The sequence below is a fragment of the Oncorhynchus nerka genome, linkage group LG11 (assembly GCF_034236695.1).
Source record: "Oncorhynchus nerka isolate Pitt River linkage group LG11, Oner_Uvic_2.0, whole genome shotgun sequence".
Lineage (NCBI taxonomy): Eukaryota > Metazoa > Chordata > Actinopteri > Salmoniformes > Salmonidae > Oncorhynchus > Oncorhynchus nerka.
Genome location: NC_088406.1, coordinates 29691478 through 29835656, shown reverse-complemented (window position 1 = coordinate 29835656; position 144179 = coordinate 29691478). Strand labels below are relative to the sequence as shown.

The window sequence follows — 144179 nt, the reverse complement described above, 5'->3', positions numbered from 1 at the left end:
CAGGAGAGGGCTGAGAACGCACACTTGTGTTGAGGATCAGCGTAGTGGAGATGTTGTTTCCTACCTTCACCACCTGGGGGCGGCCCGTCAGGAAGTCCAGGACCCATTTGCACAGCGCGGGGTCGGACCCGGGGTCTCAAGCTTAATGATGAGTTTGGAGGGTACTATGGTGTTTAATGCTGAGCTGTAGTCCATAAACAGCATTCTTACATGGGTATTCCTCTTGTCCAGATGGGATAGGGCAGTGTGTAGTGTGATGTAGATTGCATCGTCTGTGGACCTATTGGGGCAGTAAGTAAATTGGAGTGGGTGTAGAGTAACCGGTAGGGTGGAGGTGATATGATCCTTGATTAGTCTCTCAAAGCACTTCATGATGACAGAAGTGAGTGCCACGGGGCGATAGTCATTTAGTTCAGTTACCTTAGCTTTCTTGGGAACAGAAACAATGGTGGCCTTCTTGAAGCGTGTGGGGACAGCAATTTGGGATAGGGATTGATTGAATATGTCTGTAAACCCACCAGCCAGCTGGTCTGCATGCATGCATGCGAGCATGTGTGCCTGCGTGTGTGTGCTTGTGGACACACTCACTGTAGAAAAAAGGCAAAACAGTCTAGGACTGATGAATGTGCCTATACAGTACAGTTAGTATACATTACCTGGACTAAAGGGATACTGTTCTTACCAGGGCCATCCATGGCAATTTTTACATTCTTTACATTTAAGTCATTTAGCAGACGCTCTTATCCAGAGCGACTTACAAATTGGTGCTTTCACCTTATGACATCCAGTGGAACAGCCACTTTACAATAGTGCATCTAGGTCTTTTAAGGGGGGTGAGAAGGATTACTTTATCCTATCCTAGGTATTCCTTAAAGAGGTGGGGTTTCAGGTGTCTCCGGAAGGTGGTGATTGACTCCGCTGTCCTGGCGTCGTGAGGGAGTTTGTTCCACCATTGGGGGGCCAGAGCAGCGAACAGTTTTGACTGGGCTGAGCGGGAACTGTACTTCCTCAGTGGTAGGGAGGCGAGCAGGCCAGAGGTGGATGAACGCAGTGCCCTTGTTTGGGTGTAGGGCCTGATCAGAGCCTGGAGGTACTGAGGTGCCGTTCCCCTCACAGCTCCGTAGGCAAGCACCATGGTCTTGTAGCGGATGCGAGCTTCAACTGGAAGCCAGTGGAGAGAGCGGAGGAGCGGGGTGACGTGAGAGAACTTGGGAAGGTTGAACACCAGACGGGCTGCGGCGTTCTGGATGAGTTGTAGGGGTTTAATGGCACAGGCAGGGAGCCCAGCCAACAGCGAGTTGCAGTAGTCCAGACGGGAGATGACAAGTGCCTGGATTAGGACCTGCGCCGCTTCCTGTGTGAGGCAGGGTCGTACTCTGCGGATGTTGTAGAGCATGAACCTACAGGAACGGGCCACCGCCTTGATGTTATTTGAGAACGACAGGGTGTTGTCCAGGATCACGCCAAGGTTCTTAGCGCTCTGGGACGAGGACACAATGGAGTTGTCAACCGTGATGGCGAGATCATGGAACGGGCAGTCCTTCCCCGGGAGGAAGAGCAGCTCCGTCTTGCCGAGGTTCAGCTTGAGGTGATGATCCGTCATCCACACTGATATGTCTGCCAGACATGCAGAGATGCGATTCGCCACCTGGTCGTCAGAAGGGGGAAAGGAGAAGATTAATTGTGTGTCGTCTGCATAGCAATGATAGGAGAGACCATGTGAGGTTATGACAGAGCCAAGTGACTTGGTGTATAGCGAGAATAGGAGAGGGCCTAGAACAGAGCCCTGGGGACACCAGTGGTGAGAGCACGTGGTGAGGAGACGGATTCTCGCCACGCCACCTGGTAGGAGCGACCTGTCAGGTAGGACGCAATCAAGCGTGGGCCGCGCCGGAGATGCCCAACTCGGAGAGGGTGGAGAGGAGGATCTGATGGTTCACAGTATCGAAGGCAGCCGATAGGTCTAGAAGGATGAGAGCAGAGGAGAGAGAGTTAGCTTTAGCAGTGCGGAGCGCCTCCGTGATACAGAGAAGAGCAGTCTCAGTTGAATGACTAGTCTTGAAACCTGACTGATTTGGATCAAGAAGGTCATTCTGAGAGAGATAGCGGGAGAGCTGGCCAAGGACGGCACGTTCAAGAGTTTTGGAGAGAAAAGAAAGAAGGGATACTGGTCTGTAGTTGTTGACATCTGAGGGATCGAGTGTAGGTTTTTTCAGAAGGGGTGCAACTCTCGCTTTCTTGAAGACGGGAGGGACGTAGCCAGCGGTCAGGGATGAGTTGATGAGCGAGGTGAGGTAAGGGAGAAGGTCACCGGAGATGGTCTGGAGAAGAGAGGAGGGGATAGGGTCAAGCGGGCAGGTTGTTGGGCGGCCGGCCGTCACAAGACGCGAGATGTCATCTGGAGAGAGAGGGAGAAAGAGGTCAGAGCACAGGGTAGGGCAGTGTGAGCAGAACCAGCGGTGTCGTTTGACTTAGCAAACGAGGATCGGATGTCGTCGACCTTCTTTTCAAAATGGTTGACGAAGTCATCTGCAGAGAGGGAGGAGGGGGGGAGGATTCAAGAGGGAGGAGAAGGTGGCAAAGAGCTTCCTAGGGTTAGAGGCAGATGCTTGGAATTTAGAGTGGTAGAAAGTGGCTTTAGCAGCAGAGACAGAGGAGGAAAATGTAGAGAGGAGGGAGTGAAAGGATGCCAGGTCCGCAGGGAGGCGAGTTTTCCTCCATTTCCGCTCGGCTGCCCGGAGCCCTGTTCTGTGAGCTCGCAATGAGTCGTCGAGCCACGGAGCGGGAGGGGAGGACCGAGCTGGCCTGGAGGATAGGGGACATAGAGAGTCAAAGGATGCAGAAAGGGAGGAGAGGAGGGTTGAGGAGGCAGAATCAGGAGATAGGTTGGAGAAGGTTTGAGCAGAGGGAAGAGATGATAGGATGGAAGAGGAGAGAGTAGCGGGGGAGAGAGAGCGAAGGTTGGGACGGCGCGATACCATCCGAGTAGGGGCAGTGTGGGAAGTGTTGGATGAGAGCGAGAGGGAAAAGGATACAAGGTAGTGGTCGGAGACTTGGAGGGGAGTTGCAATGAGGTTAGTGGAGGAACAGCATCTAGTAAAGATGAGGTCGAGCGTATTGCCTGCCTTGTGAGTAGGGGGGAAGGTGAGAGGGTGAGGTCAAAAGAGGAGAGGAGTGGAAAGAAGGAGGCAGAGAGGAATGAGTCAAAGGTAGACGTGGGGAGGTTAAAGTCGCCCAGAACTGTGAGAGGTGAGCCGTCCTCAGGAAAGGAGCTTATCAAGGCATCAAGCTCATTGATGAACTCTCCGAGGGAACCTGGAGGGCGATAAATGATAAGGATGTTAAGCTTGAAAGGGCTGGTAACTGTGACAGCATGGAATTCAAAGGAGGCAATAGACAGATGGGTAAGGGGAGAAAGAGAGAATGACCACTTGGGAGAGATGAGGATCCCGGTGCCACCACCCCGCTGACCAGAAGCTCTCGGGGTGTGCGAGAGCACGTGGGCGGACGAAGAGAGAGCAGTAGGAGTAGCGGTGTTGTCTGTGGTGATCCATGTTTCCGTCAGAGCCAAGAAGTCGAGGGACTGGAGGGAGGCATAGGCTGAGATGAACTCTGCCTTGTTGGCCGCAGATCGGCAGTTCCAGAGGCTACCGGAGACCTGGAACTCCACGTGGGTCGTGCGCGCTGGGACCACCAGATTAGGGTGGCCGCGGCCATGCGGTGTGGAGCGTTTGTATGGTCTGTGCAGAGAGGAGAGAACAGGGATAGACAGACACATAGTTGACAGGCTAGAGAAGAGGCTACGCTAATGCAGAGGAGATTGGAATGACAAGTGGACTACACGTCTCGAATGTTCAGAAAGTTAAGCTTACGTAGCAAGAATCTAATTGACTAAAATGATTAAAATGATACAGTACTGCTGGGGTAGGCTAGCTGCGTTGTTGACACTACCCTAATCAAGTCGTACCGTTGAGTGTGAAGTTTCTACAATGCTGCTTTTCGGGAGCTAGCTGGCTAGCTAGCAGTGTTGGTTACGTTACGTTGCGTTAGGAGAACGACAATAGCTGGCTAGCTAACCTAGAAAATTGCTCTAGACTACACAATTATCTTTGAAACAAAGACGGCTATGTAGCTAGCTATGTAGCTAGCTACGATCAAACAAATCACACCGTTGGGACTGTAATGAAATGAAATGAAAATGTGATACTACCTGTGGAGCGAAGCGGAATGCGACCGGAATGCGAAAGTTCTATTCAGTAGACGTTGGCTGGCTATTGGCTAGCTAGGAGTGTCTCCTACGTTAAGGACGACAAAATAGCTGGCTAGCTAACCTCGGTGAATTAAGATAATCACTCTAAGACTACACACTCTAAACTACACAATTATCTTGGATACGAAGACAGCAAAGACAACTATGTAGCTAGCTAATACTACACTAATCAAGTCGTTCAGTTGAGTGTGATAGTTACTACAGTGCTACGGTAGCCGGTGAACGTATGCTAGCTGGCTAGCTGCTAGGCAGATAGGAGGACGACGAAATACGATAATAACGCAATTATCACTCTAAGACTCCACACTCTAAACTACACAATTATCTTGGATACGAAGACAGCAAAGACAACTATGTAGCTAGCTAACACTACACTAATCAAGTCGTTCAGTTGAGTGTGATAGTTACTACAGTGCTTACGGTAGACGGTGAACGTGTTGGGCAGATAGGAGACGACGAAATACGATAATTACCTTTCAATGACGCATGCTCATTAAGAAAATAAGTGCAATGTCCATTACAGTTTTTCTCAGTCGCTTTGGTGCATTTTTCACATCATCCGTAACATGTGCAAAATAATAAGTGCATTTCTCAGAACTATTTGTACAAACTGCAATATACAATAGATATGTTTCTAAAGCTAGTCAGTCACTAAAAATCCATAGTACATCTCTCAAAAGTAAATATTCATGCCAATGATCATGTCAGTGTCATCAGAATGATAAGTCATTGAGTCATTGTTCACGAACATGGTCGTGAAAATGTTTAGGCATGTTGTCAATGTAACTGTGTACTTTGACAGTATTACCTGATGTAAACTTAGGCTACAGTTTGGATGACAGTTACTGTATTGAAAATGCACAAGGCTGCACTTCTATGGCATATATCAATTTCAACAGTACTATTTACATATTACTGTATGTGGGTTATTGATTGAAAGAGACTGGACAACCCAAGGGGCACAAAGGAAAAAAAACTAAATTAGAAAGAAACACAGGAAACCACCCCTAAGGCACAACTTTGCCCGCAGCACTGTTGTGCTGTCTCTACACATCCAGACGTTCCTGTCTGTCGGCCCACATATTCTCATCCACATCACACCGGATATTCTCCCTTCCAATGCAACGTGGAAAGAATCTTTTGGAATGCCTTATCCCATCCTCTGCAGGCGTCTACTGTGATGTCCTCACATGCTGCATCCATTGCAGCCAGCAGGGTCATCTGTGTGTGTGGCTGACGATCGTACACCTTCCACCTCCATGCTGAAAGTAACTCCTCAATTTGCTTAAGGAATGGTGAATAAGGTGGGAGGAATTTTATGAGCATCCTCGGGTGGGTCACAAACCATTGCCTTATGTTTGATCGATGGAAACTCACATTATCACAAATGACCACACACTTTGGCAAATCCTCTCTAAACAGACCCCTCTCATCATCAGGGATCAGGGATGAGAGCCCTGTAGAGAGTCTCTAAAAAGTTGAGTAGATGCTGGGTGTTGTATGGCCCTATAAGGGGTATATGGGTTAGGACACCATGCTCCGAAATAGCAGCACACATGGTGATATTTCCTCCCCGTTGGCCTGGCAAATCCACAGTAGCTCTGTGACCGATGATATTCCGACCCCGCCTCCTGCATGTGGGAGGGTTAACTTGATTCCAACTCCATTATACGCTATATCCCAGAACACACAGTTGAATTTGTTTTGGTAAGGAAGAGTGACATAACATGTACATATATTGCATGTTCCTTCCACAGCAATGGAAATGTGTGCAGTTTATGCTTACTGTACTATGTATCTCTATAAAATGTTGCTGTAAAGTAGTTACATAGATATATGTTTTACCTGTACATACTGGTACCGTAGCTCCTTAACTCTGTCCTCATTCCTTTGGAATGGTACACGGTACAGCTGTTTCATACTCATCTGGTTTCTATGCAGCACCCTGTCGATGGTTGAGATGCTAACCGTATGGATGTTTTCAAAGACATCGTTGTCTTCTATAATGGTCCTTTGTATTTCCCTGGGTCTCATGGCATTGTTTGCTCGGACCATGGTGCAAATAGCCTCCTCCTGTTGAGGTGTGAAAAGGCGTCCTCTGCCACCGGTTTGAGGTAATCTTGCAGTCCTATGTGGGGAAAAATACAGTGATGCATCGCACACTTTCACAAAAACTATGCGAACACACATTTTACTGTAAAACATACAGGTGGGTCCATGTAAGGTGCAGTATGTATCTGTATAGAGTATATTTCTGTATGCTGTGAAATACAAGTGGACTACTGTAATATGAAGCATTGTAGGAAGTATACAGTATACTGCTTATATACAGTAACAGTACACTGTACATTGGTGGACATACCTGTTCTCTCTTCAAAACCTTTGAACTATTGAGGACACGGTTGATCTCCCAATATTCGACTGCACCCTTCGACCCGCCTCAGCCATTGTAAGGCCATGATTGACAACATGGTCTACAATAGTGGCCCTTATGTCATCAGATATGCGCCTAAATCAAATCAAATCAAATGTATTTATATAGCCCTTCATACATCAGCTGATATCTAAAAGTGCTGTACAGAAACCCAGCCTAAAACCCCAAACAGCAAGCAATGCAGGTGTAGAAGCACGGTGGCTAGGAAAAACTCCCTAGAAAGGCCAAAACCTAGGAAGAAACCTAGAGAGGTACCAGGCTATGAGGGGTGGCCAGTCCTCTTCTGGCTGTGCCGGGTGGAGATTATAAACCTAGAGAGGAACCAGGCTATGTGGGGTGGCCAGTCCTCTTCTGACTGTGCCGGGTGGAGCCTATGTCCTCTTCTGCCTCTTCCTCTGTTTTGCCTTCCACCATGCATCCTTGCTCCTCTTCTTCCTCCTCCTCTTGGCTGTTGACCCTGTTCATTTCCTGGTCCATCCATTATTGGAAAATTGCAACTCTGTGTTTTTGGTCTGTCTATATATGCTTGCCAATTGATTCTTCATGAGATGCACCTTTGAGAAATGTAGACAACTGGTTGATTGTTGGTTGAACTAACACTTTACATTCCTTCATGAGTGAGGGTCAATTTCACCTGCACGATTAATCAATTCACGTTTTTGTACAAAAGGTCTAATAGAAATGTGTAAAACTATGCTTGACAGTTTATGACAAATAGTTCAACAATTTTGCATGTAATGGCTTATGCAAGGAACTAATGCCTAGATGTTTTGAGGGGTAAGACTATTCAACAGAGAACCATCTACTACATTTTGATCAACATGACATGAGCAATTGATAATGTGGAAAAAAGCTGACACTTGTACATTATCAATTGCAATTTGCTCAAAATTAATAAGAAATGGCTTTAATGATGTGCACAAGTGACTAGATGATTTGGAATTTGTACAAGTAGTTTCAAGAATTGCACTTTTGATCTAAGAAATGCACCAAAGCGACTGAGAAAAACTGTAAGGAATGGTGAATAAGGTGGGAGGAATTCTATGAGCATCCTCGGGTGGGTCACATACCATTGCCTTATGTTTGATCGATGGAAACTCACATTATCACAAATTACCACATACAAATCCTCTCTAAGCAGACCCCTCTCATCATCAGGGATAAGAGCCCTGTAGAGAGTCTCTAAAAAGTTGAGTAGATGCTGGGTGTTGTATCGCCCTATAAGGTGGATATGGGTTAGGACACCATGCTCCGAAATAGCAGCACACATGGTGATATTTCCTCCCCGTTGGCCTGGCAAATCCACAGTAGCTCTGTTGTAACCGATGATATTCCGACCCCGCCTTCTGCATTTGGTCAGGTTGAAGCCAGCCTCATCCACGTATACAAAGTTGTGAGAGGGTTCACTTGATTCCAACTCCATTATACGCTATATCCCAGAACACACAGTTGAATTTGTTTTGGTAAGGAAGAGTGACATAAAATGTACATATATTGTATGTTCCTTCCACAGCAATGGAAATGTGTGCAGTTTATGCTTACTGTACTATGTATCACTATAAAATGTTGCTGTAAAGTAGTTACATAGATATATGTTTTACCTGTACATACTGGTACCGTAGCTCCTTAACTCTGTCCTCATTCCTTTGGAATGGTACACGGTACAGCTGTTTCATACTCATCTGGTTTCTATGCAGCACCCTGTCGATGGTTGAGATGCTAACCGTATGGATGTTTTCAAAGACATCGTTGTCCTCTATAATGGTCCTTTGTATTTCCCTGAGTCTCATGGCATTGTTTACTCGGACCATGGTGCAAATAGCCTCCTCCAGTTTAGGTGTGAAAAGTCGTACTCTGCCACCGGTTTGAGGTAATCTTGCAGTCCTATGTGGGGAAATGCAGTGATGCATCGCACACTTTCACATAGACAAAAACTATGCGAACACACATTTTACTGTAAAACATACAGGTGGGTGCATGTAAGGTGCAGTATGTATCTGTATAGAGTATATTTCTGTATGCTGTGAAATACAAGTGGACTACTGTAATATGAAGCATTGTAGGAAGTATACAGTATACTGCTTATATACAGTAACAGTGCACTGTACATTGGTGGACATACCTGTTCTCTCTTCGAAACGTTTGAACTATTGAGGACACGGTTGATCTCCCAATATTCGGCTGCACCCTTCGACCCGTCTCAGCCATTGTAAGGCCATGATTGACAACATGGTCTACAATAGTGGCCCTTATGTCATCAGATATGCGCCTATGTCCTCGTCTGCCTCTTCCTCTGTTTTGCCTTCCACCACGCATCCTTGCTCCTCTTCTTCCTCCTCTTGGCTGTTGACACTGTTAGTTTCCTGGTCCATCCATTATTGGAAAATTGCAACTCTGTGTTGTGGTCTGTCTATATATGCTTGCCAATTGATTCTTCATGAGATGCAACTTTGAGCAATTTAGACAACTGGTTGATTGTTGGTTGAACTAACACTTTACATTCCTTCATGAGTGAGGGTCAATTTCACCTTCACGATTCATCAATTCATGTTTTTGTACAAAAGGTCTAATAGAAATGTGTAAAACTATGCTTGACAGTTTATGACAAATAGTTCAACAATTTTGCATGTAATGGCTTATGCAAGGAACTAATGCCTAGATGTTTTGAGGGGTAAGACTATTCAACAGAGAACCATCTACTATATTTTGATCAACATGACATGAGCAATTGATAATGTGGAAAAAAGATGACACTTGTACATTATCAATTGCAATTTGTTCAAAAGGAATAAGAAATTGCTTTAATGATGTGCACAAGTGACTAGATGATTTGGAATTTGTACAAAAATATATATGGTGTATTGGAAATTATGCCGACAATTACATTGATGTAAGCTACAATCTATCTGCAGTATTATAGTTTTTTTTACAATCACTTACACAATAAAAGTGGTACTTGAGGCACACTCAGTGAAACCATTAACTCATGTACCTAATCTTCAGACCAAGTCTGCAAAACTGCAAGCACATTATCTGCTTTACACTCAGTTTGCAATTGTAAAACACACTTTTTGCAAAACACTAAACACAGGTCTCTACATTAGATACATTTTTCAAAACTAGCAGGTCTTGTGTTTCGTTTGGAAAACACTGCCATTCAAAATGCCACTCTCATTTACCGATTACCTACACCCAGTGATTACCTACACCCAGTGATGACCTACACCCAGTGATTACCTACACCCAGTGATTACCTACACCCAGTGATTACCTACACCCAGTGATTACCTACACCCAGTGCTCACGTGTCAAAACACTTATAGCTCATTTCTTCACTTAGAAATCAGAGCTTGAGCACTGTAAATAGGCTTCAGGTTGGCTTTCTTGGTTTGGACAACAATGGAGGCCAATTTTGGAGAGAGAGTTAGAGGAAGAGGAGTGAGCGTAAGAGGGGGACGAGGACAAGGAGGAGGTCTGTGGTGACATAGACGAGGGGGCGTGCCAGGGCTGGATACGCCACTCCAGACACTACTTCCCCCACTGTTCAGCCAGAGAGAACATCGCTTGTGATGTTGATGAGGTGCTGTGGCCAGACCCAAATCAAATAGCAGACAGAATGCACACTAATTGTTTTTTTCTGTATAGTAACAAGCCTGTTTGTTTATATTCTACTGTATTTGTTTAGTCTGTTACTGTTCATCCTGATATCTGGATGAAAATACAATGTTTTGAGAAAGAAATACATTTTACCCCCCCCTTGCATTTCTGTTTATAGTGTAAATATATACTGAACATGCATACATACTGTATATATTTGTGCACACATATGTACGTGTGAGTGCTATGGCAACTGCCATGGACTCCACTACACACTGCACATGCAAAAGACACAAGATAGTAGTGTTTTAGATTTGTCACATCTGTGTGTAGTTGGCGTTTGTTTGTGTGTAGAGTTTTGATGTAAAAACACAATTTTGAGAAGAGTTCAAATAGGTTTGAATGAAGTGTTTGGTTTTGCAAGAGATGTGCGACGTTTTGCATGTTGTGCGCGTGTTTTGGGGGTTTGTGTGTAGAGTCTAGAGAAAAGGAGCCATAGTTTCAGAAATCATGTGTAAGCCCCGCCCCAAAAAATAAGAAAATAAATAAAAGTAACCAGAACAGAACATCCTGTTTAAGCAAGATATTTTAACTTAGGGAAAAGCAAGTGGGAGGAATTCACTTGGCATTTGTTCCAAAACAATGGAGTGGGCCCACTCTATCTCTGACCCTACTGAACAACACCCACGCACTACTGATCACACACACACTCCACTTTTAGAGATAGCGTGTACCTGTAAATGTATTCATTTTGAATTAGTAGACATACTGTCTTGTGTTATTTTCTCTCTGAACTATACTGAGCAAAAATATAAACGCGACATGCTACAATTTCAATGATTTTACTGAGTTACAGTTCATATAAAGAAATCAGTCAATTTAAATAATGTCATAAGGGCCTAATCAATGGATTTCACATGAGTGGGCAGGTGCACAGCCATGGGTGGGCCTGGGCGGGCATAGGCCCACCCACTGCGGAGCCAGGCCAAGCCAATCAGAATAAGTTTTTCCCCACAAAAGGGCTGTTTTTACAGACAGAAATACTCCTTAGGTTAGTAATTTCTCCGGGTGTGGAGGTCCTAGGCTGGCACAAGTGGTCTGCGGTTGTGAGGCCGGTTGGACGTACTGCCAAATTCTCTAAAACGACGTTGGAGGTGGCTTATGGTAGATAAATTAACATTAAATTCTCTGGCAACAGCTCTGATGAACATTCCTGCAGTCAGCATGCCATTTGCCTCAAAACTTGAGACATCTGTGGCATTGTGTTGTGTGACAAAATTGGGTATTTTAGAGTGGCCTTTTATTGCCCCCAGCACAAGGTGCACCTGTGTAATGATCGTGCTGTTTAATCAGCTACTTGGTATGCCACACCTGTCAGGTGCATTGATTATCTTGGCAAAGGAGAAATGCTTACTAGCAGGTATGTAAACAAATTTGTGCAAAAGATTTGGGAGAAATATAGCCTGTGCGTAGGGAACATTTCTGGAATCTTTTATTTCAGCTCATGAAACATGGGACCAACACTTTACATGTTGCGATTATATTTTTGTTCAGTATAAATATCTACAGTCATCCACATAACCTCCTACAATGAGGCTTGTTTTATTTAGACCAAAACCAGAGACAAGAGCATCACAAAGCTTGAATCGCTTTAGGTCACTGCATCCACCCATAGCAATCAGATCATTCCCTTCCTCCAACTGCACAGACCTGGCTGACCTGGCTGATGTAAAGGCTGTGTAGATGTCACGTGAATGTGTTTGATTTGACGCTTTGAGCCCCTGGTTTCTTTGTTCTCCTCCAAGTGTTGAGGTGCATCTGATGGAGAGATGATCACATACACCGGTGTTATGTGATCATCTCTCCATCAGACAGGCCTTTGACTTCACCTCGGGGCCAGAGAGGCGAGAGACTCTTTTATGCGTCAGGGCTATGGGATTTGATGGGATGACACAGCCCCCTTCTCCTAGCAGCGGGAACCATCTCCTACAGAGTTTTTGAGAGGTGAGGGTCACCTGCTGTGCTACATGACTGCACATCCCCAGGAACAAGATTATATTTGGAACAACAAGCTCTACAGTCAACCCACAGGTAGGGATATCGGCCACTGAGGTCAAAGGCAATGTGAGATGATGTTTTTCATGCGAGAAGGGCTTCTTGTTCTGTTTCGGTGGCAATATAATCCTAATGACAGGGTTGACATCTTTTTGGGGCGGGTGGTGTTTCATTTTCTGACTCAGACTTGAGAATTAGATACATTTTGGGGCGATGGAGGATATTTATCATAAACAGCAAACTTTTCATGGGCTCTGGGGCTTTTATAGTGCTTTACTGAGCATGAGCTCAAACTCTGAAAGACAGATTATGAGCTTATTTAGATGAATCTTGAGTCTGGAACATTATTGATGTGGTTGGGACTTACATTAGCTAGGCATTACTAACTACACTAGAAGATATATGAGGTGCTTATGGGTAGTGAAATGCGTCCCATTCTGCCTTGAACACAAATAGTTACATTTTGAATCATAATGTATGTAGTTGATGTCTGCAGAGTTTGAGTGATCCTTTCGCTGACAATTTGTGTTCGTTAGACAGGAAACAATAAAGAGCCGTCTGATGGTACCTTCTGTCTTGGAGCTTTTCAGTCTCATAACATGCAGTTAAGGAAAAGGGCATCCAGATGGTTATGGGAGAAATTATTACATCTCCCTAAATTGATTTGGACATCTTTAGTGAAGGAACATTCAAATGAGGATAAAACAAAAAAAATGAAAAGTTGACTTTTTAAACATCCTAATGTGCTTGAAGTCAATGGACTAGTTCAGCTACACTTTTGCATTAAAACTATGGAAAATGAAACAGGAGCTGCTGCTTTCTTTCCCGTATTGATTTGCATTAAAACTATGGAAAATGAAACAGGAGCTGCTGCTTTCTTTCCCCATTAAAACTATAGAAAATGAGCTGCTGCTTTCTTTTTGCATTAAAACTATGGAAAATGAAACAGGAGCTGCTGCTTTCTTTCCTGTTTTGATTTGCATTAAAACTATAGAAAATAAAACAGGAGCTGCTGCTTTCTTTCCCGTTTTGATTTGCATTAAAACTATGGAAAATGAAACAGGAGCTGCTGCTTTCTTTCCCGTTTTGATTTGCATTAAAACTATGGAAAATAAAACTGGAGCTGCTGCTTTCTTTCCCGTTTTGATTTGCATTAAAACTATGGAAAATGAAACAGGAGCTGCTGCTTTCTTTCCCATTTTGATTTGTGTACATTTGTAGTTGTGTAGAATTATATTGAATATAATAATAAACTACATTCATCAATCTGACTATATTATTATGTGAATAAATGCAACAGGCCCTGTGCGTCTCTGGAGGATCGAGTCAAGGTAGCGAGCCATACATCACCTCTCAGTATTACTATAATGAACATGTGTCTAACTTGCACCATTATGCAATTATTAAGAGGGTAGATACAAATACTGTACCTAATCCTGGTGACCAATGTTCTAGCATTCATTTAGGCCTCTGGTGATTCAAGAGGGAGAGAGGGTTCTGTTCAAAGAGAGAAAACCTACATCAATGGTAAATCAATAGGCCCAAACAATGGCTACAAGTAGAGGCCTCAGTTAGTTGTGTCTTGAAGTTCTATCGTCAAAAGATACTTTGTTGTAACAAAGTTCTGAGCTTCTTCAGGCCTTGATTCTGCGCAGAGACAGTTTTCTATACCAATATTAAAACTAGGATGCAGCCTCCTTGTTTACCCGAATCTGATATACAGACTTCAAAAGGCCGACAAATGGTTCTGGGCTATTTAAGATGTGATTCATAAACATCAGAACCCCCCCCCCCCACTCCACCTACCATATACAGTACGACTGAGTCAGTAGAACTACCTGTAGTATGGCCTCTACAGTAGAATAATGTCCACTGTGTCCAAAATTGTTGTGAATAACTATCTGTAAAGAACACTTGAATAACTGGCTGACAAAATACCAACTAGGCACAGATGTCAATTCAACATCTCCCATGTTGGTTCAACGTAATTTCATTGAAAAGACGTGGAAACAACATTGATTCAACCAGTGTTTGCCCAGCTGGTATGCCCTGAGGTACCATTTTCTTGGCCAGTTTTAATGATAAAATAATATGGACTGCCTACTTTGCAATTTGCTACTTATTGGTATTGAATAACTGTAGGGACCAAATTACATTTGAGCCACATTTTCTTTCTTCTATTATTTGTTTACTAGAGTTCTTCACCTTGACTATGTGTTCCCCACATCCACCTACACACTAAAACACAGTGGAAAACACAAGCGGTATTCTGTCCTCACTCTCACTACAGCATAACTGGATGACTAAACAGTTTTTCCTCCTACTGACTCACACTCCTCACTACTGCAGGAGTTTAACATTACACATTTTTCTGCTCACCTGTACAAAACAACACCTATCGTCCCTCATAAATAGAATATATTTAATTTAAACTGCAACATTAAGTTTGATAGATTCCGCGCAAGGCAAAAAACACCCCATTAGTTATTTTATTATGCGGAATATCTTGTCTACTTACAACGCTGTATTGGGGCACATATCCATACTCCTGCGTTATTTTTAGGGTTACAGATATTCTGAACAAGTTCGCGGACTCTGACAATTATAGGACTAAAATTGTCCCTTTATGTTCAATGGAGTTTTCATACCATACATACTGTAGTTGAAGGGTATATTGACTTCTGGAACATTTGGTGGGTTAAGTCAGGCCAGGGTAAAGGGTATTTGTGTGGCCAAGGGGGAAAAACTCTAGTGAACATTCAGTGATCCAATTGAAATCCTCGGTGAGTAAACCCTGGCTGACCCCTCTGGCTGTGAACCTTTGGCTGTAAATTGCATTTGGATTATGAGGGAAGCGCCGGATGACAAGGAACAAATTCATAACAACCAGAACCATCCTTTTCCTTAGCCTCTGCAATTTATAGATTTACTGTACGTATGTACTGTACTGACTGCGTATGTGTACTGCCTATGCCTTTGCATAAACACTCTTGTATAGAAGCATGCTGCAAGATCCCGCTGGATGAGTCACCCTTCAATCGTCAGCAATAGTATAGTGAATTGTACTTACACATACAAAGCTAAGATGAAAGACAAATTACTCACACAATTGTCACTGCTCTATACAACTAAACAAAAGAGTTTGCAAGCCTCAGTCTCAACCACACTTTATTGTTCTATAACGTGAGTTTCTTCTTCATTGCTGTTTCTCTCAAACAGAGAAAGTACATGCTTGTGACCTTTCCGCAGATTCCCCTGACATCCTCCAGCCTGCAGCCATAGTTCTCAGTCAGCTCTCTCCTCAGCCTCACTGCAGCATACTGAACGCTTCTCACAGAGTCATATGTTAAGTGACAGAAATGCCTTGGATACCCCCCCCCCTCAATAAACAAAAAATATATACATATAAAAATAAAATGTCTTGGATTTAATGTCGATAGTTTTATTAGTAATAATGAAACGTTGTACGTGTAAGTGCATCTTTAACTGCGCTGTGCACTGTGATTGGTTTGTCTACCCTTCGGCATTGGATTAAGACTATATTTAGCCCTTTCGGTCATGGTAATGAGCACCTTGCTACTGAAATGCATTTATGTTAGTGATAGCTTCCACTGGTCCTTGCCGAGTCCACAGTCTTATCCCCACTGTTATGTTAGTTATTTAGCTCCTGTGAGTTTGTTTTGTGGGTATTTTGACTCATCGTACTGTTATCCTGAAGGGCCAGCATACTTTAGCAAAATGTTGTTGTTATGCGAGCTCAGGGATGTGAGCATGTAAGAGTGAGAGCTAATAAACTTATGTCATTGATAAAGAACAAAGTCTTGTTCTTCAACACAACCTTGGCGACAAGGATGGCTGATACCGCACCCATCATCTCCACCATTTCTCTGCCTCCTCCGGACCCATTTCTGATCCTGTCATTCCCTGGGAGCAATGGAAAGGCTTGCTTGAAACGTACCATCTAGCCATAGGACTGGATACTTTTGCCGGCGCCAGGAAACGTGCTATCCTCCTACACTGCCACAGAGAAGAGGGGTGCCGCATTTTCAGCACTATTGTTTCTTAGTAGTCTCATACTAAGAAACAATAGCAGCTCTTAACCAGTTGAAGCTATGGGGGCGCTATTTCATTATTGGATAAAAAAACGTTCCCGTTTTAAGCGCAATATTTTGTCACGAAAAGATGCTCGACTATGCATATAATTGGCAGCTTTGGAAAGAAAACACTCTGACGTTTTCAAAACTGCAAAGATATTATCTGTGAGTGCCACAGAACTCATGCTACAGGCGAAACCAAGATGAAACCTCAAACAGGAAATGAGCAGAATTTTTGAGGCTCTGTTTTTCTATCGTCTCCTTATATGGCTGTGAATGTGCCATGAACGAGCTTATGCTCTCTGCCGTTCGTCCAAGATGTCTGCAGCATTGTGACGTATTTGTAGGCATATCATTGGAAGATTGGCCATAAGAGACTACATTTGCCAGGGGTCCGCCCGGTGTCCTTTGTCTAAATTGGTGCGTAATTCTCAGCTGCATGCATTTTCACATGGGATACAGAGGTGAAAGCACACTTCCACGAACGATATATCTTTGAAGAGATATGTAGAAAAACACCTTGAGGATTGATTCTAAACGTTTGCCATGTTTCAGTCGATATTATGGAGTTATTTTGGAAAAAGTTTGGCGTTTTTATAACTGAATTTTCGTTTTTTTTTGGTAGCCAAACATGACGCAGAAAACGGACCGATTTCTCCTGCACAAATAATCTTTCAGGAAAAACTGAACATTTGCTATCTAACTGAGAGTCTCCTCATTGAAAACATCCGAAGTTCTTCAAAGGTAAATGATTTATTTGAATGTTTTTCTGGTTTTTGTGAAAATGTTGCCTGCTGATGCTGACGCTAAATGCTAAATGCTAACGCTAAATGCTAAATGCTAGTTTTGCTAAGGTTGAGAAGCATAATTTTGAAAATCTGAGATGACAGTGTTGTTAACAAAAGGCTAAGCTTGAGAGCTAGCATATTGATTTAATTTCATTTGCGATTTTCATTAATAGTTAACATTGTGTTATGCTAATGAGCTTGCGGATAGATTTACACATTCCTGGATACAGGTTTTTTTAGTAGCTAAACGTGACGCACAAAATGGAGCGATTTCTCCTAAACAAATAATCTTTCAGGAAAAACTGAACATTTGCTATCTAACTGAGAGTCTCCTCATTGAAAACATCCGAAGTTCTTCAAAGGTAAATGATTTTATTTGAATGGTTTTCTGTTTTTTGTGAAAATGTTGCCTGCTGAATGCTAACGCTAAATGCTAATGCTAGCTATCAATAGCTATCAATACTGTTACACAAATGCTAGTTTTGCTATGGTTGAGAAGCATATTTTGGAAAATCTGAGATGACAGTGTTGTTAACAAAAGGCTAAGCTTGAGAGCTAGCATATGGATTTCATTTCATTTGCGATTTTCATGAATAGTTAACGTTGCGTTATGGTAATGAGCTTGAGGCTGTATTCACGATCCCGGCTACAGGCCAGACATGCAGATATTGTCAAACGTTGAACTATTTTGGTTATGTGGCCGCTCCACTCCTGCCAAAGCATCAGCGCAACAACATGCCTACGACAGCCACAACACACAGGCAGTGATCCATACAGTGGGGCCCCACTCAGAGAACTTTACAATGTGCCCTGGAAGAGAGCTGTGTTCCCGCTCTCCTTGACTCCGGTGCCAAGGTGTCTTTGCTAAATGCAACAACATACAACCAGTTCTTCCAGCATGTACCGCTGCTGCCTCTGTCCACCACACTCTGTGGCTACGGTCAGAGCAAGATAGATGTCGTTGGCCTCCTCCACCTCCCAGTATGTTATGGTTCCAAGGCCTTAGACTCCTTCCAGTTTCACATCACATGCCAGGGTGCAAACAACATAGGCCTGGACCTTTTTGTCAGTCTCGGATTCTCTCTACAGGACAACAGTGGGGCAAGATACTTCATGTGTCTTCTCCGTGGCATCAATGGTATCCAGAGCTGTTTAGTGGTTTGGGATGTCTGACTGCATTCACACAGAAACCACTCTTGGCCCACAGGGTTCCTCCTGTAATTCAACCGCTGCTGTGTCGGATTCCCCTGGCCCTCCACAAAGATAACAAGGAGGATCTCCAATCATGGCTGAGGATCTAAACGAACCCATCGACGCCTCTCCCTGGGTTTTGAACCTGGTGGTTGTTCAGAAGAAAACAGGGGGCATCAGAACCTGTGTTGACATGCGAGCAGCCAACAAAGCAATAGTGCCTGACAGATATCCACTACCCACAACGGAGAAGCTCACAAAACACTTCCATGGCTCCCACGTCTCCTCCAAGCTCAACCTTCGACAGAGCTAAATGCAGGTTTCTCTTCATCTGGAGAGCAGGAACTTAACAGGCTTCATCACTCATACCAGACTGTATCGCTACAAGCGCATGGCTTGTGGCCTGAGCTCAGCACCAAGTTGCTTTCAGAAGATCATGACCACTGTCCTCGCCAGCTGCCCTGGTGTTGTGGTCTACCTAGATGACATTGTGGTGCATGGGTCACACATTGCCACTCATGATGAGCACCTATGGCAGGTGTTCACCAGCCTGAACCGCCATCACCTCACACCTCACACTGACAAGTGTGAGTTCTCAGCATCAGCCATAGACATTGTGGGGTTCCGGGTGTCATCCAAGGGTATCTCTCCGCTGCAGTCGAATGTGTATTCAATCTTCGAAGTGCCCGCCCTCACATCAGCTTCACAGTTGGTGTCATTCCTAGGTATAACCACCAACTACTATTGTGGTTTCTACCAGAATACTCCATCACGTCAGCTTCTTGTGACAGCTTCTTAAGCAGGATGCTCCTTGGAACTGGACTCCGGCCTGTCAGGCAGCAATCAAGGAGCTAAAACACCTTCTCACCACATCTCCGACCCTGGCTCATTTGCACTTGATCTGCCCCACGCTGGTGACCTGTGACGCCTCAGCAGCACTCTCAGTCCGACAGGGCAAAGGTACTCAGTAGAGGTTCTCGCTTGCATCTGGGCTTGTGAACGGTGGCATTGCCACCTTTATGGTTGCTCCTTCACCTGCCGAACAGACCATCATTCCTCACAGCCCTGATGTCCACCACTGGCTGGGGACACAGGCCCCTCTGTCTCCATAGGTGGTCAGATCGCCTACAATAGTACGATTTCCAAGTACAGTTCACTCCAGGAAAATAATATTGTAGCAGACTCCCTGTCCCGCCCCATCAGCACACAGAGCTCATCTACTCAGATGGTGACAGATGGTAAAGAGGAGTTGGTGCATCTTGCCTACTCTCCTCTACAGAACATGGTGTCCCTGCAGGAACTTGAGGACGCGTCGACTGCAGAAGCATCATTTGGCACACTAATTGAGAACATCGGGAAATGGATGGTCTTTCCATGACCCATCAGAACTGAAGGTATTCTCACATATGAAAATGAACTGTCATGCTGAGATGATGCCTGCATTGCACGCGGTTACTGTGCAGTGATCCTTTCTGTCCTCAGGGGTCTCGAAATAACAATGGCACACGAAGCTCATCTCGGCATTGTCAAACTGAAACATCGGTGTCGTGACATGGTGTGGTGGCCTGGAATAGATTGTGACCTTGAAGAGCTCGTCAGGTTCTACACGTCATGCCTCATCAGGGGGAAGACTGGCCACCCTGCTCCTTCCCCTCTACAGGCCCCGGACTACCCATCTGGGCACCTACAGCTCAACGTCTGTGGGGAGCTACACAATGTCCCACACCATCAAAGGTTCGGTGCTGTATGACCTTCACTCTAAATGGCCCAAAGTCACCCCAATGGGCACAGTCACAGTGGAGACCATAGTCAACTTTCTGGATCAGCTCTTCGCTCAGTGGGGCCTGCCACGGGCAATTACCACAGACAAGGGACCCATGTTCTTGTTGAAACCACTTCACCTCTTACCTAGCAAACAAAGTGTCACACACATCCACACTTCTTTCTATCACCCACAGGCAAACAGAGGGGGTGGATAGATTTAATCAGTGCCTAACAAATGGACTGCACATGCACATGGCCAGAGGTTGCTCTCTGGGGACTGCACTCTCCCAGACCCTTCTCCACTACCGCGCAGATTGTCATTCCACTACGGGAGTCTCCCCCGCCTCACTCATGTTGGGGCGTGAGCTTGTGCTACCCCTCACCAGACCTCGCCCACCAGTTGGGTCTTCAGTGCGGAAGGATCAGCATGACATGAAGCACAGGTTCGACAAGAAGCCCAGTGATCAGCCGCCAATCATCGAGGTATCTGAGTCCGAGCATGTCAACCACATCGTGCCAACAAACTGAGCACATTCTGGTCCTCTCCAAGTCAGGTCAGTCGTCAACTGGTCCCAGTGACATTTCAACTGGCAGATGGATCTCGTTGGCATGCCAGCTGTCTACTCAGGGTTCCTGCTCCCATGAACACAGTAAACGTGGCCACTGCTCCAGTGGTCAGGCAGGACATTCCCGTTGCCATGCAACCTGCTCAGCCTCCTGAACAGCCAGCTCTGTCTTCTCCTGAGCCCAGACATGTCAGGATTCATGCACCCCTTGGGCATTTTCAGGATTTTGATACTACAGTTGAAGTCAGAAGTTAACATACACTTAGGTTGGAGTCATTAAAACTTGTTTTTCAACCACTCCACAAATGTCTCGTTAACAAACTATAGATTTGGCAAGTTGGTTAGGACATCTATCTATTTTTCTAACAATTGTTTACAGACAGATTATGGTTCTTACAATTCACTATATCACAATTCCAGTGGGTCAGAAGTTTACTGTGCTTTTAAACAACTTGGAAAATACCAGAAAATGATGTCATGGCTTTAGAAGCTTCTGATAGGCTAATTGACATCATTTGAATCAATTGGAGGTCTGCCTATGGATGTATTTCAAGGCCTACCTTCAAACTCAGTGCCTCTTTGCTTGACATCATAGGAAAATCAAAAGAAATCAGCCAAGACCTCAGAAAAAAAGTAGACCTCCACAAGTCTGGTTCATCCTTGGGAGATATTTCCAAATGTTATGTATGTTATTTAGCTCCTGTGAGTTTGTTGTGTGGGTCTTTGACTCATCATATTGTTATCCTGAAGGGCCACCATACTTTGGCAAAACGTTGATATGTGAGCTCAGGGAAGTGGGCATGTAAGCGTGATAGCTAATGAACTTTTGTCGTTGTTAAAGTCTTATTCTTCCAACACAACACCCACATCCACTTCACCTTTAGCTTCCCCTTGTGTCGTGATCCTATTGTTTAGCCTACATGCTCTAGGATCAGACAACACTGGATGCCTGATTAACATGGACTTGGGTTTGAAAGGTAAGCTCTGTTAACACGTAGTGCACACATAGTGCTGTAGCCTCATCTAATTGAAACCCAGGCCTCTCAAGACATATAGCAAGGCACTTGTATAATTGTGCTCCATGAGGAAGACAGAGGCAGACCCTCTTGGGATGTTTTGTTACTGTGCTGTCCTGACCTAACCTAGTATGTATGGAGAGTGTGTATTCAGTTATGCAACCATATGCAGAGGGGCTTAGCATTGCATTGTTACGGTCCATTCATGTTTGACAGGATCGTTTTCAATGGCTTTCTTTTAAATCTCCCACATTGACTACAGTACATGCCATAGATAATTGGAACTGTAGCTATTTGGATTAATTTACGCAGATGACTGTAATGACTGCTTGAATCTGCTCAACGCAGTATTTTCTTTGCCATTTATATCTGTTAACTGAAATGCAGTATATGTGTTTTATAAAATGAATGGTCCCATAGAGCCTTTACTTGAACAAATGTAATTTCAGAAACAAAAGAATAAGACACCGGGGTAGACATAAAATGTCTTATGTGTGCATGTTATGCTGTTGTTTTCCTGATATAGTCCAACTCTTGTTGATGACTAATATTAGCTCTCTTTCCCAAGCATGCAGGGCACCTTACCCCAGGCCAAGGCACAGCGAGCCATCTGCAGCATGACAAAATCATAATGTCAGGGTATGAGATCATGTGGAAGCCTGGTGACTAGGACACATTGTGCCACATACATCAACTGGATTTGACAGGCACCACCTATGTTTTTGGATGAGTAGTGCTTAAATACACATTTATTTACGCTGCAAATTACCAATCGTATTTTTATTTAATTTGGTTTCTTCATAAACTGGTGAAGGAGGAGTGGAGGAGATAACACGCCAAGATATGTGTATGACACCACTGCTGACACAGCCATTGTAGAAGATGTACCCTGGCATCTGGCCAGGAGCCTTGACACCAGCAACTCTCACAGTGGCAAAGCATTTGTCCCATTCCAAGAGCCCTCAATACAGTCCACCTCAGTCTGCTGTGTCTGCTCCCAGACATTCCATTCCCTCTCACATCCTTCACATTATGTGACTGCTGACTTGTTTCACAGACAATTGGTCCCTTGGCTCAGATTCATCGTAGTACCCCCTTGCAAACAGAAGTGCTGTCAACTCATCCCTGATCCCCACTCTGTCCCGTCCATTCTCATCATGGCCCAGGAGTCAGGACCACTTCAGTGTCCGATCAGATCCACTCCTCCTGACACCTCTCTTCCACAGGCCAATCAAGGGAGCTAAATCCCTATGACAATATCAATAGCTGAACCTGAGCCTATTGGCTCTCCTTGTTTTACACTTGAAAATGTGGCGATGTCTCAACACTATAGCTTCAATTTGCTCCAACAAAGGGAAGGGAAACCATAAGTGTTTGAACGAACCTACCATCTCTGGACAATAAACAACATATGTAGATTGATAAATAAACTTTATTAGATTGAACTCTGATCGCTTGGCGCAACCATCTCATTTGCTCCTGTGGTTGTTATCATTGATTGGGTGTGATCAGGGTCTAATAAACCACCTAATATGTTCCTGTGGTGGAGTTTTGATTGGTTAATGTAATATTCCTTATGTTTAATATGAATAATAAAGCAATGTCCAGACACCGATCCAGTTGGTAATTTATTTAGAAGTGTTGATTGGCTCACACTCACGTTCGGGGTTGACTGACTACCATAAACTGTAGTACTATGGATCCACCAAGAGGTGTCGTATTAGGTTAGTGTTGTCGGAAACAATTAGCAGTGTTACTGCATAAACAATTACAGTTAATGTTCTAATTGAGCCTAATCTTGGGCTATATTCATCCATGCTGCAGCAGCGAGGCTCCTCTGTGGCCTCCTCCCTTCACAGGGAGTCAGTCTAACAGCTCTGTCTCCACTTTCCTTCCGTCCCTAATCTTCAATGTTTCATCTTTTAATGGCTGCTCATTTCCTCATTTCCACCCTTTTCTGCCTCCCTCTCTGCATCACTTTCCCATCATCCCTTATAGTGGTGCAGAGCTCCAGAGAACAGCTGTCGGTCACCTGTGGAGACAGTATAATAAGCTCAGACAACAAGACTGGGACTCAAAATTGTGCAGCCCTTAAATGTTCCTCCCAGTCGCAGTAAGCCTCCTTTGAAATCTGCATACTAGGAGAAGCTGGAATACTAAAGTGGGACGTAGGGGCGGGTGAATGAGATGCAACGGGCACAGTTGGAATCAGTGTGGAATGAAGATGAACATTCATTCCCAGTTTTTGCTTTCCCATCTTTCACTGCCAAGAAGAGCTTGGTCAGGTCCAAGGAGCAGAGAATTGGCTGGCGAATTTTCTGCTGATCTATGGCTTCGTACAGCTTTTTTCACAGGACAGAGACTGTTGCATTGCTGCCAGAGATGTAAAAAAAAACCTGGTAGGACACCACTTGTATACAGATTGTCAGTCTGAGTGGGAAGTGCCAAGTGAAAGTGATGGGGTCATGATAGGGGCTGCCCCAAATGATTGATGTATTATAATAATTGATTATGCTTATGTTGTATTAATAGAAGGGGAAGGGCTATAAGGCCCTCCCCCACTACATTTATAGGGTCCTGGACCACATATTAGCAATATATGCATTATAAGGTTTAATATTGTTCCACAGTTCTTTTCTAGTCTCTGCCTCTTATAAGAAATAGTCTGAGATGTGTGAGTTATTGCAGTCAAAACAGGGTGTCTGTGAGAAAGCGCCTCAAGGCGAAAAGAGATACATAGACACAGAACCCTGCAGGGGAGTAAAGAGATGAGACAAGTCAGACATACCACTGTACACCACACGGGAATTGAGAATTACTGCTGAGCCCTTAGAAAACACTGGACTACTATTTTCTCCTGCAAGTTTGCATAACTGTATATGCATGGGCTTGGTCTCATGAGTAGAAGGTGTTGACGTAGGCAGTTAGATCACTAGGGGTTGACTGCAAGCATATTAAAGCAACTTTGACCTTTTTTATTTTGCAGGGCTTACTCGGAAACATGGGTGCTATATGTTCCCGTTGTCAACTTCTGTCTGCAATTGCATTAATAAAGGTTTGATTGATTTACTTAAAGATATTGTCTGATTGCTGATTTCACCAATAAGCCAATGATTGACAAGGAACATGGAACCTACCTGGAGCTGAGTCACCACAGAAAGGATGGTTGTTTGATGGTTCGTGCCAACATGTCCACTACCACAGGGATGTGTCCTGGTCTTAACTCCTGTCCTGATGCCTTGCTATATAATGTAATGGTTTCTAAAGACCAGCATGCTAATGGGGAAGATGATACAGGAATCAAATGTCACTACAGAATATAAATTCATTGGTGGAACATTTTAAAGGCAGAGAAAATAAAAATGTGTTTGTGAGCTAGATATTTACTAGAGTTGTCTAAATGTCAAACTAGGCTTGCATGCTTTTCTTTCCAGTAACTGTCATTCTGGCCTCACAGGCCTTACTGCGATCCAGAGGCTATTCAATCTTGTGTGTGTGTGTGTTCCCGCACGCGTGCTGTGTGAGACCACGCTAACTGGGACAAGAGCCAAGGGAGAATTGCTCTCCAGCTGCTCCTCCCAGCCTGCCTCTGTACCCCAGGGTTATCCCTCTCCTCTGGGACGTCACCACACAGAACACATCCAGCTCTCTCAGTTTCACAACATGGCTGAAGGGGAGAGTGGTTGGGGTTAGAAGAGGCTAAATGAGCACCTGACAGACCAGCCTGGTGCCTGTCACAGTCTTATTGAGAATCTATCGCTCTGGCTCCTTTTTCTCAGAATACAGTTATAACACAATGCTTGAATCACTAGTGTCAATATGCTTAAACCTACAAGTGGAACTTCAGTTAGTTGTTTGTAGACACATGCAACTCTGCAAGTCCAGCTAACCAGATGCTAGAATACAAGGGAATTTCTTTTGTCTGACGCCCATTTGTGTAAAGTGCAATGTTTGCCAGGATTGTCCTAAAATGCTCAGTCAAGCACAACCTTTCAGAAATGATCAGAGTCCAAGGAAAAGCTTTTATTCATGTCATAATTAGATCAAGGAATGGCCCCTGGAGTTCTGGGAACGTTGCTTGACAGTTCCTTTGGAACAAACATTCTTAGAACACTGAAAAGAAAATGGACAAGATGAGGTTACTTATACTTACAGCTATTTGCTCCATTTGAAGCATAAGCCTGAAACAAGCTCACATCATGACTGCAAGATGAGGTGAGCTGAGTATTGCCTCTAACCATGTAGTGGGAACCAAAATGTGTTTACTGGATGACACCAGGAAACAGGATATATTGTTTGCCGGCCTTTGACACCGGTTTGAACTCTGGTGGCCTGGAGTGTTTCTTTTTGTGGCCACTGAGATGTAAAGATATGCTGGCTCAAGGTATTCTTCAATTTGGTGCTCGGAGATAAAGCTCAGATATATAGATCCTGCTTGTCCGACTCTGCAGCACACAGTCCACTATAAAAGCGTCAAGCAGACAGTCCGCACTGGGAGCCCTTTGCAGCTACAGAGCAGCTTTGTCATGAGGCCAGATAATCATGGTCCACCTCGTTTGCTGATTGAAGCACTTTTTCCCCATTGAACATAGAGAAATCTATTTTGGTCTGTCAGATATGGTCTAATTTTGAAAGAATAAGCCACACAGAAGAACATGTATTACTTCTTAAAGCCCAGAGTGCATTTAGGCTGACCACTGTTCCTCAATCATGCTTGGCGAAATATGTTTTTCTCAAAGCCTCTTAATGTAATCATATTTACTGCCAAGCGCCTCATTAGGAAGGAGTTAAGTGGGGGGGAGAGAGCCAGTCAGTGGGGCCATACATAGTTGAACTCCACTGATTCAAATGTCATCATATATCACTTAAGGGCTCATTGAAAAGAAGGCTTGGATCACATACAATTCAGTTCCACACTGCAGAGTTGAAGGCATTCTGTACATGTTTTCAATCAGCTCCTTGTTTTCAGTGGCATCGATAGACATACATCAATTTTAATGTTGTAAAATAAATCTCAAACACATGAAATTAAGTGCATGAAGTGCATGCAACAGTTGTGACAAATAATCATAGTACTATTTGGAGCAATACAGTAAACAAGTACTGACAAACTTACTGTAGAAGTCTTCAACATTATTTCAGAACGCCATGGGATCTATTTTACTCTCCAAGAGCTGGAATGAATATTCTCAGGGCAGGGAAAACACTGCTTTGATGGTTATGAAACAGTCTACTTATTTCTACATTGTTTTCTAGGATTCTTATTCAACTCTTTCTGTATCGGGTAGACGGAGAGACACGAAGTTGACCTCTTCATAGCGTGGGTGGGTGTTACCACATCAAGAGCTGGTCGACAAGAGCATGGAGTTTTACTTTGCTCAAATCATCTGAATTGCATGATGATTTGGAGGGATATTGGATAAAAAAGTGACATTGCAATATTATGCAAGCATATTCCTAACCCCGTATTTCCATTGGTAGCCAAATTATTTTAAACAAATAGATGTTTGAGAGCAACTAGCTTTGCAATGCAACATTTTCATTGTGGTTCTGTTCTGGTCTTTAAGCAAATGTCAAAGGCTGTATCAAGAGATTCACTCCTGGGTCTGGAACTGCTCATGTTCTCTGATGTTCTCGGAGTTCACAGAAAACACCGCGTATTGAGTTAAATGCTACCATTTAACACACTTATTTCCAGGAATATATTTACACTCCGTGCGATGCCATAAATGGACAGCGTACATAAGGGAGTGTGTGTGTTTTCTGCTGGTCTCACCAGCTGATATTTTCATTGATAAGGTGCACGTTTCATGATGCTGCACAAAATGTCATTTGGAGATCAGAATTGACAGATCTTTAAATGCTAACAAATGAAATGTAGGTTCTTATTTCACATTACACAAAAACCTATGCTAAATCTAAACAGTGATGCAAAAGATATTCACCTGACCTGAATAAGTCAATAAATAAAAAGTAAAGGGTGTACACAGAAAATGTGTCTGGGATGTTGTGGGTCAGGCAAGGCGTGCAGAGCAGGCCTGCAGGTAGCCAGAGGGAGGGGGCTTGGTGAAGCCCCCATGGGACATGTCACTTAACCCATTTGTTTCCCAGACATGCCACTATGCAAATCTTATACCATTAGTAACCCAAACATGTAATCCATATTGCTTAATATATATGTTAATGTTTTGACGTCTGCTCTGGGTATATAGATATTTGGGCTGGGGTGTGTGGGTAATTGGGTTTAGGTGTGTGCTGAGGTATATAGATATTTGGGCTGGGGTGTGTGGGTAATTGGGTTTAGGTGTGTGCTGAGGTATATAGATATTTGGGCTGGGGTGTGTGGGTAATTGGGTTTAGGTGTGTGCTGGGGTATAATATAATAAAATGAACAAACACGTACACCTACTCCCCAGCCCTAATATTTTATTTTACCTTAATTTAAAGTCAGTTAAGAACAAATTCTTATTTTCAATGACGACCTAGGAACAGTGTGTTAACTGCCTTGTTCAGGGGCGTAACGACAGATTTTTACCTTGTCGGCTCGGGGATTCGATCTTGCAACCTTTCCATTACTAGTCCAACGTGCTAACCACTTGCTGCCCCACTAGGCTATTTATATACCTCAGCCCACTTACCCACACACACCTAAACCCAATTACCCACACACCCCAGCCCAAATATCTATATACCTCAGCCCACTTACCCACACACCCCAGCACACACCTAAACCCAATTACCCACACACCCCAGCCCAAATATCTATATACCTCAGCCCACTTACCCACACACTCCAGCACACACCTAAACCCAATTACCCACACACCCCAGCCCAAATATCTATATACCTCAGCCCACACCTAAACCCAATTACCCACACACCCCAGCCCAAATATCTATATACCTCAGCCCACACCTAAACCCAATTACCCACACACCCCAGCCCAAATATCTATATACCTCAGCCCACACCTAAAAACTCAATTACCCACACACCCCAGCTCTGTTAACCCCATGCCCTAACACACACACACACACACACACACACCCTAATATTGGTACAATCAAGTACCGATACACCCATATCCTAGATCTAAATAACCTATTTGTTACTTATAGGACCCCAGTTCCTTTGCCAATACACCTCATCCCTGTACTTGCATATCTCAGCCCACATACACTTTCCTTAGCCCTGTATTCCCCAACAGTAACCTATATTTAGCTATTCGCTGCAAATTCCAACACTGTTATTTGCATATCTTAGTCATGTGACCTCTAACCTGTTTACACTAATCATTTCATAAGTTAATCCGTAGTACAGTGGTATAACAAATGTGCCCAGGACCAATTAACTTTTTTCATACCACAAACTTGTCAGAAAGGTTTTGAATGGGCAATAGACGTCCATCCAGACCTATTACCTGTACTAACCTTGTGTATCCCTACACCACTAATGTAAACCAGGCAAATCCATGAGTATACTCATATAACTGCAGGTCTACCCCAGTGCCCAAGCCTCAACATTCATACAAACCAGGTCTATACTTGTACTTCAGTCCCAATTGTCATAGAAACCAGGTCTACACCTGTAATTCACCTCCAATGTACATACCTACAAAGTCTGCACCTGTGCTTGAACCCAATTAGTCAACTCTAAATGTCTAAATGCCATGTCTAAATGTTGCCTAAGCCTGAAAACTCAAACTAATACCCCAGCACCTCAGCCCAAATACCCATACAAACCATGGTTACACCTGTGGCTATAGTATGTCCCAATACCCTGATAAACCAGGTCTATCCTTGTGACTATCCAGCAAAACACCACATAAACCAGGACTACCATTGTGAACGAGACACTAAACAAACCTAATACAGTTGTATATTTGTTAAGTTATTACACTAATTCAGATTATGGGTTCACACATGAACAACTCCACCTGAAATAACAAGATAGGATGTTTTTAAAAGTCAGTCACTTATTTAAACATAGGTAAAGGCTAATGCATAATGGTAGATTAATCTGTAAGATCATCTTGATCAACTACAGTGCATTCGGAAAGTATTCAGACCCCTTGACTTTTTCCCACTTTGTTAGGTTACAGCCTTATTCTAAAATTGATTAAATATATATTTCCCCCCTCAATCTACACACAATACCTCATAATGACAAAGCAAAAAGAGGTTGACATTTTTGAAAATGTATTAATTTAAAACTGAAATATCACATTACGTAAGTATTCAGACCCTTTACTCAGTACTTTGTTAAAGCACCTTTGGCAGCAATTACAGCCTCGAGTCTTCTTGGGTATGATGCTACAAGCTTGGCACACCTGTATTTGTGGAGTTTCTTCCATTCTTCTCTGCAGATCCTGTCAAGCTCTGTCAGGTTGGATGGGAAGCGTTGCTGCACAGCTATTTCCAGGTCTCTCCAGAGATGTTCGATCGGGTCCAAGTCTGGGCTCTGGCTGGGCCACTAAAGGACAGTCATAAACTTGTCCCGAATCCACTCCTGCATTGACTTGGCTGTGTGCTTAGGGTCGCTGTCCTGTTGGAAGGTGAACCTTCGCTCCAGTCTGAGGTCCTGAGCACTCTGGAGCAGGTTTTCATCAAGGATCTCTATATGCTCCGTTCATCTTTCCCGCGATCCTGACTAGTCTCCCAGTCCCTGCCACTGAAAAACATCCCCACAGCTTGATGCTGCCACCATGATTCATGGCCTGATGCCAGGTTTCCTCCTGACGTGGTGCTTGGCATTCAGGCCAAAGAGTTCAGTCTTGGTTTCATCAGACCAAAGAATCTTGTTTCTCTTGGTCGGAGTCCTTTAGGTGCCCTTTGGCAAACTCCAAGCGGGCTGTCATGTGCCTTTTACTGAAGATTGGCTTCCATCTGGTCTGGAGGTCGACCGGTTATGATTTTAACGCCAATACCGATTATTGGAGGACCAAAAAAAAGCTGATATTGATTCAAATCTGACAATTTTTATATATATTTGTAATAGTGACAATTACAACAATACTGAATGAACAATGAACACTTATTTTAACTTAATATAATACATACAGTGGGGAGAACAAGTATTTGATAACCTGCAAAAATCAGCAGTGTTTCCTACTTACAAAGCATGTAGAGGTCTGTCATTTTTTATCATAGGTACACTTCAACGGAATCTAAAACAATCCAGAAAATCACATTGTATGATTTTTAAGTAACTAATTAGCATTTTATTGCATGACGTAAGTATTTGATCACCTACCAACCAGTAAGAATTCCAGCTCTCACAGACCTGTTAGTTTTTCTTTAAGAAGCCCTCCTGTTCTCCTCTCATTACCTGTATTAACTGCACCCGTTTGAACTCATTAACTGTATAAAAGACCTGTCCACTCAATCAAACAGACTCCAACCTCTCCACAATGGCCAATACCAGAGAGCTGTGTAAGGACATCAGGGATAAAATTGTAGACCTGCACAAGGCTGGGATGGGCTACAGGACAATAGGCAAGCAGCTTGGTGAGAAGGCAATAACTGTTGGTGCAATTATTAGAAAATTGAAGAAGTTCAAGATGACGGTCAATCACCTTCGGTCTGGGGCTCCATGCGAGATCTCACCTTGTGGGGCATCAATGATCATGAGGAAGGTGAGGAATCAGCCCAGAACTACACGGCAGGACCTGGTCAATGACCTGAAGAGAGCTGGGACCACAGTCTCAAAGAAAACCATTAGTAACACACTGCGCCGTCATGGATTAAAATCCTGCAGCGCACGCAAGGTCCCCCTGCTCAAGCCAGCGCATGTCCAGGCCCGTCTGAAGTTTGCCAATGACCATCTGGATGATCCAGAGGAGGAATGGGAGAAGTTAATGTGGTCTGATGAGACAAAAATAGAGCTTTTTGGTCTAAACTCCACTCGCTGTGTTTGGAGGAAGAAGAAGGATGAGTACAACCCCAAGAACACCATCCCAACCGTGAAGCATGGAGGTGGAAACATCATTCTTTGGGGATGTTTTTCTGCAAAGGGGACAGGACGACTGCACCGTATTGAGGGGAGGATGGATGGGGCCATGTATCACGAGATCTTGGCCAACAACTTCCTTCCCTCAGTAAGAGCATTGAAGATGGGTCGTGGCTGGGTCTTCCAGCATGACAATGACCCGAAACACACAGCCAGGGCAACTAAGGAGTGGCTCCGTAAGGAGCATCTCAAGGTCCTGGAGTGGCCTAAGCCAGTCTCCAGACCTGAACCCGATAGAAAATCTTTGGAGGGAGCTGAATGTCCGTATTGCCCAGCGACAGCCCTGAAACCTGAAGGATCTGGAGAAGGTCTGTATGGAGGAGTGGGCCAAAATCCCTGCTGCAGTGTGTGCAAACGTGGTCAAGAACTACAGGAAACGTATGATATCTGTAATTGCAAACAAAGGTTTCGGTACCAAATATTAAGTTCTGCTTTTCTGATGTATCAAATACTTCTGTCATGCAATAAAATGCAAATGAATATATGATTAAGTCAATGTGATTTTCTGGATTTTTGTTTTAGATTCCGTCTCTCACGGTTGAAGTGTACCTATGATAAAAATTACAGACCTCTACATGCTTTGTAAGTAGGAAAACCTGCCAAATCGGCAGTGTATCAAATACTTGTTCTCCCCACTGTATATAAAATCTATTTAGTCTCAAATAGATTAATAAAACATGATAAATTGTTTAAATAGTGCAAAAACAGTGCTGGAGAAGAAAGTAATAGTGCAATATGTGCCATGTAAAAAAGCTAACATTTAAGTTCCTTGCTCAGAACATATGAAAGCTGGTGGTTCAATATTCCCAGTTAAGAAGTTTTAGGTTGTAGTTATTATAGGAATTATGACAGACTATTTCTCTCTATACCATTTGTATTTCATATACACCTTTGACTATTGGATGTTCGAATAGGCACTTTAGTATTGCCAGCCTAATCTCAGGAGTTGATAGGCTTGAAGTCATAAACGGCGCTGTGTTTCAAGCATTGCTAAGAGCTGTTGGCAAACACAGTAAAGTTTGAATGAATGCTGCCGCCCACCGCTCAGTCAGACTGCTCTATCAAATAGACTTAATTATATTACACAGAAATATGAGCCTTTGGTCTTTAATATAGTCAAATCTGGAAACTATAATTTAAAAAACAAAATGTTTATTATTTCAGGGAAATACAGAACCGTTCTGTATTTTATCGAACGGGTGGCAACCTTAAGTCTAAATATTGCTGTTAAATTGCACAACCTTCAATATTATGTCATGATTATGAAAAGTTCGGCCAAATTAGTTCGCAACGAGCCAGGTGGCCCAAACTCTTGCATATACCCTGACTCTGCGCGCAATGAACACAAGAGAAGTGACACAATTTCCCTAGTTAATATTTCCTGCTAACATGAATTTATTTTAACTAAATATGCAGGTTTAAAAATATACACTTGTGTATTGATTTTAAGAAAGGCATTAATGTTTATGGTTGGGTACATTCGTGCAACGATTGTGCTTTTTTCACAAATGTGCTTTTGTTCAATCATCCCCCGTTTGGCGAAGTTGGGTGTGATTCGAACTATATTAACAGGCACTGCATTGATTATATGCAACGCAGGACACGCTAGTTAACATAGTAATATCATCAACCATGTGTAGTTAACTAGTGATTATGTGTAGATTATTTTTTATAGGATAAGTTTAATGCTAGCTAGCAACTTACCTTGGCTCCTTGCTGCACTCGTGGAATGCAATGTAAATCGGCCATAATCCGCATTCAAAAATGCCGATTACCAATTGTTATGAAAACTTGAAAATCGGACCTAATTAAATCGGTCATGCCTATTAATCAGTCGAGCTCTAGTCTGGTAACCATAAAGGTCTGATTGGTGGAGTGCTGCAGAGAAGTTTGTCCTTCTGGAAGTTTATCCAATCTCCACCACAGAGGAACTCTAGAGCTCTGTCAGAGTGACTGTCGCGTTCTTGGTCACCTCCCTGACCAAGGCCTTTCTCCCCCGATCGCTCAGTTTTGCCGGGCGGACAGCTCTAGGAAGAGTCTTGGTGGTTCCAAACGTCTTCCATTTAAGAATGACGGATGCCACTATGATCTTGGGGACCTTCAATGCTGCAGACATTTTTTGGTACCTTTCCCCAGATCTGTGCCTCGACACAATCCTGTCTCGGAGTTAAACGGACAATTTCTTTGACCTCATGGCTTGGTTTTTGCACTGACATGCACTGTCAACTGTGGGACCTTATATAGACAGGTGTGTGCCTTTCCAAGTCAAGTCCAATCAATTGAATTTACAACAGGTGTACTCCAATCAAGTTGTAGTAACATCTCAAGGATAAATCAATGGAAACAGAATGCACCTAAGCTCAATTTTGAGTCTCATAGCAAAGGGTCTAAATACTTACAGTACCAGTCAAAAGTTGACACACCTACTCATTCAAGGGGTTTATTATTTTTTTACTATTTTCTACATTGTAGAATAATAGTAAAGACATCAAAACTATGAAAGAACACATATGGAATCATGTAGTAACCAAAAGTGTTAAATCAAAATGTAATATTTTACATTCTTCAATGTAAATTTTGATACATAAGACTACATATTTACAAATAAAACATTAAAAAAAACTATGTATTTGTTCTTTAAGTGTCGAAAACAGACTTCTGGTGGCAAATTTGAACTATACCTTTGAATTGTATGCTTGTGACCATTTTGAGAAATCATGACACTTCTCAGAAAAATACTAGACACCTTAATGACTTATTTGTTGATAAGTACAACTTTAAATTCTCTAGAGCCTGTAAAGTACAAATAATACTTTTTTACTACTGTGATTGATGGGATTAAGTGGGTTTAGCCTTGTTCACACTGGCTGTTTGAAGTGACTCAAATAAAATACATTTTAAAAATAAGTTATTTTTCCTACAGTCTGAACAGCCAAGAAGCACATCAAACTGGATATTTAATGGTTTGAAATCGTTTACAGATCTGATTCCTGGAAATGTGACTTGTCTGAAAAGTCATATCTGATTTATTTTCCCTCTAGTGGGTTTGAGACTTATTTTTCAGATTGTGTTGCTTGCTAGCTACTCTGTTGACAGTTTGTAAACGATTAACAAGCTACCACGTTTTTGTCAAACAGATTAGTGAACATGCTAGAAAGCGAAACAGCTACCTAGCTAGCTAGTTGACTGCTGTGGCTAGCCAAAAATGACTTGTTTTGAAAGTTGGATTATCTTATCTTGAGGCTTGAAGTGTTCTTAAACTGATTTTGAACACTCAAAGCTACTGGGAAACTTCCATGGCAAGCACTGTTGTCACCTTGAAAAGCAAGAACACCACCACCGCTGCACACACCCGCCATTACCATGACAACTAGCTTAGCCATGTCAGCAAATGACTAGTCTACACACACACAAATCTGGTCACTTGTAACTTGCTGTTGGACAGTCAGTATTCCAATACGGATTTGAAAAACAAAACTAATTTGAGCATTAAGGCCTCCTGTGTGAACAAAACTTGAATGTCACTCTTGTTTACCTGTCCCTAGTCAGTCAGATGGAACATAAACTGGCGTTGTTAATAGAAGCATGGTGACACAGACAGTCTTGTGACACTCTGTCCTAGCTTTAGATGCTGGAGGACAGGAGCAGATGACGGACAGATAAGACTGACAGTAACACTGACAGCGGGCGTGCTGCCAGACAGACAGTGGTGCCTGGCAGAAATCCCACCCACATGCCACGCAAAATGGCCAGAGAGTCTCAGTGAATGAAGCGAGACAAGCGTCCCTGAGAGTACTGCAGGGGTAAACAACCCTGAGATCTGCAATCAGACCATGGATAAAACCACACACACACGCAGCCTTCGCAGTTATGGTTTATTATGCACACAGCCTACCAATTCCCCCCTGACCCTGTCCACCTATAGCAGCCAGCAACTGTAGAGCTGCTCAATAACACAAACAACAATGTTTGGCCACAACCGCAGTTTAGGAGAAAATGGCAGTCTACCAGACTTTAAATCATCCAGGACAACTGATCTTTGTTGGTTGTCAGGGAGATGAATTACTCCTCTTGCCATAAAACCATAACTTAGGTTAGGGGTTCTTAAACTTTTCCAGCCTGGGACCCAAATAAGAAATCCTGTGTTTTCTTCACACCAAAGCTTATGAAAACATGCAACTATATGTACATATCAGTACATTTTATTGCCCTTATGCCTAAAACAAATGAATTATTAGACAAATGACACCCATATAAATACCTATTCATGTTTATTTTTCCCCATTACAAACACTCTTACATATCTGTCTAGGTTGGAACTGTTGCTGTTAAAATACATAAAATAATTTTCATCCTGCAATTGGGAATAAACTAATTGATTACAACACACAGATGTATAACAGAACACACACAGGCTCAGTTTGATAGTAAAACCATAAGTAACTGTAGATGAAAACTTGACTGTATTGTACAAAGTATTGTTGAAAAAAAGGTCTAGGCTGAAACTGTTGCTGTTAAAATACAATTTAAAATAATAATAATTATGAACTGGAAAAAAAACTGACTGATTACATCACACAGATGTAGACAAGTATATATATATATATATATATATATATATATATATATATATATACACACACACACACATACATATACAGTATATACACACACACTCCTAGCGTGTAGCTGGTTGAAGTTTTCAACAAGCATGTCTGTTCTGGGCTTAGTTTTTGACAGTGCAACCCTGAGGTCATGCTTAGCAGAGTCTGTTACTGTACTTTAAAGTTTTTTTTTTAAGTATGCCATTGTTGAAAACCCTGACTCATATAGGTACAGGTATGTGGTGCCAAACTGGATAAGAACATCTACTGCATTCGCAGTCAGACAGGAGACCGCAACAATGAACTGCATCTTGCGTCAATCGGTTTATTCCAGAATAAAAACTTGTATTTAAAAAGTAACAGTTCCAATCTAGACTGTTTTCAACAATAATTTATACAGTAAAATGTACAGACGGCCTGAAATGTTCAACTTCATCTGTAGTTACTTAGGGTTATACTATCAGTAGTTAGCTAGCTAGCTATTCGTTGTATGCAACGGGACTTTTTGAAAAATAAACGCACACCTCTGAGACATAGTACTGTACTCCCTTATTTCTGCGTATCACCACCTGTTATAAAATGACAACAATGCCTTGCTAGCTGACTTACTTTTCCACTGTCGAAGCATTGTTTCCTGAAGCATTCTGCCCTGTTCTGAAATAACTCCATGGGTTTACCGTCATGCTGTGGATGTTTGGTCAGGACGTGTCGTTTTAATTGGTTCGTTTTGTGAGACTCATTACTAAGCACTTCCCTGCACAAAACATTTTGTGGGCGCTCCTCATATTAAACCAAGATAGAGAAACTAATCGCTGTATTTGCGTTTCATGACAATTGAGCTCAGTCAGAACTTGTGGCTACCTTGAGTCCATTTGGTGATGGCGAGTGGGAACGATCAAAGTGGCTGACAGCGCATCATCTACTTCTGAACGAAAGCAATGCAGCGTGTGGGTCTTGGAGTGATCTTCAATGAAACGGCAGGAAAAATATCTGGTAAAGCACACGGGCATCTCCTCCCACTCGCGCAGCTGCCAAACTGAGCAGAGGCACCGCTGCTAAGCAGAGTGCGCACTGCACAGAGAGCGCAGTTGCTCTTGGCCAAATTAATTCCAGTAATTAAACACTTAGTCTGACACGCCGCGACCCATACTATTTCGTTTAACATCTCTTGAAGCAATGGTCTTAAAACGTTGGACTATAAACTTTAAATAGGATTTTAGCGAATGTAGTTTAAGGCTGTATCACATCCGGCCGTGATTGGGAGTCCCATAGGAACTGTACCCAGTTCCCTGGGTACAGTTCGTCGTCCGGGTTAGCCCGGAGTAGGCCGTCATTGTAAATAAGAATTTGTTATTAACAGACTTGCCCATCTAAATAAAACAAATAATTAGGTATGCCAGGTTTTCCTTGAATCAGTGAAAATAACCATTCCACTTGTCCCGCACAGCTTCCCTTTTTATCCATAATGAAATTGGTAATTACAACTGTGAGCAGTCATCCTTACTGCAGAACTTCGGGTAGAAAGAGAGGAAATCAAATTTGGACACCCATCTCTAAAGAGTGCCCACGCACACGAAAAATAAGCTTATTCTTTTCATTATTCTCCCCCATGTACCCAGTTCCCTACTTCATTTAGCTTTGGTGTTTAAGGGGGAAACACCTGAATCACTGCAGTGCCCCTCACTGTGGGCGAGTGAGTGGTGTGTAAAGCTAGATCCTTCTCCAGGTAGAATACACCCCTTCTTCCTTGCATCCCACACAACCCAGAGAGAAACGTTCCTCTGGGCTCAAACACTTCAGCATTGAGTCTCCATCTCTCACCCGCGTCGGGAGGAGCGAGGTATACAAAACAAAATACCCAAATTGGCCACAGGGGGGCGACTTGTGGAGTGGCAAGTAGCCTAGAGGTTAAGAGCATAGGGCCAGTAACCGAACTGGTTTGCAAAATATCATAATGGGTGGACTGCATGCATGTACCATATGGTGAAATTAGATATGAGGTAGGTCTCTGGCTGAACTGGCTCTTATTATTTTCAAGGAAAACTTCTTAAAAAAAAGGTCCAATGCAGCCGTTCTCAATATCAAATTATTTCTGGTTAACAATTTAGTACCTCATTGTGATAGTTTTCAATTAAAATACAAACAAAAAAAGCTTTTTGGGAAAGAGACATTTCTAAAGCAATAATTATGTTAGGACCATCTGGGAGTGGTCTGAGTGGGGAGGGGAAAACTGAATATAAGCTGTTATTGGCAGAAAGGTTTGGAACCCTTTCTTATTGGTCTATTAACTCATGTACCACCTGGTGATGTAACCAGGCAGGCATTTCTCCATCCCACCAAAACAGTCAGAGATGTCAGATTTTTTCAAACAGCTCTTACACTAAAATGGCATTCTAATTATTTTCACAGTATTATTCCAACCTCAGTGTGTAAATATATATATATATATATATATATATATATATATATATATATATATATAAATAAAACAAGAAAATCACATTTGTCTGCACAGGGCAATTAAAGTCACAGTTGAATCAAATTCAGAATAATAGGCACTTAAATGATAGTGTTGCTGTGTAAATATCTGAGAAGGCAAGAGAATACATCTCAATTGGATCTATTTGTTTGCACCCATAAATCAGTTGGCCAGAGATAAACAGTGTACTGCTCAAAACAATAATGTCTAGAGCCAGCCAGGTTGAACTGCGTGCACACATCCTCCTCCAACAGACTGACCTGGTTTCCAGCTCTCTTGTAAACAGCCCACAGTTTCTCAGTCAGTTGCATAAGAGAACAGAGTGTGAGAGAGCAGCCCATTAAGAATGACACAGTGAGCTCCTCTCATCAACACCATGGCAGTTACGTGCATCAACAATCATCGGAGTTCTTCATTCGTGGCCAGTTGTGTCTCGGACAGAATACAGAGAGAACGGAGATAACTACACTATAAGCTTTTAAATCAGTCAATCCCCTCAACATATAATGGTAGTGCTCTGGGCCTAGTTTTCCAAAGTTATCAGATAGGACTAAATGCAAATAAATAGAATGAATAGAACAGACAAATCATTGAGTTGAATATAAATGCAACATGTAAAGTGCTGGTCCCATGTTTCATGAACTGAAATAAAAGATCCCAGAAATGTTACATATGCACAAAAAAACATCTCTCAAATGTTGTGCACATATTTGTTTATATCCCTGTTAGTGAGCATTTGATCCTTTGTCAAGATAATCCATCCACCTGACAGGTGTGGCATATCAAGAAGCTGATTAAACAGCATGAACATTACACAGGTGCACCTTGTGCCTGGGACAAGGCCACTTTAAAATGTGCAGTTTTGCCACAACACTATGCCACAGATGTCTCAAATTGAGGGAGCAATTGGCATGCTGACTGCAGGAATGTCCACCAGGGCTTTTGCCAGATCATTTCATATTAATTTCTCTACCATAAGCCACCTCCAACATTAATTTAGAGAATTTGGCAGAATGTCCAACCTGGCCTCACAACCGCAGACTGTGTGTAACCACGCCAGCCCAGGACCTCCACATCCGTCTTCTTCACCTGTGGGATCGTCAGAAGGGGGAGGTGTATTTCTGTCTGTAATAAATCCCTTTTGTGGGGAAAAAAATACTAATTCTGATTGGCTGGGCCTGGATCCCCAGAGGGTCGGCCTGGCCTCCAAATGGACGGGCCTATGCCCTCCTAGGCCCACCCATGTCTGCACCCCTGCCCAGTCATGTGAAATCCATAGATTAGGGACTAATTAATGCATTTCAATTTAATGATTTCCTTGTAAGAACTGTAACTCAACAAAATCTTTGAAATTGTTGCATGTTGCGTTTATATTTTTGTTCGGTAGATTTCTTTGCATTTAATCCTATATCTGAAATCCAGATAACTTGGAAAAACTGGGCCCTGGAGACTGAAACTGAATGGTTAAATGAATAAAGTAAATTATTTGTTTCAATACGCAGTATCAAATTGGTTTTAAGTTGCATGAAATGGCCACGCTACATTATCAAACTCAGTTGTTTTGGTGAGATTAGACTGGTCTCCTCAGTGAATAGCAGGTCTCTTCCCTGGATGCACCGTACCATAATAGACAGTGTAAACAGATCGGCCAAGGCACAGATACGCAGAGGACATGCCTTAAATCGAGAGGTAATGCATTTCAGGTGCCATTTCAACGTAAAATAAAACAAGTATTTTTTTAATTTAGCAGTTCATTCAATTATGACGTGCCAGATATGAGCCACAGGAAAACCTTTAAAAGTCTTGACCTTGTGGTAATTGAGAGCCGAGCTGAACCTCCCTATGAGCACAAGGTATCAGAAAGACATTTTTAGTTGAAAAAACATCTTTCAAACAATTTTGCTCACTGGGATTGTCTAATGTACAGTACTGTAGTTGTAAGCACAGTAAATCATTTTACCCTTCTAAACAACAACAACCCATAACATTAAATTGTGTAGCACAGAGAGATTTAATTGTATCGAGTGGAAAGCTGATATTGTATACAGACGAGAGAAGGAATATACAGTTTAAGTCAAAAGTTTACATACACCTTAGCAAATACATTTAAACTCAGTTTCTCACAATTCCTGAAATTTAATCAGAGTACAAATTCCCTGTCTTAGGTCAGTTAGGGTCACCACTTTACTTTAAGAATGTGAAATGTCAGAATAATAGTAGAGAATGATTTATTTCAGCTTTTATTTCTTTCATCACATTCCCAGTGGGTCAGAAGTTTACATGCTACCAAATACGAATTGAGTGTATTGCCTTTAAAATTGTTTAACTTGGGTCAAACATTTCAGGTAGCCTTCTACAAGCTTCCCACAATAATTTGGGTGAATTTTGTCCCATTCCTCCTGACAGAACTGGAGTAACTGAGTCAGGTCTGTAGGCCTCCTTGCTCGCACACACTTTTTCAGTTCTGCCCACAAATGCTCTATAGGTTTGAGGTCAGGGCTTTGTGATGGTCACTCCAAAAGCTTGACTTTGTTGTCCATAAGCCATTTTGCCACAACTTTGGAAGTATGCTTGGGGTCATTGTCCATTTGGAAGACCCATTTGCGACCAAGCTTTAAAACTTCCTGACTGATGTCTTGAGATGTTGCTTCAATATATCCACATAATTTTCCTACCTCATGAATCCATCTATTTTGTGAAGCGCACCAGCCCCTCCTGCAGCAAAGCACCCCAACAACATGATGCTGCCACCCCCATGCTTCACGGTTGGGATGGTGTTCTTCGGCTTGCAAGCCACCCCCTTTTTCTTCCAAACAAATGATGGTCATTATGGCCAAACAGTTCTATTTTTGTTTCATTAGACCAGAGGACATTTCTCCAAAAAGTACGATCTTTGTCCCCATGTGCACTTGCAAACCGTAGTCTGGCTTTCTATGGCAGTTTTGGAGCAGTGGCTTCTTCCTTGCTGAGCGGCCTTTAAGGTTATGTCGATATAGGACTCATTTTACTGTGGATATAGATACTTTTGTACCCGTTTCCTCCAGCATCTTCACAAGGTGCTTTTCTGTTGTTCTGGGATGGATTTGCACTTTTCTCACCAAAGTACGTTCATCTCTAGGAGACCGAACGAGTCTCCTCCCTGAGCGGTATGATGGCTGCATGGTCCTATGGTGTTTATACTTGCGTACTATCGTTTGTACAGATGAACGTGGTACCTTCAGGCATTTGGAAATTTCTCCCAAGGATGAACCAGACTTGTGGAGGTCTAGAATTTCTTTTCTGAAGTCTTGGATGATTTCTTTTGATTTTCCCATGATGTCAAGCAAAGAGGCACTGGGTTTGAAGATAGGCTAATTGACATAATTTGAGTCAATTGGAGGTGTACCTGTGGATGTATTTCAAGGCCTATCAGAAGCTTCTTAAGCTACGACATAATTTTCTGGACTCTTCCAAGCTGTTTAAAAGGCACAGTCAACTTTGTATATGTAAACTTCTGACCAACTGGAATTGTGATAGTGATTTATAAGTGAAATAATATGTCTGTAAAAAAATTGTTGGAAAAATGACTTGTGTCATGTACAAAAGTAAAGGTCCTAACCGACTTGCAAAAACTAGTTTAAGAAATTTGTGGAGTGGTTGAAAAACGAGTTAATGACTCCAACCTAAGTGTATGTAAACTTCCAACTTCCACTGTATCTGCAGTGACAGTCTGTGTCCCTGAGCAGCCTTTGCACATCATCAGTTCACTCATTAGTTGAAAGAGTAGCACTTACATGTCTTTGTTATTGTCTGCCTCATTGCCTGCATCCGTAATGGGTCTGCGACCAAACGACCACTCCTCATCACTGTCAAACGCTCCCTGAAACACTTCTGCGAGCAGGCCTTTCTAATCGACCTAGCCAGGGTATCCTGGAATGACACTGACCTCATCCCGTCAGTAGAAGATGCCTGGCTATTCTTTAAAAGTGCCTTCATCACCATCTTAAATAAGCATGCCCCTCTCAATAAAAAAAAACTAGGAATAGATAAAGTCCTTGGTTCACTTCAGACCTGTCTGCCCTTGACCAGCACATAAACATCCTGTGATGTTCTGCATTAGCGTCGAATAGCCCCCGTGATATGCAACTTTTCAGGGAAGTTAGGAACAAATATACACAGGCAGTTAGCTTTTCTAAGGCAAGCTTTTTCAAACAGAAATTTGCATCCTGTAGAACTAACTCAAAAAAGTTCTGGGACACTGTAAAGTCCATGGAGAATAAGAACACCTCCTCCCAGCTGCCCACTGCTCCGAGGCTAGGAAACACTGTCACCACCGATAAATCCACTATAATTGAGAATTTCAATAAGCATTTCTCTACGACTGGCCATGCTTTCTCTACGACTGGCCATGCTTTCCATATGGCTACCCCTACCCCGGTCAACTACCCGGCATCCTCCACAGCAACCTGCCAAAGCCCCCACCATTTCATTGACTTAAATGTAAATGTAAATTTCTCCTTTACCCAAATCCAGATAGCTGATGTTCTAAAAGAGCTGCAAAATCTGGACCCCTACAAATCAGCCGGGCTAGACAATCTGGATGCTCTCTTTCTAAAGTTATCTGCCGAAATTGTTGCAACCCCCATTACTAGCCTGTTCAACCTCTTTCGTATTGTCTGAGATTCCCAAAGATTGGAAAGCTGCCGCGGTCATCCCCCTCTTCAAAGGGGGTGACAGTAGATTACTGACCATTTCGAATCCCACCATACCTTCTCCGCTATACAATCTGGTTTCAGAGCTGGTCATGGGTGCACCTCAGCCACGCTCAAGGTTCTAAACGACATCATAACCGCCATCGATAAGAGACATTACTGTGCAGCCGTATTCATCGACCTGGCCAAAGCTTTCGACTCTGTCAATCACAACATTCTTATTGGCAGACTCGACAGCCTTGGTTTCTCAAAGGATTGCCTCGCCTGGTTTACCAACTACTTCTCTGATAGAGTTCAGTGTGTCAAATCGGAGGGCCTGTTGTCCGGACCTCTGACAGTCTATGGGTGTGCCACAGGGTTCAATTCTTGGACCGACTCTCTTCTCTGTATACATCAATGATGTTGCTCTTGCTGCTGGTGACTCTCTGATCCACCTCTACGCAGACGACACCCTTCTGTATACTTCTGGCCCCTCCTTGGACACTGGGTTAACTAACCTTCAGACGAGCTTCAATGCCATACAACTCTCCTTCCATGGCCTCCAACTGCTCTTAAACGCAAGTAAAACTAAATGCATGCTATTCAATCGATCACTGCCCGCACCTGCTCGCCCGTCCAGCATCACTACTCTGGACGGCTCGGACTTAGAATACGTGGACAACTACAAATACCTGGGTGTCTGGTTAAACTGTAAACTCTCCTTCCAGACTCACATTAAGCATCTCCAATCCAAAATTAAATCTAGAATTGGCTTCCTATATCGCAACAAAGCATCCTTCACTCATGCTGCCAAACATACCCTCGTAAAACTGACCATCCTACTGATCCTCGACTTCAGTGATGTCATCTATAAAATAGCCTCTAACACTCTACTCAACAAACTGGATGCAGTCTATCACAGTGCCATCTGTTTTGTCACCAAAGCCCCATACACTACCCACCATTGCGACCTGTACGCTCTCATTGGTTGGCCCCTCGCTTCATACTCGTCGCCAAACCCACTGGCTACAGGTTATCTACAAGTCTCTGCTAGGTAAAGCCCCACCTTATCTCAGCTCACTGGTCACCATAGCAGCACACTCCAGCAGGTATATCTCACTGGTCACCCCCAAAGCCAATTCCTCCTTTGGTCGTCTTTCCTTCCAGTTCTCTGCTGCCCATGACTGGAACGAATTGCAAAAATCTCTGAAGCTGGAGACTCACATCTCCCTCACTAGCTTTAAGCACCAGCTGTCAGAGCATCTTACAGATCACTGCACCTGTACATAGCCCATCTGTAAACAGCCCATGTATCTACCCATCTCATCCCCATACTGGTATTTATTTAGCACCTTTGCACCCCAGTAGCTCTACCTGCACATTCATCTTCTGCCGATCTACCATTCCAGTGTTTAATTGCTATATTGTAATTACTTCGCCACCATATTTATTGCCTTAAATCCCTTATCTTACCTCATTTGCACTCACTGTATTATACTTTTTGTTTTCTTTTGTTCTACTGTATTATTGACTGTATGTTTTGTTTATTCCATGTGTAACTGTGTTGTTGAATGGTGTCAAATTGCTACGCTTTATCTTGGCCAGGTCGCAGTTGCAAATGAGAACTTGTTCTCAACTAGCCTACCTAGTTAAATAAAGGTGAAATAAAAAAAAATGTAATCTACTTTGGCATGTGTAAGCACGGGCAGACTTACCATTAGGCAGAACTGGAAATTATCTCAGGCCTTCCATCATCAAGGGACCTCATGAGCTGGGCTCTGTCTCAATCCACCACATCTTGCCACTATCGGCCTTCTGCACCTGCAGTGGAAGATGTCTGAGCACAGCGGTTTTTCTCAGACCAGGAGGCATCCCGGAAATCGTTATTCTCACGAAAATGTTTGTAGTGTCAGAGTATACTAATATGACCCCTCTATGGAAATGAGACTCACGAACACAATGTTCTCAGTTTTGCTCCTTCCCGACAAGCGTCACAATACTCTTCTGAAGGTAACCCGGTACCGGCTGAATAGGGCATTTCCATGTAAAAGATATACGCAAAAACAAAACAGCCACGCTAAAAACAGACACTTCAAAACGTACTTCATTTTGATTACATATTTTACTATCCGTTTTTCCATGTATGAATCATATGTTATTCAATGCATTTCTATGGGCTAATAGCAGTAAGGCCAAATTCAATGTTTCATCAAATACATTTTGTGTGTATATACAAAATATATATAACACAAGTGAAGAAATCCAAGGGGGGTGTAGACTATCTATAGGCACTGTATCTGATTCGGTCTGGCAAAAAAGTATTATGGCATGTCCTACTCTTTTTGTCCAGACAGCGTCAGCTACATATAGTAAGACAGAGGGGCACGGTTTCACTCGTTCGGCTGCTTTCCCAGGTGAGATAGTTGAAGCCACTTGTGAATTGAAGGAAAGTTGGCGGGTACACTGTTCCGATGCTGGAATTATTTTTGGGATGAATGTGCGAAGGTACTCCGACATTGCTCATCCAAATATTTCTATACTTCTTAATTCCATTTTTAGATTTGTGCATCTTTAGATATTACTGCAGTGTTGGAGCTAGGAACACAAGCATTTAGCTAAGCCCGCAATAACGTCTGCTAAACATGTGTATGCGACTAATAACATTTGATTTGAGGTAACCTACTTCTTGAAGTGATTTGTTTGACAATCAGATGAAGACCATGAACCAGTCATGAGGTTATGTTCATGGCACATTAAAAGAAAATGTTTAGTGAAATCACATACTTACTAGAAATCCCATTCACTTCTTAGCAGGGGGTGGTGGGGGCTCAAACTGGCCTCCAAAAACTGCCTGACGCCTCCAAATCACTATGTCCGCTCCTGTGTAGAAGACTTACTGACTGATTTGGGTTAGACTATGAGTGAGGCGGTGCTTGGCCACTCGCTGGCAATGAGGATGTAGTGACAGACAGAACTTAATGTCAGCTCTAATAAGGATGGCACTGCATTTAGAGTGGTTAAAAAACATCATTAGCATCTGTCACTAGTAGCATTATTTAGTCACTGAATAAAGAGTCTTGCACGGTCTCCTGGTGCTCCAGATGTTCAGGATTGGCTTTAGCACAAGTACTGCATGGTACTGCTGGCTGCTGTTGTTGGAACTGCACCAAACTTAAAATCTCTGAAGTGTCTGTTTTCTGGGGACTGTGAAAGGAGAGGCTACCTACTGTATCCATCGCCAACTTCATGGAGTGCCTTTTCGCCATCTAGTGGCCAAAAGCTGACAGAACTTCCACTGTAAATACACTTCCATGTAGCTAACAAAGGTCAGCTATCGCTTTCCCATAAACCAAATTACAATGAACTCCGCTACATACACTGAGTGTACAAAACAACGCCTTCCTAATAGTGAGTTGCACCCCCTTTTGCCCTCAGAACAACATCAATTCATTGGGGCATGGACTCCACAAGGTGTCGAAAGTGTTGCACAGGAATGCTGGCCCATGTTGACTCCAATGCTTCCCACAGTTGTCTGGATGTCCTTTGAGTGGTGGACCATTCTTGATACACACAGGAAACTGAAAAACCAAGCAGCGTTGCACAAACCGGTGTGCCTGGCATCTACTACCATACCCCGTTCAAAGGCACTTCAAATCTTTGTCTTGCCAATTCACCCTCAATGGCACACATACACAATCAATGTCTCAAGGGTTAAAAATCCTTCTTTAACCTGTCTCCTCCCCTTCATCTACATTGAAGTGGATTTAACAAGTGACATCAATAAGGGATCATAGTTTTCACATGGTCAGTCTGACTCATGGAAAGAGCAGGTGTTCATAATGTACATCTCATAAGACAAAAATATTCAAAACTAAAAAAGCATCAATAAATTATGAAAAAATGTCTGACCATGGCACAAAAGAAATCAGTCTTTGCTAAGAAATTTTAAACTGAACAGTGATATTTCCATTTAGATTTAATTTTAATAAAAATGAATTACATACAATAAAATATCCAGTGGTAACATTTAAGAGACAATTTTTAAAAAGTTAATAAAAAAATTAATTTAAAAAAATCAGAACTCAGAAGAATTATTATTATTTTTAAATATATATATTTTTCTGAAAATACGTATTTATTTTCAATAAGAGTGAGGTGAATTAAGACTGGCACAATGTGTGATTATGATGTTTGGACTGTATGGACCATATTGCCAGCAGAGGGGATTCAAGTTCACAACTGGCATCTGCGTGTAACCCAGTCCAAAAACACCCGCTAGCCTCTACCACCTAGGCTTGTGTGTAGATCTAAAGGAAAATGTATAGGTATTAGCAGTGCAGTAAAAACTCCTTTCAGATTTTGATTAAGTTCCTAGGAGGTTAGGGATAGGGGCTGTTTCTGGACCGTGCCCATGTGTGTACAGTATGTGTGTCAGGAGTGAGGGTGTAAGTACATGATAGCCCCCGAATCCTCTAGTTGTTTTAAGGCTTCTGCTTCATGGGTAAGGTCGTGGTAGGAATCCTGAAACAGAACGAAAGCAAATCACTTATTTTGCCAGATTTTTTTTTGAAAACATACACACAAGTGCACTAAAAAATATACTACCATGGCGTAGAACATTTAGTGTTCATCCCTGACATGGGAGTTGAGTAAAATCCCATGTACACTCACCTTCATGGATTTCATAGTGTTCATCCCTGACATGGGAGTTGAGTAAAATCCCATGTACACTCACCTTCATGGATTTCATAGTGTCATATCCATAGTAGTGTATAGGATACTTCTGGTTTTTGGATGCTGGATATCCAAACCCAGCTATGTGCACCACGTCACAGTAGTTGAGTGCCACAAACACGGCTAGGATCCCTGTGGTGGGGTGTACTGGTTTCTGTAGGAGTGAGAACCAAAACCAATGACAACTATGGTATGGTAACAGACATGTAGTATCGTGTTTGACACTAGGGGGTAGCAGGGACCTGTAAAAACTCATGAGTCCTCTAGTTCTGCACTTCTAGTACATTAGTTGGCATCACTGGTATATTACAGAGCAGTTTGCCCTTTCCTTAATGTGTACTGGGACAAAGGGAGATGGTATTATTACTTTTGTCTCCAGAACAATTTGAGGGGTGTCCCTGGTTTGATTCAGCTCTTGCGGACTTAAATGATTACTAATCTATTGTGTTATTAACTGTAAGTTTGTAACTCTGTGTTTGTGTCGCACTGCATTGCTTTATCTTTGCCAGGTCGCAGTTGTAAATGAGAACTTGTTCTCAACTGGCCTACCTGGTTAAATAAAAAAGGTGACATTTTTTAAATTGTATTAAATGATTACTAATGTTCACAGGGGAATTGTTTCCACATGACAGCTGTGAGGGAGTATAAATTTCCCATTTCCAAATGGTGCACTGTGTTCACTTTCCAATAGCCTTTCCTAATCTGTCCTTGGGGAGAGTGGGATAAATTGAGCCATTGTTTACACTCAGCATCACTCCCAACAAGGGAAACTCTTTCTAACAAAGATATTTTCATAGATTTCATATGTTGTGTATCCCTGGAACTAATCAGAATTCATGTAAACATTAGTTTTGAAAAAAGTGGGACAGGGTAAGTCACCTACACATTTCTGTACTGAATGTAATATTACCACTACCTTTTTAAACCATGTCTATCTTTATTTCCCAAACGCAATTCAACACAATCACTTTTTGTCTTTTAACACAGGCTTAACACCGAATGAAAACCTTGTACTTAAAAAAATAAAAATAAACTTTCAACATAGGCCAGACCCTTTTGTTACCTCATATCCCAGCAATAATGCCTTGCATTACACCTGGGAAGGAAACACTTTGCTCAACTTGCCATTAGAGCAACCATTTGCTAAACTTAAGGCAAATATTTTGACTATATTAACCCACAAAGCTACAATAACACACTTTCATGCTAGGTTAAGGAGCTCATATTGAAGCGTAAAGACCAACTCATGTATAAAACAGTCTTAAAAGTATCTAAGTGGTAAGTAGTTGGACCTAACTTTTACCATGTGGTTTCTTCTTCCTAAGTATTTGGTCAAATTATAAATTGTTTCCTAGAAACAAGGGTGGCTCAACCCCACTCTCCCATGTAATCATTACCCTTGGTTTACTCAACTACCCACCATTTCCAAGAAAGCTTCTTGTTCAGGTACTTTACTCCACCCTACTGCTTTCCCAATTCCTTCCAATAGACCCCTACTGAGGGTCTGCAGTATAAATCAGCCAAATAAAATGAAAATAAAACAAGACACAAACCTTCAAAATGGCAGACCGAGCCAATACTGGGTGCAGGACCCTTTCTAAAGTAAATGTCTGTGTAAGAGGCACTTTTTAAACATCAATATTGTGACACAGGAATAAAACTTCCATTCTGCTCCTCCTATCAGTAACATGCATTCGATCGCTTTCCCCTGTTCGAGGCGAGACGCATCCTTTTTCCACGCAGTAAACTGACGTATCTGTCAGAGCGTGGCCCGCAAGGCTTTATGAGCATGCGGTCTGGGGTGGACATCCAACCCCAAGGAGAGAGAAATTGGACAGGACCAGTCAAGTTCTCAAACCCCTACTTCTCTTCATCACACTGTTGGGTACATTCCTCCAAACCAGGTTCCCAATGAGCCTGGCTGGGCTGGGTGCATTAGCCTAATGTGGTCGGTCAACGAGCACTCCAACTTCTGTAGTGCGTCGCATAGTTTGGACGTGGGCCCATGGAGCCTTGGTGAGAGGGGGTGAATATTGTCACTGCTGTTCCCCAGCCAGACCAGAGTGGTGGGAGTGGGATCTTTGTTTTGGAAAGGGTTGGGAGAGGCATTGGGGACTGTGACTGGCAGGGGCATTAGTTAGCCCTCTAGCCCTCAGCTCAGTCAGCCTCTATTGTAACCAGGGGGACTGCCTGCTGCTGCCTTCTCACAGGGCATGTGGATGACTGCCAACATGGCACCCATGGGGCGGGGTGAGAGAGGCATAGGGGCTGTGGGTCTGCGGTCAGCTCCTCTTAGCCTCCTGCTGGCTGACGGGGCACACACAGGCTCCTCTGATCAGGAAAGAGACAGGGCAGAGGAGAGAGTGGGGAAAGGGGTCAGGGCCAAGTGCTCGGAGTAGCCAATAGGGCCACGCAGATGGAGGGCTACTGTCGGACTGATCGCCTGCAGTACCCCTTCTTTACCACTGTTACCTTGGCTCAATGTTGTTTCAGCAGTCCAAAGGGTGCACAGCTTAGGGGCTCGCTGGGAGAACAAACTAAACCTGGCTTTGTTCCATCTCAAAGACATCTCCACCATGCACTGAACAGGCTCTCTTGGCAGATGGACCTCTTGGCCAATGAAAACATAATTCCACATTAGTTATAGTTCAAATCAATGTATCATGTATTTCAAAACCCAGAATTCCTCAGCCAAGCGGAGAATTGTGGTCCAATTTGTGAACAGAAAACAGCTCAATGGCTTACTATTAAAATGTAATCTGTCACAATATTCTATTTCACAATCATTTTTATTGATTCCATTAGTTCTGTTGTTCCATTCTGCATATGTTCCACTGATATTTTCTGTTTTTCTTGCTCTTCCATTTCTGGGTAATCAGTAGAGCGTTTAAAACTGACCTTCTCCTTTCCAAACTGTAGCTGGTAGAAATGCTTACAGACAGCACAGAACACTGGCCCCTGTTCAACAACCAATTATTTTTAAGGATGTACTGCGAGGCCTAAAAAAACATCAAGGCCTTATCTTTTAATGACGTTGATGAAATGTCAAGAGGAGCAAAATGTTCATTTGTGCACTTATGTGGTACAAACACCACTCTTGACCTCAAGTCAAAAAGCCTGTTAGCTAAATAATATTCCTTTTTAAGTGCTGTAGCTAATCAAATATTGCACTTTTGAGTACTGCAGTCTTTCAAGATTTTTGATAGAGCTTAAGTCCACTTCACAGATTTATTTCTGCCCATATCCTGGTTCCCAAAGTAGATAGGAATAAACGGAGCTGGTCCCTTACCTGTTTTCTCTTTGGGTGAAGGGGGATTTGTAGCAGACTGCTGGCCGTCCCATGCAGGAAGTGAGGGTCCAGTACCCGGATGCGACTGGTACTGCCTAGCCAGATCTGTGGAGGGGGCTTCCAGAAACCCTTCCTCACCTGGCACACACACACACGTTGATTAGCGAGTGCACACACACAGAGCCTATGTCTACACAATTGAGGCCCTGTTTTAGTCTCATTCTACTCAGTTTCTCAGGGCAACCTAGTCGATTTGTAAATGAGGGGATAATGACCCTATTCCTAATCATGCTAAGAGCGACCATAGCAGCCTGAGCTAAACCAGAGAGTGGGGGTGTTGGGGCTGCTGAGACCACAGTTAAAATGTTCAAGTAGGTTTGGCAAGGCTGCCATCGATTCTGCATATTTTGTCACTGCATGGCTGGATGGCAAGTACCAGGGAAGCAGATAAAACGGAGGTGTGTGCACCCACACATCCAGTACCCTCTTCTCGTCGTACAGGATCTCCTTGAGCCAGCGGAGGTCCTGCTGTTTGAAAGGCACTAGGACCATGAGGGTGTCGGGGTCATTGTGCATGCTGGGGTTGTAGGAGGCCGACTCAGGGTAGAAGAGACGCATAGTGGTCTTGTTCCCCACGTCGTCCTCATAACCTCTGACGGGGGCGTCATTTAGCCTGCACAGGAATACAGAAAGAGAAACCTTAGCCATTCCCTTCTATAAAAATAGTCATTAAACAGAGTAGTAGTTTAAAAGCATTGCGTGTACTACATTTGACTAAAAAAAGCCATACAAAAAACACAAGATTGCCATGTAACAGTGCAACTCTGGACAAAAATAAATTAACTTAATAACTTTAAGTTTAGAGATGTTCTACCCTCCCTCTAATGTAACAGAATTAACTCCACATTTCACCACCATGTATCAAAACAAGAATGGAGGTAGGAGAACGCTTTGTAGGAGAGCAGAAGAACAAATGTCAATGAACTCGATTTCCTCGGCCTGTGAGATTAGCGTCTGAGAATGGGAGATGTGAGAACTGAGCTGAACAGAACAGAGCAGAGTGCATTGTGCCTGGATATCAAATCAATCAAATCAAATTTTATTTGTCACATACACATGGTTAGCAGATGTTAATGCGAGTGTAGCGAAATGCTTGTGCTTCTAGTTCCGACAATGCAGTAATAACCAACAAGTAATCTAGCTAACAATTCCAAAACTACTACCTTATAGACACAAGTGTAAGGGGATAAGAATATGTACATAAAGATATATGAGTGAGTGATGGTACAGAGCGGCATAGCCAAGATACAGTAGATGGTATTGAGTGCAGTATATACATATGAGATGAGTATGTAAACAAAGTGGCATAGTTAAAGTGGCTAGTGATACATGTATTACATAAAGATGCAGTAGATGATATAGAGTACAGTATATACATATACATATGAGATGAATAATGTAGGGTATGTAAACATTATATTAGGTAGCATTGTTTAAAGTGGCTAGTGATATATTTTACATCATTTCCCATCAATTCCCATTATTAAAGTGGCTGGAGTTGAGTCAGTGTGTTGGCAGCAGCCACTCAATGTTAGTGGTGGCTGTTTAACAGTCTGATGGCCTTGAGATAGAAGCTGTTTTTCAGTCTCTCGGTCCCATCTTTGATGCACCTGTACTGACCTCGCCTTCTGGATGATAGCGGGGTGAACAGGCAGTGGCTCGGGTGGTTGTTGTCCTTGATGATCTTTATGGCCTTCCTGTGACATCGGGTGGTGTAGGTGTCCTGGAGGGCAGGTAGTTTGCCCCCGGTGATGCGTTGTGCAGACCTCACTACCCTCTGGAGAGCCTTACGGTTGTGGGCAGAGCAGTTGCCGTACCAGGCGGTGATACAGCCCGACAGAATGCTCTCGATTGTGCATCTGTAGAAGTTTGTGAGTGCTTTTGGTGACAAGCCGAATTTCTTCAGCCTCCTGAGGTTGAAGAGGCGGTGCTGCGCCTTCTTCACGATGCTGTCTGTGTGGGTGGACCAATTCAGATTGTCTGTGATGTGTACGCCGAGGAACTTAAAACTTACTACCCTCTCCACTACTGTTCCATCAATGTGGATAGGGGGGGTGTTCCCTCTGCTGTTTCCTGAAGTCCACAATCATCTCCTTAGTTTTGTTGACGTTGAGTGTGAGGTTATTTTCCTGACACCACACTCCAAGGGCCCTCACCTCCTCCCTGTAGGCCGTCTCGTCGTTGTTGGTAATCAAGCCTACCACTGTTGTGTCGTCCGCAAACTTGATGATTGAGTTGGAGGCGTGCGTGGCCACGCAGTCGTGGGTGAACAGGGAGTACAGGAGAGGGCTCAGAACGCACCCTTGTGGGGCCCCAGTGTTGAGGATCAGCGGGGTGGAAATGTTGTTGCCTACCCTCACCAACTGGGGGCAGCCCGTCAGGAAGTCCAGTACCCAGTTGCACAGGGCGGGGGTCGAGACCCAGGGTCTCGAGCTTGATGACGAGTTTGGAGGGCACTATGGTGTTAAATGCCGAGCTGTAGTCGATGAACAGCATTCTCACATAGGTATTCCTCTTGTCCAGATGGGTTAGGGCAGTGTGCAGTGTGGTTGAGATTGCATCGTCTGTGGACCTATTTGGGCGGTAAGCAAATTGGAGTGGGTCTAGGGTGTCAGGTAGGGTGGAGGTGATATAGTCCTTGACTAGTCTCTCAAAGCACTTCATGATGACGGAAGTGAGTGCTACGGGGCGGTAGTCGTTTAGCTCAGTTACCTTAGCTTTCTTGGGAACAGGAACAATGGTGGCCCTCTTGAAGCATGTGGGAACAACAGACTGGGATAGGGATTGATTGAATATGTCCGTAAACACACCAGCCAGCTGGTCTGCGCATGCTCTGAGGGCGCGGCCGGGGATGCCGTCTGGGCCTGCAGCCTTGCGAGGGTTGACACGTTTAAATGTTTTCCTCACGTCGGCTGCAGTGAAGGAGAGTCCGCATGACCTAACGCTGGATATTACTTAACCCTAACCCTCAATATGACTCGGCAAAATTGTCTGGGCTGTTGGCAAGAGGCTTATACAAAACTCAAAATGCCTGTATTCAGTCAAAGGCTATAAATGAGATTTGGAGAGGGCACTTGGGTATTTTTCTTGCTGGGTAGACCAAATCCACCTTTTAAAGAGACAGAGTTAACCCAACAGTATAGTGGTTACACAGAGAAAGGCATTAAAGCAAGGTCACCAGTCTGAGCTGGCCATTATGGTACAGCCACATTGACTGCATTGCGCTTTCGCGGGCAATACGAATTAGATTATCCCTTGAGGACTACGCACCATAGAAAATCTGTTTGTTTTTTACTGGAATTGCTGGAAAAGGCCATTGAGGATATGGCTAAACACTATTGCAGCTACAGACTGTACTCTGAGCCATATTACAATATGAAATTATATGGCTCGACTGTACGGCATTATATTGCACTCTATATAATGATATTGATTAGGAATAACACTAATTGGCAGGAACATCATTGGGTCAATAAGGAAATAGTCCATCAAACGTAGTGCATCAGATAGATATGATAAATTAAACAGAAGTGGTGAGTTGTAGCAACAGTTCAATAGAAGAGAGAGGGAGGATGGACTTAATGACAATCGTGTGGTAGAAAAAAGGATGGAACCATTAGGCTTTATACTTACCGGATCACCACGTCGTACTCGTTGATGATGCCGCCCAAGGAGCTGTTTTTAATGGCAAACCCATTTCCTATGACTGCACACGTTCTGCAGTCTAGACTGCGGACATAAAACAAAATCAAATTATTACAATCCATTTACTTTAGTGTTGCCGTTTCCATCATTTTAAAGTTCAAGGACACTTTGAGGGGTGACTAACTGCACACTACAGTAGAACTACTGGACCATTTCCAGAACTGCCATTGTAATAGTGACTGGTCACTGCTTGGGTTGACATTTGGCATTCTTGCTTGAAATTAAGTCAATGAACTAAGGCAGCTTCCCTGTGGCACATTTGTCCACCCATTATAAACACACAGACACACACACCACAGGGATGATTTGAGTCATTATGTTAGCACAACATTTACACTACATTTAGGAGACACACACCAACATATATTGCTCTCAGACACATATCAGCTATCGGTGGTTCTTTGTGACCGTAACAATTATTGTAAGAAATAAAGTGGTTGATACGGCACACAAGAGGTTAACAACCTTGCTAATATGGCTAAGACTCACTCATCACATTACCTATCAATGCTGGCCGGCATTTTGTAATTGGCAATAATGGCTAAAACCTTCAGCAGCAGCAACTCTGGAAAAGAGAGAGGGATTAAACAAGGTGTGATCACTTGGACTGATTGTAGATGCTGATAAATGTGTCGTAAACTCAACGCACGTCACACACACGTTATCTGGAAAGGGAGCATAAACCTAGTGGACATTGACTCCATAATGATTCTCACAATCAAATTACTCTTAGTAAGCTAATAGTGTGTAGAGCATTAATATTTTTAGCTTTTTATTTAGTTTTGCCATTTTCTTTTTACATGTAGAAAACAATAAAAATAAATGCATACAAAGAGGACCCCCCTAGTCCCCATCCAACCTCCCGCATCCCTCCCACCCAGCAACTGAGGTTGCTTATCAGTCCCCCTCCCTCCTATCCATCCTCTGATTCCCCCTGTACCAACCCTTCCCCATGGGCCTGAAAGCATAGAAAGTAACAAAAGTCTAAATAAATACAGTATATAAATTGGTGTGAATGTGTGGAGATTTAGCAGAGCTTGTTCTTTACAGAGTCAAAGACTCAATTGTTCCTTGACTAGCACCATTCAGCCTATCTGTCAATAATTCTAAAAGTAATAACTTCTAATAGTATAGAGAGTTTGGTGGTTGCCATCTTAGAGCCAACATTTTTTTTTTCACAGCAGTGCTGCCTGCCAGCAGTCATCTTCTCTGACTGATCGAGAGATTCATGGAGCTATCACTGTCCGTAACATAGATGCAAAGCATTGAATATTTAAATTCATGCACTTCAAAATAAATTGTGTAACTTCATCCCAGAAGCATTTAACTGCTGGGCACTCCCACATCATATGAAGGAATGGTTGTAGTTGGGAGTTGGGGGCAATTTCATCGTAAAACATTTCCTTGGTGTTAAATACATTCTGTGAACAAACTTAAAAATGTATAAATTGATGGATTGGATTACGGGATGCCAAAGTCATATTTTTCTATATTCGGTTCCAGTGGTTCAAATTCAATTAGATCTGTGGACCATAGATTAATGGCTAGCTCAGAATTTGATTTTCAAAAGATGTTTATATATTATACTGATCTGGGCTTCTGAAAGAACTGATAATGTATTTATAAATCCCATCATTGGATGTTTCGGTAGTTGGGTTTCCCAAGGGACTACATTGAGCATTGGCCTAAATTGTAAATTTAGAAAAAATGAGTTACCTGGTAATGTGATCTTTCAAATCTTGGAATGTTCTCAAATCATTAGTGTCCACGATAACAGCAAGGGTACGGATTCCACATGTGGACCATTGGGGCGGATGAAAAAGGCCACCTCCAGATTGCAGGGCATTATTGTGAAATATTGGAGTATGGGCATGACATTTTTGAATCCCAGTTACATTGTTTAAACATTTTGCAACAAATAGAAATTGTATGAGCAATAATATGACCAAAGCGTAGTTTACATTGTTTAAGTGATATAAATCAGTGAAGATTTATATCAGGGCCATAGGAGACACCATATTTTTCTCTACTTAGCCAGTAAAATAATAATGTCTAAACAAATTCAAGGTGGAGCAAAATGCTAGAGCTTGGAAATACAATTTAAAGTTTGGTACAAATAGTCCTCCTACCTATTTCCCTCTTTGTAAATGTATTTATTTATCTGGGATTGTTTACATTTTGAAACAAGACTATGGATTTTTATCTAAATAGCTAAAAGGTGGAGCCACGGGAAGCATTGAACTACAGAAATTCAGCCTTGGCAATATATTCATTTTGACAATAGATATGCTGCTGGTTAAAGCAACTGGGATATAATTCCACCTACTGAGGTCAGATTGAATACATCAGTAGATTTGACAGAAATGTGTTATTTCCTCTGATTGACAAATTGCCTGGGAAAGAGGTTCCATGTATAATAAGAATAACAGAGGTGAAATTGGATCACCTTGTCTGCTACTTCTAGTGATTCTGAACAGAACAGATATTGTCTGTTATAACTATGGCTGAGGGATTGGCATATAGTATTTCAATAATATGAATGAAAATGGAGCCAATTCCTATATGTTCCAAAACAGACCAGAGATATGACCATTTTGGTCAATCAAAAGCTTTTTCTGCATCAAGAGATAATACAGCCTATAGTCGGAGGCTATCCGAGGATAAACGCTTTGGTCTGTGTGGCTCAATTTGGGTAAGTCATGAGACGACAACATTGTTGGAAAAAAGTTTAATATCTGTGTTTATCAAAGATTGGGGGCGATAGAGAATACGATGGCATCCTTATTTTTACTTTTTGAAATAAAAGCAAATTTAGAATGAAATGTAATTTCCTAAACATGTTCCATTAAAGGCTTTGTGGGAAAAATTAAAACAAAGCAATTACACAATGAAATGAGAGCACATACCACTGCCTTTAATACCGTAGGGTAATGCAAGAGTGGACTGATTATGTCGCCAGAAGAAATCATCCAGTTTGAAGAAGAGCTGTGTTTGTCTGCTAATGCTGTATTAGAAACAGGGGAGAATAGATTTCACATTAAACACAGAAATACAAAGATATACTGTACAATTCCTACTAAATATTCCACACTGCCAATGGCATGGAGATATACACTGTTGACCTGGCAGTTTAGTTTGTCATTAAACTGAAATGACCTTAATGGCCGTAATTCCTTCTCATTGTTCAATGTAATCAATCCGCATGTCTATTACATGCTGACCACACCGCTTGCATCACATGCAATGCAAAAAAAAAGTACACATACAGTTGATGTCGGAAGATGACATCCACCTTAGCCAAATACATTTAACTCAGTTTCACAATTTCTGACAGTTGATCCTAGTAAAAAAGTCCCTGTCTTAGGTCAGTTAGGATCACCACTTTATTTAAGAATGTGAAATTTCAGAATAATAATAGAGAGAATGATTTATTTAATATTTCATTTTTCATCACATTCCCAGTGGGTCAGAAGTTTACATACACTCAATTAGTATTTGGTAGCATTGCCTTTAAATTTGGTCAAACGTTTCAGGTAGTCTTCCACAAGCTTCCCACAATAAGTCGGTGAATTTTGGCCCATTCCTCCTGACAGAGCTGGAGTAACTGAGTCAGGTCTGTAGGCCTCCTTGCTCGCACACACTGTTTCAGTTCTGCACACAAATATTCTATGGGATTGAGGTCAGGGCTTGAATTTGTTGTCCTTAAGCCAATTTTGCAACAACTTTGTGTCATTTTCCATTTGGAAGAAACATGTGACCAAGCTTTACCTTCCTGACTGATGTCTGGAGATGTTGCTTCAATATATCCCAACATTTTCTTCCCTCCTGCAGCAAAGCACCCCCACATGATGCTGCCACCCCCATGCTTCACGGTTGGGACGGTGTTCTTCGGCTTGTAAGCCTCCGGCTTTTTCCTCCAAACACAACAATGGCAATTATGGTCAAACAGTTCTATTTTTGTTTCGTCAGACCAGAGGACATTTCTCCAAAAAGTACAATCTTTGTCCCCATGTGCAGTTGCAAACTGTAGTCCGGCTTTTTTTATGGCGGTTTTGGAGCAGTGGCTTCTTCCTTGCTGAGCAGCCATTCAGGTTGTGTCAATATAGGACTCGTTGTACTGTGGATATAGATACTTTTGTATCCGTTTCCTCCAGCATCTTCACATGGTGCTTTTCTGTTGTTCTGTGCTTGATTTGCACTTTTGCACCAAAGTACACACATCTCTAGGAGACAGAACGAGTCTCCTTCCTGAGCGGTATGACAGCTGCGTGGTCCCATGGTGTTTATACTTGAGTACTATTGTTTGTACAGATGAACGTACGATCTTCAGGCATTTAGAAATTTCTCCCAAAGATGAACCAGACTTGTGGAGGTCTACAATTTCCTTTCTGAGGTCTTGGCTGATTTCTTTTGATTTCCCATGATGTCAAGCAAAGAGGCACTGAGTTTGAAGGTAGGCCTTGAAATACATACAGGTACACCTCCAATTGACTCAAATAATGTCAATTAGCCTATCAGAAGCTTCCTAAGCCATGACATTACTTCTGGAATTTTGCAAGCTGTATAAAGGCACAGTCAACTTAGTGTATGTAAACATCTGACCCACTGGAATTGTGATACAGTGAATTATATGTGAAATAATCTGTCTGTAAACAATTGTTGGAAAAATTACTTGTATCATGCACAAAGTAGATGTCCTAACCAACTTGCCAAAACTATAGTTTGTTAACTGGTTGAAAAACAAGCTTTAATGACTCCAACCTATGTGTATGTATACTTCTGACTTCAACTGTACATGTTACTCAAACATTGCACCAACACTGCACGTACGCCTCAACGAGCATCTGCGTGGCCATGCGCTAAAATAGAACCCATTTCTATTTGTGACGCTCAACACAATGCAAGTCCGGCCTCTCCCATCTCCTCATTGGTTTTAGGAGCATAAACCCAAGGGGGTGATTGAAAGATGAACTGATGTCCACACTCCAGTTGGTTGTAGTAATGTACCGTAAAGTTGGTTGCCAACCTCCATATAAAGTCCAAAGTAGTAAAGAAGTAGCCTGAAGGAGGAGAGATGACGAGAAAGGAATTTGGTTTACCGTTTTATCTGTGGATTAATTGTCTGAGTAGAGGACCTTGTGCATTTCAGGTAAAATAACAACCCTATGTTTATATCCTATGACAAATTAGCTAGCAACAGCAAGCTATCTAGCTAAATTGACAAATGTTAATGCTTTTCGACCTATCCCTAAATTAATATAATTGGTTTGTTTAGATATTTCAACCTGCGTGTCCTGATTGTGTCTTGTGTGGGGCTACAAAATCATGCGCACGCTGGCGCCCGCATGCGTCTGGTTTGGTCAGCATGTTAGGCAGACAAAATGGTACTCATTATAAGCAAAGCTGATTTCAATACATTTTTTCCCCTCAACACGTAATGTCTACATGATGTCATTCAGCAAGCATGACCCTCCATAAACCATCCTCTGCTAAAAGCTACTTTTGGGCTCCTGATTGGCGCAGCGGTATAAGGCACTACGGCTCAGTGCTAGAGGCTTTACTACAGACACCCTAGTTCGAATCCAGGCTATATCACAACCGGCCTTGATTGGGAGTCCCGTAGAGCGGCGCACAATTGCCCCAGCGTCGTCCGGGTTTGGCAGTCATTGTAAATAAGACATTTGTCCTGAACTGACTTGCCTAGTTAAATAAAGGTTAAAAATAAACATATTTTTACTGCCAAGAAGAACAAAACAATGATATACAGTACTGAAACTCCAAGGAATGGGGTGAGACGAACATCATGCCCACACTAGTAATTAAATGTATGTGAAAACAGTCATGTCTGGCTTAGTCTCCTCATGTTAATTCTCTGGTTGGAATTTAACATGGAGGATTATGTTTTAGACGCTAGCTGTTTACGAGTAAGTAAACAGTCTTTGACTGTTCGTTGTGGAGACATTTATTCCCATGCTGTGCCAGTTGTAGTTGTCAGTGAAAGACTAGGGGACATCTTGGGGGCTTCCAATTAGGAGTGACCTCGTTATTGCCTGATTTGCATGTGTAAAATGACCTGACCATCACTGCCACGCACATGAATCACAATCATTGGCAAACAGTATTGACCATGAGAAAATGGGGGGTTGCTGGGACAGTAAGACACAGATGGGCCATATCACTGTTGCACCCTTGAGCAGGGCACACAAACAGAACAGCTCCAGTACATACCCAATTGAATAAACTGATAATAGCAGAGTAAAAAAAAAAAAAAAATGGGGGACCAGTCAAGTATCCTTGACAAGAGGTACTCAGCAAGCCAGAGGAATACATTTGTCCATTGTCCTCCTGAAAAACATAATTGTGTGAATCGAAAGCTCCTTTAAAAATAGACTTGCTCTTAGAGGTCTGTTTTCAATGATGAGCCATCAGTTTCAACTTTAAACGATTGTTACAGAAAATGTACTTTAATCTTTGGGCTGAAAATTATTTCCTTTCATAATAAAATTGTTCCTACTTGCAACAAAAAAAAATCTGATTTTTACTGGTGACTGGGTGAAAACAGCCCCCAAATGGACAGAGAAGCTGGCACCTGGCATTCCAGTAAAAGCATTAGCATCATCCCCACCCTCCTTGTTTTAAAGATAGACACTCCATTACTCACTTAAAATTGAGGCTCTCCCACTTCTGCTTTAGCCAGCCACCACACAGTGACTTGCTCGGAGTTGGAGGAGACTTGCTGGTGCCTCCATAGCTGAAACACAAGCACATGAATCACCACATTTGGAACAGAAACGTTTTTTTTTAATTTTTTACTCAGCATGTCCAGTGACACTACTTAAAGCTGTGGGTAGATTAGATGCTAGGTGAATGGAATGGTTGTCAACGTGATGTGACTCAGCAGTGGCCTTATTTCAAGGTTTCTCTTTCCTTCAGTAAAGCATAAATGAGTATCTGTGTGATTGGTCTACCTGCCACTCCACAGAGAGGGAGCTTCTAGGCGGTAGACCAGGGCTGAGGGCCGAGCAGCCTTACCTCTGGAGGAAGACATGGGAGCAGTAGTAGGAGACGAAGAACAGAACAATAGCGATCAGTCTAAAGCACCATGCTGGAGAGAGAACCACATGAATAGATTAGAAACCAACATCATGCTTTTCTTGTATAGCCTGTGGTCAAATCCTAGTTTATGACATTGCAAATTGCTGCTAATTATGGCATGAGATCCAATCTGCAGGCAGGCAGGACTGCAAGCAGATTCTAACTTCCTACAGTACAGTATTACTAACTTAACTGGAGTGGAACGGAGGAGTGCTATTAATTGAGCCTTAAAGGAAAAAAAACAGACCCAAGAACTTAGTTCCCATATCAAACAACTCTGCCAAACAAAAGTCCCCTCTACCTCCACAAGAGAAACATCTCAGACCACAACCATTCTCTCATCTGATAGGGCACTATCTGGGCTGGGGAGTGTATCTACATGTATAGGGGATTGGGAGGGAGGGCAGTCCTCCAACTCAAAGACATAATTCCCACACGTTTCTTACAGAAATACAAATGGCTGCTTACTTGAAGGCAAACACGTAGTGCCAAACTAAACACGGTCTCCATCGAGCTGAATCTGCTTTCTGGAACTCCCATTAACTGAGCCAGAGAAACCTTGAAATGGCTTTTCATTTTCAGCACAGCAGCTATAGTCAAACCAAAATGAGCTGGTGTAAATTGCAAAAGCAAGTATCCAGCTCTGAGGGCAAGGCCAATGTGTTTTCTGTCAAAGGAGACAAAATGAGAAGGCCAGATCAAGGCAGCGCCAAGCTGTGTGTTTCTGTATGATGATCATAACACATCCAGGAACATCGGGATTATACATGACAGGCTTGGAATGTGTCTTATAGTATATACACAATGGCTGAATGAATGTGCAAGACAAAGCACAGTATGTGAGAGCTATAACACAAGGATGTTATTGTGCAACACTACATCCACCAAAATCTTGAGCGAATTGAAATGAAACTGTACTGGGCTAGAGTTGTACAAATACTGTAATCCTTTGATAAAAAGAAAAGTAAAGAAAATCCAAGAAGAAAAATTCAATGTACAACTGCCACAAATGAAGAGACAGGGGTTCAATGTGTGATAAAAGTATTTTATGTACAGGTCTTTTAACCGCCCACTGTAGGGAAGCAGTGGGGGAGCTTACTTTTAGCAGTCTTTAGGGACATCTTCATATGCTCCGTCGCTCTCTCATCTCAGTCCTGCGCATGATGTTACCCTGAGGGAGGAGGAACAACATATTAGCACCAAAAACATCTGGCTCAATCGGACAGCAGTGGCGCGAGCCAATTAAAATTAACCAAGCGCCTTAAACGGCACCATAAATGACATCTTTCTCCTTCTGGATGATAAATGAGCAGCTGGAAGTGAGCTGAAACACCAAGGCAATACGTAGACTCTGTGCTCATTGTGAAAAAAGTGGAATTGTCTGCAACCAGTGTCCATCCACCAGAAAGCAGTGTCCAGTAACCAGAAAGCGTGGCAGATCGATGTATAGAGACACACACACACACACACACACACACACACACGAGCGAGAGAGCACGCACCAGACACACACAGAGCCGACACACAGCGAGACAGAGCACCAGAGAGAGAGAGAGACATGCTCAACATGAGTTCCTGATATATTTAATATTTTTTTGTTTTTAGAATGAGATAAACACTAATCAAAAAACAATTCCAGACAAGTGATGAACTCTATTCATTCAGAATAGAAAAAAGTAACTTTGCACCTCAAGTTTAGAAGTTGACTCTAGCTAGCTAGCTACACAACAAAGACCTAGCCAGCAGACTAACAAGCTAGCCAGAAGAAATGAGCTAGAACAAACGTAGCAAGGGGAGTTAATACAACTACATCAAAACGACCAAACTGAGTGAGTAAACCAAAAAGGAGCACGGACTAACTTTAAACATATCTTGTTTTTGTGTGTAAAGATGTCACTTTTTTCTGGTTTTTGAACCAAATTAGAGCTAGCTAGCAACAGCAGCAGACAAACAAATCGGTTGCTATGGCAACTGGGCAGCAGGTCAAAGCAGTAGCAGAGGCCACAGGCACCATGTCCCCACTCACCCTCAGCGCTGAATCCATTCTCTATCCTCCAGAGGAAAAAATTACAATAGCTTTTAAACAGAAACTTCTAAATGGGAGGCCAGAAACCATTTTTCGCAGATCTCTACAAAAACGGTGATGTGAATAATCTCATCTTCCTCACTGACCGGGCAAATGCATGGTGCTCTCACCACCCATCCATAAAGAAAGAGGGAATCTAATGGGTGGAAGCTGAAAATCAAAGAGACAGACAACCCTGACAGCACCATGATAACAATCAACCTCTACAAGACTGAGACTGTCATGGTGCAAGGTAATCTTAGGCTGTTTGAAACAGACTTTCAGACAATTAAGGAGAGAGCGGAGAGAGAGAGCAGGATACCACCAGTGACATGCCCTCCCACAAGACAGAATCCACCAGCACCACCCTCACCCCTATTAAAAGGCACATCCAGCACCTCTTCCCACCATAGTGGAGGACACGCTCCAGGAGGAGAGCGACCCCCTCAGTGCAGAGCAGGCTCAGGCCCTCACCACCATGGCTGCCATGAGGTCACCAAACTGGAGGGGGAGGTGGTCCTGCTCAGGGAGAGCATGAGAAAACAGCAACCAGACAACCACACCTTAGAGGAGCTCCTAACCAAGGTGCGGACAGAGCAGGACAGCAGCCTTGCAACACAGCTGAACGAGGTTCAGCAAGAGAGAGCTCTGATCTCAAGAGAGCTGGCTGATCTAACAAAAGAGGTGAGAGAGCTCCAAAAATAGACAGGCAGAACAGTAATAACAATCTGACCACACTAAGAGAGGAGCTGCAGGAGAGAAAGAGAACACAGGACAGACTGCAGAAGCAGCTAGATCACCACTATGACCTGCCCTCACACAGCAGAGAAGCCCAGCTCAACCAGCCAGGCCTCCCCAGCCCTGCCTGCTGCACCCCTCCTCCCCAGCCAACAGAACAGCCTCCCACTGACAGCGGCACAGGCGAGCCACACCCCAGCCCCCCCTCTTCCCCCTCCAGTCCAGAAGAAACACTGGCTGACATCGTCCTGTTGAGGGACTCAAATACTCATATCAAACATCTCCAATCTAAAATCAAATCTAGAGTCGGCTTTCTATTCCGCAACAAAGCCTCCTTCACTCACGCCGCCAAACTTACCCTAGTAAAACTGACTATCCTACTGATCCTCGATGCAGTTTATCACAGTGCCATCCGTTTTGTTACTAAAGCACCTTATACCACCCGCCACTGCGACCTGTATGCTCTAGTCGGCTGGCCCTCGCTACATTTTCGTCGCCAGACCTACTGGCTCCAGGTCATCTACAAGTCCATGCTAGGTAAAGCTCCGCCTTATCTCAGTTCACTGGTCACGATGGCAACACCCACCCGTAGCACGCGCTCCAGCAGGTGTATCTCACTGATCATCCCTAAAGCCAACACCTCATTTGGCCGCCTTTCGTTCCAGTTCTCTGCTGCCTGTGACGAATTGCAAAAATCTCTGAAGTTGGAGACTTTTATCTCCCTCACCAACTTCAAACATCTGCTATCTGAGCAGCTAACCGATCGCTGCAGCTGTACATAGTCTATCGGTAAATAGCCCACCCAATTTTACCTACCTCTTCCCCATACGGTTTATATTTATTTACTTTTCTGCTCTTTTGCACACCAATATCTCTACCTGTACATGACCATCTGATCATTTATCACTCGTGTTAATCTGCAAAATTGTAATTATTCACCTACCTCCTCATGCCTTTTGCACACAATGTATATAGACTCTTTTTTTTCTCTACTGTGTTATTGACTTGTTAATTGTTTACTCCATGTGTAACTCTGTTTTCTGTTCACACTGCTATGCTTTATCTTGGCCAGGTCACAGTTGCAAATGAGAACTTGTTCTCAACTAACCTACCTGGTTAAATAAAGGTGAAATAAAAAAATACAAGTTTGTTCAGGAGAAGAAACATTTCCCTAGACACAATGACAAAGTTGTGGTGCCCAACAATGCAGAGTGCCATGGAGCTGCTTGATAAGGCCCATCTTGGGTCGCCAAGCCACAATCATACACACCGGAAGCAACGACCTGCGTGCTCAGCAGGAGAGGGTGGCAACTTCACTACGGGGTGTGATTGAGAAGGCCTCGGCAATCTTCCCCAACTCAAGAATTGTTGTGTCAACCCTTCTACAGAAGAAGGACTTCCACCCTGCCACAATCCAAAGAATAAACGCCAGCCTCTCCCGGGACTGTGGCCTGCTACCCAATGCACACCTGGCCCACCATCCCACCCTCAATCTGGACTGTCTCTATGACTATGTTCACCTGTACAGGGAGACAGTCCCCATCCTTGCCAAGACTCAAGGACGTTGCTTTAAACCGCAGCCCGACCTCTCCACTCAGGAACAGCGGAGTAATCTCCACCCCTCCGAGATCACTGAGACAACACCCCGGACCAGCACCCTGGACCCCCCAGCCACGGTCACAGCACCAATCTCAATGCCCACCACAGCACAGACCACCCCAGCTTCAGAGCCACCCAGACGAGGCTTCCCACCCCCCCACCACAGACCCACACTTGGAGGAGCCACAGCCCAGCAGGCAGAGCTACGCACAGGCTGTGAGAGGAGCAACTGGTCCAGCCCCCATCAGCGAAATGAGTGACATTAAACAAATGCTGAGTCTACTATGCTCATATGTGATAGGCCGAGGGTCATGGTGAGCACAAGAACTCCACCATCCTCACACTACATCCACCCAAGTGGCATGACACAAATGCTATCTTAAATGATAAATCACATTTGAATAATAAGATTTTATGTTAATTTAAAAATCGTAATTTAATAGTTCTTGTTGGATTGAGAGTGTGTCATTTTGAAGAAATAAAAAAGTTACGAGATCTTTTTACATTGCATGTTGGAATTTACAAGGATTGAAGTCCTCTGCTTTTGGGCTAAAGAGCAGAAACCCAGAATTCCTGAAATAAATTGATGATATTGTAGTACTACTGGTGCAGAGGTGATGTTTCCACTGGGTTATAGGGAGATTATCATACCATACACTAAATTAAAAGGAATCAGACAGGGCAGAGACTCAGGGGGAATGCTAATATGGTATAAATCAGAACTAATTTATTCAACTGAATTTATCAAAACAGGAGAATTCTTTATCTGGTTATTCCCCCCCAGAGTCACCCTACTTCAATGAAGAGTTTCTCCATTCTAGAGGGGGAAATTAGTCACTTTCAGGCCCAAGGCAACATACTGGTCTGTGGAGACCTGAATGCTAGAACAGCAGAAGAACAAGACACTATTAACAGTCATGGGGATAAACAGCTACCAGGAAGCAACAACCTTTCCCTCCCCACATACCCCCACAGAAACATCTATGACAAAGGGAAAAACAAAAATGGAGCACAGCTTGTGAAGCTCTGTCAAACACTGGGTCTGTACATAGTCAATGGTAGGCTGAGAGGGGACTCTTTTGGTAGGTACACCTACAGCTCATCCCTTGGCAGCAGCACTGTAGACTACTTCCTCACTGACCTAAACCCAGAGTCTCTCAGAGCCGTCGGTCAGCCCAGTAACACCTCTCTCAGACCACAGTAAAATCAGTGTATCTGAGAAGAGCGGAACCCAACCATGAAGCATCACGGACCAATAAATGACAGGGTACTAAACAGGCCTATAGATGGAAGGCAAACAATCTAACAAAAAGCAATTAGCCAAAAAAATACAATCTCTCCTGGACAACTTTTTAGCCTGAACATTCTCCTTCAGCAATGAAGGTGTAAATTTGGCCGTTTGGAACAAACTATATATTTGACAAATTAGCCTCCTTGGCTAATCTAAAGAAGCATAAGAGCAAACCAGAAATAAGATAATGACAAATGGTTTGATAGCAAAAATCAAAGAAAGTCATTGAGAAATATATCTAATCAGAAACACAGAACCAGACAACAAAAATATATGCCTTCAATACGGGGAAACACTGAAGCAATACAAAACACACCTGAACAACAAAAAGAGAACAGCACATTAGAAATCAACTGGATGGAATTGAGGAATCCATAGAATCAAACCACTTCTGGGAGAATTGGAATAAAATGAAACATCTCATCATGAGGAATTGGCTATCCAAAACAGTAATATGTGGAGAAAACACTTTGCAAACCTCTACAGCAATATAACAAAGAGCCCAGAACAAAAATATATACAATAAAAATTACAAATCCTTGAATCAGTAGTCACAGACTGTGGATACCCCAATTAAAGAAGAATTATTGGAAAAACTATGCACTCCAACCCAAAAGGGCCCGTGGTGTTGATGGTATTTTAAATGAAATGATCAAAATATACAGACCGCAAATTCAAATTGGCTATACTCAAACCCTTCAACATTATCCTCACTGCAGGTATTTCCCCCAATATTTGGAACCAGGGATTGATCACACCAATCTATAAAAATGGAGACAAATTTGACCCAAATTAGAGGAATTTGCGTTTACAGCAACATGGGGGAAAATTCTCTGCAGTATTATAAATAGTAGACTACACCATTTCCTTGACTAACAACGTCCTGAGCAGAAGCCAGATTGGATTTCTAAAAAATGATCATACAGACCACATTTACACCCTCCACACTAACAAACAAGTAAACCGAAAAAACAAAGGCAAAATCTACTCGTGTTTTGTAGATTTCAAGAAAGCATTTGATTCAATTTGGCACGGAGGTATTTTTTCATAAACTATAGAAAGTGGTATTAGAGGGAAAACATGTTATTAAATCAAATGGCTGCCCAATAAGTCCAACACTATTTAAGATCTACATTAATAAATTGGCAAAAACATTAGAATAATCGGCAGCACCTGGTATCACCCTACACAACACTGAAATCAAGTGCCTGCTGTACGCAGATGACCTGGTGCTGCTGTCTCCCACTAAAGAGGGGTTACAGCAGCACCTAGATCATCTTCACAGGTTCTGTCAGACCTAGGCTCTGACTGTTAAGCAAAAAAAATATATATATGTAATGATATTCCAAAAAAAGGTCCAGAAATCAGGATGACAAATATAAATCTACTTGGACACAGTTCTATTAGAACACACATCTAGGACTAAATATCAGCAACACAGGTACATTTACATTACATTTAAGTCATTTAGCAGACGCTCTTATCCAGAGCGACTTACAAATTGGTGCGTTCACCTTAAGACATCCAGTGGAACAGCCACTTTACAATAGTGCATCTAAATCTTTTAAGGGGGGGGGGTGAGAAGGATTACTTTATCCTATCCTAGGTATTCCTGAAAGAGGTGGGGTTTCAGGTGTCTCCGGAAGGTGGTGATTGACTCCGCTGTCCTGGCGTCGTGAGGGAGTTTGTTCCACCATTGGGGGGCCAGAGCAGCGAACAGTTTTGACTGGGCTGCGTGGGAACTGTACTTCCTCAGTGGTAGGGAGGCGAGCAGGCCAGAGGTGGATGAACGCAGTGCCCTTGTTTGGGTGTAGGGCCTGATCAGAGCCTGGAGGTACTGAGGTGCCGTTCCCCTCACAGCTCCGTAGGCAAGCACCATGGTCTTGCAGCGGATGCGAGCTTCAACTGGAAGCCAGTGGAGAGAGCGGAGGAGCGGGGTGACGTGAGAGAACTTGGGAAGGTTGAACACCAGACGGGCTGCGGCGTTCTGGATGAGTTGTAGGGGTTTAATGGCACAGGCAGGGAGCCCAGCCAACAGCGAGTTGCAGTAATCCAGACGGGAGATGACAAGTGCCTGGATTAGGACCTGCGCTGCTTCCTGTGTGAGGCAGGGTCGTACTCTGCGGATGTTGTAGAGCATGAACCTACAAGAACGGGGCACCGCCTTGATGTTAGTTGAGAACGACAGGGTGTTGTCCAGGATCACGCCAAGGTTCTTAGCGCTCTGGGAGGAGGACACAATGGAGTTGTCAACCGTGATGGCGAGATCATGGAACGGGCAGTCCTTCCCCGGGAGGAAGAGCAGCTCCGTCTTGCCGAGGTTCAGCTTGAGGTGGTGATCCGTCATCCACACTGATATGTCTGCCAGACATGCAGAGATGCGATTCGCCACCTGGTCATCAGAAGGGGGAAAGGAGAAGATTAATTGTGTGTCGTCTGCATAGCAATGATAGGAGAGACCATGTGAGGTTATGACAGAGCCAAGTGACTTGGTGTATAGCGAGAATAGGAGAGGGCCTAGAACAGAGCCCTGGGGACGCCAGTGGTGAGAGCGCGTGGTGAGGAGACAGATTCTCGCCACGCCACCTGGTAGGAGCGACCTGTCAGGTAGGACGCAATCCAAGCGTGGGCCGCGCCGGAGATGCCCAACTCGGAGAGGGTGGAGAGGAGGATCTGATGGTTCACAGTATCGAAGGCAGCTGATAGGTCTAGAAGGATGAGTGCAGAGGAGAGAGAGTTAGCTTTAGCAGTGCGGAGGGCCTCCGTGATACAGAGAAGAGCAGTCTCAGTTGAATGACTAGTCTTGAAACCTGACTGATTTGGATCAAGAAGGTCATTCTGAGAGAGATAGCGGGAGAGCTGGCCAAGGACGGCACGTTCAAGAGTTTTGGAGAGAAAAGAAAGAAGGGATACTGGTCTGTAGTTGTTGACATCGGAGGGATCGAGTGTAGGTTTTTTCAGAAGGGGTGCAACTCTCGCTCTCTTGAAGACAGAAGGGACGTAGCCAGCGGTCAGGGATGAGTTGATGAGCGAGGTGAGGTAAGGGAGAAGGTCTCCGGAAATGGTCTGGAGAAGAGAGGAGGGAATAGGGTCAAGCGGGCAGGTTGTTGGGCAGGTAGCTTTCACATGGCTGTGAATGAGCTGAGAGAAGGCAAGAAGAGTTTTCTATGCCATTAAAAGGAAGATCAAAATCTAAATTCCAATTAGAATCTGGCTCAATTTTCAAATCAGTTATAGAACCAATTGCTCTATATGGCAGAGAAGTATGGGGTACAATCTCTAAAAACAAATTTACCAACTGGGACAAACATCCAATCAAGACTGTATTGCAAGTCCAAATAACGCATGTAGAGCAGAATTGGGCCAATTCGAATAGAAAAAAAGGAGACATCAAATTTTACAACCATCTAAAACAAAGTGACCCCAAAACATTCCATCACACAGCTCTACAATGTCAAGAGATGAAACAAGAGAAGAGTCCCCTCAGCCAGCTGGTTCTGAGGCTCAGTTCACTAACCCAAACCAACCCCATAGAGCCTCAGGACAGCACTCAGAAAATCTGGCCCAACCAAATCTTCACAAAACAAAAATATATCACCTATTGGAAAGACAACAAAAAAAATATAAGTAAACTTCAATGCTATTTGGCTCTAAACAGACAGTACATGGTGTCAGACTGACAGAAAAGTGAGGAAAACACTGACTAGGTACAGACTCAGTAAGCACAGTCTGGCTATAGAGACCGGTCGTCACAGACAAACCTGGTTGCCCAGAGAGGGCAGGCTGTGCTCACTCTGCTCCAGGGGAGAGGTAGAGACAGAGCTGCATTTCTTATTATACTGTGACAAATACTCAGACCTAAGAGAAACTCTTTCCCAAAATTGTAATTCAATTTTAAAAAATTGAAACTATAAAAGATGAAGAAATCAAATATTTATTGGGTGAAAAGCCTAAATGTGCAGTTTTGGCAGGCAAATGTGTCCTCCTGCCACAACCTGAGGGACAGCCAGTGAAAAGTGCAATGTAACGTCGATAATATTTCCCGTTTTGTTTTGTCTTTCATACCATGTCATGTGTCTTCTCAGTCATGTTGACAATGGTCTACTACCATGTCATGTGTCTTCTCAGTCATGTTGACAATGGTCTACTACCATTGCTTTAATGTATTGTTCTGATTAATAACAAATACAACAACATTAATGGTAATCCCATGAGAGAGAATAAAGTAGATGGCACGGACAAAAAAAAAAGATTTATGGCCCTGTCCAGATTCTTTCCAATGTGTTAAGTAATTAGCTTTTTGTTTTCTTGTGATTTTGGTTGAGTCTAATTGTGTGTTGATGTCCTGGGGCTCTGTGGGGTGTGTTTGTGAACAGCGCCCCAGGACCAGCTTGCTTAGGGGATTCTTCTCCAGGTTAATTTCTCTGTAGGTGACTGCTTTGTTATGGAAGGTTTGGGATCGCTTCCTTTTAGGTGGTTGTAGCGGGTATCGGCCTAATTCTGCTCAGTATTCATTATTTGGTGTTCTACTTTGTACACTGAGGTTATTTTTGCAGAATTCTGCATGCAGTCTCAATTTGGTGTTTGTCCCATTTTGTGAATTCTTGGTTGGTGAGCGAACCCCAGACCTCACACCCATAAAGGGCAATGGGTTCTAACTGATTCAAGTGTTTTTTTGGTCAGATCCTAATTGGTATGTTGAATTTTATGTTCCTTTTGATGGCATAGAATGCCCTTCTTGCCTTGTTTCTCAGATCATTCACAGCTTTGTGGAAGGTACCGGTGGCGCTGATGTTTAGGCCAAGGTATGTATAGTTTTTTTGTGTGTTCTAGGGCAACGGTGTCTAGATGGAATTTGTATTTGTGGTCCTGGCGGCTGGACCTTTTTTGGAACACCATTATTTTGGTCTTACTGAGATTTACTGTCGGTGCCCAGGTCTGGCAGAATATCTAGGTACTGCTGTAGGCCCTCCTTGGTTGGTGACAGAAGAACCAGGACATCAGCAAACAAGACATTTGACTTCAGATTCTAGTAGGGTGAGGCCGGGTGCTGCAGACTTTTCTAGTGCCCGCGCCAATTCGTTTATATATGTTGAAGAGGGTGTGACTTTAGCATCTGTCTCACACCACGGCCCTGTGGGAAGAAATGTGTTTTTGCCTATTTTAACCTCACTTGTTTGTGTACATGGATTTTATAATGTCACATGTTTTACCCCAACACCACTTTCCATCAATTTGTATAGCAGACCCTCATGCCAAATTGAGTCGAAGGCTTTTTTGAAATCAACAAAGCATAAGAAAACTTTGCCTTTGTTTTGGTTTGTTTGTCAATTAGGGTGTGCAGGGTGAATACATGGTCTGTTGTACTGTAATTTGGTGTAATTTGGTAAAAAGCCAATTTGACATTTGCTCAGTACATTGTTTTCACTGAGGAAATGTACAAGTCTGCTGTTAATGATAATGCAGAGGATTTTCCCAAGGTTGCTGTTGAGGCTTATCCCACAGTTATTGGGGTCAAATTTATCTCCACTTTTGTGGCTTGGGGTGATCAGTCCTTGGTTCCAAATTTTGGGGAAGATACCAGAGCTAAGGATGATGGAAAATAGTTTTTTTTAGTATAGCCCATTTTAATTTGTTGTCTATATTTGATCATTTCATTCAATACCATCAACACCACATGCCTTTTTGGGTTCGATGTCTTGTGTGATCTGAGTGGGCATTCTATGTTGGATGTCTTGTTTGTCTATTTCTATGTCTGGCCTGATATGGTTCTCAATCAGAGGCAGGTGTTAGTCATTGTATCTGATTGGGAACCATATTTAGGTAGCCTGGGTTTCACTGTGTGTTTGTGGGTGATTGTTCCTGTCTTTGTGTTTGCACCAGATGGGACGGTTTTAGGTTCTCACGTTTGTTGTTTTTGTTAGTTTATTCATGTATAGTGTCTTTATAAATTAAACATGAATAACCACCACGCTGCGTTTTGGTCCGCCTCTCCTTCACCACAAGAAAACCCTTACAGAAACAGCGGCGCAAAGAGGAATGGACATGGGACGATGTATTGGACGGCAAGGGTTGCTACACCTGGGAGGAGATCCTGGCGGGAAAGGATCGCCTTCCATGGGAACAGGTGGAGGCAGCTAGGAGAGCAGAGGCAGCCGGAGAGAGGAGCCGGCGATATGAGGGAACACAGCTGGCAAGGAAGCCCGAGAGGCAGCCCCAAAAATGTCTTGGGGGGAGGCACACAGGAACTATGGCGAAGCCAGGTAGGAGACCTGAGCCAACTTCCTGTGTTTACCGGGGGGCGAGAGAGACCGGGCAGGCACCGTGTTATGCTGTGAAGCGCACGGTGTCCCCAGTGCGGGTGCATAGCCCGGTGCGGTACATTCCAGCTCCGCGTATCGGCCGGGCTAGAGTGGGCATCGAGCCAAGTGCCATGAAGCCGGCTCTACGCATCTGGTCTCCAGTGCGTCTCCTTGGGCCAACTTACATGGCACCAGCCTTGCGCACGGTGTCCCCGGTTCGCCTGCATAGCCCAGTGCGGGCTATTCCACCTCGCCGCACTGGCAGGGCGACCTGGAGCATGCAACCAGGTAGGGTTGGGCAGGCTCGGTGCTCAAGAGCTCCAGTGCGCCTGCACAGTCCGGTCTATCCGTCACCACCTCCACGCACCAGCCCTCCGGTGGCAGCCCCCCGCACCAGGCTGTCCCTCCGGCGCAGCCCCCCGCACCAGGCTGTCCCTCCGGCGGCGCCGCCGGAGTCTCCCGCCTGTCCCTCCGGCGCCGCCGCCGGAGTCTCCCGCCTGTCCCTCCGGCGCCGCCGCCGGAGTCTCCCGCCTGTCCCTCCGGCGCCGCCGCCGGAGTCTCCCGCCTGTCCGGCGCCGCCGGAGCCCCTCTGCCCCGAGCCGCCGGAGCCCCTCTGTCCCGATCAGCTGCACCTCTGTCCCGATCAGCTGCACCTCTGTCCCGAGCAGCTGCACCTCTGTCCCGAGCAGCTGCACCTCAGTCCAGTGTCATTAAGTAGGGTCGCCGTGGCTAGGAGGCCACGGAAGCGGACAAGGTGGGGGACTAAGACTACGGTGAAGTGGGGGCCACGTCCAGCACCAGAGCCGCCACCACGGACAGATGCCCACCCAGACCCTCCCCAATATGTTCAAGTGAAGGCATAGACTCAGGTTTTCCGGGTCTCTGATCCCTAGACATCAATCAGCATGAAACTTCAAAGTAATAGATGCAATATAGATATGAAATAACACACCTTCTAACACGTGACAACAGGAACAGGATGTCCTGGCCGGAGGCCCATATTTGGACATGTACGGGTCATCTGGACACAGGGCCATAAATCACATTTTTTTACCCGTGCCGTCTACCTTATTCTCTCTCCCATGTCCACTACTATTATGATGGCAGGCAGACACAATGTAAGTAATAACGAACTTGCCATGTCAATAAAGTCAATTGAACTGAGAGAGTGCCAGAGAAAGCGAGACAGAAATTGAGAATCCTGTCCAACCAAAAACAGAGACCCGGAAAACCTGAGTCTATGCCTTCACTATGGTGAATCACTAAAACAATACAGAAATCAGCTCAATGTAATTGAATAATCTATAGACCAATCACTTCTGGGAAAATTGGAAAACACTAAACAAACACGAAGAATTATCTATCCAAAATGGAGATATGGGTAAACCACTTCTCCAATCTTTTTGGCTCTATAACAAAGAACAAAAACATATACATGATCAAATACAAATCTTAGAATCAACTATTAAAGACTACCAGAACCCACTGGATTCTCCAATTACCTTGAATCAGCTACAGGACAAAATAAAAACCCTCCAACCCAAAAAGGCATGTGGTGTTGATGGTATTCAATGAAATGATCAAATATAGACAACAAATTCAAATTGGCAATACTAAAAAAACTATTTTCCATCCTCCTTAGCTCTGGCATCTTCCCCAAAATTTGGAACCAAGGACTGATCACCCCAAGCCACAAAAGTAGAGATACATTTGACCCCAATAACTGTGGGATAAGCCTAAACAGCAACCTTGGGAAAATCCTCTGCATTATCATTAACAGCAGACTTGTACATTTCCTCAGTGAAAACAATGTACTGAGCAAATGTCAAATTGGCTTTTTACCAAATTACAGTACAACAGACCATGTATTCACCCTGCACACCCTAATTGACAAACAAACCAAAACAAAGGCAAAGTTTTCTTATGCTTTATTGATTTAAAAAAAGCCCTCGACTCAATTTGGCATGAGGGTCTGCTATACAAATTGATGGAAAGTGGTGTTGGGGTAAAACATGCGACATTATAAAATCCATGTACACAAACATGTGAGGTTAAAATAGCCAAAAACACATTTCTTCCCACAGGGCCGTGGGGTGAGACAGATGCTAAAGTCACACCCTCTTCAACATATATAAACGAATTGGCGCGGGCACTAGAAAAGTCTGCAGCACCCGGCCTCACCCTACTAGAATCTGAAGTCAAATGTCTTGTTTGCTGATGTCCTGGTTCTTCTGTCACCAACCAAGGAGGGCCTACAGCAGTACCTAGATATTCTGCCAGACCTGGGCACCGACAGTAAATCTCAGTAAGACCAAAATAATAGTGTTCCAAAAAAGGTCCAGCCGCCAGGACCACAAATATAAATTCCATCTAGACACCGTTGCCCTAGAACACACAAAAAAACTATACATACCTTGGCCTAAACATCAGCGCCACCGGTACCTTCCACAAAGCTGTGAATGATCTGAGAAACAAGGCAAGAAGGGCATTCTATGCCATCAAAAGGAACATAAAATTCAACATACCAATTAGGATCTGACCAAAAAAACACTTGAATCAGTTAGAACCCATTGCCCTTTATGGGTGTGAGGTCTGGGGTTCGCTCACCAACCAAGAATTCACAAAATGGGACAAACACCAAATTGAGACTGCATGCAAAATTCTGCAAAAATAACCTCAGTGTACAACGTAGAACACCAAATAATGAATACTGAGCAGAATTAGGCCGATACCCGCTACAACCACCTAAAAGGAAGCGATCCCAAACCTTCCATAACAAAGCAGTCACCTACAGAGAAATTAACCTGGAGAAGAATCCCCTAAGCAAGCTGGTCCTGGGGCGCTGTTCACAAACACACCCCACAGAGCCCCAGGACATCAACACAATTAGACTCAACCAAAATCACGAGAAAACAAAAAGCTAATTACTTAACACATTGGAAAGAATAATACAAAATTTAAAAAAGCAAACTAGAATGCTATTTGGCCCTAAACAGAGCGTACACAGTGGCAGAATACCTGACCACTGTGTCATGACGTTGCCCTCTTTGGGTACAGCGAGCACCATTACCCTCTCTCTGCTCCTACAACCAGGCTGCTGTGGTCAGAGAGGTCGTAAATTCCTAGGGAAGACCCTGCCTCATGGCCACACAGTATAGAGACAGAGTGACGTTTCATAGAGAACAAAGGCATTTCTTCGTCGTCCTCCTATCTGCCCAGCATCTAGCCAGCTAGCAAACGTTCACCGTCTACCGTAGCACTGTAGTAACTATCACACTCAACTGAACGACTTGATTAGTGTAGTGTTAGCTAGCTACATAGTTGTCTTTGCTGTCTTCGTATCCAAGATAATTGTGTAGTTTAGAGTGTGTAGTCTTAGAGTGATTATCTTAATTTACCGAGGTTAGCTAGCCAGCTATTTGTCGTCCTTAACGTAGGAGTCACTCCTAGCTAGCCAACAGCTAGCCAACGTCTACTGAATAGAACTTTCGCATTCCGGTCGCATTCCGCTTCGCTCCACAGGTAGTATCACATTTTCATTTAATTTCATTACAGTCCCAACGGTGTGATTTGTTTGATCGTAGCTAGCTACATAGCTAGCTACATAGCCGTCTTTGTTTCAAAGATAATTGTGTAGTCTAGAGCGATTTTCTAGGTTAGCTAGCCAGCTATTGTCGTTCTTTTAACGCAACGTAACGTAATCAACACTGCTAGCTAGCCAGCTGGCCCCGAATAGCAGCATTGTAGAAACTTTACACTCAACGGAACGACTTGATTAGTGTAGTGTCAACAACGCAGCCACTGCCAGCTAGCCTACAAAGTCAACAACGCAGCCACTGCCAGCTAGCCTACCTCAGCAGTACTGTATCATTTTAATCATTTTAGTCAATTAGATTCTTGCTACGTAAGCTTAACTTTCTGAACATTCGAGACGTGTAGTCCACTTGTCATTCCAATCTCCTTTGCATTAGCGTAGCCTCTTCTCTAGCCTGTCAACTATGTGTCTGTCTATCCCTGTTCTCTCCTCTCTGCACAGACCATACAAACGCTCCACACCGCGTGGCCGCGGCCACCCTAATCTGGTGGTCCCAGCGCGCACAACCCACGTGGAGTTCCAGGTCTCCGGTAGCCTCTGGAACTGCCGATCTGCGGCCAACAAGGCAGAGTCATCTCAGCCTATGCCTCCCTCCAGTCCCTCGACTTCTTGGCACTGACGGAAACATGGATCACCACAGACAACACCGCTACTCCTACTGCTCTCTCTTCGTCCGCCCACGTGTTCTCGCACACCCCGAGAGCTTCTGGTCAGCGGGGTGGTAGCACCGGGATCCTCATCTCTCCCAAGTGGTCATTCTCTCTTTCTCCCCTTACCCATCTGTCTATCGCCTCCTTTGAATTCCATGCTGTCACAGTTACCAGCCCTTTCAAGCTTAACATCCTTATCATTTATCGCCCTCCAGGTTCCCTCGGAGAGTTCATCAATGAGCTTAATGCCTTGATAAGCTCCTTTCCTGAGGACGGCTCACCTCTCACAGTTCTGGGCGACTTTAACCTCCCCACGTCTACCTTTGACTCATTCCTCTCTGCCTCCTTCTTTCCACTCCTCTCCTCTTTTGACCTCACCCTCTCACCTTCCCCCCTACTCACAAGGCAGGCAATACGCTCGACCTCATCTTTACTAGATGCTGTTCTTCTACTAACCTCATTGCAACTCCCCTCCAAGTCTCCGACCACTACCTTGTATCCTTTTCCCTCTCGCTCTCATCCAACACTTCCCACACTGCCCCTACTCGGATGGTATCGCGCCGTCCCAACCTTCGCTCTCTCTCCCCCGCTACTCTCTCCTCTTCCATCCTATCATCTCTTCCCTCTGCTCAAACCTTCTCCAACCTATCTCCTGATTCTGCCTCCTCAACCCTCCTCTCCTCCCTTTCTGCATCCTTTGACTCTCTATGTCCCCTATCCTCCAGGCCGGCTCGGTCCTCCCTCCCGCTCCGTGGCTCGACGACTCATTGCGAGCTCACAGAACAGGGCTCCGGGCAGCCGAGCGGAAATGGAAGAAAACTCGCCTCCCTGCGGACCTGGCATCCTTTCACTCCCTCCTCTCTACATTTTCTTCCTCTGTCTCTGCTGCTAAAGCCACTTTCTACCACTCTAAATTCCAAGCATCTGCCTCTAACCCTAGGAAGCTCTTTGCCACCTTCTCCTCCCTCCTGAATCCTCCTCCCCCCTCCTCCCTCTCTGCAGATGACTTCGTCAACCATTTTGAAAAGAAGGTCGACGACACCCGATCCTCGTTTGCTAAGTCAAACGACACCGCTGGTTCTGCTCACACTGCCCTACCCTGTGCTCTGACCTCTTTCTCCCCTCTATCTCCAGATGAAATCTCGCGTCTTGTGACGGCCGGCCGCCCAACAACCTGCCCGCTTGACCCTATCCCCTCCTCTCTTCTCCAAACCATTTCCGGTGACCTTCTCCCTTACCTCACCTCGCTCATCAACTCATCCCTGACCGCTGGCTACGTCCCTCCCGTCTTCAAGAGAGCGAGAGTTGCACCCCTTCTGAAAAAACCTACACTCGATCCCTCCGATGTCAACAACTACAGACCAGTATCCCTTCTTTCTTTTCTCTCCAAAACTCTTGAACGCGCCGTCATTGACCAGCTCTCCCGCTATCTCTCTCAGAATGACCTTCTTGATCCAAATCAGTCAGGTTTCAAGACTAGTCATTCAACTGAGACTGCTCTTCTCTGTATCACGGAGGCACTCCGCACTGCTAAAGCTAACTCTCTCTCCTCTGCTCTCATCCTTCTAGACCTATCGGCTGCCTTCGATACTGTGAACCATCAGATCCTCCTCTCCACCCTCTCCGAGTTGGGCATCTCCGGCGCGGCCCATGCTTGGATTGCGTCCTACCTGACAGGTCGCTCCTACCAGGTGGCGTGGCGAGAATCTGTCTCCTCACCACGCGCTCTCACCACTGGTGTCCCCCAGGGCTCTGTTCTAGGCCCTCTCCTATTCTCGCTATACACCAAGTCACTTGGCTCTGTCATAACCTCACATGGTCTCTCCTATCATTGCTATGCAGACGACACACAATTAATCTTCTCCTTTCCCCCTCTGATGACCAGGTGGCGAATCGCATCTCTGCATGTCTGGCAGACATATCAGTGTGGATGACGGATCACCACCTCAAGCTGAACCTCGGCAAGACGGAGCTGCTCTTCCTCCCGGGAAGGACTGCCCGTTCCATGATCTCGCCATCACGGTTGACAACTCCATCGTGTCCTCCTCCCAGAGCGCTAAGAACCTTGGCGTGATCCTGGACAACACCCTGTCGTTCTCAACTAACATCAAGGCGGTGGCCCGTTCCTGTAGGTTCATGCTCTACAACATCCGCAGAGTACGACCCTGCCTCACACAGGAAGCGGCGCAGGTCCTAATCCAGGCACTTGTCATCTCCCGTCTGGATTACTGCAACTCGCTGTTGGCTGGGCTCCCTGCCTGTGCCATTAAACCCCTACAACTCATCCAGAACGCCGCAGCCCGTCTGGTGTTCAACCTTCCCAAGTTCTCTCACGTCACCCCGCTCCTCCGCTCTCTCCACTGGCTTCCAGTTGAAGCTCGCATCCGCTACAAGACCATGGTGCTTGCCTACGGAGCTGTGAGGGGAACGGCACCTCAGTACCTCCAGGCTCTGATCAGGCCCTACACCCAAACAAGGGCACTGCGTTCATCCACCTCTGGCCTGCTCGCCTCCCTACCACTGAGGAAGTACAGTTCCCGCTCAGCCCAGTCAAAACTGTTCGCTGCTCTGGCCCCCCAATGGTGGAACAAACTCCCTCACGACGCCAGGACAGCGGAGTCAATCACCACCTTCCGGAGACACCTGAAACCCCACCTCTTTAAGGAATACCTAGGATAGGATAAAGTAATCCTTCTCACCCCCCTTAAAAGACTTAGATGCACTATTGTAAAGTGGCTGTTCCACTGGATGTCATAAGGTGAAAGCACCAATTTGTAAGTCGCTCTGGATAAGAGCGTCTGCTAAATGACTTAAATGTCTTAAATGTCTTCCAACTCACAGAACTTGAGGCCCGAACAACATTTATGTTCCGGAGAAGGTATAGAAGATCGGTTTAGAAACCAGCTACGAACGGTTTGTTACATTTTGGTGAAGCTCATGGGAGACGGTGCGGCCACATTACCATAACGCTGTTTATATAATATAACCTCAGATATGAGGTTGACATCTAATTGTTGTATAAGATGAGAGTGAGGATGATACTGTTTGTAAAATTGTTTGTAAAATTGTGTAATGTGATTTTGGACTGTTTAACTGTTTAACTTTTTTGGGATAGGGGGCAGAATTTTCACTTTTGGATGAATAGCGTGCCCAGAGTGAACTGCCTCCTACTCTGTCCCAGATCATAATATATGCATATTATTATTGAATAGAATACACTCTGGAGGTTCTAAAACTGTTTGAATGATGTCCGAGTATAACAGAACTCATATGGTAGGCGAAAACCTGAGAAAAATCCAACCAGGAAGTGGGATATCTGAGGTTGGTCGATTTTCAACTCATCACCTATTGAAATCCCAGGGGATATGGATCTGTTTGTACTTCCTACGGCTTCCACTAGATGTCAACAGCCTGTAGAACCTTGAATGAAGCTTCTACTCTGATGTGGGGACGGATGAGAGGGGACTGAGTCAGTGGTCTGGCAGAGAGCCAGGTCCTTGTCATGCGCATTCCACATGATATCGACTTACGTTCCATTACTTCTATCGACACAAAGGAATTCTTCGGTTGGAACGTTATTGAATATTTATGATAAAAACTTCCTAATGATTGATTCTAAACTTAGTTTGACAAGTTTATTCGACCTGTAATATAACTTTTTGAAGTTTGTCTGACTGGACCTGCACGAGCGTTTGGATATGTGTACTAAACGTACTAACAAAAGTAGCTACTTGGACATAATCGAACAAAACAACAATTTATTGTGGAACTAGGATTCCTGGGAGTGCATTCTGATGATGATCAAAGGTAAGGGAATATTTATAATGTAATTTCGTATTTCTGTTGACTCCAACATGGCAAAGAAATGTTGTTTCTATCTGAGCACCGTCTCAGATTATTGCATGGTTTGCTTTTTCCGTAAAGTTTGTTTGAAACTGACACAGCGGTTGCATTTAGAACAAGTGTATCTTTAATTCTATGTAAAACATGCATCTTTCATCAATGTTTATGAGTATTTCTGTTATTTGATGTGGCTCTCTGCAATTTCTCCGGATATTTTGGAGGCATTTCTGAACATGGCGCCAATGAAAACTAAGATGTTTGGATATAAATATGCACATTATCAAACAAAACACACATACATTGCTCAAAAAAATTAAGGGAACACTAAAATAACACATCCTAGATCTGAATGACTGAAATATTCTTATTAAATACTTTTTTCTTTACATAGTTGAATGTAAATGACAACAAAAATCACGCAAAAATTATCAATGGAAATCAAATTTATCAACCCATGGAGGGTCTGGATTTGGAGTCACACTCAAAATGAAAGTGGAAAACCACACTACAGGCTGATCCAACTTTGATGTAATGTCCTTAAAACGAGTCAAAATGAGGCTCAGTAGTGTGTGTGGCCTCCACGTGCCTGTATGACCTCCCTACAACGCCTGGGCATGCTCCTGATGAGGTGGCGGATGGTCTCCTGAGGGATCTCCTCCCAGACCTGGACTAAAGCATCCGCCAACTCCTGGACAGTCTGTGGTGTAACGTGGCGTTGGTGGATGGAGCGAGACAAGATGTCCCAGATGTGCTCAATTGGAATCAGGTCTGGGGAACGGGCGGGCCAGTCCATAGCATCAATGCCTTCCTCTTGCAGGATCTGCTGGCACACTCCAGCCACATGAGGTCTAGCATTGTCCTGCATTAGGAGGAACCCAGAGCCAACCGCACCAGCATATGGTCTCACAAGGGGTCTGAGGATCTCATCTCGGTACCTAATGGCAGTCAGGCTACCTCTGGCGAGCACTTGAAGGGCTGTGCAGCCCCCCAAAGAAATGCCACCCCACACCATGACTGACCCACCGCCAAATCGGTCATGCTGGAGGATGTTGCAGGCAGCAGAATGTTCTCCACCGCGTCTCCAGACTGTCACGTGCTCAGTGTGAACCTGCTTTCATCTGTGAAGAGCACAGGGTGCCAGTGGCAAATTAGCCAATCTTGGTGTTCTCTGGCAAATGAAAAACGTCCTGCACGGTGTTGGGCTGTAAGCACAACCCCCTCCTGTGGACGTCGGGCCCTCATACCACCCTCATGGAGTCTGTTTCTTACCGTTTGAGCAGACACATGCACATTTGTGGCCTGCTGGAGGTCATTTTGCAGGGCTCTGGCAGTGCTCCTCCTGCTCCTCCCTGCACAAAGGCGGAGGTAGCGGTCCTGCTGCTGGGTTGTTGCCCTTCTACGGCCTCCTCCACGTCTCCTGATGTACTGGCCTGTCTCCTGGTTGCGCCTCCATGCTCTGGACACATCGCTGACAGACACAGCAAACCTTCTTGCCACAGCACGCATTGATGTGGCTAGTGGCTCAGCTCGCACTGAGCCACTTGTGTGAGTTGTAGACTCCGTCTCATGCTACCACTAGAGTGAAAGCACCGCCAGCATTCAAAAGTGACCAAAACATCAGCCAGGAAGCATAGGAACTGAGAAGTGGTCTGTGGTCTCCACCTGCAGAACCACTCCTTTATTGGGGGTGTCTTGCTAATTGCCTATAATTTTCACCTGTTGTCTATTCCATTTGCACAACAGCATGTGAAATGTATTGTCAATCAGTGTTGCTTCCTAAGTGGACAGTTTGATTTCACAGAAGTGTGATTGACTTGGAGTTACATTGTGTTGTTTAAGTGTTCCCTTTATTTTTTTGAGCAGGGTATATTGTGTAACATGATGTCCTATGAGTGTCATCTGATGAAGATCAAAGGTTAGTGATTAATTCTCTCCATTTCTGTTTTTTGTGACTCCTATCTTTGGCTGGGAAAATGGCTGTGGGTTTTTTGGATTTGGCATGATCTAACATAATATGTTGTGATTTCACTGTAAAGCATTTTTTAAAATTCTATTATTATTTATTTTTTAAACGGACACCATGGGTAGATTAACAAGAAGTTTTTCATTTGCTGTATTGGACTTGTTAAGAAAACACCACAATGCCCTCGGGTTGCTGGATCTCTCAATGTTAATCTGAGAAAACAAAATCTATTGAAGTGAACATTAGTAATCTCATTATGCACCAACTATGCTACTCTTTATAACCAGTCATACTTTTCAATACTAGGACCAGTGGGCTGACCTACAAGAAACTGAACACGCACTGTGTGTTGCTGTATAAGACTATAGGCATATACATTTCAGCTTTTTTATTTTTTATATCATGCTTAGGCCTAATCCAAGAATACTGAGGACACTAAAGTCATTAATGGAAAACAAGACTATCAGCACTCTTACATACAATCAAAGAAAGAAAAAATATATAGCCTAACAGTTTTACATTTTCACTGTTGTGTGGAGCTTCACTAGTTTGTTATCTTTCAGAAAAAAACAATGATTTAGCTGAATATAACACAATGGACATTGCATGTTGCTCAACATGCATGACAGTTTGCGGACAGTCATAACTGCCAAGGCCAACCTCATTGCACTTAATTTCATGGGCCAGACTTCATTTCAGGGGGCAACTCACGACATGTCCCTGCTGACAGGGAGACAGCATGTGGGGAATCAAACTAAATAGACGCTCTCGTGATTCTGTTAACAGACTGCTTAGGGAGACTATAGGGAAGTGAAAATGAAAGGATAACATCTTCCACCATCCTGGACCCAATGTTACAACTTCCACAACCATTTTCACATCAACTTTCCTAAAACAATTGTGAAGCCATCCAACTGCCATGTTGCACTTGTTTTTAGTTTTTCACTAAGTTTTTCCAACAAAATACGGTTTTGTTCATCATTCATAAAAATGACCAAATTGAGTGTCCCCTGTTTCTGTCTCAATTAATGTGCTGTAACTTGGCAACAAAACAGCATAACATTTACAAATTGGTTATTAGCTAAAGTATTAATCCTATGCTAAACAAATCGATTCGCAAACGGATGTCAAAGTAAGTTCAGAAAAGTATACATTAAGCATTTTGATTTAAGAACTTTTAAATTAAAATAGGTTTTAGATGCCTCTATGCGATTGCATGGCATGCAACCACTATTTCCTGAATTATTAAAATTAGCCAGCTAAATCGCAGTATTTGGCAGCTGTGGTTGATAGAAGAAAAACTTTAAAAAGCAAATGGGAATTCACTTACCAGCAATGTAGTTAACAAATGTGGCAATCCGAAGCAGAATAGCATAGGCATGTAAACGGACGTTAGTAACGTTAAACTCTATCTCTGAGATGCAAGAAATAGGCGTTTTTATGCGCCAAGTGGGAGGCGCCGTGGTTTCCGTTTCAATGATAATGTCTACACGACTTGAAAACATGGACACATACCACATTTAAGAAGCAAATACTTTTTCATATCAAATTCATAATATGTTGGCTGTAATCTAACGGGCTGCTAACTCCGCGGGCAGAGTGAACGATCCATTGGAATGTAGTCAGCACAACGCCTACCCTTTTTCAAAATGTTTATTTTTGGCACATGCGCAGCGCATGCAGTTCTTGAGCAACTTACAGAAAATGATTCATCAATTTATTGATTGAATGCTGTCTGTATTTAAAGTAGTTCTGAAGTACAATTAAATGTGCTTTTTTTCCTGTGAACTACAAACAGTTTCACACATTCTCAAGTCATCATATTTTATAATAGCCTATTTATATTTATTCAAAAAAAAAAGTGTGTGATGAGACAATGGCAACACCCACAGTTGACAATATTGGATTTGTTTTGTCTGATAGAACTAGTGGGCAGCTTTTGTCCTTGAGCCGGAGCGAGAAGGCTGATTCCCAAAGGGAAGAAATATCCAGAATTCTCTCATTTGTTCATGAGACCCACGAGCAGGTTTAGCGCTTCTTTTTTTACCTGTATTTTACTAGGCAAGTCAGTTAAGAACAAATTCTTATTTTCAATGACGGCCTAGGAACAGTGGGTTCACTGCCTGTTCAGGGGCAGAACGACAGATTTTGTACCTTGTCAGCTCGGGGGTTTGAACTTGCAACCTTCCGGTTACTAGTTCACCGCTCTAACCACTAGGCTACCCTGAACAATATGCCAACATATTTGAGTGAAGAGAGAATATTGTAGCACTAGGTCAGGTTGGTATTACCTGCTGTGTGCACACAGGATTTTTATTTGTAAGGGGAAAAGAGATACTCAAGAGGAATGTCTCTTTAATATGTAAATGTTGCTCAACTTCAGAATAAATGTATCATTACCTTCTCGTATTGTATTAAGTTGTAATTTTATGATACTGTAGATGTCTAATGTAACAAAATGGATCCACCTCTGTCCTAAATTTACTGGACTTTGAACTTCTAATTCCTGACATCAGACTACAAACTTTGAAAGCCAATAAGCAAAGGGAAAGCAAATGTTTGCTTCTTCTTTGACCAAGGGCAGTGTCAGAGCCCTGTAAAAAACAGACAGGAGAACTGCCCATCTCTGCTTGGTTGTAACTGCGTGGGAGAAGTCAGTTTTCCATTTCAGTTTTCACATCACATTTGAAGTGCAAGTAATCTACATCTTGCAGTCTCATCTGTGTGTTTTTGCACATATTCCTGACTAAGGTAATAGTAATTAGGTCATATCTACTGTGTGAAACTTTACAAACTTAAGGGTGTCTCGGTTTCCCTCACTGTGGTTTACAAAGGTGTTGCTATTGCACATTTCCCTAGTATGTACTTTATTAGTATAGACCTTATCATAGAGAGAAAAGCCTAAGTTAGCAGGGAAATGGTGGCCTCTGTAGAAGGTGCATTTTCATATCTCATTTGCATTGTCATAGAGGGAACGATGCTTGATTCTGGCAACATAACCTTCTTAGAGTATCTGTGCCTTTCAAAGATTAATCCTGGTTTTCATTTGTGCCACAAAGTTGGCTTGGCCCCCCAAAAACATTAAAGGGACCTTTTGGAGGGCCTTTTACAGAGAGCTTAATTTCAAATGCCTTTTAATCTGCTTTAATCCGTAGCAGAGATCACATCATTAAAATAGATTTTGTAGGGGGAAAGTATTTGTATAACTTTGTATCCTGTCCACCTTAATTATTGATTTAACTAAATAAATTGACAGATGTTAGAAAAAGGCCCTGCCTTTCACACATACAGTATCACAGGTGCAATGGAAGTAATAAAATAGAAAATTTATATAAAGACGATATAATCTAGCTAATTCAATAAAATTACTAAGCATGGAACAGCTTAATAACTTAATTTGAAAAATGAAAAACTATCCTGTTTGTCAGTGTGATTATTACCAGAACACTGCCCTTGCCAAAGCATCATCCTACCTAAAAGCCTGATCAAAGGTCATTTGCAATGTCCAACTCGAATATAAGCTTAGCTAAAGCCACTTAATGTCAAAAATCATCTGTCTCAGAACCCTAATTACAACACTGCAGGGAAGACAAAGAAAAATATTTTTTTCCCCTCCTGGCCAAGGAAAATGTTGATGGTTCTTGGGAATAGAGATTAATATGTAAGGCTGCAATACAAATTGATCACGGATGATGCTTCATGTTATGTGCAGTGTCTGTGCTGATGTGGTTAGTATTGTCACATTTCAATCTGCTGATTATATTTAGCAAAGAACAAGACTCGAACATTAATTCATTGCATACCATTCTCCAGTGATAAAATGTGTCCGACATGTCATCTAGTGGTAGATACTAACAAGTGTTTTTCTTTCCTTTCCATTTCAGGTTGGCATTAAAGGGCAATATGGCTGACCGGTGGCTTCAAACGCCAATGGATACCATCAGCAATCCAGCATGTAATTCATCATAACAAGGATGAATCAGCCTTCCTACCTTAAAGGGGAAATTCACACATTTTAACATGTGGCATTTTTCCTCTTTCTGTGCTTGTAGTTGATCCCCCTCCAAATATAAAAAAAAATGTTTTGTTAGAGAGAAAATTGTCACTGACTCCAATGCAGTATGAAAACACGTCTAAAGTATGTTATAAAATGCTCAAAAACACTCCAGACCAACTCATATTACATCAGAATCTCATTCTGGATGTCTCTACACTCAGTCTGTTTTTTTTACCCCACTGTTCAATAAATTCATGTTTGAATGATGCTATTTACAACAAAATTATGCAAATATGGATTTATGGGACAGTAGACATCTCTCAAATTGAGTGCAGAGACATTATACAGAATAATATTCTGATTTAAAGTGTTTCATAACATGCTTCTTTCTACACATTTTCACAATGCATTGTAGTCTTTAGCAAGTGATGAGAGCAAAATGTGATTTCCAATTCTCTCTAACAAAACTAAATATATAAAAAACAGTTTGGGCGATCAACAGAAGCACAGAAAGAGTGAAGATAAGGTCACATGTAAAAATGGGTGAACTTCCCCTTTAAGGTAGGAAAGCTGATTATTCATCCTTGTTATGACCAATGACTTATATAAACCTTGGATTTCTATTTGCTATGCATTGGCCATTGAGAGGCTTTGAAGCCACCTGTCGGCCATATTGGCACTCCCTAGTAGGAGCAGTCCTCCATAGGAATAAATGGAATTCTACACTATTTCAACTAAATGTTATGCATTTGACAAAATTGTATAGAAGTATTTTTGTGGATTTTTAAAATGTATTTTATTGAACATTTATTAATCTAGGCAAGTCAGTTAGGACCAAATTCTTATTTACAATGACAGCCTACCAAAAGGCCTCCTGCAGGGACAGGGGCAAAAAAAATAACTAAATAAAATAAAGGACAGAACACAAATGACAAGAGTGATGCCACAACCCTAGATAAAGAGAGAGACCTAAGACAACATAGAAAGGCAGCAAAACATGACAACACAGCAGGGTTGCAGCACAACATAGTAGCAGCACAAAACATGGTACAAACATTGGGCACAGACAACAGCACAAAGGGCAAGAAGGTAGAGACAACAATACATCACGCAAAGCAGCCACAACTGTCAGTAAGAGTGTCCATGATTGAGTCTTTGAATGAAGAGATGGAGATAAAACTGTCCAGTTTGAGTGTTTGTTGCAGCTCGTTCAAGTGGCTAACTGCAGCGAACTGAAAAGACGAGCGACCCAGGGATGTGTGTGCTTTGGGGACCTTTAACAGAATGTGACTGGCAGAACGGGTGTTGTATGTGGAGGATGAGGGCTGCAGTAGATATCTCAGATATGGAGGAGTGAGGTCTAAGAGGGTTTTATAAATAAGCATCAATCAGTGGGTCTTGCGACAGGTGAGAGGAGTATAGGGTGCAGTGATGTGTCCTATAAAGAGCATTGGTAGCAAATCTGATGTCCGAATGGTAAAGGATATCTAGCCACTCGAGACCACCCTTGCCGAGCTATAAATTACATCTCTGTAATCTAGCATGGGTAGGATGGTTATCTGAATCAGGGTTAGTTTGGCAGCTGGGGTGAAAGAGGACCAATTTACGATATTTTTAATTTTTTTACCTTTATTTAACCAGGCAAGTCAGTTAAGAACACATTCTTATTTTCAATGACGGCCTGGGAACAGGGGCAGAATGACAGATTTGTACCTTGTCAGCTCGGGGGTTTGAACTCGCAACCTTCCGGTTACTAGTCCAACGCTCTAACCACTAGGCTACCCTGCCGCCCCAGGTGGAGGTGTTCAGAACAAGGTTAAGGGCAGAGAAAGCTTGTTGTACAGTGTACACTAAGAAAGCTTTTTGTTGTAGAGTGTTTATCACAAAATCCAGGGAGGGGCCAGCTGAGTATAAGACTATCATTTGCATATAAATGGATGAGAGAGCTTCCTACTGCCTGAGCTATGTTGTTGATGTAATTTGAGAAGAGAGTGGGGCCTAGGCACGAGCCTTGGGGTACTCTCTTGCTGACAGGCAGTGGCTGAGACAGCAGATGTTTTGACTTTATACACTGCACTCTTTGAGAGGTAGTTAGCAAACCAGACCAAAGACCCCCTCAGAGACACCAATACTCCTTAGCCAGCCCACGGAGAATGTCCACTGTATCAAAAGCTTTGGCCAAGTCAATAAAAATAGCAGCTCAACATTGCTTAGAATCAAGGGCAATGGTGACGTGATTGAGGACCTTTAAGGTTGCAGTGACACATTCATAACCTGAGCAGAAACCAGATTGCATACCAGAGAGAACACTATAGACATCAAGAAAGCCATTCAGTTGATTGTTGACAAGTCTTTCCAACACTTTTGATAAACAGGGCAAAATAGAAATAGGCTTATAACCGTTAGGCTCCGCTTGATCTCCCCCTTTAAATAAAGTAGTGGGGACAGTAACATTAGTACTCTCTAAATAATACTTGAAGGAACATGTTTGTATATAGTTTTTAATTTTTATGTTTAGCTCACATAATGTAATTTTAAAGTATTCATTAAGGTGTCTGTAATAGAATAATCATATAAAAAAAACTAATGTAGACAATAATAAATACATTTCTTATAGCTTCCAAAATAGTTTTACGCTTCAGGAGAAGTGCCAATATGGTTGCCCGGTGGCTTCAATACAGCGCCCCGTTAGTCATCCAGGGTTAATACACATCATTGGTTATGACATATCAGAGCAACATCATTTGTACCAAAGGGATGTTCTGCTCTACTATCTTGCATCACTCTCCCATGTTGGGTTACATATTATTCCACTGAAAACCCAGTCCAAGTAGGTTACTATTGCACATAACTCTGGCTTTTGAGCACCATGTGTGAATCAGTGTACATTGAGATCGCAAGTCTGCACACAACAAAATGGATTAGATGTATTAATATTTACATTTGTGATAAGAAACTCGATATAAAAAAATAAGTTAATTGTGGTCATGTCAGATCAGTCAACCAGTGCAGTCCCACTGGTCAAAGACCTCAATTCAACGTCTATTATACGTTGGTTCAACATTATTTTATTTTATTTGATTGAAATTATGTAGAAACAGTGTTGATTCAACCAGTGTGTGCCCAGTTGATTGTTTTTGTAAGGGGATTTCCCTAAGTCAGTCAGCTCCTTCTTTATTCTAGCTATCGTGTGATTTCACAGGAGGTTGGTGGTACCTTAATTGGGGAGAACGAGCTTGTGGTAATGAATGGTATCAAATACATCAACCACATGGTTCAGGGGTTTTATGCCATTACATTTGCTCCATTCCATCCATTATTATGAGCTGTTCTCACCTCAGCAGCCTCCAGAGTGTGATGTACAATAGTCCTATGAATCTGCAGCCTCTGTCCTCTCAATCTCCTGAAGTGAAAGCAGAGGCTCAGAATTCTGATAGTTTGATGACAGTTTTGTCCTTGGAAAACAGGAAGCCCCTTCCAATCTATTGCTAGTACTGTGCATGTTGCAATCAACTTTAGCAGCATCTTTTTCATCCATGTCCTCCAAGTCTACAAAGGAAAGCACAAAGAGGTTATACAGCCATAGATTTGAACGAGTCTCTAGTTGTTGTTGACAGATTACTCTTTGTCAACAACCACAGACTCTTAATAATAGCTGAAGAATTGTACCAGACTTACTACTCACACTTCAGCACTGTCTTGTACACCTGTGTGTAGCCTCGCTCTGGGTTCTTGCTCAGGTCTTTGTAGTAGTAAAAGCGTAGCTCCTTTGGGTACTGAGAGTAAGACAGGTTTAGGACCAGGGGAATGATCCGGTTGGACATGGGCCCCTCAGACAGTGCCTGGTGCATCATGTACTGGCACCAGTCATCCAGCAGGAAGTTGGGGGTGATCAGAAGGGCCCAGCAATGGCTGCTCTGCACAGCCTGGCATAGCTCGGTGGGGATGGCACCCCCCACGCTGGCGTCACGTTGCCGCAGGAAACAGCGCAGGCCACATGCCGGTTTCTCCAGGTAAGTGGCCAGACGGATGGCTTCTTCGATGTCCACAGGGCTATGGCACACACACAAGTCGTAGGTCTGGCTCCAACGAGTCATAGAGCTCAGAAAAGGTGGTGGTGGGTTAGGAGTGGAGGTGGGAACCAATGATGAGGCACCATCATCGACAGAAGGGGGTGGAGTCCTGACCTGTACATGTGGAGAGGAGCTGCTCTGTGGAGACTCTTTTTTCACTAAGAGTCGACGGAACCAACCTGAAACAAGAGAATTAAACATGGGTTCTTTCCAGTGGTGCAAACTACTTAAGTAAAAATACTTTAAAAGGACTACATAAGTAGTTATTTTGGGTATTTGTATTCTTTTTAACTATTTCTATTTTATATTTTACTTTACTACATTCCTAAAGAAAATAATGTAATTTTTAATCCATACATTTTCCCTGACAGCCAAAAGTACTTGCTAAATTTTGAATGCTTAGCAGAACAGAAAAACGGTCCAATTCACATCATCCCTACTTCCTCTGATCTGACCAATGCACTAAACACACATGCTTAGTTTATAAATGTCTGAGTGTGCCTTAGCTATCTGTAAATAAAACAATAACAAGAAAATAGTTCCATCTGGTTTGCTTAATATAAGACATTAAGTGATTTATACTTTTACTTTCGCTTAAGTAATTTTAGCAATTACATTTACTTTTTATATTTAAGTATATTTCAAACCAAATACATTTACTTTTAGACTTTTACTCAAATAGTATTTTACTGGGTGACTTTCACCTGAAACATGTTCTATTAAGTATGACAATTGTGTACTTTTTCCACCACTGGTTCTTTCACATCATAACTGTTTATCAAAACAGGCAAGTTTATATCCAATTTGTGAATAGATGTTCTTTTTGTTAAGTTGATCATCTACAAACAGTACATGTGGTTTAGGAAAAAAGTATTTCAACTTACCGTACATGCTCTTGACATCATTCTCCAGACTATTGCAATGTTGTACCTCCAATAAGAAATACTGTAATATCCTTCGCATTTGATTTTTTTCTTTCTTTTAATAGATGTGCTGCTCTGTATACACACTAAGCACTTAACAGAGTTGATCACATAAAACAGTAATTCTCATTATTGAAGCAAAAAAGAAAAGTTAAATACATTAACTACAAAAAATGTCATAAAACACACCAAAGGGTTCCCTGATACTCCCAGCAGAAAAAGAGGAAGCTGAATCTGTAGCAGCTGCAGCTCACTGTTTGTCTAAATGTCTTGATTCCCACAACGCACAATGTCTCTCATTAAATTGCAATATAGATACGTTTTTTGTCCATAGTGCAGGGCAGGAGAGGTCTAGCCTATAGACTAAAAATAATCCAACTGTAGCATGTTTTCTAACGTAGGCTACTTGATTGTCCATCCGTCCAACTGCAGATTCATTATTCTTGTCTGGGTTAGAATCAAATCATTCAGTAGGTAATCAAATATTTTAGGGAACTATGTACGCAACAGGAAGGAAGTCATGCAGTTACCCTTTTAGCCACAACTTTCACAGACAAGCTGTGGCACAACGTGTGATGTATAGCCGTTTAATGGTCCGTCATGTATGTAGGCTACTGTATTTATTTCTCAATTTTAACACCACAAGCCATAGTGATAGTAGCCTATTATGTTATTTGAAGGAAGTATGCATACAGACCAAAACCTCATCAGAAAAAGTGTTTCGTAGTCAGTGTGTCCTTTTAGTGGTTAAGAATATCCGTCTTTCAACCAAATGTCAGTCTTTCAAGGAAATTGACACACCACTAAGTGCATAATATGACAACCTACTTTTGAAAAGTGAGAATTTCAAAACAATATACGTTTCCATGTGTGATTGGTAAAATAACTCTAAAATGGCCTAAGCCTTTAATAAATGACAGACACTTCATCAGAAATATGGATTTAGCACCTTGTCCAAGAGGACAAACATACTGTAAGCTTTAATTTTGGAGCAAAGAAAAGGAGGGAGGATGAAGTTTCTTTGGCTAGGGATAGGCCTACATGTCAGTATTGTATGTGAGTTGATCCCATAGCAGTAATTGTAGTACCATAGAACCATCTGATCTGCAACCAGATTTGTGTTTTGCATTGGACATAGCTCATTTACAGATGGAAGAGGAAGCGAAACACCCCACTCGCGGGTGGGTGGGGGGTTTTGGCCAGAGGGATGGTATTTTCTTGCTCTCCATGTAATCACAAAACTAATAGTGTGTATTGGGGGGTGTGCATGGTGGAGACCTGGTTTGGACTTTCCACCGTAGTGGCACCTAAGGAAACACCTACACACCTTCCTGAGCACTGACGGGACAATCCCTTGAAAGCCCTCTGTTGCCACGAAATAGTGGGATCATGCAAAGCCAACACAACAGGGAACGCAGGAGAGTCGATTAGGAAGAGACTAATTCGCTCCCTATGACTCTGACGTTATCATAGTGAGCGGAGCTGTGACCTCCCTAATTAGCCCCGACTCCAAAGGACGACTGTCTAAGGCATGTATAGGGTAGGGAACATCAGACACAATAGGGATCCCTAATCTCATAGCAAAGGAACGGTCGATAAAGTTCCCAACTGCGCCTGAATCTACTAGCGATTTATGCTGGGAACGTGGGGAAATCTCGGAAATTCTAGCGACAACCACGTGTGCAACAGGGAGCTCTGGGTGAGTGGTGTGCCTACTCACCAACACTCCGCCTGATACCTCTACCTCCTGGGGATGGATAAGGAGAGATTGAGGATGGAACTGACGGACCCCGATCAGGAAGTCCGCGGGAGGCCAACAGGTTATCCAACCGGATCGATAGGTCCACCAGCTGGTCCAGTGTAAGGGTGGTGTCCCTGCAGGCTAGCTCCCGACGAACGTCCTCTCGTAAGCTACACCTGTAGTGATCGATCAGGGCCCGCTCATTCCATCCCGCGCCGGCCGCCAGAGTTCTAAAGTCCAGCGCAAAATCTTGAGCACTCCTCATCCCCTGACTTAGATGAAATAGGCGTTCCACCGCCGCTCTCCCCCCAGGTGAACTCCTCATAATCATCCAACGTCTGGCCTTCCCTGCCCCAGATGGCGTTGGCCCATTCCAGGGCTTTACCGTTCAGACAGGAGATGAGGGCACTCACTCTCTCGCGTCCCGAAGGGGCTGGCTGGACAGATGCCAGGTAGAACTCCAGCTGGAGTAGGAACCCCTGACACCCGACAGCTGTCCCATCATACGCCCTCGGAAGCGAGAGTTGAATCTCACCGGATCCTGATAACGGAGGGGTGGACATCACGGTAGGTAATGGTGGAACCTGAGGAGACGACACAGGGTGCACGGGTAAACACCCTCTCTCCCATCGGTCCATGGTTTGCAGCACGCGCTCCATGGCTGTACCCAGACTCTGCAGCATGGTCGCGTGCTGCTGAATGCGCTCCTCCATTTGAAGGGGAGGGCTAGCTGCACCTGCTGACTTCATGTTTATGGTGCGTGATTCTGTCAGAGTCTATCTAAAAGACAGCGAAGGACTCAGGCGCAGGACACAGATGAGAGTAACAATCACTGATTTACTCAATCCAAAACGTAACAAAATCCCGTTCCAAACAAGAACAAAACAGGACTCAAACTACAACACACCGGAATACACGAAAGACAATCACGCACAAAACAGAAAGGGAAACCAGAGGGTTAAATAAGGAACATAATTATGAGATGGGAACCAGGTGTGTAAACAGACGAAACAAAAGGAAAAATGGAACATGGATCGGTGGCGGCTAGAAAGCCGGGACGTAGACCACAGAACACTGAACAAGGAGAGGGAACAGCTTCGGGTGGAAGTCGTGACAGTTTAAACTTTTGGGTAGAACTTTTTAACTTTATATTTTTTCTACAAAACATAGAAATGTGCCATTTTCACATTATTTTGACACTGGACAATTTTGACATTGTCCAATAGATAATGAAAATGAGGTTGAAAAGTGGTAAAGTTGCCATTTAAGAAGATACATTTTAGAAATAGGCGGGGTTTATGACTTTGTGGCAATCACAGAAAAGTAATGTTTTTTGTATGCTGATGATGTGGCTCTGTGGAACAGAGGTGGAAATGTGAAATATGTGATGAGGAAGATGCAAGAAGCTGTGGAAGTGTTGGGTAGTCCTTTGCATGGGTTGATGTAAGTTTCCTTTGACAATCAGTCTTCCAGATAGATGACACAGGCACAGGAACCTTGGTATAAAACTCTCTAGTAATAAAATGCAATTGCAGACAAAGATTCACATACAGAATACCTCAGTAGTCTATAGTAAAGATCTGTGTGGCGAAACAGGAAACAACGCTCCTTATACTAGTTGGTGTTCATCCACCTCTGGCCTGCTCGCCTCCCTACCACTGAGGAAGTACAGTTCCCGCGCAGCCCAGTCAAAACTGTTCGCTGCTCTGGCCCCCCAATGGTGGAACAAACTCCCTCACGACGCCAGGACAGCGGAGTCAATCACCACCTTCCGGAGACACCTGAAACCCCACCTCTTTCAGGAATACCTAGGATAGGATAAAGTAATCCTTCTCACCCCCCCCCTTAAAAGATTTAGATGCACTATTGTAAAGTGGCTGTTCCACTGGATGTCTTAAGGTGAACGCACCAATTTGTAAGTCGCTCTGGATAAGAGCGTCTGCTAAATGACTTAAATGTAAATGTAAATGTGTGGACAGCCTACCATCTACCTTAACATTCTAAAATGAGAAAATCATGTCTAGACTGTGGTTTCTCTCTCTACTATCTCGGCCTTGAGCCTGCGTGACCATCAGCAGGTGCAGACAATTCTCAGCCTGAGAACTAAAGCAGTACATCTCCATTTACCCAGTACTTTTCCATCATTGCGCATTGCAAGTATACAAAGGTCATCACATATATACAGTAATCATGGCATTGGCTGAATCGACTGAATCCGATGCGTATACCCAAATAATTCTCTGCAGCTGCCACCACATCAATTTGAATTGTTATTATTTTTTAGGACTGGGTTGGATCGCATCCAACTTTTAGGGTGCATACACCGCCACCTACTGTACTGGAGTGTGAGTCCAGTCACAGCCAACCCACTGTACATTGCATCTCTTCATTAGTCATGTTACTCTAAAAAAGTGAAATAGAGCCCTAGACACCACTTCCTACCCCTTTCCTCCCCCCATTACACCACCCCAACCCCATCCAGTCTCTCTAACCCTTTCACACATCTCTCCCTATCTATGTCATACAGTTCACAAAATATCAACACATGCTCCACCGTTCCTCCACTAAACACTCATCACACAGACCTGTTTCATGTCTCCCTATCATCCAACCTATCATTCAAACCTGTGTGCCCAAACGTAATCTACTCCACATAACTTCCTCTGACCTAAATCTCATAGGATTGCGGTGGGATCCATGAAACCACGTCTTTGGAATGCCCCACAAGGGTGAAAGAGAATGAGGTGGCCAAAGGCAGGGTTGTACAGAGCATTTCATACGCAGCAGCTGTAAAATGGTTGAGAGTTTGAATGGTGCACCAGAAGAGTCCATGGTGCTGAATAGGCCTACACTGCAGGCTGCAGGGGTTGCCTTTCACCAGCAGGATCCTGACATTTTAAAGCTTAATAAGGTGGACATTGTGGCCTTTATAGCTATTGTAATTAATGGCACTGCCAAGGTAGAGAGAAGGTCCAGGAAGATAGAAATCATAGTGGATGTGGCGGATTGGTTCCTGGGGCTGAAAGATTTCTCAGCAAAGGAGTTACATGGAATATTGGCACAAGCTGTACCAACCTCTCAGGTCCTAGAGCCTGAGAAGGAAGATATGGGATAATTAAAAGAAGGAAGGGAGAGTTTTGTTTGTTTTGGCAATGTATTATTTTTATTAGGGTGGATTAAGTTTGTTTCACTATTACGTATGGATTTAAAAAAATGTATTTATGTATTATTTATTTGCATTGCCGCCATCCAGTTGGTGGCGGAAATCCCCCTTTTTGGGTTGTAGTCCACCATAAAACAAGAAGAAGGAAATATTATTATTAAGAGCTTTGACTTCAGAAGCACGAAAGGGTATGTTGAGTGGTGGAGTCCCATCCTCCCAGGCTGTTGGCATGGTGCAGGAGCAGATAGGGTTAAAGTAATGGAATGGGGTAGTGGGGTTTTAATGACTGTAGGGTTAGTTGGAAGGGTGTATTTATTTTATAAAATATTTCCTTTTCACGTTTTCTTATCACAAAGTATAATGGATTTCAATTATAGTCCAGTTTGTGGCAGTAATTACCACATTTTGGATGCCAACCGCCGTTAAACCTCGAAGAAGAAGACTATTTCCTGGTCTTGCATCTGATGTGTGAAACAGTTTTAGTGGAGGTAGCTAGACTTGGGAGGACATTTTTCATCAGATAGTGTATACCCGATTAGATTTCCTTCTCGAGGTGGAAGGCACTTAAAAGATTCGTCGGCTCACTTATTTTTGACGTTTAAAAAAAATAAAATTAAAGGTTCTCCTTTTCACGTTTTTGTTTTCTTTACTTTGGTATATTCTCTCGTGTACATGGTGGCAAGATGATGGATTTCTTCACCATCTTCAGTAAGGGAGGCATAGTGTTGTGGTGTTTTCAGGGAACCGGGGTTACAGAATCCTTCACCGGGCCTGTCAACGCGCTGATCCGCTCCGTGATCCTTCAGGTAAGAGATGCTTTCAAATCAAGGGACAGCTGTCATGTTTCCGTGCCGCCTAGCGGTGTGTATGTATGGTTGTTTTTCAGTATGCGCCAGAGCGTCGCCACTTCGTCAACAAACTGGGGGTTACACGAGCACAATTTATTTTGCCAGCCACATGACAATAGCACAGCATAGTGGGATTATCCCAAAAATGCAAGGCTATTACCACGTTGCTAGCTAACGTTAGATGTCAAATATTTTTACTGAACAAAAATATGAACGCAACATGCAACAATTTCAAAGATGGTACTGCATTACAGTTCATATAACGAAATCCGTCAATTGAAATAAATTAATTAGGCCCTAATCTATGGATTTCACATGACTGGGAATACATTTTTTGGTACCAGATACTTTAAAAAAAAGGTCGGGGCGTGGTCTGGATCAGAAAACGAGTCAGTATTTGGTGTGAACACCATGCAGTGCAACATTCCTTAACATAGAGTTGATCAGGCTGTTGATTGTGGAATGTTGTCCCACTCCTCTTCAATGGCTGTGTACAGTTGCTGGATTTTGACGAAAATTGGAACAAGCTGTAGTACACTTTGATCCAGAGCATCCCACACATGCTCATTGGGTGACATGTCTGGTGAGTATGCAGGCCATGGAAGAACTGGGACATTTTCAGCTTCCAGGAATTGTGTAGAGATCCTTGTGACATGGGCCGTGCATTATCATGCTGAAAGATGAGGTGATGGTGGAGAATGAATGACACAACAATGGACCTCAAAATTTGATTTGATATCCTATTTGTCACATGCCGAATACAACCGGTGTAGACCTTACTGTGAAATGCTTACAAGCATTTACAAATTTGTGCCAAACATTTGAGAGAAATAAGCTTTTTGTGCGTATGGAACATTTCTTGGATCTTTTATTTCAGCTCATGAAAAATGGGACCAACACTTTACATGTTGCATTTATATTTTTGTTCGGTGCAGAACATATGAGAAATGTTTACATTTCCGTGATGAAACCTCTGATCTGTGTTACGGTATTGAGTAGCCTAATGTTAATGCTTCTCTGATTTTTGTTTCAGGAACGCAGTGGCAACAATTCCTATACTCATGATGCCTTGAGTCTTAAGTACAAACTCGATAATGAGTTTGAGCTGGTTTTTGTGGTAAGTTTCATATAGAAATGTGATTATAATGCACTGTAGTTCTATTTCCTGAAGGAAAATACCATACTAGCATACAGCAGTGTTAGCTTCTCATGCCGTCTATGGTGTGGACTCAACTGACCATGTTTGTCTTTCTTCTTTTTTTTTTTGTACAGGTGGGTTTTCAAAAAATCCTGACGCTGACGTATGTTGACAAGTTCATAGATGACGTACAGCTAAGTTGGTACCTTAATAAATAAGGCCCATGTGGTGTAGAAGTGCTTAGTTTATAGGAATTGCACATCTTAATAAAGTCTTGTCTTGTTGTCCAGGGGATGCAGCTGAGCTCGATGAAGGGTGACCTGCTCGCTGTGGATTACGTGTCCAGCGAGGAAGATGCGGTGGAAGTTGCTGACACAAGCAAACAAATGTGAGATCCTTAGATGATTAAATATGTCAGATAATAAGAAGCATGGCTAAGGAATGGAAGCTTTGAATGGGACGTTGTGCCCTGTTGCACCTGACGACTTAAGTATCCATTTGATTTTTTTTAGCCCCAAAAGGGGTGCTTATGGGGGGATGTTTGGGATGCTCAAGGGCCTGGTGGGTTCCAAGAGTCTGAGCCAGGAGGACATGGAGCCAGTTCTGGACAAGATGAGGGACCACCTCATCGGTATGGACTCCTCTGTTCTCCACTACAGTATCAATTTAACACATGCACTCCCCTATGTATTTATTTAGACTGTGAAGCTAAAACTTTACATTTGGCTCTATACTCCATTATTTTGGATTTCAGGTCAAATGTTTCATATCAGGTGACCGTACAGAATGTCATTTTTTTTGTGTGTGTAGTTTCGTACATATGTTTTAACGTTTAGAAATGAAAGCACTATGTATCTAGTCCCTCCATTTGAAGGTGTCTTACGTATTTGAAATAATTCACTTGTGGGGTAGTCAAGTTTAGTATTGGTCCCATATTCCTAGCATGCAATGACATCTCGTTACAAACTTGTTAGCTGCATTTAAAGTTTGTTGTGTTACAGATTATGTTGTGGACAATAGAAAAGAATGGTAAATAATGTTCACTTATGGTGAAAATAATAATGTTCTTGAACATGGCAGCCTGTGACACATTCCGTGCAGGGGCCGTGGAGCAGCTGCGTACCCACCATCCACATTAATGTGGATGCTACCATGATTACGGATAATCCTGAATTGTGAATAAGGAGTGAGAAAGTTAGAGGGATAAATATCATACCCTCCTAACATCCCTTGTTATTGGTAATGGTGAGAGGTCCGCATGCCTTGGGGTATGGTCTTTGTGCCTCTAACTTTCTCACTCATCATTATTAATGATTAATTCATGATTATCTGTAATCATGGTAGCATCCACATGTACTTCAAATGGGGGAGTAGATGCATAAAGTGCTTTCAATTCTATATGCTTAAACATGTATGAAAATACCCTCAAATAAAAGGTGACATTCTGTACTGTCGCCTCATATGAAACATTTAATCTCAAATCCAAAATGCTGGAGTATGGAGACAAATGTTTTATCTTCACTGTCCAAATAAATACATAAGGGGGTGTACATAACTAGCCAACCTTGATTTGTTCATGTCCTAGTTCACCTGAGGGAAAAGCTTCACAGTCGACTTGTATTCATTGAATTTTCTGTCATCAATTGTTTTTGCAGCTAAGAATGTAGCAGCTGAAATTGCCTCCCAACTCTGTAGCCAAGAAACTGGAGGGCAAAGTCATGGGTACCTTCACTAGTGAGTACAACTGTCTTCCAGCCAGTCAGAATATAATAAGTCCACATTAGAATGAGTTTACATGTGGAGATTGAAGTGAACTAGATGGACTTCTCTCCCCCAAAGAGATGCGAAGACACTGCACAACAGTTCAGAGTATACCTCTTGCTCTGATAAAGCCCTCCCCTCTCTCTAGCTGTGGCATCAACAGTAAAGGGGGCCCTGCAGGACTCCCTGGTCCAGATCCTGCAACCAAAGCGGCGTGTGGACATCCTGAGAGACGTCTTGGAGGCTCGGAGCCAGCGCAGGCCCTTCGTCATCACCTTCTGTGGGGTCAACGGGGTTGGCAAGTCCACCAACCTGGCCAAGGTTAGATCCACCAGTGTGTCAATGTTTTTTTTCCTGTTAACCATCATATTGAAAACATTGGTATTGCTGGGGATTTTAAACCTGGGTTGCATCCATTTAACCAAACCAGGTCCTGGTTGGGACTTTCCTGGCTGTACTATGACCTAGATAACCTAGTAAGCCCCCATTCAGACCACAGAAAAACCAGCAGGGAAAATGTTGTTTTATTTACTGAAACCCTCCATCCTCTGTGTGCAGATCTCTTTCTGGCTAATCGAGAACGGTTTCACCGTGCTGATAGCAGCCTGTGACACATTCCGTGCGGGGGCCGTGGAGCAGCTGCGTACCCACCAGCGCCGCCTTAACTCCCTGCACCCCCCTCAGGACGACCCGTAGTGCAGCTTTATGAGAAAGGCTACGGGAAGGATGCCGCTGCCTATGGTAACCATACCATGCCCCAGCTTGCCATTCATATATTAGATCATTTTAGCCCCATAGTATGCAATAGCTCTGATGTCTTATCTCAATTAAATGTATGGTGATATGCAGGAGGGGTTCACGAATGCTTCTTAATGTATCACATACAAACTGAGTATACAGACCAAGCCAGACATCCATTCAACCAAGTGAAGAAATCCTCCTTTGTCTCCCCGTCTCTGTCCAGCCCGTAACCAGGACTTTGATGTGGTGCTGGTGGACACTGCTGGACGGATGCAGGACAACACCCCGCTGATGACGGCCCTGGCCAAGCTGATAGCTGTCAACATGCCTGACCTGGTGCTGTTTGTGGGGGAGGCTCTAGTGGGCAACGAGGCTGTCGACCAGCTAGTAAGAGTCCTTTTAGAACATATAACACCCTACTCTTTCATCAGCCTGTGACACTCAGATCCCTAGAAGATAAAAAACGGACTACCAAATAAATTTGCATCCGTTTCAAATACTCTTGAGTTTATTTTGGATTATGCTATATCTTTATTTTTGGATTTTTTCTGGATCAAAAAAAGGACCCCCTCTTGGTGGTGTAAAAACATTTGAGAATTTCTAAGCCAATTTCCTAAAATTGTTGAATATTGGAGCGAAGCGATTATTTTTTTGTTTTTTTTGCAGTTAAACTATTTTATTGTAATTCTGCGATGGAGCTGAGAACTTTTCACTTCTAAAGCTAGTTTCCTACAATGCTATGTAATTTGCCATAGCTAATGCTGTGTTTTGCTAATACAATAGCCAGATGAATAGTGCTAAATTCTGCTAAATTTTCAATTCACCTTGACTGTCTAGCTTTTATTTGGGTTATTGTTACTTGTCGAAGATTATATTATAAAAACATGTATGGGGAAAGTCTTTTCTACATACTTCGTTTTTTTGTCGTTTTAAGTTTACACCGAAAGAGTTTCTCCATCCCAAATACTTACTTTTTTTTTTTTTACAGTGTTTGGATTTAGGTGATCTGAAAAAAACTTAGGCGGCCCATCCAAGGATTAAAATGGCATAAAAATGTGAGCTTTACTGGATTATATTTTTCAATATTGTCACACAGAGGGCACATTTCACATTTAAGTCATTTGGCAGACATTCTTATAGAGAGCTTTACAAGAGCAATTAGGGTTCAGGTGCCTTGCTCAAGGGCACATCAACACATTTATCACCTAGTCGCTCGGGGATTCGAACCAGCAACCTTTCCGTTACTCACCCACTCTGCTTAACCGCTAGGCTACCTGCTGCTTACTGTAACTGTTTGTTGATTTGCATAGCTGTCTCATGTTGCACTCCACACTGTATAACGAGTGCGATACTTTACTTTCAGGTGAAATTTAACCAGGCGCTGGCTGATCACTCCATGTCTGATAAGCCACGTCTCATTGATGGGATCGTTCTCACCAAGTTTGACACCATTGGTTTGTATGCCATTAAATACATGTAAAAATAAAACAAGTTTCCTGAACTTTCTTATATCTGTCAGATATAGGAGACACTTGAGAACAAACTTCACTTTTATATTTTGTTGGGACCATCTGTTCCATGTAGTGAGTCTGTTATTTAATCAATTTGTATGGACTAATAGCAGTAAGGACAAAAATAATCAAATATATATACAGTACCAGGCAGTTTGGACACACCTACTCATTTAAGTTTTACTTTATTTTTACTACATTATAGAATAATAGTGAAGACAACACTATATAAAATAACACCTGGAATCATGTAGAAACCAAAATATATTGTGAGTTTCTTCAAAGTAGCCACCCATTGACTTAATGAGTGCTTTCCACACTCAACCAGCTTCATGATGTAGTCACCTGGAATGCTTTTTCAACAGTCTTGAAGGAGTTCCCACATATGCTGAGAACTTGTTGGCTGCTTTTCATTGTCTCTGCGGTCCAACTCATCCCAAACCATCTCAATTGTGTTGAGGTCAGGTGTTTGTGGAGGCCAGGTCCTCATGACTCTCCTTCTTGGTCAAATAGCCCTTACCCAGCCTGGGGGTGTGTTTTGGATCATTGTCCCGTTGAAAAACAAAATGATAGGATGGCGTAACTGTGAGTGCTGCAGAATGCTGTGGTAGCCATGCGCCTTGAATTCTAAATAAATCAGACAGTGTAACCAGCAAACCACCACCTCTGTGTTTCACAGTATGCACCACACATGCGGAGAGCATCCATTCACATACTCTGCGTCTCACAAAGATAGAGGTTGGAACCAAACATTTGGACTCGTCAGACCAGATTTCCACCTGTCTAATGTCCATTGTTCGTGTTTCTTGGCCCAGCAAGTCTCTTTGTTATTGGTGTCCTTTTAGTAGTGGTTTCTTTGCAGAAATTTACCATGAAGAATCTCTGAGCAGTTGATGTGTCTAACTTGAACTATTTGAAGCATTTATTTGGACTGCAATCTGAAGTGAAGTTAACTGTAATGAACTTGTCCTGCTGCAGAGGTAACTCCGGTTCTTCCTTTCCTGTGGCGGTCCTCATGAGAACCAGTTTCACAGCGCTTAATGGTTTTTGTAATTTTCCTGATGGACTGTCGTTTTTCTTGCTGTAATATGGACTTGGTCTTTTACCAAATAGGGCTATATTCTGTATACCACCCCTACAATGTCACAACACAATTGACTGTCTCAAACACATTAAGGAAATACATTTGACAAATTACCTTAAGGCACACCTGTTAATTGAAATGCATTCCAGGTGACTACCTCATGAAGCTGGTTGAGAGAATGCCAAGGCAAAAGGTGAATACTTTGATTTAAAACATGTGTTCATACAATGTAGAAAATAGTAAAAAAATAAATAAACCCTAGAAGTCAACTTTTCACTGGTACTGTATATATTGCTATACTTCAAAGGGTCTTAAAATTCAAACTCATCCTTGGTCTGACCATCTTAAAACAATTCCATATAGCTCAGAACCCCCCCCCCAGCTTACCTTTATGGGTTAACAGTGTCATAGTTTTGAGACAATTGTTTGATGGAAGTCAAAGCTTTTAATGACATCCTAATCGGTAAGAACAGAAGTCTGCGTGGTTTGTGGTTGCAAAGCTGACGTCACTCCTCCCTTCAGGTTGGCGCTGCTATCTCAATGACCTACATCACAGGGCAGCCCATTGTGTTTGTCGGCACGGGGCAGACCTACAATGACCTGCGGAGCCTCAATGCCCGTGCTGTGGTGGGCGCCCTTATGAAGGCCTGAGTGGCTGCTGCCTGCATCTATGTTCACCACCATCGTGACAAAGCCAACCACAAACACTGCGCTTTGAGATGTTTGGTCCTGCAGTTCACATCCTAACTATGATCCTCCACATGGCACCAAACACAAAACTCACAGGCTTCCTCCCAGCTCCGTCTGGGAACGGGGCGGTTGTTGACTTTTTAAGCAACATTGCACTAAGATCTCTTGAATTTGGACCAACAGTTTAAAGTACCTCAATTTTGTTTAGCTTTAAAATGATGCGGTGAAGTTCAACAAGAGACATTTCCATCGCATTGTCTTTTTCCCCTTCACTTCAATAAGAAAATGGCAGGTATGAATGCTTGCTGGAGGTGACACGTTTCAGCAGCCACCCTTGTCCCTGAGTAAAGCTTAGTGCCCATCCCGTCTCCCTGAAGCATCACCACTGCAGAGGTGACTGTCTGCTGAAAACATCAATAAGCCTGCACAACATTAACTCGTTTCTCTCGCTCTCCATGATGGACCCCTATGCCCCCTTCTTCCTCCGAATTGGAGAGTTCAATTTGGTGAAGAGACATGGGTTATTACATTTGCGGTTAAAAGTCCAGAGACGTCAAAGGTCTCTGGACAACAGCTTTCTACCCCTTTGTCATTTTGAAAACAAAATAAAAGGGTCAAAATGACAAGTCTTACATTTTTCCAGTCCCATATGTCAATTTGAGAACGTAAACATTTCTAAATAAAGCTGCTATGATAGCCTGTAACAACTTATGATTTTGTTATGTAACCTACAGCTTATGTTTATACGTTTTCCAATTCCAACTTTGGAACATAAATGTTGATAGTGTGGTCTGGATAACAAAGGCAAAATGTCATATTTTGCCAACATGGAAAAGTATTGCAACAGGAAGAGTCGAGTGGCAACTGGTGTACAGTGCATTCGGGAAGTATTCAGACTTTTCCACCCCTACTCTAAAATTGATTTCATTCCCTCAATCTCCACCCTAAAACAAAGCAAAAACAGGTTTTTAGAAATATTCTAATTTAAAGATGAATAGACCTTATGTGAATAACTATTCATACCCTTTACTATGAGACTCAATTGATGCATCCTGATCTTTGAGCTGTTTCTACAACTTGAAGCCCACCTGTGGTAAATTCAATTTATGGGACATGATTTGGAAAGGCACACCTGTCTATAAGGTCCTAGTTGACAGTATGTCAGAGCAAATACCAATCCATGAGGTCGAAGGAATTGTCCATAGAGCTCAGACAGGATTGCAGCTCCCCAAGAAAACAAGTCTCCATTCTTAAATGAAAGAAGTTTGGAACCACCCAAGACTCTTCCTAGAGCAGGCCGCCCAGCCAAACTGAGCAATTGGGGGAGAAGGGCCTTGGTCAGGGAGGTGACCAAGAACGTAATGGTCACTCTGACAGAGCTGCAGAGTTCCTCTGTGGAGATGGGAGAACCTTCCAGAAGTACTCAACCAATGGTAGTGGCTAGGCAGAAGCCACTCTTCAGTAAAAAGGCACATGACAGCCTGCTTCGAGTTTGCCAAAAGGCACCTAAAGGACTGACCATGAGAACCAAGATTTTCTGGTCTGATGAAACCAATATTGAACTCTTTGGCCTGAATGCCAAGCATCACGTCTGGGGGAAACCTGGCACCATCATGCTGTGGGGATATTTTTCAGCGGCAGGAACTGGGAGACTAGTCAGAATCGAGGGAAAGATGAACAGAGGAAAGTAGAGATCTTTGATGAAAACCTGCTCCAGAGTGCTCAGGACCTCAGACTGGGGGCGAAGGCTCACCTTCCAACAAGCCAATGACACCAAGACAACGTTGGAGTGACTTCGGAACAAGTCTGAGTGGCCCAGCCAGAGCCCAAACCTGATCGAACATCTCTGGAGACCAGAAAATAGCTGTGCAGCGACACTCCCCATCCAACCTGACAGAGCTTGAGGATCTGCAGAGAAGAATGGGAGAAACTCCCCAAATACAGATGTGCCAAGTTTGTAGTGTCATACCCAAGAAGACTCAAGGCTGTAATTGCTGCCAAAGGTTTTTCAACAAAGCACTGAGTGAAGGGTTTGAATACCTATAAGATTATTTTTTACTTTTGCAAAATTGTCAACCTGTTTTTGCTTTGGGTATTGTGTGTAGAAATAATATTTAATCCATTGTAGAATAAGGCTAACAAAATGTGGAAAGAGTCAGGGGTCTGAATACTTCCCAAATGCACTGTATGATACCAAAGGTTTTATTTATTTTTTAAAGCACAAATACCTACAGATTTCACAAAACATGCAGTATTAAAAATCCAAAAGCCTTATAAAGGACAGTATACTATTTTTTTCAGCACATGAGTGGCCAAGTGATTGTTACTCTAAAGATGCCTCATCTAAGTCACTGCTGAACCTGCAGACAAGATTCTCAAAAACCTTTCAACATGTTACCATGCTTCACAGATTTAACAAGCTGCTTTCAAGTTAGCATGGCAAGCATTATTTTCAGAGACTACATAGTTAACATCTATTGATGCTGTATGCTTTGAGACTTGACAGTTTCATAAGAGGACCGCATAGTTGATCCTAAACAGGGGAGGATGGGAAGAGCTATAGGAGGACAGGCTCATTAATGTCTGGAATAAATGGAACGGTGTCAAACATATGAAAACCACGTTTGACCCAGTTCCATTCAAGCCATTACAATGAGCCATCCTCCTATAGCGCATTCCACCAGCCTCCTCTGATGTGGATATGTTGTGCTACATTTTTGCCACGCCTGCTTCTCTTCAAATTCAGGGAGTCTTTAGCATAGCTAGGTCCTCAGGACTCTCCAGCCATTCATTCAGGACAGGATTCATTTACAAATTATGTTGAGCTAGAATCCAAGTCAGGGACCTGTCCTTATGTCATCCCTACATCAGTCTTCCATTGCCCTTTCCAACATCTTGTTCCAGATGTTAAGGTGTAGGGAAACACTTTAATTGGGTTGCCAGCTGCTTTAAAAGTTTACTTTCCTGCTGGGTCTTTCCCTTTGTCATGACAACCGGTAAAGATTAAAATAAAAACAATAAGTTGGTGACTAGAATAGTAACATGGGTCTCTTCTGGCCCATATTTGCCTGGCGGAGTAGTAGTAGATCCAATGAAACCTGAGTAGAAGTAGACTGAAGGAACTGTGGATGAAAATGACTGATACTCCTGTCTGTTTTGTGCCTGTCAAGAAGGATAGTCTGGGCAGAAAGAGAAGGAGAAGAAATAAAATATGAGGACCAACAGCTGTATATTACCACAGACTGCCATGGATTATAGGTAAGCCACTTGTGTGTAAGGGGTATGAATTCCAAGGAGGTTTTCACTAATGAAATGCCTGGATATAAGCACAATAAACAGGTATATTCTAAAAGCCTGGATATAAGCTTAATAAATAGGTATATTCTAACAGGATGAAATTAAGTGGATTTAGGGAAATGCCTCTTGCATGCGAGCACCGACAAAGAAGCACACAATCCTAACCTTGGAGGCTTTTCTGTGAATGAAAGCCATTCTGGGTTTCCTGTTCTTCTTGGGAGGGAGATCCTATGAAAATCAATGAAATCAACAGATTAACAAATAATAGCGAGCGCAAACAAAGTAGCTACTCATGTTTAAACAGGCTAATGTGCTACTCGGCTCACTAAAATAGAATTCCTCAGTAGCATCACCGTAAGATAAGATCCAAGCCCTAAGTAGATAATTGTTTTACGATTTACACTTCAGTAACATACCACCAACTAATAAGTGATCCATTGTAGGAAATGGATACAGTATGATTACTAAACATACAGTGAGTGAGTAATTTCACTGAAATTGACTTCTTTACCCCAGCCGTTAGTGACAGCGTCGCGGTTGCAGATCTCGTTGGCCAGCCGTTCAAAGTACTCAGGCAGGTCGGAATACTCATTGCCGTAAGAGATGACCTTGATGCCCTTGTCTAGCATGTTGTCCCGCAGCTTCTTGAACTCTCCCACGTCCTCACGCCGCACCAGCATGAAGTGCTCCAGGTCCGACTTGTGTTTGACCGCCTCTAGGAACAGAGCCTGGAAGGTGGTGTCATCCACCGTGCGCCCGCAGCCCAGGAACACAAACGACTTGGTCTCATACAGTTTCTGGATCTCCCTCTGTCAAACCAATGGAGTTCAGTTTGCATTATGACACTGACAGAATTAACTTAACTACAATTAACGCAATGGGTCTTAAATTGGTTGAAAAAATGTAAACGGCAACTGCTAAGCGCTGAAACATTTCCAGGGTATAATTTAGAAAGGCTGCCCGCCTCACTCACCATGACCTCAGTGTTCCTCAGTACATTCTGGTAGCCAGCAGGGTGCAGTACAATACCGCTGGGATTCGTGTAAACACCGTGAATGTGCAAAACACTCAGACTTCTCTTCCCCTGAGCCCACTCCAGGACCTGTACGGACACAAACATTTCACAGTCCGTCACACCAAATCCTGTTCTCACTGGGTAGGGAGTGACACCGCTAATGTCAGACAGGAATGTTAGTCCTGATGGAGACAGGGCATAAATACCACACCCAATGGTCAATATCGCAGGCTTAATACATAGATGTGAATCATTAAATTGAATCTTAAATGTGAATCAATCAATTATTTTCAACGAGTCTACATAAATAACAATCCATGTTGGGTTCCTTCTAAGGTAAGAGCGTTTATAAATTCTGCTTAAGGAAAAATCTGTCATATTAGTTCCTATTTCTGATCAAATACCAATATAGATTCATCCATAAACCTTGACAACAGTTGGAAGTTTGAAACTTTGACCTTGCCATATACTAACTACATCCTACTTCTGTCAGAGACAAAAGACCTTCACAGGTCAATGCATTGACCACTTTCTCTGGTTTAAGGACACCATATTAGAAGGGCAACACTATTAGAAGACATATGTTGGTCTTTGAATCAAATATGTTCCCTTGAATTCACCTTTAATAAGCCTTAAACAATGTTTTATGTGCAAGAGCATTCCCTGTGTTGTGAGCCTAAACCTGTGACAGTAGTATAGTTAAACTGTCATGCCCTCAGTCTCATCAACTACTTCCTCTGATGGCGTCTGAAGATCACAGGGGGGCCAAAGCCTATGTTCCAATGCCCACACTTGCATACCACTTATAATACATGCCCAATATATTGCTTATTAAATAGATATGACAATTTTAAAACGTTTAATGTTTAAACTGCACTTGTTTTATCCTTTAAACATTCAGAATAAAAATCATTAAATGACGTGAATTACAACGCAGATCTGGTCCAATGCAGTTCCGGCTACCATACGGCGCTCATCTTACTGCTGTCCCCAACTCACTCAGCAACAAATGGTAGTTAATGACGTTTTTAGGTTCTCTGCTGTGTGCCTCTCCTCCATGTTCTCAGTGGTCAGCACATGGGGCTTCATGTCCCACTTCTCATCAATGTGATGGCTCATTGCAGTGATGTATGACAGCGTGTTCATAGTTGTCCAACAATGTTGTTAATGCCAATTATGGGGCGTCTTAGAGCTCATACTTTGTACTTGCAGAACAATCATTGTACAATTTCTTCATCCAGGCCGTCACGGTTTTTCGACATGGCATCTTGTAGTCTGGTTCTAGCTATGCCATCAGGGCACTGAAGCGGACATCCTCTAGCATTGACAATGGCTGCATATCAACTGCAATCATTTCTGTAATCAGCGCTATAATTTTCTCACTCTGTCCCTTATCGCACTTCTTTGGTGTGAAGAGCCTGTCTAATGTCTGGGCCTGCGCTACTGCCAACAACGGTTCAAATGGTTAAGCATTGTACTTGTACTCCCACTGTAGCTCAATTCCACCTCACAAAGCATGCATTTCACCACCTTCTCATTTAACTTCTCTAAGTATTGCCATACAGGACTTCACGGTTGTCACGTCTCTGTCTCACTCTCTGATGATGATGATTGGGACCTGTTAGTGGTAGTTTTGTGATAACTCCACTGTGATTTTAATTTTGTGGGGAATTTCTTTTTCAGTTAGGGATTTTTTCAAAACGATAAATCCCAATTTAATTGAAATGTTCATACCCAACTGCTTCATAGCGAAGTGGTATGCTAGTGTGGCTTCTGCAAGAGAGGCTATATCTGCATTGCATAAATAATACACTCCATGACAAACTAGGTGGACACCCCTTCAAATTAGTGGATTGACTATTTCAGCCACACCCGCTGCTGACAGGTGCATAAAATCGAGCATACAGCCATGAAATCTCCATAAACAAACATTGGCAGTAGAATGGCCTGTACTGAAGAGCTTAGTGAAGTGTCAACTTTAAGTGCTGTTATTGTGAAGTGGAAACGTCTAGGAGCAACAATGGCTCAGCCGTTAAGTGGTAAGCCACACAAGCTCACAGAACGGGACCGCAGAGTGCTGAAGCACGTAAAAATCGTCTGTCCTCGGTTGCAACATTCACTATTGAGTTCAAACTGCCTCTGGAAGCAATGTCAGCACAATAACTGTTAGTCAGTAGCTTCATGACATGGGTTCCCATGGCCGTGCAGCCGCACACAAACCTAGGATCACCATGCACAATGGCAAGCATTGGGTGGAGTGTTGTAAAGCTAGCCGACATTAGACTCTGGAGCAGTGAAGGGATGAATCACGCTTCACCATCTGGTAATCCGACAGTCTAGACCAGTGGTCACCAAACTACGGCCCGCGGGCCGGATACGGCCCGTCAGCACATTTGGCCCGGCCCTCTGAACAATACCAGAGACGCTATCGAATTTTTTTCCTATTTGGCCTCCAGAAAAAAAATCCTAGGCCCGGCCCTGTCAAAGAGAAAACGGAATAATGGCGAAAAGGTTAGGTAAGAGAAAAATTGATTCAGAATGCAGGGTATTTAACCTGCAGTGGACAAACATTTTTTTTTTTGTTCAATGCAAAGAAAAGGCTGTTTGTCTCATCTGTCAAGAGACGGTGGCGGTATTCAAAGAATACAATCTTCGCCGACACTATGAATCCCGTCACAAAGACAAGTACGATAGCTTGCAAGGCCAAATACGAGCAGACAAACTCTCAAAGCTAAAAAGTGGACTACTATCTCAGCAGAATACATTTGTACGCCAAGCTCAGCTGAACCAGGCATCCGTTCGGGCCAGCTTTCGGGTTGCTAAACTGATAGCAAGAAGCGGTAAGCCTTTCACTGACGGAGAGTTTGTTAAGAAATGTATGGATGCTGTCGCGGAGGAGGTGTGTCCCGAGAAGAAAGATGCATTTAATGCCGTAAGTCTGTCGGCGAGTACAATCACCAGACGCGTTGAAGAAATCGGGAGTAATGTATATGCCCAGCTGCAGCAGAAGACGAAAGAATTTGACTTTTTTCATTAGCACTGGATGAGAGCACGGACGTGCAAGACACAGCGCAACTGCTCATTTTTATTCCCAGCCTTCATATCAGTTTGAGTTGGCTGAGTTACAGAACTGTGATGTTCTGAAAGACGCATTCAAGCCCAACAGTCTCATTGACTTCTATGCCGCCCTCCCAAACGACACATATCCAAACATCAAAAAACACGCAATGAAAATGTCCACAGTTTTTGGCAGCACGTATATCTGCGAGAAAACCTTTTCTCGCATGAAACTGCTGAAAACCCCGATGAGATCAAGATTGACAGATGAACATTTGCATCAGTGCTTGAGACTGGCTGTAACTAGAATGGAACCTGATATTCAACTTCTCACCAGCCAGATGCAGGCCCACAGTTCACACTGATGAACATACATAGGTAAGCTCACTTTTCTGACTTGAATGAGTCATTCTGAGCATAAACAAATATAATCATAATAAAATCTACTGGGATAAAATCCATCTTTACAACCATACTGGTAGTGAAATGTATTGTGCTGTGTAGGTGCTGTATCACTTAGTTCAGTTTCTCAACCTGCTTCTTTTGTGGTTTTCACAGGGAAGTTGATGAGAGAGAGCTGCAAACAGCGGTGTCTACAAGCCTACTGGAACCTACAAAAGGATTATAAGGAAGGAACACAAGAACTTTAAGAGACTGCTCATATGTGTCAGAGAGATTCTGCTCTGACAACTGAGCTGAACTTTTATCTGTTAAGATTGTGCATGGCACGACAGCAAGTTAATGTTCCATGGCTTTTTTTTCTATGAAGAACCCAGAGAGAGTTATTTAGTTATTATTTATTTCCTGTTTTTTCTGTGAAGAACTCAGAGAGGGTTATTTAGTTATTATTTATTTCATTAATAGTGTTATTATTTGTTTCCTGACTTTTTTTCTGTAAAGAACCTGGAAAGGGTTATTTGGTTATGTGTGGCTTTCTGGAAAACAATACATTTTTTAAGCTCCCCTACGATCGTCACACTTTTTCTGTTACAAACTGACACCGGACCCCATCAGAGAAGGGAAAAGTTATGTGGCCCTCACAGGAAAAAGTTTGGGGACCCCTGGTCTAGACGATTCTGTGCTTCCAACTTTGTGGCAACAGTTTGGGGAAGACCCTTTCCTGTTTCAGCATGACAATGGCTCTGTCCATAAAGTGAGGTCCATACAGAAATGGTTTGTCGAGATCGGTGTGGAAGAACTTGACTGCCCTGCACAGAGCCCTGAACTCAACCCCATTGAACACCTTTGGGATGAATTGGAAAGCCAACTGCGAGCCAGGTCTAAACGGCCAACCCTCACTAATGCTCGTGGCTGAATGGAAGCAAGTCTCCGCAACAATGTTCCAACATCTAGTGGAAAGCCTTCTCAGAAGAGTGGAGGTTGTTATAGCAACAAAGAGGGGGGACCAACTCCAATGATTTTGGAATGAGATGTTCGACGAGCATACTTTTAGCCATATAGTGTATTTTCTGGTAAATCCCCAATTGACATCCATCCATGATGTGTTATTGCAGTGAAAATTATGTACACACAATTTAGAATTTGGCCCTAAAGAGAACACAAGGCCATGACTATAGAGATCTTTCCAAAAGGAAAAGGATCCGTTTTTACCTTCTTCTCGTCGGTTAGGTCCAGAGACTCCAGCTTCGATCCCTGGTGGGCTGCGTAGATCTCCAGCAGGTTGTCAAAGTTGGTGGTGAGAACCAGCGCTCCACTCTCCATCAACTGCAGTACGGAGCGGAGAAGGTGCTTCCCCGCGTTCTCCATCTTACACTCCAGATCGTCAAACACCTCGTACAGGCAGTCCTTGAAGAAGGTAGACCGCACATTGCCTGTTCTCTGCAATGATCGGGCAGGAGCACAATTAATAGAGGTTAGTGGGTGTCTATTGATTATACAGATTATACCGCTGGTACTTAACTACTAGGAGGGAGACCATTTAGAAAAGCATTTTCAGGTTTTTAAAAGGTACAATAAAGCATTTATGACTGGTTGTTATAGTCTTGAAAATGTTTTTCCATCAGTAGCAGGGACATGTAAACAGTTGCTGTACACGGTGAGTCTAATTGCTATGGAGCAGAGAGTTAGAGGGCAGGCTGTTTGAGTAGCCATGCGATTATGGCCGTCTGTAATGGATAAATCTCATTACTCAGAGCTACGCCGAATGCACACTCTACCTGACAGTGGTTGTAGGAAAACAAAGGAGAAGGGCTGGCCCGCTATGAATAGCACTGTCGAGGTGAGCTTAGCGCACACAGCACAAGCGAGCTGCCTGGCCGACTGCTGGACTGTCCAGAGATTAGAGATCCAGTGGGCAAATTAACTAACAGGATCCCTTTTCACAGGAAGGAAGTCATTATCACCAAGAGCATGCATCTAGCTACCCACTCACCCTGCTGTTGACTTCTACACCGAATGCATTCTCATTTTGTTTGAGGACTTATGTAATGACCAAATAAGGTAAAGTAGTACCATGCTCCTATCCTGAGATTGATATCGCCTCGGATGAGACACTAAAGTTGAGTTGTTTTCAACTAACCTGGTCCTAAACAGAGAAAGTTGAAATAATTGTTCTTAGTATTTTGCCTAGGTCATTCAACGACAGCAGGAAAGGATTTAGGTCACAAACATGCTGATTCTAACCTTCAGATTAGGCTCATTAACTGACATTACGGGCCAAAACACAGCACTAATCCACAGTTATTTACATTGTTTGGATTGCTCTCGTTATAGCACCAATACCATTGGGTTAAACTGCTGTGTCCCACCCGGTATTTGATGCCTTCTTGTGATGAGGGACAGAAGCCTCGGTTCTCTTCAGCTGTTCTGTGAACAAGCACCCAGTGGGCACACACTGGTTGAATGAAATTACGTTGAACCAACATGGAATAGACGTTGAATTGACATCTGTGCACGGTGGGAAACAATGTGACTAAAAGACAAGGTGAAGCCAAAGACAAATTTCTCCTACACTCTACGAGAGTCCTTTTTTCAATGCGTTTCTTTCTCTTTACACTTTCAGCATACTAGGTAGAGGTCGGCCGATTAATCGGAATGGCCGATTAATTAGGGCCGATTCAGTTTTCATAACAATCGGTAATCGTCATTTTTGGACACTGATTATGGCCGATTACATTGCACTCCACGAGAAGACTGCGTGGCAGGCTGACTACCTGTTATGCGAGTGCAGCAAGGAGCCAAGGTAAGGTGTTAGTTAGCATTAAACTCATCTTATAAAAAACAATCAATCTTAACATAATCACTAGTTAACCTAGTAATATCATCAACCATGTGTAGTTATCTAGCTTGTCCTGCGTTGCATATAATCGACGTGGTGCCTGTTAATTTATCATTGAATCACAGCCTACTTCGCCAAGCGCATTCGCAAAAAACAAGCGCTTTCGCAAAAAAAGCACTGTCATTGCACCAATGTGTACCTAACCATAAACATCAATGCCTTTCTTAAAATCAATACATATTTTTAAACCTGCATATTTAGTTAATATTGCCTGCTAACATTAATTTATATTATCTAGGGAAATAGAAATTCTCTTCTCTTGCGTTCTGTGCAAGCAGAGTCAGGGTATATGCAGCAGTTTGGGCCGCCTGGCTCGTTGCGAACTGTGTGAAGACCATTTCTTCCTAACAAAGACCGTAATTAATTTGCCAGAATTGTACATAACTATGACATAACATTGAAGGTTGTGCAATGTAACAGCAATATTTAGACTTAGGGATGCCACCCGTTAGATAAAATACGGAACAGTTCTGTATTTCACTGAAAGAATAAACGTTTTGTTTTAGCATATTAATGACCCAAGGCTCGTAGTTCTGTGTGTTATTATATTAAAATTAAGTCTATGATTTGATAGAGCAGTCTGACTGAGCAGTGGTAGGCAGCAGCAAGCTCGTAAGCATTCATTCAAACAGCACTTTCCTGGATTTGCCAGCAGCTCTTCTCTGTGCTTCAAGCATTGCGCTGTTTATGACTTCAAGCCTATCAATTCCCGAGATTAGGCTGGCAATACTAAAGTACCTATTAGAACATCCAATAGTCAAAGGTATATGAAATACAAATAGTATAGAGACATAGTCCTATAATAACTACAACCTAAAACTTCTTACCTTGGAATACTGAAGACTCATGTTAAAAGGAACCACCAGCTCTCATATATTCTGAGCAAGGAACTTAAACGTTAGCTTTATTACATGGCACATATTGCACTTTTACTTTCTTCTCCAACACTTTGTTTTTGCATTATTTAAACCAAATTGAACATGTTTCATTATTTATTTGAGACTAAATTGATTTTATTGATGTATTATATTAAGTTAAAATAAGTGTTCATTCAGTGTTGTTGTAATTGTCATTATTACAAATATTTTTTATTTATTTACTATTATTATATATTTTTTTTTTATTTATTTATAAAATCGTCCGATTAATCGGTATCGGCTTTTTTTGGGTCCCTTTTGGTATCGGAATCGGCGTTGAAAAATCATAATTGTCGACCTCTAATACTAGGTTCTAAAAAATGTGAGATTCAGGCTACTTCATATCGTAAGCGCCATACATCTATAATTCGCTATTCAATAGTTTTATGTTCCGCTACAATTGCGTGCCCCGTTCTGATAAGATGCTGAACATGTACAGAGGCCTGTGGCGCACCACCGCCTGTTAAGAACAGAAAAATATTTGCCACAGGGTCCATGGCGGTGTAATCACCTGATCTGCATGATTGTGAACCTGGAATAAAAGCGATGGCCCACACTGGGCAGTTGGTTCCTTTTGTGACAACAGGTGGGCTGCTGAAACAAAGCACGTTTAAGCAATCTGAAAGGTGCAATGAGACATGACCAACACTGAAGGCAGATGGTATTAAGAACCGGTTATGGTTTGACCCGACCTGGTATGAAGGGGATACGGGCCGGTACCAAAATCAAAAAATATTTCCCTTTGAATTTCTCTGTAATTTAGTCACAGTCCACTGATTCGTTGACTTATTGAGAGAAATCAATGGGAGGTTATTCACTGGGGGGATTTCTTAATCTAGCGAATCAAATAACAGGCCTTAAAAGTCCTGTTTAAATTAACCTGAGTACCAGAACTGTTTGAGTCAACTTGTGTGGCTTTGAAAACAAGGAATTGCATGATGACGTGTTGTAGTAATCCATCAGTGCTGTACTTAAGGTTAGGGCATCACCTTTTACACAGAACACAGGTTGAAAAACCTGAATCAAACATTTTAGAATTTAGATAAAAACATTGAACTATGCTGACTCCTTGCCACTGTCATTCCCACTATGATTACAAATCCCAATAAAGGAAAGTTTACAATGAAAGTCACTGGTGTGTCTCAACCAGCTGGAGACAGTGTGCTGTCTACATCTGGCTATATGTGTGTGCACAGGAGCGGGGAAGCCTTACCGGAGAGAGCTTCTGGATGAGGTCATGAGCCACGTGGACTAGGTTCTTGTCCTCCTGCAGGCTCTTCTGAAAACGCCTACTCTCCTCTTCCTCGAGGAGGTCAAAGTCGTTGGCTGCGTCCAACAAGGCCTGGATCAAACCCTTCCAGGAGCGCAACGCGGGGACCTGAGGGGCCACAGCTGAACTCACCCCTGTACCAATAACTAGGACCAGCTCGGGCGCCCGCTTGGTCTTCAGGCTGGGCAGCAGTTTCCTTTGGGGCAGGCAGAGATTGAGTGATGGTTCCATTGATGGTTCCCAAATCCTTAGACAACATGAAGGTTAAACAAATCATGGCAAGTTTACTTGGCTGCTGTTCGAACTCAAACCTAGGCTGAAAACGTAAAGAATGGGTTTAAAAACAGAAACTATGAGAAAAAGTTCCTGACCAGTCTGATATTGATAATGCATTGGCATATAAAGAGGAACAGAGTACTAAATGTAGGCTAGTCATATCAGTTTTTGATACCTGGGTTTTTTGGCGTTGGAGTCAACATCCTGAGTATCAGCATGAGCTGGTCGCTTCTCGGTTTTCACAGTCACAACAGAGGCCACCACAGAGGCCATTCAGCTCCTGTAAGACAACCATGAGATTGAATATACAGTTGAAGTCAGAAGTTTACATACACCTTAGCCAAATACATTTAAACTCAGTTTCACAATTCCTGACATTTTATCCTAGTAAAAATTCCCTGTCTTAGGATCGCCACTTTATTTTGAGAATGTGAAATGTCAGAATAATAGTAGAGTGATTTATTTCAGCTTTTATTTCTTTCATCACATTCCCAGTGGGTCAGAAGTTTACATGCACTCAATTAGTATTTGGTAGCATCGCCTTTAAATTGTTTAACTTGAGTCAAACGTTTCGGGTAGCCTTCCACGAGCTTCCCACAATAATTTGGGTGAATTTTGGCCCATTCCTCCTGACAGAGCTTGTGTAACTGAGTCAGGTTTGTAAGCCTCCTTGCTCACACAAGCTTTTTCAGTTATGTCCACATATTTTCTATTGGATTGAGGTCAGGGCTTTGTGATGGCCACTCCAATACCTTGACTTTGTTGTTCTTAAGCCATTTTGCCACAACTCTGGAAGTATGCTTTGGATCATTGTCCATTTGGAAGACCCATTTGCGACCAAGCTTTAACTTCCTGACTGATGTCTGGAGATGTTGCTTCAATATATCCACAATTTTCCCTCCTCATGATGCCATTATTTTGTGAAGTGCACCAGTCCCTCCTTCAGCAAAGCACCCCACAACATGATGCTGCCACCCCCGTGCTTCACGGTTGGGATGGCGTTCTTCGGCTTGCAAGCCTCCCCCCTTTTCCTCCAAACATAACGATGGTCATTATGGCCAAATAGTTATATTTTTGTTACATCAGACCAGAGGACATTTCTCCAATAAGTACAATCTTTGTCCCCATGTGCAGTTGCAAACTGTAGTCTGGCTTTTTTATGGCGGTTTTGGAATAGTGGCTTCTTCCTTGCTGAGCGGCCTTTCAGGTTTTGTTGATATAGGACTTGTTTAACTGTGAACGTAGATACTTTTGTACCTGTTCCTCCAGCATCTTCACAAGGTCCTTTACTGTTGTTCTGGGATGGATTTGCACTTTTCACACCAAAGTACATTCATCTCTAGGAGACAGAAAGCGTCTCTTTCCTGAGCGGTATGACAACTGCGTGGTCCCATCGTGTTTATACTTGCGTACTATTGTTTGTACAGATGAACATGGTACCTTCAGGTGTTTGGAAATTTCTCCCAAGGATGATCCAGACTAGGGGAGGTCTCCAATTTTATTTTCTGAGGTCTTGGCTGATTTCTTTTGATTTTCCCCATAATGTCAAGCAAATAGGCACGGTGTTTGAAGGTAGGCCTTGAAATACATCCACAGGTACACCTCCAATTGACTCAAATTAGCCAATCAGAAGCTTCTAATGCCATGACATTTTCTGGAATTTTCCAAACTGTTTAAAGGCACAGTCAACTTAGTGTATGTAAACATCTGACCCATTGGAATTGTGATACAGTGAATTATAAATGAAATAATCTCTCTGTAAAAAATTGTTGGAGATATTACTTGTGTCATGCACAAAATAGATGTCCTAACCGACTAGCCAAAGCGATAGTTTGTTACAATAAATTTGTGGAGTGGTTGAAAAACGAGTTTTAATGACTCCAACCTAAGTGTATGTAAACTTCTGACTTCAACTGTAAATACAATGCCATCAAATCAAAGCAATAACTTAAGTGCAATGCAATCTGGAGGGACCACAGAGAGTCATGATCTCAGTTTACTGTATCATACATAGAACAGCACCCTTACAGGGCAGTATCCCACTGTCCCCATTGCTACCGAAGGCAGGGCATCAGATTCACCTTACACTAGCCTTACACAGTAGAACATTCATGGGGATAACCCAGAGAATATTTAAATCACCAAGTACTGTGAGATAGCTATGGGCAATTCCACTCTGGTTTTTCACTTTAAAATGTACGCCAAACAAAAAACTATTGATTTTGATGTTTAACTTCTTAAGGTATAGGGGGCAGCATTTTCACTTTTGGTTAAATAGTGTGCCCAATTTCAACTTCCTGCTACTCATGCCAGGAATAAGATATGCATATTATTAGTAGATTTGGATAGAAAACACTGACGTTTCTAAAACTGTTTGAATCATGTCTGTGAGTATAACAGAACGTAGCAGGCAAAACCCAGAGGACTAACCGTTCAGAATTTTGTTTTTTGGTCTCTGTCTGTTCACAGAGTTCTCATTGGCAAATTATATTTCTTATGAACCTGTTTTCAGTTCCTACCGCTTCCACTGGATGTCACCAGTCTTTGGAATTTGGTTGAGGTTATTAATTTGTGCAATGAAGAAGTAGGCCATCTAGGAACTGGGTAACACTGTTGAGTTGCGCAAGACGTGAAAAGTAGCATGGTTTGTTATCTTCCTGTATTGAACACAGATCCGTCAACAATTTGATTGACTATTAACGTTTAAAAATACCTAAAGTTGTATTACAAAAGTAGTTTGAAATATTTTTGCAAAGTTTATAGGCAACTTTTGAAATATTTTGTAGTGACGTTGCATTTTTTGGAAGCTGTTTTTTTCTGGATCAAACGCATCAAATAAATGGACATTTGGATATATATGGACGGAATTAATCGAAGAAAAGGACCAATTGTGATGTTTATGGGACATATTGGAGTGCCAACAAAAGAAGCTCGTCAAAGGTAATGCATGTTTTATATTTTATTTCTGCGTTTTGTGTAGCGCCTGCAGGGTTGAAATATGCTACCTTCTTTGTTTACTATTGGGCTATCTTTGACCAGACTTTGTATCTGCACAGTTCTTCCTGTAAATGTTTTATATATTTTTTATTTAATGGAAATTGTTAAAGACACACTATGTGGAAATCGCTTCGCCATTTCCTGGTTGCTAAAATTCGAATAGTTTGCCTAATTTTAGTTTATGTGACAAAACAAGCAAGTACAGTGTAGAGAATCATTGTACCATGTAAACCGCTGAACCACCGCTGTGAAATATACTTTCAGGAACCGTTTGAAGCTGGTGTACAAAACCAAAACCAAGAGTAAAAGACGCAAAATCTAAACTTCAGAACAGGAAGCATAGAAATAGAGCACATAGAACATATTACTACTGCTTCTTAACCCCTTTTCACATTACACATAAGCACGCTGTTACATTGCAAAGGATGTCATGCATTTCAATGGAGACACAGTGGAGTGAAAACGCAACGCCACCTTGCGGTTGAAGGTTCCGTGGATACTTAGATTTGTTTTTCATTTTTTACTTTGCCTTGTCTTCAGTCCAGCCAGAGTTCGTCGGAGAACAGGAAGTTACAAAAAGATGAAAATATGTGGTTTTCGGTGATGGCTTTATAGCTAGCAATTTCTAAACAATTACACATTTCTATAAGTAAGTACTAGTTTAACAGTAATTTTAAATAATACACTTTGGCTGTTAAGCCAATTATATTATGACTGTTGCCTCCCATTTAAGTTTGATGGTAATGATATTTGTTTATTATTATAATTGTTAGGTGGAGGTTGCTAGCTACAACGGTATCTTCAACCTAGCCTAGCTTTTAGCTGCTCTGCAGTGTAAGCTAGCTTGACTTGCATTAGTTGAGGTAAAACTAAACAAAACATGTTCTATTATCACCTGTAACAATAGATTTATCCTTGAATGAAAGGGTAATATCTCCTAAAATAAATATGCTCTCAGAAGAGACAGGCTCTCCTCAATATTGTGTTACAAACACTACACTCACAGATAGAACAATGGGACAGATATTTCACCGGAAGCGTCCACTTGGCGTTTTCACTCACTGCCAAATATGGTAGTGAGTGAAAAAGAAGATGAAACGAGATAGATTTTGGCCGACATTCTGAAAATGTTCTCATCGATTCAACATTTGATGTCAATGTTATGTTCCCAAAACTAAAATATGTTAGAAAGTGGACTACATTTTGTAAACGTTATTCTTTGCCAGTTTTTAAAAATGGCGTTGTTTAGAAGGGGTGCAAAAGCAAACTGAGAGTAGGCGTTCCCTAACCGGAATATGTGAATAAATGCTTGAACTTGCCAATAGGATGTCGCTAGCTCATGCTTGGCTCTGCCCACCTCCATGCTAGTTCTGCCCACTATGACTAATTTGTTCCCATTTGAAACAATGGTCCATATTGGTTTAATTACACATATCTTTTGGGGCTCTCGAGTGGAGCAGCGGTCTAAGTCACTGCATCTCAGTCTCAGAGGCGTCACCACAGACCCTGGTTCCATTCCAGACTGAATCACAACCGGCTGTGATTGGGAGTCCCGTAGGGCGGCACACAATTGGCCCAGTGTTGCTGGGTTAGGTCGCCATGTAAATACGAATATGTTCTTTAACGGAGTTGCCTAGTTAAGTAAAAAAAATGTAAAAATGTAAAACTTGTCTGATCAGTACGTCAAGAAAATGACGTATGGCGTAATGAAAAACGTCACGACGTGAATTGGTTCTAGATCTATTACTTACTTTAATTTTTATGTGAATTTAATCGGGTCGCCCAAAAAGTTACATATGCAGCATTAAATGTAGTCCTCAAATTGTGCATAGAGTTCTATGGTTGGTTAAACTTTGAAATCTGTGTTTTGTTTGGTATAGCTGCATTTTATAGTAAAACATCAGTCTCAGCGTAATCGGTAGCTGGCTAAAGTCGTGCTTGAGGCTTATTTATTGTATCATTATTGCAATAATAGTCTTAGTGCTAAATCAGAATGATCATGTCCTCCGTCTGGAGACATTTCCTGACAAACTTCAACTAAGGAAACATGTGTTTTTTTGACGTGTACATTTATGAAAGCAAAATTTGAATAAAAAAAATTGACAACAATAAGCAAAAGTTAGCTGACTGTACAGTACACTGTATACTTCTTTGTCTTTATTGTTACTGGCCAACTGACGTTAGATAGCTAGCTAGCTACTAGCTAAGCAAGTGAAGTGCGCTGCCAGGAAGAACTGGCTAACGTTACGTTAGCTAACCAGCAGGTAAAAGCTCAATGTACAGTAGGCTATCTAGAATTACGTTAAAGTTGAGCTGGCTGTGAAATAAAACACACTTGCTTGTTAAATTCACACAGGTATTTACACTTACCCTGATAACTCCCAACAAGTTGCTTTTTTTTTTGGTCGAGTTAACGTTAAGTTAGCTGGCATGCAACTGCGAGTTAAATATCAGTCTACCGACATATCCTGCTTTAAAAGCCGGTATTTGCAATTGTTGTATTTGACATGGCGTAGTCTGAGTGCCTTTGCCTGCTAGATATTATTATTAGCAAATCTATTTAGCTATAAACATTTCTGACGACTTCCTCTGTGTGCACAACCTGTCGACTCACATGCTGCTGGAGGTCTGTGTGTGTGGTGATGAGTTGGACAAGGGATGTGCTTGGTACGCGGCTACCACAGATAGAACGATGGGACATATATTTCACCGGATGTATAAATGTGAAGCTTCTGGTTGGCAGTTCCACTAATTGCCAAATATGGTAGTGGGAGGAAGCCCACTGGCCGGCAGTGGGAGAGGATGGAACGATATGGATTTTGACTGAGGTTCTGCACATCGATGCGACGTTTGATTTCAATACAGTTTCTGTTCCATAAACTAGAATATGGTATGAACAGATTGGACAGTTTTTTACTTTACCCTTTGCAGAAGTTTGAGAAAAACTGCGTTGTTTAGAAGAACAAACGTGAATTAAATTATTGCACACGCGCACTTCAAAGAATTAGGCGTTCCCTAACTGAAATATGCAGATAATGCTAGAAAGCGCCAATTAGGATCTAGCCCATCTCGTTGTTTGTACTGCCCACTATGACTCATTTGTTCCCGTTTGAAACGACAGGCTAGGGTCTATCTTAGTTTAGTTGTAAAAGTCTTTGCTACTACTGTAAATCCCACTTATTCTTCTGTGGGTTTTATGGCAGACTACAACCCAAAAATGTGTATTACCGCCACCAACTGGACAGGGTTGAAAAAAAAAACAAGTAAAAATAAAACCCATACGTGATTGGGAAAACGAACTTAATCCACCCAAAATAAAACAATAAAAAACATATTGACAAAACTAAAACTCCCACTTCCTCCTTCCTTCAAATCTCCATATTTCCCTTCTCAGGCTCTATAACGTGAGAGGGTGGTACGGCTTGTGATAATACTCCATGCAACTCCTCCGCCGAGAAGTCTTTCAGTCCCAGCAACCAACTTGTTATCAGTATAAAAGACACCTGTCCACAACCTCAAACAGTCACAATGATATCTATTTTCCTGGACTTCCTCTCCACAATGGTAGTACCATTAACCATCATAGCTATAAAGGCAGCAAAGTCCACCTTCTTAACTTTGAACATATCTGGGTCCTGCTGTTGAACGGCAACCCCTGCAGCCTTCAGTGAAGGCCTATCCACCACCATGGATTCTTCAGGAGCACCAATCGAACCATCAACCCTTTTAACAGCAGCTGCATATGAAATGCTCTGGACAGCCCTGACTTTGGCCACCTCATTCTCTTCCACCCTTGTTAGGCATTCCAAAGACGTGGCTTCATGGTTCCCACCACAATTGCAAAAGGTCACATTTTGAACACTTTTAAAACACATGATAACAGTATTTTCCACAACTTGAACATCTCGGCTTCTCCCTTCAGCAAAAACTTTAAAATGTCCAAAAGCTTTACAATAATCACACTGCATTGGTCTTGGAACAAATGCTCTGACTCTGTAGTTTATATTTCTCAACTGCACTTGAGTAGGAAGAGACTCCGTTTAAAAAAACTAAAGAACAGATACAGATATATATATATATACAGTGGGGCAAAAAAAGTATTTAGTCAGCCACCAATTGTGCAAGTTCTCCCACTTAAAAAGATGAGAGAGGCCTGTAATTTTCATCATAGGTACACTTCAACTATGACAGACAAAATGAGAAGAAACAAATCCAGAAAATCACATTGTAGGATTTTTAATGAATTTATTTGCAAATTATGGTGGAAAATAAGTATTTGGTCAATAACAAAAGTTTATCTCAATACTTTGTTAAATACCCTTTGTTGGCAATGACAGAGGTCAAATGTTTTCTGTAAGTCTTCACAAGGTTGTCACACACTGTTGCTGGTATTTTGGCCCATTCTTCCATGCAGATCTCCTCTAGAGCAGTGATGTTTTGGGGCTGTTGCTGGGCAACACGGACTTTCAACTCCCTCCAAAGATTTTCTATGGGGTTGAGATCTGGAGACTGGCTAGGCCACTCCAGGACCTTGAAATGTTTCTTACGAAGCCACTCCTTCGTTGCCCGGGCGGTGTGTTTGGGATCATTGTCATGCTGAAAGACCCAGCCACATTTCATCTTCAATGCCCTTGCTGATGGAAGGAGGTTTTCACTCAAAATCTCACGATACATGGCCCCATTCATTCTTTCCTTTACACGGATCAGTCGTCCTGGTCCCTTTGCAGAAAAACAGCCCCAAAGCATGATGTTTCCACCCCCATGCTTCACAGTAGGTATGGTGTTCTTTGGATGCAACGCAGCATTCTTTGTCCTCCAAACACGACGAGTTGAGTTTTTATCAAGAAGTTATATTTTGGTTTCATCTGACCATATGACATTCTCCCAATCTTCTTCTGGATCATCCAAATGCTCTCTAGCAAACTTCAGATGGGCCTGGACATGTACTGGCTTAAGCAGGGGGACACGTCTGGCACTGCAGGATTTGAGTCCCTGGCGGCGTAGTGTGTTACTGATGGTAGGCTTTGTTACTTTGATCCCAGCTCTCTGCAGGTCATTCACTAGGTCCCCCCGTGTGGTTCTGGGATTTTTGCTCACCGTTCTTGTGATCATTTTGACCCCACGGGGTGAGATCTTGCGTGGAGCCACAGATCGAGGGAGATTATCAGTGGTCTTGTATGTCTTCCATTTCCTAATAATTGCTCCCACAGTTGATTTCTTCAAACCAAGCTGCTTACCTATTGCAGATTCAGTCTTCCCAGCCTGGTGCAGGTCTACAATTTTGTTTCTGGTGTCCTTTGACAGCTCTTTGGTCTTGGCCATAGTGGAGTTTGGAGTGTGACTGTTTGAGGTTGTGGACAGGTGTCTTTTATACTGATAACAAGTTCAAACGGGTGCCATTAATACAGGTAACGAGTGGAGGACAGAGGAGCCTCTTAAAGAAGAAGTTACAGGTCTGTGAGAGCCAGAAATCTTGCTTGTTTGTAGGTGACCAAATACTTATTTTCCACCATAATTTGCTAATAAATTCATTAAAAATCCTACAATGTGATTTTCCAGATTTTGTTTCTCATTTTGTCTGTCATAGTTGAAGTGTACCTATGATGAAAATTACAGGCCTCTCTCATCTTTTTAAGTGGGAGAACTTGCACAATTGGTGGCTGACTAAATACTTTTTTGCCCCACTGTATATATATGTGTGTACAGGACCAGTCAAAAGTTTGGACACACCTACTCATTCAAGGGTTTTTCTTTATTTTTTACTATTTTTTACGATATAGAATAATAGTGAAGACATCAAAACTATAAAATAACACATATGGAATCATGTAGTAACCAAAAAAATGTTAGACAAATCAAAATATATTTTATATTTTGCATTCTTCAAAGTAGCCACCCTTTGCCTTGATCACAGCTTTGCACACATGGCATTCTCTCAACCAGCTTCATGAGGTAGTCACCTTGACTGCATCCACTTTTCCCAGCACCTTCTTCACCATCCTCGTGACTTCAAAAGAGTTTCCCAAATGAACATCCTTATCCAAAAAACGTACTCCAACAAGCAATGATTCATCAGCCTCATTTTCCACAACAATTTGAGCCCTTTTTGTTCCATTCTTGGACTTCACTGTTGTCCACTCATCTTTCTCACTAACTGTACTTGATGGGCTTTCAGCCTCAAACAACACTTGTGCTTCCGCAATCTCTGAACACCCTCCCCACTGGCTCTTTTCTTCTTCTTCTTCTTCTTCTTCTTAGATGGGCTTAAGATGGCGGTTGGCATCCAATGTTAATGGTGCATTACCACCACCAGCTGGATGGGTATTGAATAAGAAACAAAAAAAACATTGCGGCAAAGGAGGAAAACATCATACAAAATACAAATTTAAACACGTCAACTAACAAAACCCATCCCACTTCTTCAATCACAGTCCACTCCAAAATACATCCCAACACAGGCTCAGGGGGAACATTCATCGACAGGATTTCTTGCATGGCCTCGGCTGTGAAATCACGAAGGGCCCAAAAAACGTTCAGCTGCATTCACAATGATTCCTATTTTCTTAGACTTCTTCTCCGTAGCATTTCACTATCCCTCGGTTGATGAGAAACATTCACTGGTTGTTGTGGTTGTTCTATTACCATTGTTCCTTCCAATCTTCACACCGCCTCCAGATAGAAGACACGCTGGACGCTCCTTACCCTTGCCACCTCATTCTCCTAACAGGGCACTCCACGAATTCAGGCGCATTTTCACCTCTGCAATTGCAACATTTCACTTCATCCGGCATACTATACTCTTCCCTTCTGCACACACTTGACACATGACCAAATATTTTACTTTTATGACACCGAAGGGGCTGGTGTGCACATAAGCTCTTACAGGGTATCTTTTGAATCCTATCTTTATATGAGAAGGGATAGACTCTTCATCAAATAACACTAGCATTGATGAAGTTAATTTATTTTCCCCATCCTCCATTCCTCTTGAGGTGAAAGACCTTAATGATAATCTATGACCTCATGCTGTTGCATTGATTGCTGAGCGCTAATGACATTTTAGATATGTTACTCTGTGTCACTGGTAGTCAATTAGTGAGGGAGACCATGCTAATTACTCACACTACTGATAAGGCGTTTTGTTGCCGTCCATAAACTTTTCCCAGACCTGCAATTGTGTGCATCTGTTATATTAAGCAAACCTACGTTTACTACCACCACCCTGGAGACAGAGGCATTCATGTTTCTGAGATTCTGTACTAGCACCATTCTGAAACTATGAGACGGACCTATGTTGCACAGTATTCTTAGAGTAATTCATTGGGACAGGATCCATATGAGAGCAAAAAGCATTTTCCTCTAATGGAAGAGGTTTCAGCTCTCTCATAGGCTCATAGCCACAGCCTGAGAAAGGGCACAGAAAATGTATGATGTAAATATAGGACGCTCAGTATTACTGTGTATGATGATGACAAGAGGGGCTTCAACTGTGTCAATGAGGAGACGTGTGTTAGTGAATGTGTTAACCAACAGCATGGTAGTCTCGGCTCCAGGTTTCTCTCACGTTGTTGGTGAAATCCTGTGGCAGAGGGTAACAACATGGTTGTCCCTTATCTGTTATCTGATGCCTCTCTATCCTACCAGTCATCCTGAGAGAGCACACCTGGCTGGGGCTGTAACCAGCATGATAAACACCAACAGACCGACTACCAACTGGGTTTCAGGGAGGAGTCAAAATCATCAACACTCTTGTGCTGTGAAAATGGATGAGAATGATTTTATGTTTTGACTTCAATAGCCTTTTAGCCTTTACCGTAGTGTCTCCAGCTCTATGCCCTACACACATATGTATGACTGAGACAGACCTAAAAGGACACTTGAAAAGTACATGCTTGAAATCCTGATTCACAAGAGTATTATTGAAGCAGCTGCACAAAAACAACTATCCATGTACATTGATGATGGCTCTTTGTGATGATGATTAGGCATACCATTTATGTAATGCATAAAAACAGGGATACTCAGGGTCACAGCCTGTTTTTCTCATGGTTTTTCTGCAAGTATGAACATGCAGCTGCAAGTCAAAAGTGCTGCAGGACCAGGTGGGTGTCAGAGGGAAGTTGATGTATAAAACGGTTAAGATAAGGGTTAATGGTGCTTTCAAGACAACTGGGAACTCGGGGGAAAAAAACGAAATCGAATCATGATGTCAGTTATCTTCAGGTTGGAAAGTCAGCGCTCTAGAAAGATTTTCCGACTTGGAATTCTTGGAGTTTTATGATCGTTTTCCCAGTCGGAACTCGTTTTTTTTTTAGATTTCCCAGTTGTTTTGAACTCACGGAAGTCGGAAATGTCCCAATTACCAGCTCCCAGTTGTTTTGAACACGGCATACGGTTGGGTTAGGTAAGGGTTATGATCGAAGCTAGTTTTTTCCTGAGTTCGCAGTGGTTTTGAAGGGAGTGAGGTCGGAAGTCTGAGATTTCCGATTTCCCTGTTGTTCTGAACGCGGCATTAGGGTACGGAGAGACATGCCAAGGATCCTTCTCTGGGACTCAAACCTATAGTGTTAAGGTGTTCTCAAACCTTGTTCTCTTAATCCTTTACACATTACACTGAAGTTTTAAGAAGCACTTTAGATGCTTGTGAGCCTGAGGACACCTACTTCAGCTTCCGGAACATCTTGCAGACCACCTGAACTACATTTAGCATCATCTGCTGGATGCTGGTCAACTATACTGAAAGAAAATGTAAACGCAACATTCAACAATTGTGTGGAAGACATATTTCAGTTGAAGGCATTCAGCCGTACAACTGACTAGGTATCCCCCTTTCCCTAACACAACTAGCATGATGAGGCAGCATGGCTAGCTAATGAGCTACAGTGTATTACATACAGTATATTACATCCCAGGGTATGCAACACAATCAATAGAAACCATCATTTGTGATACTGGGTCCTTGCAAAGCAATTTATCGAGATGTAGAACACCATTAAGTTCCTCTTAAGTTATGATTGTTATAGATTCTAGTTTTGGAAACAGAAAACTGTATGGAGATCAAATGTTTCATTGATGAGAAAATGTGCAGAATGTCAGCCAAAATCTATCTCGCTCCATCTTCTCCCACTGCCGGCCACTGGGCTTCTTCTCACCAACATATTTCAGATCCGGTGAAATATCAATCTCATTGTTTTAACTGTGGTAATAGTGTACGAGTGGCCAACACACAAACAATGGTGAGAGTCCACCATCTACTGGTAATTATGAGAATTGCATCCACAAGGGGTGGGCCAACGGTTACCAAGACACAGGTCCTACTACTGTAAAAACACAACGGCATTCTGGACAAAAATACTAAAGAAATCTGCATTAAATCAGTCAATTCCATTAGTACTGCTTGAGGAAATATGAAAGCAGAACCAACCCAGAACACATAAAAAGCTATTGCAAGCCCTGCTGTTAGCTCTAGCTCTGCAGGTGCTCCATAGATTTGGGACGGTCACTGCTCACCATGGAAGTGTTCACAGGAGGCAACTCTCTCAGGAAAAGTAGAGAATAAGGAGGTCTACAGGTGCAGTTTTGTGAGATATGGATTAACACTTCAAAGAGGAGAACATACAGCTTGAAAATGAGCAATGAGAAGACCACTGTTGGCCAAATAATCATTCATCATACCTCAGGCAGACCTACAACTGCTCTTCAATTTGTTTCGACCAACAGGACAAAAGTAAACAGGGTATGATGATCCGAATTGTATTATTAATATGTACTTGTAGACCATGAAAACTGAATCTAAAAGCAAACCATATCGAATGATCCAAAACAGTCCAAAAATTAACAGTAGATCAATCATTTAATGAGACTAGGTAGTATGGTAACGCAAGACTAGCATGTTTGTGACTATATAGCCAGAGACATATAGAGATCTGTCACACACTTTAGTATCTCAGTATCTCAGAATTAGACAATCAATATATCTGGTCTCAAAGGCACCACTGAATAGAGCCAGGGAAAAATCACTATACATTTACATTCTTCTCTTTATTGCAATGCTAAAAATAACAACTGTCCCTATAATCCCACAGCGTTGTGATTCCAGAACTGATGACTAAGTGCATTGGGTCATCATTGAAAAAGAAAAGAGGCATACAAGTATCACTGTGCTTACGTATAAGATCAAATATTATATAATCAAACGTAATCAAATACAAAATACCAGTGCGACAGATTGTCAGACCCAGATTCAAGGCAGGTGTCTTCCAATCCCTTTCCTTACAACGACCAAAACATTATGAATAGTACATAGTGACTCAACTCAAAGCAAAACAGAAAATATTCTAATTTTCCAATTTTTCTTAAAACATTCAAATATTTTTTTTATCTATTTCACCAGGTAAGCCAGTTGAGAACAAGTTCTCGTTTACAACTGCGACCTGGCTAAGATAAAGCAAGGCAGTGCGGCAAAAAACAATAACACAGAGTTACACATGGAGTAAACAAACGTACAGTCAATAACACAATAGAAAGTCTATATGCAGTGTGTACAAATAAAGTAAGATTAGGGAGGTAAGGCAATAAATACACCGTAGTGGCAAAATAATTACACTTTCGCAAATAAACACTGGAGTGATAGATGTGCAGAAAAGGAATGAGCAAGTAGAGATACTGAGGTGCAAAGGAGCAAAAAAGATATAGAAAAAAATCAAATAGATAACAATATGGGGATGAGGTAGTTGGATGGGCTATGTACAGGTGCAACGATCTGTAAGCTGAACTGATAGCTGATGTTTAAAGTTAGTGAGGGAGATATGAGTCTCCAGCTTCAGCGATTTTTGCAATTTGTTCCAGTCATTGGCAGCAGAGAACTGGAAGGAAAGGCGGCCAACGGAGGAATTGCCTTTGGAGGTGACCAGTGAAATATACCTGCTGGAGCGTGTGCTATGGGTGGGTGCTGCTATGGTGACCAGTGAGCTGAGATAAGGTGGGGCTTTACCTAGCAAAGACTTATAGATGACCTGGAGCCAGTGGGTTTGGCGACGAATATGAAGCGATGGCCTGCCAACGAGAGCATACAGGTCGCAGTGGTGAGTAGTATATGAGGCTTTGGTGACAAAACGGATGGCACTGTGATAGACTGCATCCAATTTGCTGTGTAGATTGTTGGGGGCTATTTTGTAAATGACATCGCCAAAGTCAAGGGTCAGTAGGATATACAGTTTTACGAGGGTATGTTTGGCAGCATGAGTGAAGGATGCTTTGTTGTCGATTCTAGATTTAAGTTTGGATTGGAGATGCTTAATATGAGTCTGGAACTGTCCAGAGTAGTGATGCTAAGTGGGCGGGCAGCGATCGGTTAAAAAGCATGCATTTAGTTTTACTAGCGTTTAAGGGCAGTTGGAGGCCACGGAAGGAGTTGTATAAATGGTCGGTGGTGATCTGTTTGTTAACTTGGCTTTCGAAGACCTTAGAAAGTCAGGGTAGGATAGATATAGGTCTGTAACAGTTTGGGTTTAGAGTGTCTCTCCCTTTGAAGAGGGGGATGACTGTGGCAGCTTTTCAATCTTTGGGGGATCTCAGATGATACGAATGAGAGGTTGAACAGGCTAGTAATAGGGGTTGCAACAATTGTGGCAGATAATTTAGAAAGAGAGGGTCCAGATTGTCTAGCCCAGCTGATTTGTAGGGGTCCAGATTTTGCAGCTCTTTCAGAACATCAGCTTTCTGGATTTGGATGAAGGAGAAATGGGGAGGCTTGGGCAAGTTGCTGTGGGGGGCGCAGAGCTGTTGACCGGGGTTGGGGTAGCCAGGTGGAAAGCAAGGCCAGCCGTAGAAAAAGGCTTATTGAAATTCTCAATAATAGTGGATTTATCAGTGGTGACAGTGTTTCCTAGCCTTAGTGCAGTGGGCAGCTTGGAGGAGGTGCTCTTATTCTCAATGGACTTTACAGTGTCCCAGAACTTTTTGGAGTTTGTGCTACAGGATGCAAATTTCTGTTTTAAAAAGCTAGCCTTTGATTTCCTAACTGCCTGTGTATATTGGTTCCTAACTTCCAGGAAAAGTTGCATATCGCGGGGGCTATTCGATGCTAATGCAGTATGCCACAGGATGTTTTTGTGCTGGTCAAGGGCAGTCAGGTCTGGAGTGAACCGAGGGCTATATCTGTTCCTGGTTCCATTTTTTTTTAATGGGGCATGCTTATTTAAAGATGGTGAGGAAAGCACTTTTAAAGAATAACCAGGCATCCTCTACTGACGGAATGAGGTCAATATCTTTCCAGGATACCCGGGCTAGATTAGAAAGTCCTGCTCGCTGAAGTGTTTTAGAGAGCGTTTGACCGCGGACCCATTACAGACGCAGGCAATGAGGCAGTGGTCGCTGAGATCCTGGTTGAAGACAGCAGAGGTGTATATAGAGGGCATGTTGGTCAGGATGATATCTATGAGGGTGCCCGAGTTTAAGGGTTTGGGGTTGTACTTGGTAGGTTCCATGATTATTTGGGTGAGATTGAGGGCATCTAGCTTAGATTGTAGGATGGCTGGGGTGTTGGACCCATTACAGACGCAGGCAATGAGGCAGTGGTCGCTGAGATCCTGGTTGAAGACAGCAGAGGTGTATATAGAGGGCATGTTGGTCAGGATGATATCTATGAGGGTGCCCGAGTTTAAGGGTTTGGGGTTGTACTTGGTAGGTTCCATGATTATTTGGGTGAGATTGAGGGCATCTAGCTTAGATTGTAGGATGGCTGGGGTGTTAATAATTAAGCATATCCCGGTTTAGGTCACCTAACAGTACAAACTCTGAAGATAAACGGGGGGCAATTAATTCACATATGGTGTCCAGGGCGCAGATGGGGGCTGGGGGTCTGTAACAAGCAGCAACAGTGAGAGACTTTTCTCTGGAAAGATAGTTTCTACTTTTAAAAATCCAACTGTTTGGGCAGACATGGATAGCATGGCAGAACTCTGCAGGCCGTCTGTGCAGTAGATTGCAACTCCACCCCCTTCGGCAGTTCTATCTCAGTGGAAAAGTTATAGTTGGGGATGGACATTTCAGAATTTTTGGTGGCCTTCCTAAGCCAGGATTCAGATACTGCTTGGTCATCAGGGTTGGCAGTGTGTTAAAGCAGTGATTTCTTTCTTCTTTTTTCAGGGAGGCTTCTAACATGCATGAAACCAAGGCAAATGTAAGGTGGACTTCAATTTGCATGATCAGAATAATGCAGAATTCCTTAAAATATAAATAGAATATATGAAATAGTATGAGCAGTATAATAAAATGTTATAATTTATTCAAGATTATAATGACCACTACTCAAATGGTAAAATATGATAACATCTTCCAGTTTAAATTCCTTGCTTTTTTATAGAACACTCCTACTGCATATAATTAACTTTTGAATCAACATCTTGTATTTGTGTATCCATTCTGTTGATTGATGTATTTTATTGTATTTATTACCTTGATGTTAAACCTACAAATCCTCCTGCGGCTTGTTCCTCCTGCGGCTTGTAGCTTAGTGGATGATGCATTTTCATAAATATTTTTACATTTAACTAGGCAAATCAGTTCAGAACAAATTCTTATTTACAATTACAGCCTAGGAACAGTGGGTTAACAGCGTTATTCAGGGGCAGAACAACAGATTTTTACCTTGTCAGCTCGGGGATTCGATCTAGCAACCTTTCGGTTACTGCCCCAACGCTCTAACCACTAGGCTACCTGCCACCAAATATCCCTTATGAAGGACATTTCATTCCAAAATTCACTTTTTTAGTTTTTTGAAATAAATGACCAGTTTCAAGGTAGAGTTCAGTATATCAATAGGCTATCCGAAGTCAATATACATTAATTGGTTAAAAGTGTATATAGCAAGGATCAAAAGGCTGATAAAAGGTTGAGAAGAATGAGTTCCTGAATTGTTGAGGTTCCCAGAAGTCACACTTTCCTTCTTCACCAGCAAAATGCAGCAGTTGTACTGTTCAACAGCATGTGAACAGATTTGGGTTTCTAGGCAAGGTGGGAAGGTTTTAGGACCCACAGGTCCAGACAGAGACCCCAGAGGTTGTGGCCTGTCTGTCTGAGCTATTCTACACAGAGATGGAACCTTCTCTGAAGTTGGTCTTCCCTATGAGAACATTGAGTAGTGTGGCTCTTCTTCTGTGCCTCTTTTATGATGTCATCCAGCTTGTCCTCATCCTCGCGACCAATGAGGGTGCCCTTGCCTCCATAACCATCTGCAACTATGTGGTAATCTAGGGAAGGGGAGAACAGAGACAGCATGTTGGATGTGTAACATGACATCCAAAGACATGACATGGGCTAACAGAGACCTTGCATGTGTGAGTATAGGCACTAGAGATCCCCAGTATGGTGGCACTGGGGGTACAGTAGGCCAACATATAAAGACCTGTGAAGGCCAGGCCACAGGCCACGTTGCTGCCCAGGATGGGAACCTGCTCCCTGGAGATCTGGCTCCAACAGGCATCGTTCCCCACCAGAGCAATTACTGGTGTCTGGGAGAGAGAGGGACAAAGCAGATTAACTGGTCTGAATGCATGATTAGTTAGTTGATAAGTTGGTCTGAATGGTGAATTGGTTATTACTGTACCTTGTGTCTGGTAAAAGTGTCAAATTCTGCAACACTGTATCCCAGGGATCCATCGCCATAGATGATCCACACCTTAATGAGAACCTTAGTCAGCTAAACTCAGCCAAAAATGGTGTTTCACAACATGAACAAACCGAAAAACCTAAACCCCTATAAAACAGTGACGGATAAGGCCTGCTTGGTATTCTACTGTACCTCTGACTCAGGCCGACACAGCTTGGCTCCCAGAGCAAACCCTCCTCCAACACCAAGGGTTCCAAATGCTCCTGTTAGAATGACCAACAACATCGGGTAATCATCCATTAAGATATCAAGAATGTCACATGTTCAAATTAAATAAACAAGTCCTATTTGTTTTATTGTACATGTTAATACCCCTCTTACTCAAGTGACCACAATCCTAAAACACATTTCCAAAAATATTGTCTATTTGTATTTAACACTGTCCACTGAGGATCTTGACCTGGATCCAGCCAGCGGAGCGGGCCCCTTGGTCTCATGATGTATGCAGCACTGCCCACAAAGTCGCCCCCATCCGCCACTATGATGCTGTCGTCAGCCATCAACTCATCCACACGGTGCAGGACACTCAGGGGGTTCAGGTGGCAGTCCGTCTTCTCATCAGCCTTCCCCCTGCACAGAAAACACACAGAGCAAAACACACTTTCACAGGGAACTAATACAACCTGTACTGTTTGTGTTTGGTGCACTAGATGTACTGATTAATTTGCATGAAGGTTATTGGTTATGTATAAAAAGAAAAAACACAACAAAAAAAACAGTTGCCTTTCTGCCCAACTGGCTAAATAAATTGTGTACCGATTAGCCTTCTCTTTGGTGACTTCTCCTGCTTTGAGCCTCTGTGGCCAGTCCTCGGGACATTTGTGGCCCATGAGGCCTTTGGAGAGACGGAGTAGGAAGGAGCCTGCATCTCCTAAAAGACAAACAGACATTTTGGTCTCCACAAGATCAAATAGCCAAACAGGAAGTGGCAGTGTTTTGTGAAAGCAAATAAGACTGATTGGACAATTCAGACAACAGTACCAACCCTGAATGGCCACATTGGGCTTCCAGAACATGTCAGAGTTCTTCATGTCTTATCTCTGTTGACAGCAATGATCTTGCTGCGCCTGTTCAGCACTCTGCCGTAGCTTAATCGGAAGTCACATACAGTTCCTGCAACACATACCACCATTGTGAGACAGCCTCAAAGACAACAGAAATTGATTAAATGATTGTGGGGGCTGTCTTGTTAGACTTCAGTGCAGCTATTGACATTATTGATCATAGTCTGCTGCTGGAAAAACGTATGTGTTATGGCTTTACACCCCCTGCTATAATGTGGATAAAGAGTTACTTGTCTAACATAACACAGAGGGTGTTCTTTAATGGAAGCCTCTCAAATATAATTCAGTTAGAATCAGGAACAGGGGAGCTGTTTATGCCCCTTGCTTTTTTACTAACGACATGCCACTGACTGAGTAAAGCCAGAGTGTCTATGGATGACTCAACACTATACACGTCAGCTACAACAGCGACTGAAATGACTGAAACACTCAACAAAGAACTGCAGTTAGTTTCAGAGTGGGTGGGAAGGAATATGTTAGCCCTAAATATTTCTAAAACTAAAATCATTGTATTTGGAACAAAACACTCACTAAACCTCGACTAAATATTGTAATAAATAATGTGGAAATTGAGCAAGTTGAGATTTTATTTTATTAGGATGACTAAACTGCTTGGAGTACACCTGGATTGCAAACTGTCATGGTCAAAACATATTGATGCAGTAGTAGCTAAGATGGGGAGAAGTCTGTCTATAATAAAGCGATGCTCTGCCTCCTTAACAACACTATCAACAAGGCAGGTCCTGCAGGCCCTAGTCTTGTCGCACCTGGACTACTGTTCAGTCGTGTGGTCAGGTGCCACAAAAAAGGACCTAGGAAAATTGCAATTGGCTTAGAACAGGGCAGCACTGCTGGCCCTTGGATGTACACAGAGAGCTAATATAATTAATATGCATGTCAATCTCTCCTGGCTGAAAGTGGAGAAGATTGACGTCATCACTACTTTTATTCATGAGAGGTATTGACATGTTGAATGCACTGAGCTGTCTGTCTAAACTACTGGCACACAGCTCGGACACCCAACGATACCCCACCAGAGGTCTCTTCACAGTCCCCAAGTCCAGAACAGACTATGGGAGACACACAGTACTACATAGAGCTATGACTACATGGAACTCTATTCCACAAGTAACTTACGCAAGTAGGAATAAAAAAAAAAAAACTTTATGGAACAGCTAGGACTGTGAAGCAACACAAACATTGGCACAGACACTTGCATACACACTATAAATACACATGGATTTAGTACTCTAGATATGTGGTAGTGGTGGAGTAGGGGCCTGAGGGAACACAGTGTGTTGTGAAATCTGTTAATGTATCATTTTTCAAATTGTATAAACTGCCTTAATTTTGCTGAACACCAGGAAGAGTAGCTGCTGCTTTGGTAGCAGCTAATGGGGATCCATAATAAATACAAACAACTGTATGGAGACAAGATTTACAGATGGCAGTTTGTGTTTCACCTGCTAACAGCACAAGGTCTGCGTCCATTAGGGCACTTTTCCTGTTCTGTCTGATGTGCAAGGGACTGTTCCTACCCAGCATGCCACGGGACATTCCCCCCAGAAAGCAAGGGATACCCAGGGACTCCAGGGCTACCCTATAACAGGAAAAAATATATGGATTTGCATTGAATGGACCAGAAGTCTGATGATGTGTAATATAAATGGATGTGTAATATAAAGGACCATATCACCTCCACCCTACCTGACACCCTAGACCCACTCCAATTTGCTTACCGCCCAAATAGGTCCACAGACGATGCAATCTCAACCACACTGCCCTAACCCATCTGGACAAGAGGAATACCTATGTGAGAATGCTGTTCATCGACTACAGCTCGGCATTTAACACCATAGTGCCCTCCAAGCTCGTCATCAAGCTCGAGACCCTGGGTCTCGACCCCGCCCTGTGCAACTGGGTACTGGACTTCCTGACGGGCCGTCCCCAGGTGGTGAGGGTAGGCAACAACATCTCCACCCCGCTGATCCTCAACACTGGGGCCCCACAAGGGTGCGTTCTGAGCCCTCTCCTGTACTCCCTGTTCACCCACGACTGCGTGGCCACGCACGCCTCCAACTCAATCATCAAGTTTGCGGACGACACAACAGTGGTAGGCTTGATTACCAACAACGACGAGATGGCCTACAGGGAGGAGGTGAGGGCCCTCGGAGTGTGGTGTCAGGAAAATAACCTCACACTCAACGTCAACAAAACTAAGGAGATGATTGTGGACTTCAGGTAACAGCAGAGGGAACACCCCCCTATCCACATCGATGGAACAGTAGTGGAGAGGGTAGTAAGTTTTAAGTTCCTCGGCGTACACATCGCAGACAAACTGAATTGGTCCACCCACACAGACAGCATCGTGAAGAAGGCGCAGCAGCGCCTCTTCAACCTCAGGAGGCTGAAGAAATTCGGCTTGTCACCAAAAGCACTCACAAACTTCTACAGATGCCCAATCGAGAGCATCCTGTCGGGCTGTATCACCGCCTGGTACGGCAACTGCTCTGCCCACAACCGTAAGGCTCTCCAGAGGGTAGTGAGGTCTGCACAACGCATCACCGGGGGCAAACTACCTGCCCTCCAGGACACCTACACCACCCGATGTCACAGGAAGGCCATAAAGATCATCAAGGACAGCAACCACCCGAGCCACTGCCTGTTCACCCCGCTATCATCCAGAAGGCGAGGTCAGTACAGGTGCATCAAAGCTGGGACCGAGAGACTGAAAAACAGCTTCTATCTCAAGGCCATCAGACTGTTAAACAGCCACCACTAACATTGAGTGGCTGCTGCCAACACACTGACTCAACTCCAGCCACTTTAATAATGGGAATTGATGGGAAATGATGTAAAATATATCACTAGCCACTTTAAACAATGCTACCTAATATAATGTTTACATACCCTACATGATTCATCTCATATGTATACGTATATACTGTACTCTATATCATCTACTGCATCCTTATGTAATACATGTATCACTAGCCACTTTAACTATGCCACTTTGTTTACATACTCATCTCATATGTATATACTGCACTCAATACCATCTACTGTATCTTGCCTATGCCGCTCTGTACCATCACATCATTCATATATCTTTATGTACATATTCTTTATCCCCTTACACTTGTGTCTATAAGGTAGTAGTTTTGGAATTGTTAGCTAGATTACTTGTTTGTTATTACTGCATTGTCGGAACTAGAAGCACAAGCATTTCGCTACACTCGCACTAACATCTGCTAACCATGTGTATGTGACAAATACAATTTGATTTGATAAATGTGGTTGTTGAAATACCTGATGTCGTCTGTAGGTGTTGGAGGTAGGGTTGCCTGGCTCCCCAGTAGGATAACAGGCTTCTTGGCTCTGCTCACCAGCTCTATACACTTTTGTACCTGATGTCAGATCACTAGAGGTTGAGCCACAAGGGTTACATTAAAAACATGCATTCATGTCTATTGGAAATCTGTAACTGGCTAGTACGAACTGACGGCTTCTACCAAATTAAGCCTTTCTCACTGTTGTTAGAGAATGACTGAGGGTTAGAGTTAGTCTTGCCTGATCGTCTGTGGCCTGAGGGATGTGCACAGGGAGAGGTGAAACATCTCTGGTTTCCCAGGCCCCAGCAAACAAGTTCTTTAGGTGATTGTGGAGGTACCTTATGGAAAAACATATACAGTATCTGTTACTTTCACAAATCACTAGGGATGTGTGAAAGCATGGACCAGCACAATCCTGCTGATCACTTACCAAGTGACAACTTTCCCCATTAGTCCCTTGGGAGGGTTTTTCACTCCGAACTCTTTGGACACCAGGTGGAAGGGGTAGAGTGTGTCAATGGGGAACTCTATGAACACAGGGCCTGGAGTTCCAGACTGGGCGATGGCCTTCCTCATCGTGGGGACGATCTCCCTCACACTCCTCACCGAGGCGCAGAACTTACACAGCGGCTTGAACAGGGACATTTGGTCAATGTCCTGCAGCGCTCCTCTACCCTGCACAACAACAGTTCTCAAAGAGGTCAAACCTCCACAATGGATAGGGAGAATCAATATCCAATTTGTAAGTCGCTCTGGATAAGAGCGTCTGCTAAATGACTTAAATGTAAATGTATTGTGCTCACCCACAGTCACACAACTCTACAGTGCAGGATTATGGTCATTGTTGACCATACTATTATGGTCATTGTTGACCATACTATATTGCTGCGCAGCCTTAGTGTTAACATTAGTACTAGGGTACCCCCATGCTGCTACACCAGTAAAGGCCTGACTTTCACCTGAAGTAGTGTTGCAGCAGCTCCCCCTATGAGAAGCAGTGGAGACTCGGCCATCTGAGCGTTCTTCACTGCTGTGACTGTGTTAGTCAGGCCTGGGCCAGCAGTCACTGCAGCTACATCTACAGTGCCTGTTGGAGGGAGAATCAATGACAGTGTCAATGCTACAGTATGAGCACATGAGACTACAGTGTCCTAAGCAAATTAAACCCGTTCCGAACGGTTCAGGTGGACATGGACAACTGTAATGCAAGGTATTTGTGATATTATAGTAGGTAATGTACCGTACTACTTTACCTGAGAGCCTAGCTACAGCATCAGCTGCAAAGACAGCAGTAGCCTCATGCCTGGTGTCCACGATGCGGATGCCCAGCTTCGAGATGTGCCCCCCCACCAGGGTGAAGACAAACTTAACCCCATGGGCACGCAGAACCTCTGCCACACTCTCCCCACCATGGCGAGGGCTCTGAGTCTCAGTCTAGGGGAAGAATTAGAGGACTCAGGTAAAGGACTGAACAGGCAGATCTCAAATCAGGGTCAAGGACAGGGTATAATTTCATTTAAATAACTGCAAAGTTCTGTCGGAAACTAGAAAAGGCCTATTGGTTATCTATAGATCACTATCTTGTATTTAGAAATGAACTGCATATTGTCCTTGTAGACCTAATGCTCCTTATGTAGCCTATTGTATAACTTCTGACGAACCTGCACTGTGTCGTCATGGCCTTTGTGTTAGATAACTTTGAACTGCCTTGTGGCTATCTCACATACAGTAGGGTTACCTTTCACCTACTAGATGAGTAACTGAGTCGTATGTTGGTTCACTTAGGTGAAGAAGCAAGTGAGTAAAATAACACTGTAGTGGGTATGAACTGTGAGTTTCACAGTTGAGACAGCAAGTGAGCATGCCGACACCAAATTAGAATGAAACATTGTTTACACAGAAGTGACTTACCTTATGAAGAAACAACTGATACAGTAAACCAAGTTTATACGCTACAAATACTAGTCCTCCGAAGGTAAAACCAACAGAACACCCCAGCACGATGGATCTCCTTTTCCAAGCAAAATGTGTCAAAATACTGAAGCGAGTCCTAAAATAAAGCAGTATCCGTTTTGTGGATCGAATAGCTCTCCAGTTTAGGCTACTGTTCATCCAATGCACAACCTAGTAGCAGTACAATTTATAAACATGCATTTCACATGCACAATTTACTAGGCTACTGTGCAAGAAACGCGTGGAAAACCAGACTCCACCCGTTCGTGCAATGAAGCTAACCATCGAATTTCAAATTGAAATGACCGATGATCGCTATTGCTCAACGTTGTAACAAAGTTCCGCAAATGTCGCAAAATGACAATTGACAGTCAATAACGCAATGGTCCGCAACTACCGGCATCGTGCATAAGAACAGCGAGGAAGACGCGAAGCGCGAGGGATAACTGGGCCCGAAATCTGTCCTCTCCAGCAGGTGGCGTTTTCTATTATTTTTCGCTCACCAAGAGAGTTTTTGAATGTAGGTCAATGAGTGTCGAATTTCGTTGTCAAAAAATTGCATGGCTTATTTGATCGAATATAAATTCCGTAATGATATGGTTGTTAATGGTGTACTGATATAAGTAGGACACGTGACATCCCAGCAACTTTGAGAAAAAACACTTTATATCGGAGTTGTGCCAGGTCATAACTAGTTACCACAGCCACAAAGTCCTAAAGCACGCCCATTTCTACAATGTATCTTCTTAAAATGTGGTTTTAAACCTATCCCTAATCTTACATTTTTACGATATAACCATTTTGACTACAACACAGATTAAACAAGTAAGAAAAATGAAATAGTAACACAATAAAATAACAACAAGACTATAAAGGAGTACCATACTGAGTCAATG

General features: G+C 42.9%; 4 protein-coding genes and 1 pseudogene across 10 annotated transcripts; 1 reads left to right on the top strand and 4 right to left on the bottom strand.

The window, feature by feature from the left end:
* Positions 1-47500: 47500 nt before the first annotated feature.
* Positions 47501-86089, bottom strand: LOC115136662 (CMP-N-acetylneuraminate-beta-galactosamide-alpha-2,3-sialyltransferase 4-like). Of its 4 annotated transcripts, XM_065024387.1 has the most exons (13): positions 85797-86086; positions 76829-76879; positions 63520-63591; positions 62358-62430; positions 61987-62076; positions 58232-58329; positions 55827-55890; positions 55254-55349; positions 52044-52233; positions 51561-51698; positions 48273-48425; positions 47991-48058; positions 47501-47844 (listed from the first exon to the last, which is right to left on the bottom strand). In XM_065024387.1, the coding sequence occupies exons 3-13, from the start codon at positions 63545-63547 to the stop codon at positions 47820-47822; spliced, it is 1023 nt and encodes a 340-aa protein (XP_064880459.1). In that variant the 5' UTR covers positions 63548-63591; positions 76829-76879; positions 85797-86086; the 3' UTR covers positions 47501-47819. The 4 variants fall into 4 exon arrangements, with proteins under 4 accessions (XP_064880459.1, XP_064880461.1, XP_029528129.1 ...); XM_065024389.1 differs by lacking the exon at positions 76829-76879 and having other exon boundaries at positions 48209-48425; positions 85797-86089; XM_029672269.2 differs by lacking the exon at positions 76829-76879.
* Positions 86090-90946: 4857 nt separating this feature from the next.
* tirap (toll-interleukin 1 receptor (TIR) domain containing adaptor protein) lies at positions 90947-96215 on the bottom strand. Of its 2 annotated transcripts, none has more exons than XM_029672267.2 (3): positions 95180-96215; positions 92149-92715; positions 90947-92012 (listed from the first exon to the last, which is right to left on the bottom strand). In XM_029672267.2, exons 1-3 carry the CDS (start codon positions 95529-95531, stop codon positions 91834-91836), a joined length of 1098 nt encoding a protein of 365 aa, XP_029528127.1. In that variant the 5' UTR covers positions 95532-96215; the 3' UTR covers positions 90947-91833. The 2 variants fall into 2 exon arrangements, with proteins under 2 accessions (XP_029528127.1, XP_029528128.1); XM_029672268.2 differs by lacking the exon at positions 95180-96215 and adding an exon at positions 93421-94577.
* A 2482-nt stretch (positions 96216-98697) lies between these two features.
* On the top strand, positions 98698-108190 carry LOC115137755 (signal recognition particle receptor subunit alpha-like). Its single transcript, XM_065024055.1, is given in 13 exon segments — positions 98698-99169; positions 100245-100328; positions 100484-100564; positions 100601-100737; positions 100862-100980; positions 102005-102041; positions 102043-102083; positions 102259-102431; positions 102669-102789; positions 102792-102851; positions 103075-103238; positions 104215-104313; positions 105969-108190. Coding segments are annotated over 13 exon segments (1368 nt in total). The 5' UTR covers positions 98698-99046; the 3' UTR covers positions 106098-108190.
* On the bottom strand, positions 106990-124948 carry LOC115136660 (protein FAM118B). 3 transcript variants are annotated; one of them, XM_029672264.2, is made up of 8 exons: positions 124878-124948; positions 119442-119546; positions 118934-119237; positions 115117-115344; positions 110407-110535; positions 109945-110242; positions 109599-109661; positions 106990-109315 (listed from the first exon to the last, which is right to left on the bottom strand). In XM_029672264.2, the coding sequence occupies exons 2-8, from the start codon at positions 119537-119539 to the stop codon at positions 109302-109304; spliced, it is 1134 nt and encodes a 377-aa protein (XP_029528124.1). In that variant the 5' UTR covers positions 119540-119546; positions 124878-124948; the 3' UTR covers positions 106990-109301. The 3 variants fall into 3 exon arrangements, with proteins under 3 accessions (XP_029528124.1, XP_029528123.1, XP_029528125.1); XM_029672263.2 differs by having other exon boundaries at positions 124634-124916; XM_029672265.2 differs by having other exon boundaries at positions 118934-119186; positions 124634-124916.
* A 10583-nt stretch (positions 124949-135531) lies between these two features.
* On the bottom strand, positions 135532-143848 carry LOC115136657 (2-hydroxyacyl-CoA lyase 2-like; annotated as a pseudogene).
* Between the last annotated feature and the right edge of the window lie 331 nt (positions 143849-144179).

Bases quoted from the DNA above. Each gene is read 5' to 3' on its own strand.
- LOC115136662 (XM_065024387.1), bottom strand. From the start codon at position 63,547: ATGAAGATGTCCCTAAAGACTGCTAAAA. The intron at 62,077-62,357 runs GTAAGGCTGCTC...CTTGTGTTTCAG, and splicing joins TCCCATGTCTTCCTCCAGAG to CTATGGAGGCACCAGCAAGT. The intron at 51,699-52,043 runs GTACTGGATGTG...TGTGTGTGCCAG, and splicing joins TCCTGTACGACGAGAAGAGG to GTGAGGAAGGGTTTCTGGAA.
- tirap (XM_029672267.2), bottom strand. From the start codon at position 95,531: ATGATTATGAGGAGTTCACCTGGGGGGAGAGCGGCGGTGGAACGCCTA. The intron at 92,716-95,179 runs GTGAGTAGGCAC...CTCTTGTTTCAG, and splicing joins AGGTATCAGGCGGAGTGTTG to GTTGGTTCCGTCGACTCTTA. The intron at 92,013-92,148 runs GTGAGTAGTAAG...TTTCCTTTGTAG, and splicing joins GTACAAGACAGTGCTGAAGT to ACTTGGAGGACATGGATGAA.
- LOC115136660 (XM_029672264.2), bottom strand. From the start codon at position 119,539: ATGGCCTCTGTGGTGGCCTCTGTTGTGACTGTGAAAACCGAGAAGCGA. The intron at 110,243-110,406 runs GTGAGTGAGGCG...TTGGTTTGACAG, and splicing joins TGAGGAACACTGAGGTCATG to AGGGAGATCCAGAAACTGTA. The intron at 109,662-109,944 runs GTAAAGAAGTCA...TGATTTTCATAG, and splicing joins CGCTGTCACTAACGGCTGGG to GATCTCCCTCCCAAGAAGAA.